This window comes from Sinohyriopsis cumingii, chromosome 5 (genome assembly GCF_028554795.1).
Source record: "Sinohyriopsis cumingii isolate HCF-2022 chromosome 5, ASM2855479v2, whole genome shotgun sequence".
Taxonomy (NCBI): Eukaryota; Metazoa; Mollusca; class Bivalvia; order Unionida; family Unionidae; genus Sinohyriopsis; species Sinohyriopsis cumingii.
In genome coordinates, this window is record NC_142965.1 from 110958115 (window position 1) to 111096505 (window position 138391).

General features: G+C 38.1%; 2 protein-coding genes across 3 annotated transcripts; one reads left to right on the forward strand and one right to left on the reverse strand.

Moving 5' to 3' along the window:
- The first annotated feature begins 17542 nt into the window (after positions 1 to 17542).
- LOC149799991 (uncharacterized) lies at positions 17543 to 103710 on the forward strand. Of its 2 annotated transcripts, none has more exons than XR_016421301.1 (2): positions 17543 to 17799; positions 19526 to 20142. XR_016421301.1 is itself a non-coding variant. In XM_089959524.1 (2 exons), exon 2 carries the CDS (start codon positions 93015 to 93017, stop codon positions 96471 to 96473), a length of 3459 nt encoding a protein of 1152 aa, XP_089815650.1. In that variant the 5' UTR covers positions 17548 to 17799; positions 92332 to 93014; the 3' UTR covers positions 96474 to 103710. The 2 variants fall into 2 exon arrangements, 1 of the variants encoding a protein (XP_089815650.1); XM_089959524.1 differs by lacking the exon at positions 19526 to 20142 and adding an exon at positions 92332 to 103710 and having other exon boundaries at positions 17548 to 17799.
- Positions 99988 to 109654, reverse strand: LOC149799992 (uncharacterized). The gene is made up of 3 exons (XM_089958325.1): positions 109027 to 109654; positions 102510 to 102570; positions 99988 to 100090 (listed from the first exon to the last, which is right to left on the reverse strand). Exons 1-3 carry the CDS (start codon positions 109652 to 109654, stop codon positions 99988 to 99990), a joined length of 792 nt encoding a protein of 263 aa, XP_089814451.1.
- Positions 109655 to 138391: the final 28737 nt, after the last annotated feature.

The window sequence follows — 138391 nt, forward strand, 5'->3', positions numbered from 1 at the left end:
CGTGGAAATATTGGTACTGCGTTAGTCCACGCGTGTGCGTTATGATCAATAATTTTAATCGAAGCTCCTTTTGATTTATATTCTGATTCATATAATATTTCTCCAGTTATCGTCGCCACGGTTAATGGGAATTTTATTTTTTTTCCTAACTCAGCGACATCTTTGATAGACGCTCCGGTATCTTTAACCATTTCTCCCCAATCGTTTATTATTTTACGTCTTTTATCTGTTGAACCGTTTCCAAGAGTCGAAACGGTAAAATGTTCTGTTACTCGTTCAGCTACACAGTTTATTTTTGAAAATTTCATCGGTTTCAGATTATCAATGCTGGGTTTTTCATTTATCGGATAGATTCCATAAATAACTGCTGTTACAGGGTATGATCGTTCATAATACGGTTTGCCAATACCGGTCAATAGACCTGGTTTGGAATCTTTACTTAGTACGACAGTTTTTTATTAGCATGAACAGGATCATATTTGTCACGGATAATCCAATCATCTGTTTCTGTTAGCACGACAAATTTTATTCTGAAAAGATATTTTCGATTATCAAGATAGTTAATGATAGTTACCGCTTGTTTGTCGTTTATCGTAGCGTCGATGATATCTTTGTTACGTATAATCTTGAACGTTGACCAGACATGAGATGCGCCATCTGCGTGAAATTCTTTCTTGGAGTCGTAAATTTTATTAATCAAACTTTTATTTTTCGGATCAACGAGATCTCGCATCGGTAGGTCAGGAGATATTCTGTCGAGATTAAATTTATCTGCTTTCCAAGGCTTAATTCTGGATAATCTATCGAATTCATTCATATTATATTTCAAACAAGTATTTAAATTAAAATATTATATATACAATGTCTCGATGCAAATGGTTGATGATCGGTTCATTGACTCCCTGTAATAAATCCTGTAAAAAGGAATTCCGCGGACAACATTTGCAGAGCGTTCGTAGAGGTTGTTTAGGACCAATACCGAGCCTGCGATGTGGTGTTGGAATACGAGGAAAACACAGTTGTGTGCAAAATGTGTGTAAAAAATATCGCGAACTAAAAAGATACAATGATAAAATAAACAACAGTAACAACGCTCTAAAATCCGTGGAGGATTATCTAAGTAAGTTTTCAGACAGATTATGATTTAATCAAATAATATTATTATAATGAACGGAGAATTTGTGAAGCATCCTATAATAACGAACTACGAATCAAATCGTGATGGTATGATTAGAAACTGCAGGTTGAAAAAACCAGTTGGTTTTGTTATTAATACTGGTTATCTAATGTTTGGTGTTGGGAAGATAAAGTATTTCTGTCACTGATTCACATACGAGTGTTTCTTCGGGGTGATCAAAGATGGTATTTTTATCGATCACATCAACAGATGGTCTTTTTTTCGATCACATCAACAGTGTAAAAACCGATAATAATTTATCCAATCTTCAGGTTATTACACAAAGTGAAAATTCTACACGAGGAAGGACGGGTAAGTACATAAAGATTCCTAGAGCGATTAAATACTTCAATACATAGATTAGTCAAGAGAGAGTTTTTCAATCAAGCAATTCAGCTGAGAAATACTTTGATATTCATCCATATTCAGTATAAAAAGTCGCGGAAAATATATACAAATCCGCTTTCTCTAAAAATATAAGCAAAAAATTCTTTTCTATTATTGTTGATGAGATAAACTATCATCTTCAGCAAGTAATTACCTCGAATTATATTTATTAACAATTTATTTCATTTTGGGTCCGCATTTTACCCATATACTACTGATTTTTTCGACTTCAGCGAAGGGAGATAATTCTGTAAACATATAATTCTCCGTAGATTGTGATTTTTATGGTCGTAATTAGTTAATTAACCACCTACTTCGTAATTAACATCAATAATATGACAAGTAGAAGGATATTTATGGTGTCTAACTTACAAAATATAAAAATAACTGTGGTTACATCGTACAATATAGCAAGTTATTTTTAAATCTGTTCAGAACACGCTGTTTTAGTGCAGATATTTTACAATCTATTCATAAACCGCTGTTTTAGTGCAGATATTTTACACTCTATTCAGAAACCGCTGTTTTAATGCAGAAATATTTTACATCCTATTCGGAACCCGTTGTTTTAGTGCAGATGTTTTACGATCTATTCATAAACCGCTGTTTTAGTGCAGATATTTTACAATCTATTCAGAAACCACTGTTTTAATGCAGAAATATTTTACAATCTATTCAGAAACCGATGTTTCAATGAAGAAATATATATAACTTACAATCTATTCAGAAACCGTAACTATATAATAATTTCTGAAACGTATGTATATCAGATGCTTCCGTAGCTCATTGCGAACGCGTCCGACTATGAAAATCGAGGTCTGGCGATCGAGTCCCATGACTGACAACTGTCGGTGGTTACGCTTATTTGCGATTTTATAATTAATTGGGGGTTACGCTTAAAAGCCTCGACAGAAAAAATCACCCTTCCACCACGTCACCAGTGGTGGATACATGTTTTGTATCACCCATGGGCTGATTATTGGGGGGTGTCAAATCTGTTGAGTGTTGAGAAGGTCCCCGTATATTGTGTGCTGTCCTTACTGTAAATACTTGTAAATATGTAAATACAATGCTGTAAATATGCTTCTATATGCACTGTGCCGTCCTTACTGTAAATATGTAAATATTATAAATACTACGTGTTGTGCCGTCCATAATTAAAATTTACATGTTGTATTGTCCTCTAAGCTTGCTAGAATGCGGTGGCAATCTAGAAGTTTATGGAGATTATATTTTTGCTGTCCTTATGTGTGTTCTCTAAACTTGCTAGAACAATAAAAAAGTTTTTTCTGATAAAATAAATTATTTCTGATAAAATAAAATAATTCTGATGAAATAAAAAATATTTCAAAATAATTGATTTGTATAATTTTGAGCAGCAACCACCCCATCAGAATTACAAAATTGATTGATTTTGTTAATTTTGACTACCTAACTACATACCGGAAATAACAATCTGATCGATTTACATGATTTTCAGTATCAACCACCCCGTCAATTTCAGAATAAATAAAATATTTCTGAATAAATAAAATATTTCAGAATAATAATAAGATATTTTTTGTAGCATTTTTTGCAAAACTGATCGATTTACATGATTTTGACTACCTAGGTACATATCAGAATTAACAAACTGATCGATTTACATGATTCTAAGTATCAACCACTCCATCAATTTCAGAATAAAATAAAATATTTCAGAATAAATAAATATTTCAGAATAATAATAAGATATTTCTGATAAAATAATATATTTCTGATAAAATAAAATATTTCTGATATAATAAAAATATTTCCGATAAAATGAAATATTTCTGATAAAATAAAATATTTCTGATTAAGGATCATTACGATAAAGGTCTTACGACTTTACATACAGATTCACAATTAATTCCTCTCCCCGTAGGTCAATTAAGCGTCCGAGTTAGTCAGTGAACTTAAAATTTATTCGTGTTAACATATTAGTATGACACCGCAGATAAACAGGATTACTTGGTTCTCGCACGATTAAACTTCCAGGGGGGAAGTTGTGGTGTGAACGTGTATAAGATATATCCTTGTTTAGCCTGATTTGATTTTCCAAGGTCTATTTGATAGCTGCCATCGATCATATCACAAACTAGATTATCCGCGATTGTCGATGTTATATTAACGATTCCGGGGAATACATGTCTACCGCCTCCGTATGGATCATTATTGTATCTAAGAATAGTTGCTGGTGGTACTGTTTTTCTCCACGCAGCTAGTATTTCAGTAAAGTTTTCACTGATGATTTTGGTGGTAGCTTTTTTTAGTTCGTCTGCGTTACACCCGGCAAATTTAAAATTTACCCGTGTAGCTTCTATCAACGAATATGCGTTTAAAAACTGTTGTTTAGACCTAAATTGATCGTCATCAATATGATTAATTATTGCCCGAATTAATCGCTGGTTAATATATTCCATGTCGGACGCGAGCTGATTTAATATTTCAATATTTTTGATGATTTCGCTGCGTGAACTTGCTATATAAAAAATATGTTCTTGGAAACTTTGCCGTAGAAGCTATAGATGTATTTTATGTTCTTTATTGATTTCTTTAAAGTATTCAATAATTTGACTTCAGCAAACATCCATTTTTCTTTTTCCTCCTTCTTCTTTTCCTCTTCCAGGAACTAATTCAATAGCAAAATTCCACTGAATAATATTCTTGATTAAAAAATAAAAATTCGATATCCACCGTTGCATTTTTTATATCAAGTAAATGTTGTTTGTATCATGGGGTAATTTCGTGGTATGATTGTTTGTCCGTGACACAATCATACTTTTTTGGTTCTGGTAACGGTGATGGTATCGGTGGTGAGATGTCAGGCCATCCCAACAACGTTCTGATCGAACTCTGATAAATATCAACGATGTAGTCAGGAGCGTTTATTTCGATTGCAGGAGACAGTTTGGTTCATGGACTGTTATTGATATTTTTGACTCGTTTCCGGTTATTGATTTTATTCTGTGCTGAAATTCATCGTTGATTTGTTCAATCTGATAACTACCAGTTGGTATTCCAACAACCTGTTAATCGGGAGTTTCATCGGGTTTGTTTTTATTAGCAAATACAAGTGAATTATTTGCTGGTGTACCACCAAATGATTTCGATCTGATATTTGGCCAACTGTGATATACTCGTAATTGCGCTAGTGCAATTTCTTTTACTGGAATTGCAGTTGGAAAATTAATACTAAATTCAGGATTAGTCGAACTTACTGAGATCATCGTGGTCTTGTGCGAGGTTGTGTTTGTCACGATCTGCTGGAGTAGCTCTACTGATGTCATTATTAACATTCGTACCTTTAATACCAGCGCAGTTGTATATTTTAATCATCTCTGAAAACTCGAAATCAGATATAATTCCATCACTGAGACTTGCTGATAACAACGAAGATAATTTGGAGTATGCGACCGTCGCTGTGTGTAATTTGATCATGTAATCGGATAATTTTTCATTCGTGCAAGTACATAATTTTTGCGATAATATTAACAACACCTGCAATCATTGTTGTAGCAGAATTCCAGATTGTCACGGCTACTGGTGCCATCATTGTCATTGTTGATAATAACACACCGGTTCCAGCAACAACAGCGGATACTGAATATACAATCACGTCGACAATAACTAGTCGTCGTCGATATTTTTATTTTTACTGTATATTGTTCGACGATATCTTTCAACGCTGCTTGCCATTCACGCGCTCGATTATATCTAAAATTTTGAACGTCGATTGGGGTACTCATTATTATTTTATGCAGTAAATAATTGAGGTGTTTCAGCTACAAATTCCAAACACCACCAGTAAGATGCTGCGTTTAATGCTTTTTCAGCTGCTTCCAGCATACATTCTTCTTCGGTTCCTTTATTTAATACAACAGACACAAACCCGGAAAACCTATCAGTTGAATGTCGCCATAGATACTTTGTAAATATCTCAAATTTTGCAGCGCAGAACACAGGCAGCCTGTACACACCAGTGACTGTTGAGGTATATTTGATAGTTTTATTCTGCACTGACCATGTTGCGAATCCCGATGATACTATGTACACGATGTTGGTAATATGCCCGGGAGTAACTCCGGGTGGAATTTTAATCAAACTGGTTTTATTAACGATCACCGGAATCCCCGTTACGATGTCTTCTTGTGTTTTTTTTTAATCGTATCTAACGGTTTTTTTATATCAGATAGTTTTGCGTCAACGGTCAACGGATTACCAAAAAACTCATCTGCGGTTTCGTTAAGTTTTCTAAAATTTCTACGGAGATTTGTAAAAGCCTTTCCGTGAACATCATACTCGGCCCGCGACGTGGATAATTTACCATCTACGGTGTTGTAGTTGGTGTCAACATATTTTTTCGTTGCTGCATCTTCGTCGGATGTTGGATCCCTCAAAACTGCTATCTTATTCCCGTTCATGCTGAGTTCTCCCGTCATTTTGTCACCGGTATTTTTCACGCGATTAGCAACGCTTCTTGTAATTTCATCTCTGATAGTTGTAAACGATAGACTTGAATCCCTGATTTTTCCGCTGTCAGTAAACACAGGCATATTATCCGTGACCGCACCGAGTACTCGTCGAACTATATATATCATTCCATTTGATATTGCTGGTCTTTAGTTTACCATATCGATCCTGAAAAATAACAACCTCATCTGGGTCAACTTCAGCAAGATTCATAATATCAGCGATTTCATCTTTAGTCGCGTACTTCGACAGATCAATGTCATCTTTCTTTTTTTTAACGCCGGTAGAAGAAGATGTTCTTCCGTAAATATCAACCATTATATAAAATCTAAGATCTGTTTAAAACGAATCGGTTGCTTGTATAATCATGCACGACTTTATGTGGCGGTTTGGATGATTTTGATATAGCATCGAGTACATTAATTACTTCACGGCCACATTTTGGTGGATCTGTCATTGATTGTGTGTGTAGCGTTGAATACGAAACTTGCGCCTGAAGTGGCGCGACATACTTGATAAACTCACGTGGTCGACATAACCTGTATGAATAAAAAAAATCGATTCCACGTGGATCAACAGCGTATGATACCCAATGAGTACCGGGTCCTGAATTCGAGTCGAGATTAATAATGCCTGTTTCGAGTTCATTCGGTTGTTTCGGTAATTATCTCGCATAAAAACACCTCTGAAGTTTTTTATTTTTAGTTGTTTAGCAGCATCAAGTAAATCAAAATTTGACATCGGTGTGAAGTTTAGGTTCCTGGAATCCTCAGACCTTTCCCTAGATAGGTTCCTGGTAATCTTAGGCCTCTCCCCAGTTAAGTTCCTGGTAATCTTAGACCCCTTCCCTTTTTTATATCCTTTTCCTGTCGCTTTCTTTAGAGCCATTCCAGCAGCTGTTCCAACAGCACCTAACGCAGCTGCTTTTGCTACGGCTGGAGCGTCAGCAGCTATTAACGCTGGTATTGCTGCAAGAAGTGGAAAAATACCACCTGTTTTAACCATGTCCTTGATGGCACTCGGAGAAAGAACAAGTTGAACTCCAATTTTTTATTTCATTGCTTTATTGAAGTGTTTAATTTGATTTTTGGTTAACGATAGTTTATTTGGACCACCACTAGAAATCTGATCTTGTTTTAACGTTATTTTTGTTCCGCAGTTTTTTGTTGAATTTTATTGAAATTTCTTGATCTGACCGTGAGTCAGAGTTACGTTACCATGATTGGATGACATTTTATGATAAATACTTGCCACGCTCCAAATAATGATTATTGATTTTCCACTGGTGCATCAACAATTTTCATTCGACCACTACCACCTTCAAGTAACATCACTTTGTCGCTGAGTATAACCGCGATTGCTCTGTAAGGACCATAAACAACTGGTGGACCTCGAGTTCTGGCGGGGTATTATCATGAGCTCGGAAGTGTATATCAACGACAGATTGTTTGGATAAATCAAGATGCTCCAGCGAAAAGTAATAAATCGGATACAGTTTTGTAAAATCTAACTGTGGTATTTGCAGCCCTGTGTCTATGTTTAGATCACGTCCCACAAATGTCATGAAACGATGATATGCGCGTGCCACATGATTTATGGTATAATTTAATGATATATCTTCAGATGGTTCTTGTTGTCCGTTTATCCTCAACGAAACCTCGCTAACACCGAAATTGTCAAATATCATATGTGAACGTTCCTGACTATTCAACCGATTATTATTTTGCAGCGCAATAAAAATATGTCGTGGCGCAGAAACACCTTGATGTGATGCTATATGTCATGTAAATATACCCCTAACGGTACTTTGAACAGCATCTGTGGTTACTGTTAACCATGATAGCAATGATTTACCGCCTTGATCCATAAAAGACAATAATTTTTGTTCTTCTATGACCGATGGAGTTAATACCGGAGTTTCGTTATATTTACTCTACCATTATCAGCAACACCATCCCCTTGCCAGATCGCACCATTATTATCACCTTTTCTTACGAGTACAACTGTGTTTCGAACTCCAAAGATGACTTTTCTAACATCTCTGCAAAATCCGAAGATATGCGACAGCGGAATCGCACACGAAAAATTTCTATTATTTCCTAACAACATTGCTCGGCGTGTTGCAAATCCTAAGTTGTAATTTCCATTAATACCTTTTATAATATCAAAAGCAGCACCTGGTCTATCTTCGTATCCAGGTTCAGCTGGTTGTGGATCAGATGCAGTATTTCGTGGTGTTTGTACCTTAATACACTGAATATGATCAGCGTGGTTGGTAATATCTTTAGCAAACATCATTGATGGACCAGCTGATCTTGTATAATCATCAGAATATCTCCCTAGACCAAATATTGTTGTAGCAACATCGACATCCTTCTGAATCGATTCGATATTTCTTTCATCAATCATGTATATGGCGCTATCAAATAATGCCGTGATCCCGTTGTTGACAAAACCAACTCGTGCATTGGCATCGTATGCAGTACCATCCGCCTTTACAAGTTTACCTTCTACTTCATTAAATGTCTCAGCGGGTAAGAAATATCTACTTGTATCCTGAACTTGAAGTTCGATACGCCCTTGTTGATTTGGTTGTTTTGCTTCATAGGAATAAAATTGATAATCACGTACCGATTCATCTTTGAGGACCGGTTCATCCATCTTAAATGCTGAGTCGGGTATACGTTTAAACATTTTATTATATATCTTCGATTTAAATCAATTATCGACGAACACGAAGTCCACTTCCTGCTATCACATTTGCAGTAATATTTCTTTGTACTTCATCAGATTCTTGATCCATCAGGGCTGCTATTTTTTTTATTTGCGGCTTGATTTATTATCTTTCTGACATCTGCAGGCATATCTGTAGTGCTTGGTAATATTACTGGTTGTGATTTTCGTCTTATTAATCGTGCTATTCTATCTTTGATCACCGAAAACGCCTTACCAGCAACATTGACAATTGCACCAGGAGCTTTTTCACGATAGACATCAATAGCTTTCATAGATAATTGTTTTGCAACAGGTGCGACTTTTGGAGCTAATCTTCTAAATAACCCTTGAACAACATCACCAAGTCCATCTCCGTAAGTTGCTCTGTAGATTGGTAATCGTGAGTTTACCACTCTGACCTGTACGGGTCTATAATGTCTATTGTATATGATCATTTTTATTTTATTTACCATTTATCTAATCATGGTGACTAGAGTCATTGTAATCATCAACAAGTTCATCGATAAGTTCTCGGTAAACACCAATATCCATGGTACCACCTTGAAATAATCGCCGACAAATATCAGCTGCTTCATTAATTATTTCTGGTGAATTATTTCCGGCACGTTTTCCTCCGATAAGAATTTCTAACCGTGACACATCATTGAGGATATTATCAGGACAGGTACTAAAACCATTTTCCAAACCACTACCAGTAGCACCAGGTGTATCATCATCATCCTTTCCTGCTAACGTCTGTTCCCTTTCTCTTTTAAACCCCTCAGTTTCTTTCTTCATTTTAGTACGTTGTCGGGCGTATAATCGCTGCAGGGGTGAAGGTTTTTGTTGCGGTGAAGAAGATTGTTGTTGTTCTATCTGTTGCAGAGGTGGAGGAAGTTGATATGAAGGTTCCGGCTGCTCTATTTGTTCCAGTCTCTCTCTCTATCAAGTCTTTTTATTTCTTTAACAAGTGCATCCTATCTATGATCATTATTTTTTACTTGTTTTATGTTGTAATATATACGATATACCCATTTAATAAAATTTTCATTGTTTGTTTTTTCATAACTGAGTTTTAAAATATCAGATTTATTAGATATACCAAATAATATTTTTTCGGGTAAATCAGCTTCTTTAGTATTTCTAATATCTTCGATAAACCCTTCGTTAAATTTTGCAATCAATGTAACATTTATCTTCCTGTTTTAGGTTTAGGTGCAAGTTCTTTTTTCACGTCCGCGACTTCAGTATGACGTTTTCCAATACATTCAGGTATTTCTTCATCGACAGGTGGAGACTGAGCTGCAGCTATATCAGTTGGAAGATCTTTTAAAATCTTTTTTGTTTGTTTGGTTCTTCTTGCTATTTTTCAGTTTGTTCTGCGGTTTTGTTTTAATACTGGAAAAATACCCTTTTTCCTCTTCTCGTCCTCCTCCTTAATATCTCCCTGTATAGTTTTACCAGCAGCCGCTGCAACTTTTTCAGTAGCTGTAGTGACGGGTTTAAATAGTTTTTTAGTGTCTTCTTCGTACTCAACTTGTGCTTCCTGCTGCGCTCGTAAGTTTTCTCTAAATGAATCTCTAACAGGAAGAAATTTTTTGATTGCTTCTAATCGTTTTCGTGCTATTCTTGCAGTATAAGATTCCGGATGTACCATTTTATTATAACAATAGTTGTTTTTAATTAATAGCAGCAGGGAGGGCGCGACCTCATATATATGTAAACAAAGTACATACGAAAGCCATGACCTTATTATTATTTTTTCGTATGATGTTTTGTTTTAAGCAAATTATATTTCAACCAAGTGGTCTGTTCGCCCTCCCTGCTGCTTTTGAACATTGTGAGAAATGAAAAATTTTATGTTTGCTCTCATGAACTCACTATCTAGAACTTGTTTTAGAATTTTCCTCATTCTTTCTTTGCTCGTCTGACCACCGATTCTCTAACTGTAGCCAGTGGTTTGGTAGTTTTGCGTTAATTCTGTACCCTCACTGCTCTATGAAAAACAATTAAATGAGATAATGTAGTAACAACTAAACCAACAAAAGTAGCAGCATGATCAACAAGTCTTCTATCCATGTGAATTTGTTTGCTTCGCTGTTTAAAAAATAAATGTTTCTTCTTTATTATTTTTCATTCTTTCGAAAGTTGTCAAAGTTGTCTTCCATGTGTAAACATACATTATTTTGTTGTCTTTTGTGATGTTACAGTGCTTTCTCTTTCCCTAGAATTTCACGTTTCACGTTATTTATGATTACTTTCTGGATTTTTCTCGCATAGGTCCCCAACATTCTTTCTCAGGCAAACTGTTTGGTCGCTCACCTGGTTCATCTCACTTTTAAAATGTAATGTTCAAATGCAGATGGACGAAATCCTAGGATCTGGTTCATCTCACACTTTTAAAACGTAATGTTAAAATGCAGATGGACGAAATCCTAGGACCTACTGTAAAAACCTCAATACAAGATCTTATTGCATTTGATAGTCTGTAAGGTCATTTCAATTCCTATCAAACAGTTGTAATTACCAGTTATTATTTAAATATATCACACCAAGTATAATTATAGACGACAATACCTGTGATGGTTATTTATCAATGCTTTGATATATGTTCATCAAAGGTCACTTTTGATATGCGCACTGCTGACCACTTTCATACTATGTTTCAGGTGTTGTCATCCTATACATATTTTCACGTGTTTTCATCTCTTCTGTTTTTTATCCTTATTCACCCGACATAGTCCTGAGTCTAAAGTTTCTTTGCTTTCCCTGGCTACATTTACAATATTTTAAGGGGATGAAATTGTAAGTAGTAACTTAATGCTAGGATTCACCTTCTAGTAGCACATGTTTTTAATACAATGCCCATGTTAGATAGCAATCTTTAGTAGGTGAGTGGATGGATGCATATTACAAATAGCCGTGAATGGGTGCCTGGTTGTCAATGCAGCAAACTATTGTGTACTTCAGTTTACTTCATGCCAAATATTGTGATGTGATGTGATGTGATTTTGACTTTTAACGTAGCTTTAACAATTTTTCAGTCATATCGCTACGATGTCTGCAATGTGGCAGTTTATAGTGATGTCTAGCACTCAGTCACATTATCCTGACACCGGGCCGACCAGTCCTAACACTAACCTCTTAATGCTGAGCGCCAAGCGAGGCAGCTGTTAGTACCATTTTTGTAAGTCTTTGGTATGACTCGGCCGGGGATCGAACCCACGACCTCCCGCATCCGAGGCGGACGCTCTAACCACTCGGCCACCGGAGCGGTACATGCCAAATTTTATATGTAAAACGTGGCATAAGCGTTAAATGACATTATCCATAGCGTCTGTGTTCTTTGTTCTAATAGGTCTGGTTCCTTGCTAAAAATGTATGCACTCAACTCTGTCCATGGGGGATCGTGTGATATGTCTGGTCGTTTCTTTTATAACGATTTACTCTTTAAATTTAACTCAGTGTCATCAAAACATTGTTAAAAGTGTTAATTATTTCTGTCTGAAAATGTTCACTTATGAAACACATATTTTAAAAAGAATCTGTAAGTCTGTTCGTTAGGATTCTGTTTAAATTCGGCCTTTTCACACGTCTTAATTCGTTTTTAATTTGAAATCGTATTAACGGGGTTTATTTTCTTTTATTTGCTTCTTTTTATATCACATATATTTGTATTATATATTTTACAATTTTGAAATTGTATAAGCTTTCAGTGTTCTTTATCATCATTTACTGGGTACAAGTTTTAATTGTACCTGACCATTCAATTGTATACGTGTTCAGTGCTCTGTGTCATCATTTACTGGGTACAAGTTTTAACGGTACCTGACCATTGGATTGTATACGCTTTCAGTGCTCTGTGTCATCATTTACTGGGTACAAGTTTAATGGTACCTGACCATTCAATTGTATACGCTTTCAGTGATCTATGTCATCATTTACTGGGTACAAATTGTAATGGTACCTGAACATTCAATTTATTTGACACAAATATCAAATCTACATTTCCTCATTTATCTGATATCAGACTCTTGTGACATATTTTATTACTCAAACTTTGTGATGTATTTTATCCTTTTTTTTTACAAATGATTTCATGCACAATTTAGTAACATATTTCTGGATTTGTCTGACAAACTCTATTCACTTCTGCTGAGTTTGGAACCATCTGTCTGGTTCCTATAACTTATATCTACATCACGCTGGCCTTGCCTGCTAGCATATGTTTGCTGAGAGCAGGGTACACTTAACGAGATTGTAAATGGAACTTTTCTACGTATTCATTAACTTTTTTTTTTTTTATGAAATGTGCATTTGTATAAAGTTATTACGGCCAAGAAGTGTTGAATGTGTAATACTTAGCAACGACTGAGTGAAAAATAGTAGTTAAATTTATCTGATTTAACTGTTTGTTTGTTTTGTTTTGTTTTTAAAAAATCATCAGGCTGAAGTAAGGGAGAGAAATCTGTTATTACTGCTAAGATGTCTCACGTATTTAATATTGTCATCCTCGTCACTTTTCTAGCAGTGTGCGTCGAGCCACATCCGCCCTCATTAATATGGAATTAAGCACGGCGGCGACACGTGAATATGCAAAATCAGTTTTGTTTAAAATAATTTCATCCACCCATAATGTGACCTAATCATATTCATGTACATTTAGAATATATTACAAGCTACTTCTTTAAATATTTTTTAAAAATGTTTTATCAAGGTCTTGCGTGCTGGTTTAAGACTTCACGTTCAATTTAAACATGCAGCATTCATAAGACAACCGGGAATGGCGCTTGTACTTTTTACCTTTGTGAAACGTCACACGCAGTGATGTCAGTTTCTAAAAATAGCCTTTCGGACAGGGCGAACCGGTGTAATGGCATTCAGTGTTCTTTTCCGTGATATTCTTCGTATTATTGTTCTTACTGAAAAAAATGTACCAGACGTTAAATTTGCACATCTGAATACAGATGTACATTCCAATATTTTGTTACAGTGGTGCTTAAGCCTGCAGACTGTATAAATCAAATAATCAAATTTGATGAATCTTTCTAGAACACTATAATACACAAATTGCTTGCATTTCATCACCGATAGATACACCCTGAATATGTTGAGATGAAAATTCCAAGGGAACTGCCACCCCCATCCCCACCCCATTAAATAAAGCCGATGAAGTATTCTTATATTTGATTCATGTTCTAACATACGCACAGAGAGGGATGTATGTAGGAAAGTGACGATTTCTTATATTTTGTTTAGCGCATAAAATTACACTCTGCTTAGTTGATGTGATATTATACATGTAGAATCTAGAAATGTTTAATATGTATTCCATAAGTTTAAAAGCAATGTATCGATTTTTTTTTGGGGGGGGGTGGGGGTGTTGTATTATGCATTAGTGATTTTATTAACCTTTTCTGATTCCTATTGTGTTAATCGGTAACAAAGCTAAGACAAGAAGAGAGAAAATTTATATGTTTACTTCAATGTCCGTTTTACAAACAAATCCTAATTTTGAATGATAGTTTAGAACATATAAGAATGGATTATGTTCATTAGAGTTATGTTGTTGAAGGGAACAGTACTGGTTGATTATATTTATTCTATGTGAATAATACATTTCCTTAATTAAAGGATATATACAATTACATTTCCCATGAGAACTGCCAGCTTCCCCCCCCCCCCATTTAAATAATGTCAGTGAAGTATTCTTATATGTGATTCATGTTTTAAATAGAGAGGGGTGTACATAGTAAGTGACAATTTCTTACATTTTATTTAGCGCATAAAATTACACTCTGCTTATTTGATGTGATATGCTTGTATACTCTAGAAATGTTGCATAGATATTCCATATATTTAAAAACAATGCATCAATGTGTGTTTTGGGGTATTATTTGTTTCTTTGTTTGTTTTGTTGGTATTATACGTTAGTGATTTTATTGACCTTTTCTGATTCTGATGTGTTAATCTGTAACAAAGTTAAGAAAAGAAGAGAGTAAATTTATTTTAACTGTTTTACAAACAAATCGTAATTTTGAATGACAGTTTAGAACAAATAAGAATGCATTATGTTCGTCAGAGTTATGGTGTAGAAAAGAGCAGGACTGGTTTATTATATTTTACTACGTGGGTAATACATTTCCTTAATTTAAAGATATATACAATTAAATTTTGTCGGGAGGTATAATTTTCTGCATGTATTCATGGAAACAACAACACAAAAACTGATGTCCTTAATGAGAACAACCAACCTTAAAATAATACATATTTTACACACAAACACTAACTGAAAAGAAAACAAAGTAGATATAAATAAATATTATTGGTTTCAACACATTCATTTGGGAACGTACATACATACATACATACATACAGGGGCCCCGAGTGGCCGAGTGGTCTAAAGCGCTCTCCGTTACGGATCACTGCCATCTCACATCTGTCTGCGTGGGTTCGAATCTTGGATTCGGCTAATGTAGGTATATGAGAAAGCTTGCCAGTAGCTTCTCATGGGTCGATGGTTCGTTCCGGGGTTTTCCCAGGTTCTTCCTCCACCATTAATACTGGCCGCCATGTATAGCCTATCTTGTGCTGAAAAATGGCGTTAAACCCCACAACAACAACAGCAACAACATCATACATACATATCGCTCAGGTGGCCTAGTGGTTAGAGCATCCGTCTCGGATGCGGTAGGTCGTGGGTTTGATCATACAAAAGACTTATAAAAATGGTACTAACAGGCGCTCAGCATTAAGAGGTTAGTGTTAGGACTGGTCGGCCCCAGTGTCAGCATGATGTGGGACATCATGCTACATGTCTGCGGCACGATGCCCCAGTGCTAGGCACCACTATAAACTGCCACACTGCAGACATCGTAGCGATATGACTGATTTTTTTAAAGCTACGTTAAAAAATCTAAGTCACACACACACACACACACACACATACACACACACAAATACATATATAATATGCACATAGGAGAGTTTTACTAAACGAAGATTGGAAAACAATATAAACGGATGACAAAGAAATGAAATGTACAAAATTATTACTGTACACGCTCACATATTATAGTTTAATATATGAAAACATTACATAGTGAGGGAAGTCAATTTTTTATATAAAAAATTGCATATATGTCGCGATTTACTACGTGTTACTAAGCGTCTCTCGGTGCTTTGTCCGAAAACAGTATGGCGGCAGCCGGGCACAATGATGTTATGGTCTATTTTTAGTACAAGGTAGAATTAAGTACAAGCATATGCATACGATGCATTCAGCAAAGGTTGGTAAGCCAACACCATTTGCGTTTTTTGAGGGAACCAATGCCAGCGAATGAAGTGTTATATTTATTCTTTTCACTGGCATACAAGTCGTTTGATTCAGGATTTTTAAAATTTCGGGGTTTTGTAAACATTGTCGATCACAGGAAAATCGTAATACAATACACTATGCATTCTTGATTTGTCATATGGACATACCCTCTTTTACACAAGGAGCTAATAAGGTAATACCGGACAAGTCGACGCTAAGCTAGCTATAGTTTGATAATGGGAGCTGATGGTGGTATTCGTAGATGAATTCATACAAAGTTTGACATAGTCTTACCTTAGAAAATAATCGGGTAGTAGTGGACAGGGTTATGCTAATATTTGATCTGGGTTCACTACAGAAGCTAATGTGGAGATAATGGATGTAAGCATACTACGCTTGCCATAGTTCTACCCAGGAAGCTGATGGGGCCATATCGGATGCATTCATGCTAAACTTGCCATGGTTTTAAACTAGAAGCTACAGTAGTCATAGTTAACGTATGAACGCTACGCTTGCTAGGGTTTCATCCTAGAGTCTAATATGGCCACGCTGTTACTCTAGGAGCTAATGTGGTTTAAAGGATGGAGTTATACCATGGCTCTGCCCAGGAAACTAATATTGTAATAGTGCTTGCCATATGTGGTGTAACTTCAACATTTTCCCCCTCCCCCGTAAAAAGTCCTCAATACTTCGCTCCTCCCAGTGTAACAAAACTTGGAATTCCTAAACTTCATTGAAAGCATCTCCCCGCATTGCAAGGTGCAGTAGGGGTGGGGGTGCTTTAACACTGCTTGCTGTGGTTACATTCCCTGGAAGTGTATCATGCTAAACATACGATAGGCATTATCCTGGGAGTTTTTAACAGCGGGGTGCTGTTTTGCCATAATTATTGGTACTCAGCCTGGAATACTTCACAGGGATTTGCTTTGGGTGTATCCAACATAATATTGTTAATTAAATATAATTCCTCTACCAAAAGTTGGCCATATGTGCCATGTCAAATAATTCAATGCTGCGGGCTTATAATCTAAAACAGGTAGTTTCTAAAACGGGCAGTTATTGGGGATATCAATATAGGTATTGTTAATATTAATAGCCAATATGATCATCACTACAACTACCACTATCACCACTACGACCACCACCTTCATCGTCAGATTGACATCTTGTTATATGACGGAATCAGCAGTGGTACGAGTGTGGGTGAAGAAGAAAGTTTGCTAAATTAATTTAAAGACTATATATAAAATTATTAGAAGAAGAAATAAGCTAAATAAGGAAAATAAGACAAAGGTTTTCAACCACATAATAAGTGCAGTTCAACAGCCGAATGCCACATGCCCAAGATCCGAAAATTTGTCTTTAACGTACCTTTGTCGAGTTATCAATTTACTCGAAGACTTAGTGAAAGACGAGCTTAATATTAATTGGCAAACCTTATAAAATACCAATTTAAAACAAAATAAATAATATAAATAAATTCCTTTTTAGATATATTGAGAAAAGCGATGACATGTTTAATTCGTTTATAGCAAACAGTCTGGGGACCTTGAGGGTTACACAAGAAGCAAATTTCGTCACGCGTGAAAACAACCACACATTAACCTGAAGCAGTGTTTTCTTGTTATTCTTTCTCTAAGCAGTGCAGTATAGGATACGCTGGATGAAGAAATCTTGTGAGAAGAAAAGTTAAACTCAACATTTTACAGTAAGTAGATTTGTATACGTTATTGATATATACAATTTATATATTATTTAAAAATATTTATGTGAAATCTTAATATTTGCAATATATTTCTTAAAAGGACGAATGATTTTCGAATGAGATGACTCAATGCCTAGAGGGAGACAGTACGTGCAGTGTGTATGGTCTACAAAGCGGGTTTCAGTTAATAATAAGCGTCAAAGTTAACTAATTTGAATCTATTTCTGTTGTTTTGTACCGGCAGTTTGTGTTGTTTTTATTCAGTTTACTTCGAGCATACATGTTGAACAACGATTTTAAAACGTGTTCAGTCATGTTGATGTCATCAATGAAAACTAATTTTCAGCGCAGAAAGAGAACTACTACTACTACTAATAATAATAATAATGATAATAACAATAATAATGTGACAAATAATTTCATCTAATTAGGATTCCTTAATTGTCATAAATTTACATGTCGCCCATAGGTTGCCCTACTTCAGATTCCTGATTACTTATTCCTTAAAATTCTATGAGCCATGGTTGCTCATTAGTTTGGGTCTTAGCTTGCCGGCCTAGCTACCAGAAAGATACGGGCTTGACTCGTATGTAAACCATGCTTGGTCGACCTATGTAGTATTCCTGGTCAGGGTTCTTTATTGTAGCTGCCTCGGTACAATGCAGTCCCTCATGTACATATGTACCGCTAACACTAAAACACAGCCTACATCAGATATTATCTTAACGTGTAATGACTTGTTCTTACAAAATTTTTGTTCAATGAAGGCACTTGTTTTTAAATGTGACCGCAAGTTATGGGGAAAATATATTATTCCTTAAAGCGATGTTCATACCTGTGATTCTGCCTTTCATTCTTCGGTTTTATTAGACTTGGTGCACAGGAATGCAAATAGGTTATATAGTGCCGAGAAATTTGGAGTTGACTAGCATATGACCCTCTGCATAACTGACAAGCCATGCTCTCTGTCTGTCTGTGGTTTGTGTCTGTGTTCGCTTGGAGAAGGTCCGACAACAGTCTCCACTTCGATTAATAGTCACAGCTTTAGCTAAACATACATGTCATATTACTTAGATATATCACTGAATGGAATATATAAAAAGTAACAATAATATATATTATATAGGTCCTGGCGATTTTATTATATAGTATTTTTTATAGAGTATGTTCGAGTCCGTAACTCAGATTTTTATGTCTATGGAACACGCATACAATAATAATGACAAGTAGAGCGACAGACATGAACAAATGGAGATATAAAAAATCCACAAAACAAAAGACTGAAAAATGACATATTTATAGGAGGAAGACACAGTTGGCGGGAACACAAACGTTATACAACCCATTTTATTTAATGCGTGTTATTAAGTGTAAGAGACAGGAAAGTTAACTTTAAGCTCATTAGTATACACAAAGGCGCTATATCATTGCTGCTTGTTATTTTCAACCAAAAAACGAATGTCACAAATATGTGATACATGTAGACACCACACAGTTGTTTGTCATACATACCTTTTTGTACGAGGTTAGAAAGGGCATCTCTTCTCTGTTACATTCTATCTATCTATCTATCTATCTATCTATCTATCTATATATCTATCTATCACGCTCCTTTTCTTTCTTCCTGTCTTTCTTTCTTTCTCTCAGGAGTGAGTGAGTGATTAATGAAACAAATGAAACACTATCCTGGAACCCTTCCATGTGTCATGTCGTGCCCGTTTTCTTACAGTGAGGAAGAAAACATGCCTTTATGTACTTAAAGTGACATGATATAGAACAACAAACTGATCAGAAATATTTTGGATGAATTTGGAAATGACGACGACGACGACGACGACGAAGATAATGATAATGATGATGATGTAAAGTAGGAGGATGAGGATGACCACTGTGTGTGTGTGCATGCACAGCAAGAGATTTGTTGAAAGCTCGTGGGACTTGGTGCAGAACAAGATTCAATGCTCCAGGGACGATGAAATCATCTTTTATCACAATCTTGATATATAATCATCGTGAAATAAGTTTTCCTTTATCCCGTGGCTGTCCGTCCTCGAATGCAAAGTCACGTACACAATAGGGGAGGTTTTAATAATCCACTTGCTGTAGGGTAAAGCTCTGAGACAGCTATTTTTATGTAGTTAACTTTCTATGCTGATCATTTGTTTGTTGTCGCCTCCAGGTGAAATACAAATACATTGTGTATACATGTTTATTGCTCAACTTTAATTTAGAACAAAAAGCTTGATAAAAATTAATAAAAACTTATACTATATAATCATGCACAGTTCACTTTACTTCGAAATACAAATTATCATAGATTAGGTTACTTACTAAAGAGTAGCTAGTAGTAAATGGGGGCACCCTAGCGTCAAGGGGAATTAGCATTACAAGACCCCTTGGGCAACTCTAGCGTCAAGGGAAAATTAACATGGAGAAAAATCGTGGGTCAGATTAGCGTCAAGGGAAATTAACATGGAGAAAAATCGGGGGTCACTCTAGCGACAAGGGGAATTTAACATGGAACTATAGTGTGGGTCTGTCTAGCGACAAGGGGAAATTAACATGGGAATAGAGTTTGGGTTTGTCTAGGGACAAGGGGAATTGAATATGGGATTTTTTTTTTAAATTTAAATTTAAATTTAAATTTAAAAAAAGGGGTAGGCAATGGAAAGGCTATCTCTTTTCGAGAAATATGGCTGGCCCTGAAAAGGGCCTTTGGGTTTATGTTAATATTAATATTAACATAGATGGCATCTGTCACATCTTCTTCTTCTTCTTAAACTCCTTCTAACTGCCGGTCCATACACAAGTACCCTCTTGAGACATCCTTGTCTTTCTATGTAAACTCTCCTCATCCATTGACTAGTATCTGTCCTATCAACAACAGTCCACTTGGACCTGACATACATGAGCATGTCCGTCCTAAACATCATGGAAGACACAAGGGTGGATGACTCAACTGTGGTCCACATCTTGAAGCGACGAGAATAGGTGAATCAATGCAGTGAACTGCGCTTATTCATAGGTACAGGAAGGATTGAAACGGATTGAATTCATTCACCAATCCGAACACGCGTTACAAAATTCAGTCAGCTCGCATCCAATCCGAAGAGAGCAGTCTGTGACGTCACGTGGTCTATATAGATTCGTTAGCGCTTGTGTGCAGTCAATCTATGCGACAGTGATTCAACATGACGGAAACTCAGAAAACGATCCATTGGGGTGCACCAGCAGGGGAGACTGCCCAAGGGAACCCGGACTTACTTTCAGAAGAGGTACATTGGGATTTTGTGGATTTTCTTACCTCGCAAGAATTTGTTCCTGAACCTTCGTTACCTTCTTCATTACCGCAAGTGGAGAATTTTAGACAGAGACAGAAAGAAGAATTGGAGAAATTTATGCAACGACAAAAGGAAGCGGAACAAGCTTTTCTCCTACAGCAACAGCAACAGCAACAAGAAGAGGTAAGAATAAAACAACAGCAACAACAGCAAGAAGAAGTAGCAGCAAAGAAACAAGAGGGTGAAAATCAAACGGCTACGGTACTGTTGGACATTTTAGCGGAGATAAGAAGTCTGAAACAAATGTATCAGACTTCTTTATCACAACCGAAGAGAATACGACCTTCCCGAGCTAAACACGCCAACCCTGTGACTAAGCCTATCGTACCACCCTTAGTGATTTCAACCCAATCATCAGAAGTAGGCCTTGGCCGTGGCAAAGGCTTAAGGCAGTTAAAGTTGATTGGTTAAACTCACCCCTACACCAAAATAAAAAGGCCCTTTTCAGGGCCACCCACATTTCTCGAAAAGAAATACAATTTCAATTTGCCAATAACTCAAAAATAAACCCCACCCATTTTACCCTTATAGTACGTGTCTGTGTATGAGTGCGTGAGTGTAGCTTCTTATTTTAAAATCAAAACTCAAAGACACTTACCTTATATCATTCATGTATTCTTTTATCCATTTTTTACAATCCAATTCACAGCACAACACTTTAATTAAAAGTTCATTGACTTCTTCTTTCTCCTTGTTTAGTCTCTCTGTTTTTTGAATTTCTTCACCGTTTTTTCCTCATTTTCTTCCCTTCTTCTTTTCTTCTCCTGTTTCTTTGCTTCTTTTAAATAGAATTGTCTTCTTTCTTCCTCTGAAGAATCCCTCTCTTCTTTCGAAGAATCAATCTCTTCTTCTGAAGAATCCTTCTTTTCTTCTGACTCCTCTTGTTTCTTTTTTGGGCAATCTGGAGACCAATGTCCTTTTTCTTTACAATAATAACAGGTATCTTGACTTTTGTCTTTTTTAGCCCCTGCTTTTTTTTCTTTTTTGACGGTCTGGACACTCTGAAGACCAATGCCCTTTCTTCTGACAGATATAGCAAGTATCCTGACTCTTATCTCGAAAGGAAGGAGAGTAGTCTGTCGGCTGGTCTGAAGAGAATTTTCTAATGACTCCTCGCAAAGCTCTGACGAAACGTTCGATTTGGCTAGTCTCTTCCATTGTTCTCCTCGGTTTGAGAGTGAAATGAATAGTGAAAGGACAAGACACACCCGTTTTATATACGCTGGTTTGCCATGACTATAAATTAGTCTATGGTGTTTGAACTTGAGTCATTTGACGTTTTGCACTCAAGATGAAACGATCCTATTCATTTGAGAAGAAAGAAGAAGAAGAAAGTAAGAGGCAGAAACGTGATCTATCGCCTCGTACCAGGGCTGAAATCTTGGCACAAATTCATGCCAGTGATTTTGAAGAGGACATGAGTGAACCAGAATCAGAACCCTCTAAACCAAGTTCACCACCCTTAGTCAACCCTGAAAAGTACTATTCCATTCGAGAGACGGAAAAGCGCTCCTCTAGAAAAGTTAGAACCACGGCTTACACCTACACGGTGAAGTTTAAAGATTTCAAGGCCGACGTACCCTTGGAGAAAGCAGAAGGGTTTATCACCGAGATGTGGGATTCTTTGCTCACCGCACTCAAGCGACAATGTCAACCCAAAGAAGACGATCGCTTGACACTATCCATAGATCACGACGGTTTGAAATCCCCTGTTTGGATCGAGTTTAGCAGACCCGCAGAACTAACCCCTTCCAAAATCATGGACAAGATTCAACACGTACAAAAATCTAATGACCAGTTTGACATCACCGATGGTAAAGCCACACTGAAAATGGCCCACGTCTCTCCTCCTCAAGGGACAGGACGCAAAAAGATGTTATTGGTGGACAACCTTCGCAACACGAAAACAAGTCTCGTCCGAATTCACAACCCTCAAGACCAGATGTGTTTAGCCCGTGCCATCGTGGTGGGACGAACCTATGCCAACAAGAACGACACGGTAGAATGGAAAAGAACCTGGAAAACTATTCAACAATCCGATCGAGCCAAACAACGAAATGAAGCAGAACTCCTGTTACAACAAGCCGGACTGTCCAAAGACACACCCTGTGGCATTCCTGAGATGCAAAAATTGCAAGATGCCCTAGCTCCACGCTACACCTTGAAAGTGCACCCTCAAGAAATGCGTGGAACTCTGTTGTTTCGAGGCCAAGATTTTAAGGACGGAAAATACATTCATGTCTATTATCACGATGAACATTTCGATACCATTACCAGTATCACTGGATTCCTGGGATACAGTTATTATTGTGAGAAATGTGATTATGGTTATAACAATCGAGAGCAACACAAGTCTTGTGGATGGAAATGCCCAGGATGTTTGGCCCCTCCACCCTGTCTGAGCGAAGAACCAGTGCCTTGTTCAACTTGTCTGCGCACGTTTGTCAGCCCTACCTGTTACCAGCAACATTTGAAAACACAAGGTTCACAGAAGAAATGTGCTTGTCAGCTCCTGAGATTGTGCCCTACGTGTGGACAAGGCATACGTACCAATAGTACCAAGGCACACGTATGTCGAGGAAAGAAAAAATGTCACATTTGTCACCACATCGTGGACTTGGAACACGAATGTTACGTGCAAAAATACCAACCCCCACCAGAGGAAGAGGACGGTCACAAGAAGAAAGGCAATTTCATCTTTTTCGATTTCGAATGCATGCAAGAGACCTGCATTCACATTCCTAATTTCTGCGTGGCTCATCGAGCGTGCGAGAAGTGCATTCAAGAACCAATCTTCAGTCATTGCCCTCACTGCAGCAAGATTCCTGGCGGACGTGAAAAAATCTTTCGAGGACCAAACACGTTAGCCGATTTTGCCCAATGGGTCTTAGACCCCATCGACAAGACATGGAGCAAAGAGGACATCGAACGTTACGGAGATTGTCATCGTCATGCCACGGTGATGGCTCACAATTTCTCCGGATACGATGGACAGTTTCTTCTCAGATACTATACGGAACAAGGCACCGAACGTCCTAAAGTCACTTTGAACGGAGCCAAAATCATTTTCATGCAAGTGGGACAAGTACAGTTTAGAGATTCGATGAGTTACTTGGCCATGCCTTTGAGTCGAATGCCTAAAACATTTGGAATGACAGAAATGGCTAAAGGGTACTTTCCACAATTTTTCAATACGGAAGCCAATCAACATGCCGTTCTACCCCATTTACCTGAGGTTCACTATTACGACCCCGACAACATGCGTACCGAACAACGAGAAGCTTTCTACGCTTGGTACCAGGCTCATGCCTCTGACCCCTTCCACTTTCAGGAAGAAATGTTAAAGTATTGTCGTTCCGACGTGGACATTTTACGACGTTGCTGTGGAAAATTTCGAGAACTATTCATGGAACACGGAGGGGTCGATCCTTTGAAAGAAGCTTGCACCATTGCCAAAGCGTGTTCCTTAGTGTACCGCCAACGATTCATGCCTGAAAACACCGTGGCTGTCATCAGTCCTTAAACGACCAACTATGTCAAGCGTCAATACTCGGTCAAAGCCCTACGTTGGTTACATTACTTGTGCGACAAGGAAGACAAATGGATTCAGCATGCCCGCAACGGAGGAGGCGAAAAGACCATCGGAACATATTCGGTAGATGGCTGGGACTTAGAAAACCCCAAGATCGTGTACGAGTTTAACGGTTGCTTATTTCACGGATGTCCCATCTGTTACCCTGACCGTGGCACTAAAATCAGTTTTTGCAACGAACCATGGAAGACTTGTACCAGGACACTTGTCAGCGACGCCTAAAGTTAGAACAGCAAGGATACCAAGTGGTGGAAATGTGGGAACACGAGTACGATCACCGTTTGAAAACCGATCCCGAGTTTAAACGCCTCGTGGAAAGTTACCAGTTCATGGACCCGCTGAACCCGAGGGATAGTTTGTACGGAGGAAGGACCAATGCCACCTGTTTGCTGTACCAAGCCGACGAAGAGAAAGGAGAAGAAATCAAATACTTGGACGTGTGTTCGCTGTATCCCTACGTGTGCAAATATTGTCGCTTTCCTGTAGGGCACCCGCAATTGTTCACGGAACACATTGACCTGAAAAACATTCGACAATACGAAGGCTTGATCAAGTGTAAAGTTTTGCCTCCCACGAACCTATACCATCCCGTCTTACCTCACCATTGTCAAGGCAAACTGATGTTTCCCTTGTGCCGTACTTGTGCCGAAACGTGCAACCAGGACCAACCTTGCCATCACAGCCAGGAAGAACGTGCCTTGACGGGAACCTGGGTCAGCGTGGAATTGTTCAAAGCTCTGGACATGGGATACCAACTGTTAGAAGTGTACGAAATTTGCCACTTTCCCAGGACACAACAGTACCACAAGGGTGACCCTACTCAGAAAGGCATTTTCGTCGACTACGTGGATGCCTTTTTGAAACTGAAACAAGAAGCCAGCGGCTATCCTTCCTGGTGTCACACTTCCGAAGACCAAATACAATTCAAAGAGAAATACTACGCACAAGAAGGCATCTCTTTAGACCACATCGAAAAAAACGAAGGCAGGCGATCGTTTGCCAAAGTGATGTGAAATTGCTTGTGGGGTAAAATGGCACAACGACCGTGTTTACCCAAGACGGAATATTTGACAGAACCTTCCCGCTACTTCCAGATGATTCACGACAAAACCAAATACATGAAACACGTGGACGTCGTTCGAGAGGATTTGATCTTGGTCAATTACGAAGAAGATCTGGACTTTGTACAAGACGACCCTTTTGGAAATGTCATCATTGCGGCTTACGTGACAGCTCATGCTCGCTTAAAATTGTACGAAGCTTTAGAACTGTTAGAAGAACGCGTCCTGTACTTTGACACGGACAGTTGCATTTACATCCATCACCCGATTCAACAGCACCCTGACATCGAAGGAGACCGTTTAGGAGCCTGGACAGACGAGCATCCCGACGACAAGATTCTAAGTTTCGTCAGTGGTGGTCCCAAAAATTACGGCTACGAATACCGGGACAAACAACGAGAAGTGCACACGACGTGCAAAGTGAAAGGACTGACTCTGAATCATCGTACCAGTCGAGTGGTCAACTTTGGGGTATTGAAAGAAGCTTTGCAATCGGGAGAGGATGGAAACTTTAAAGTGACCACTTATCAACCGAACAAGATTGTACGTTTACCCACTCACCACATCGTCAGTCGGCCCCTGGAAAAAATCTATCAAATCGTGTACCAGAAGCGAGTGAGACTTCCCAATCACTTTACGTTGCCGTACGGTCACATCGATATTGGTCAGCATATAAAAAGGGACAACGTCCAAGACCAATAGTTCATTGTTCATTGAAGTAACTTACCATGTCGTTGACGAAGAAGAAACCAGATTGGTTAGGAGTCAAATGTTGGACATCACCGAGACCAGGGTTTTGAGGCTTGGACACAAGAGGTGGCCCAGTATGCACGAGAGTTATTCAAGGAAAAAAGTTACTTTTCAACCTGTGTTAGTGACGGTGCCAGAAGAACCCGTCACCCAGGACAGGACTGTCGTGGACAGGCCTGAAAGACCCTTTCGGGAGGACACTTGTGTGACCTTACCCCCTACTATAGAACTGGTTAGAACTTTACCCAAAACATGTGGTTGTTGTACAGACACTTGTTTTTTATTCCACGTTCATGTGCCTTTTATTCTTGTACTTAAGCCTTTGGCTTTTATGTATTTTTGTCTTTCGTATTCATGTTTGAAAAAAACATTCAATAAACGTGTTCTGAAAAAGTATATAAACTCTTGTCTTGTTTGTTTTTTCGTGTCACAAGTGACATTCCTCACACCATGGCTACCTCTACTGTCTCTGCTCCCTCTTCCTCTACTGTCAAAGTCATCGACGAACACTTAGATCGTGCCAGTTGGGAGGCTTTGTATCTTCGCCATCCCTTTGACATGCTCATTGCTGGACCTAGCGGTTCTGGCAAAACTGAATTCGTCAAACGTTTGATCGAACATAAACATCATTTGATCGATCGGCCCCCTCAACGGATCGTGTGGTGTTACAAAGAGTGGCAATCGGCGTACAGCCTCTTGCGAGAAAGTCAAGGCGATTCCATCGTGTTTGTGGAAGGCATTCCTAAAGAAGACGACGGCATCGTCTCTGACTCCCGTCAAACCCATTTGGTCATTTTCGACGACATGTTAGGAGAAGACGAAGAAGAAATTAAACTGTGGTTCACGCGCAAAGGGCATCACCGTAATGCCAGTGTCGTTTACATCACCCAAAATTTGTTTCAACAAAGTAAAGCCCATCGCACCATCAGTCTCAATGCGCATTACGTGGTCTTGTTTAAAAGCCCTCGAGATAAATCGCAAGTGCAAGTCTTAGCGAAACAGTTAGGAACGCCTTGGCTGACTCAGGCGTACAAGGCCACTCAAATGCCACACGCCTATTTACTCGTCGATTTGAAACCTACGAACCCCGAGGATTAGCGATTTCGTACCCACTTGTTTCACCACTGGTGCCAAGACGGAGGGCCTGTCCTGTACACGTCTCCGTCCTCGACTTCATTTCACTCCCCATAAAAAAATCTATAAAAACCTCAGACCCTTTTTCGTCTGTCTCACACAGTGCGAACATGACGTCCCTTCAGTCGCATCTTCCCGTCAAATTGATTCGTGCCTTGTATGGCATCAGTCTAGAAAAAAATCCACAAACACGAGCTCGTGTCTTAGAAGCTAGTCTCAAAGAAGTCTTACGATGGTTCACGGTGACGGCACGTCAATTACTCCAAGGAATCATTCAGATTCCTCATCAAACCAAACGCTTTTTTGATCGAAACAAAGTCGCTTTGGTCCAACTGGCCGATCCCCGCATCGACACTCAAACCAAAAAACAAATCATTTTGAAACCTGGAGGGAGCGGTACTCTTGGAGGGGTCATCATTCGCTCACTCTTAAGATGGGATCCTAATGCCCCCAAAGTTATACCCAAGACAAAAGTCAAACGAAGCCCCAAGAAGAAAAAGACCAGGTCCCCAAGGAGAACTTCTCCAGTGGCAGGACCCTCCTCTGACCAGACACCACCACCACCCCCGAAAAAGAAAAGAAGCCCCCAGAAAAAGAAAAGTCCACAGAAAACTAGTCGCAAGAGAGGCACTTCGGCCAGGACGCAACCTTACACTCGCAAACCACGACCTGCCACGGAGGTGACTGCGTCTCCGGCAGCTTCACGTTTGTCCACTTCTCCGTTAATGACACCCAGAAATGAAGAGTACTTGGAGACGTTGATCACACCAAGAACTTCTCCGTTGATGACCCCCAAAAGAACTTCCCCAGTGGCAGGACCTTCCAATTTAGTGGCAGTGGCTGCTGCTCACAAAGTACCTTCTCCCAAAATCAAAGTTCAAGAAAGATCGGGCATGTTACAAAGTTTACTGGATTTGTCCAAGCAAGAACTGGCTCGATTTAGTCCGTTACGTACCCCTGCACGACGTGTCATGCCTGTCCTGAAACTAATACGACGTAACGACAATCAGTGGCGACGCGTTCCAGTATAAAAAAGGCCTGTGACCAAGTCGGGGTATCAGTGTTTTTTGGTGCTCCTGAAGACTCAAAGATGTCACCCTCCAGAAAACCCCAAGGAAAGAAAAGGAAAGGACTGCCACCACGTTTAGCCAAACATGGGGACATGTTATCTGTCCTGTCCAAAGCTTCTCCACCCCTACGAAAAAAACTCATTCAAACAGCCTCCAAAGAGGTCATCGATACCGTGTGCGAATGTTGTTTGAACGTTTTGAAAGGCACGATCCCTTTGTCCAAACACCAGAAACAATGCTTAAGCAAGCATCGTCACGTTCTTCGCCAAATGGTTCGAAAGAAAATTCCCATTCGTCAAAAAAGGAAGATGTTAGTGCAACGTGGAGGTATTTTACCTCTCTTGTTAGGCCCCATACTGAAAGGAGTCTTGGGAACCATGTTGGGAGGACTGGTGGGAGCAAGATAAAAAGGCCTCGGAAGTTCCAAGATCTCAGAATCGACCCCTGACAACCCCATGGAAGGACGAAAACTAGCTTTAGTACCTTACAAACGATGGATGGAATACCATCGGTGGCAAGAACAACACACCCCGCATTTACCTCCCAATCCCCATTTGAGCGAGATGTCCCAGTTACAACACGAATTGCAGTCCTTGATGGATCGCCAAGATTTGTCCGAAACAGAAAAATCGCAAAAGTACGGTCAACTCTTGCAAGGACTGCAACTCTTTCACCAGAAAGCTTTAGACGAAACAGCTCTACCCACTCTGAAAGATTTTAAGACCTTGATGAAAAGTCCAGCACCATCACCAGTACCAGTACCAGTACCAGTACCACCAGTACCCGTGACCAAGACAGAAAAAGGAGAAGAAGAGGAAGGGTTTCAAACTCCACCAGAAAAAGTACGCAAGTTAACAACACCACCTACCTCCAGAATTGGATGGATTAAAAAGATGATGGCCACCCCTTCTTCCTCACAAGAGAAAAAGAAAGTGAAGACAGAAGTGAAGACAGAAGTGAAACAAGAACCGATATCCCCCGCTCAGACATCCTTCTCCTCTTCGACACCTATTGCTAGCCGCACACGCAAAGCATTGCAATCCAAGAAAATACCCCAAGAGAAAAAGAGTAGCATCCTCCAAGAGTGGGTGTCTTATTAACACACCAACCAACACAAAAAAATGGAAAAAGTCTTAGCCAGCATTTACTACGATCCCTCCCATCCTGCAGGTTACGCAGGAGTTCAAAAATTGTATCGTGCTGCCAAAACGCGACTGAAAAGTCTCCGTTTACCTCAAGTGCAACGATGGTTACAAGAACAAGCTACCTACACTTTACACAAACCCATTCGACGCAAGTTTGCCAGAAGTCGCACCCGAGTGGAAGGCATCGATCATCAATGGCATGCCGATTTAGCCGATGTCTCTCATTTGGCCAGCTACAATCGTGGCTACAAATATTTGTTTTGTGTCATCGACGTCTTTTCCAAATTTGCCTGGGTCGTGCCCTTGACTTCCAAATCGAGCAGCGAGTTAGTGCGAGCCCTGCAACGGGTGTTGAAACAAAGCGGTCGTCACCCTCTTCGATGGCAAACGGACAAAGGCACCGAATTTCTGAACCAAGCTTTCCAAAAAGAATTAAAGAAACGTGACATTCATTTTTTTACCACCGAGAATCCCGAAACTAAAGCCAGCATCGTGGAACGTTTTCAACGCACTTTGAAAGAACGCATGTGGAAATATTTTACGCATCACCACACTCTGAAGTACATCGACATCTTACCGCACCTGGTGCAAGCGTACAACCATTCTTACCATCGAAGCATCGGACGTGCCCCGCAAGACGTGACTCCCGACAACGAAGTGTTGGTGTTTGAGCGCCTGTTTGGTACGTCCCCGACGAGGGCTGTCCCCAAGAAAAGTGGAGAGTTGGCCGTAGGAGATTGGGTGCGCATTGGCAAAACCAAACGCACTTTCGACAAAGGTTACTTACCTAACTGGACGACCGAATTGTTTCGCGTCACTGGACGAGTGCATGGCCGTCATCCTGCCGTCTATAAATTGGAAGACATGAACGGAGAAGTGCTCAAAGGAACGTTTTATTTGCCCGAGTTACAACGTGTCACCAAAAAAGAAGACGACGTGTACGACATCGAAAGCATTCTCGAACGCAGAACCCGTAAAGTGGGCAAACGACGTGTCAAAGAAGTCAAAGTACGTTGGAAAGGATATCCACCCAGTTTTGATTCTTGGATCGACGCTTCGCAAGTCATCGACTATAAAAAGAAGAAGTGACCATCATGCCCTTTCACACAGCAGACGCAGCTACGTCGACCACTCCTCCTTCACCTAGTTCTTCTGTGCAAGATTTACAAAAACAACCCTTGTGGGTGTGGTGTGGAGAACGTGTGCCTAAAACGCAAATCGTCTTTTTCTGCCAAATCTTCGTGGTATATTGTGTCATCGGGGCAGCCATCGCCAATTTGAGTTTGCAACAAGCAGACAAACAATTGTGGACCATTTTATTGAGCAGTTGCATCGGTTACCTGCTTCCTAATCCCTCCCTGAAATTCACCTCGAACGGGAACCCCGGGAACCTTGTGTCCAGTGCCAGTGCCAGTCACCACTTCAATCACAACCAGAACCCCATTTTAGACGGAGACACGCCTCTGACGTCCAGTAACCCCTCGGACAGCCACAGAACTCTGGAATTATGAGTCACCAAAACCAATTTTACTTAACTTTACCCAGTGACAGTTCCATGGAGGTGTTTCCCAATAACACGTTGTGCTGTTACACGGCCAAATTACCTCAGGCCATCCAGTTAGATCACGAAGCCCATTGGGAAGTGGCTTTAGTAGAAATGATTCACCCGACCCAAGTCCTCAATGTCCTTCCCAATCAAAATTTTTTTGATGTCGAAGTTCATGACGAGCAAATGCAACAGTGGATGGATAGCAATGTCAAATATGACAAGAAAACCCGTACACAAAAGTACACCACCTATCACTTGTTCATTCCCCCAGGCTATTATTTTAGTGGTCAACATTTGGTCAGCACCATAACCTCCAGGTTAAATGTCGTGTTTCTGAAAGCTTTGGAGCATGTCAACAAAAATGTCACCATGGAGTACCACAAAGCAGCTCGTCGCTTCTTGATGAAATTTGAACGGAGTAAAATCCTGTCCATTTTATTTTGTCCTGAATTGTATGACATGTTGGGCGGAGACATGGACATGAGAAAGACCATGATCAAGAAAAACGAATTACCCATCGTTTACGACAACGAGTCTTTTAGCAAGTTATTTCGTGCCCCGGTAGAACTGAACAAAGGACTGAATTTGATGTTCGTGTATTCCGATGTGGTGGAGTACAACGTGGTGGGACACACCTCCGTACCGTTACTGCGTGTCATTCCTTTCAAAGTGGATTCTGCCACGAACACTGACGAGGAAGGTGGAAACACTTACCACGTCCACCGCGAATTTGTCCATCCTCACTATTTGCCTGTCAGTAAGTCGTATTTGGACACGGTCAACATTGCTATAAAAGGAGATCTGGGACAAAATATTCCATTCACCAAAGGAAAGGTCACGGTGAAACTCCATTTTCGAAAACGGTTCTCTCACGACTCTTAAGTCATGTATCCAGTGTACCGAGGGGTTGCTCAACAGCGAGGACACGGCTTAGGAGATATGTTAAAATCGGCCTTTCGTTCGGTGGCCCCGGTGTTGAAACCGATGGTGACACGCGGATTGCACGCCTTGAAAGATGCGGCACTGACTCAAGGCAAAGAATTTCTCCAAAATGTCATCATCGACAAACAAAACCCTGAAGAAGCCTTCATGAGGGCAGGCAAAAATGTCTTGCTGCAAACGGGCAGAGACATTTTAGGCCAACGAGAGACACCTATAAATGCCCTGCACGCTACCGAGTCAGGCATTCAGCAAGGACAAGGCAGAAAGAGACGACGCAGAAAACACCCTTTCACCAGACTTCAAGCTAGAAAGGCCAAGAAAAGAAGAACCGTTCGAGACTTAGACGTTTTCGATTATTGAGAAAAGAGACCAAAAAAAATGATGCACCGAGAATCTTGCGCTTGTTCCAAGACGGAACTGGATCTGTTTGCCATGCCCCCCACGATGATGACGATGCAAGAATCCCAGTGGGTGGAATTTCACCCCGTCTCCTCACTGACCGATTCCGCTCCCATCGAGTTTGAAATCAAAGGACAGCCCGAAGATTACGTCGATCTGAATAGCAGTTACTTGTACCTGAAAGTCAAAATTCTAGATAAGACTGGAGGTGCTATAGACGATGAAGCAGTAGCTCCCGTCAACAATTTCATGCATTCCTTGTTCAGTGGAGTGGACTTGTATTTGAATAACAAACTGGTCAGTAGCAGCATGGATACTTACCCTTATCGTGCCTACCTGGAAAATCTCTTGACGTACGGAATAGATGCCAAGAACACTCATCTCAATGCCTGTGTGGTATGGGAAGCTGACGAACCTACCAAGTTTGAAATATTGGAAACTGATGAAAAGGAAGACAACAATGATGGACTTGTAGAACGAAGAAAGAGAATCACGGGAGCCGACACAAGTTTAGAACTGATGGATCGTTTGCATTTGGACATGTTGTTGCAAGAAAAGTATTTGCTGAACGGGGTGGATGTCCGCCTGAGACTGAATCGTAGGAGTGCCGCTTTCCATTTGATGGCTGATAGTGACGGTTACAAAACCAAAATCCTAGAAGCCAGACTCTACGTACGCCGTGTGGAAGTGTTACCTAAAGTGGGAAACGACATCAGTCAGACGTTGAGCAGAACGACCGCCAAGTATCCCATACGACGCGTGGAAGTGAAAACCTTCACCATTCCCAAGGGACAGCGATCCATGATCGAAGATCATCTGTTCCAAGGACAGTTACCCAAACGTTTGATCGTTGGTATCGTCGAGAATACAGCCTTCAACGGAGCTGCCGAAAAAAATCCTTTCTACTTTCAACACTTTGGCGTGTCCAAAATCGAAGTCAGTCGCGATGGCAAGACCTTGTGTACCCGACCTTTCGAACCTGACTTTACCAAGAAGAATTACTTGAGATCGTACTTGTCCCTGTACGAAGCCACCGGACAGTTAGGAACCAATACCAGTCACGGTATTACGTACGAGGATTATGCAGGAGGCTACGCTTTGTGGGCTTTCGATTTCACTCCAGACCAAGGCAGCGACGAGGGACATTTCCACCCTATAAAATCCGGCCAGATTCGTGTGGAAATTCAGTTTAAAGACCGAGACCCTGATGAAACGGTGAACGTCATCCTGTATGCAGAATTCGATAATACCATAGAAATCAACAGTTTGAGAGAAGTCATCCTAGATTACTAGAAACCATGGAAGACTGTTATCCCTCTTTACCTAGTGGATAAACTTTTAGTGTTGCATTGTTGTTAAAAAATGTTAGAGTTGTTGTTTAGTGTTAAGTGATTTTTGAATAAAAAATGTTGTGTTTTGAAAAAATTGTTTGATGTTATATTGTTGGATTATTGTTAAAAATGTTAGAGTTGTTGTTTAGTGTTAAGTGATTTTTGAATAAAAAATGTTGTGTTTTGAAAAAAATGCCTTTGTCTTTTGTTTAGCTATAAGAATGTTGGATTGATGCTCTTTCATTTCTTACTATCCCTCTCATGACACTCACTAAACGTTGCGACTCAAAAACCGTGTGGGGGATGTTTTCCTTCACGTCCGCGCTTTGACTTTAAGAACCGGGTTGTTTCCAGTCTAACCATCCATTGTCGACTCATCCTCCTAAGAAGATGTGCTCCAAACTAGCTAAACTCAACGAAGCCTACGTGAATTTGCATAGGGTCAGACACAGTCTGATACCGAAGCCAGAAGAAATAGAGAATGTGAGAATGTTAAAAATCACTGAAGACCTGATAGAAGAGCTCTTCAGAGAAGAAATGAACAGGGAAAAAGAAGAATGGACAGAGAAGTACAGACTTCAGAGACAGCAGCAACAACAACAACAAGAGCAGCACCAGCAGCCTGAAGCTGACAGAGGCTTTGTCGATTGTCGTATCGACACCAAAGAGTTCTTCTTCTCTTTCCGAAGAAGCAGACCTATCGCCAGAAAGTCTATCCTCAGAGGACATCGCATTCTTAGAAACTAAAAAAGAATGCCATAGCAAACCAAAAAAAACCCAGCCCTTTTCAGGGCTACCCAATACTCTAGAAAAGAAATAACAATCGATTTGCCAATGTGCATAGGTAGAGTAGTGTGAAAATAAACACTAACTCTTTTTTAAAAAAAATGTGAGGGTGTGTGTTTGTGTTTGTAAGTGGTTAAGTAAGTTGGTATGGATAGTAGATTAAAATGATGTCTTTTTTTTTTTTTGGTGTTTGAGGTGTAAATTTGGGGTTAGATTGGATTGCTTTGCGTATGTGGATAGTCTATTGAAGTGATTTATAAAAAAATTTAAAATAGTGATGGGTAGCATAAAAAAGTGAGTGAGTGTTTCTTTTAGGTCGGCGCGTTGTTTTATGGTCATGATCTAGGTAAGATCAATTTTATGTTTTTAGGGGATGTTTTCGTTCACGTCCGCGCTTTCACTATAAATTGAAACTCGTTCGGCAGTCCAGCTACCCTTGTTGATTGATCAACACCAAAAATGAACACGAGACTGGAGAAACTGTTGGAACTTCATGTGCATCTGGAATATGCCAGGCGCATATTAAATGAACTGGCCGCGGAAGCCATTGTGGAGGAGGGAAGGATAAGAGAGGAGGAGGAAAGAAGAAACAAAGAAGAGGAGGAGAGAAGATATAAAGAAGAAGAGGAAAGAAGATACAAAGAGGAGGAGAGAAGATACAAAGAAGAGGAGGAGGAGGAAAAGGAGAGAAGAAGAAGAAATTTCAGAATCCCAGAGAGCGAAAATTGGGATTCTGAAGCGACATATCCTGCCTCTGCTCTCTCCCCCAAAAAGGTAAAAAGTAACTGGGGGACAAGATGTGTATGTGGCGCTAGGCCTGGAAGGTGCCACCATTAACCAGGTGTCCATGAAGTTCCAAAAAAAAAAACAAAAAAAAAACAGCCCTTTTCAGGGCTACCCAATACTCTAGAAACGAAATAACGATCGATTTGCCAATGTGCGTAGGTAGAGTAGTGTGATTATAAACACTAACTCTTTTTTAAGATAGTGTGAGGGTATGTGTTTGTGTGTTGGTGCTTGTAAGAGCTCAGGTATGTTTGTGGGAATAGTAGATTATGGGTTTCTTTATTGTTTCTTAGCGTAGGTGAAGAGTATAGTTAGGGTTCTGTAAGCGCTCACGTACGATTGTGTGGATAGTAGATTATGGATTAGTTTATTGTTCTTAGCGTATGTGTTTGTGTGTTTGTGTTTGTGTGTTTGTGTTTGTGTTTGTACCCGCTCACGTACGATTGTGTGAATAGTAGATTATGGATTTGTTTATTGTTCTTAGCGTATGTGAAGAGTATAGTTTGGGTTTTGTAAGCGCTCACGTAAGATTGTGTGGATAGTAGATTATGGATTTTGTTTATTGTTTCTTAGCGTATGTGGAGAGTATAGTTTGGGTTTTTATTATATGAAATGAGAAAGTATAGTTTGGGTTTTATTATATGAAATGAAAAAGTAGGGGGATGTTTTCCTTCACGTTCGCGCGTTGTTTGGTCATGATCTAGGTAAGATCAATTTTACGTTTTAGGGGGATGTTTTCCTTCACGTACGCGCTTTAAGTATAAGAACCCATATTATTCGTCGTTCAAACCATTCTGCAAAGAATAAAAAAAGAAGATGGCTTCTAACCAAATGGACAAAATACAAACATTACAAGACGTTTTAGACAACTTAGGAATGATGGAGCAGATTAATAAGACTGGTTGAAGACCATTATTCCTATAGTCCCCATCGTGTAAAGATGGAAATTAATAACTTAAAAAAGGTAAAGGACAAGATTAGTGGTGTCATGAAAGAGATAAAGGAGGAGAAGGAGGATGAAGAGGAAAGTATAAGAATAAGCAAATGGAACGAAAAGATTGAAAAAGAAGAAGAAAATGAGAAGAGGAAGAAAGAAGAGGAGGAAGAGAAGAAGAAAGAAGAGCAGGAGAAAAAGAAAGAGAAGAAGAGAAAGAGTGTTGGAGATAAAATAAGAACTTGGTGGAGAAAAAGAAGAAATTAGAAGCAGAAGAAGAAGAAAACCCAAAGGCCCTTTTCAGGGCCAGCCATATTTCTCGAAAAGAGATAGCCTTTCCATTGCCTACCCCTTTTTAAATTTAAATTTAAATTTAAATTTTAAAAAAAAATCCCATATTCAATTCCCCTTGTCCCTAGACAAACCCAAACTCTATTCCCATGTTAATTTCCCCTTGTCGCTAGACAGACCCACACTATAGTTCCATGTTAAATTCCCCTTGTCGCTAGAGTGACCCCCGATTTTTCTCCATGTTAATTTCCCTTGACGCTAATCTGACCCACGATTTTTCTCCATGTTAATTTTCCCTTGACGCTAGAGTTGCCCAAGGGGTCTTGTAATGCTAATTCCCCTTGACGCTAGGGTGCCCCCATTTACTACTGTAGCTTATAGAAAAAATGTACACGTCACATCAGGCACATAAAAAATAAATGAAACTGTAAATGGTCGTAAATCGTCTATGTGTATTACTTGTTATTATCTTGTAACCGATACAGGTGTTTTGTCCTTCGGCCAAACATTATTATTCCATTACCAGGCAAAGCCTCCATACAAAAAATCACACACACACACACACACACACACACACACACTGCAATACAACTTTATTAGAGTTTAGTGATGAACTCTTTTATTACGGGGATACGGTGTTGGGAAGATATTTTTCAACACGAAAAATTAGCCAAGTTCTAAAAGCAAACATCATAATATAAAATATTCGCGAGCCTTTATGACATCATGAATTAGTTTCGTGAAAAATGCCTTCCCTAATTTCGTCACAAAGGAATACTCAGTTTATTTTTAGGTATAGGTGTTCAGTAATTTGTGATATAAATATTGCTTTGTAGTATGTGTTTCAACTGTGATTTGCAATGCATGGCATGAAGTATTAATATTCGGCAGAGGATGCTTTTTGGTATATATATATATATATATATATATATATATATATATATATATATATATATATATATATATATATATATATATATACCTGACTGTAGTATTTGCGTGTTTAAGAACCTTTCTGTTTGTAACAACTGTTGTGTTGAAGTACTCGGATATGGGGGAAATGTAAACAATCAAAATTGGTCTGAACCTGGCAAAAACACGTTACTTCAGTTTCGTCAGAACGATATCGAGTAAATATTTTATATGTTGATGCGTCATTTGGAACCAAACTAAACCAAGCTCCACCAGAGCCTTGAAATTCTCCAAGCTATTGCGTCAAAGCTCTGCTCATCGCACGATGAATACAGTCAGTGTATTCGTTATGCGTGTACACTTTCGTCACTAGTGACATTCTGAGAGTCAAGGCTAGTTCAACTGTCGCCGAATGAATAGACTGATTCGACTGTTTTGTTTGTGGTTGTGGGTGGGGTGGGGGTAACATAAGGTCAAAAATTATTTTCAATCAGACTCGACGCCCTATCAAAGATATTTTGTTGCCCAAATGCCATATTATTTAGCCAAAATACATACTATTTGTTTGTAACCAAAAATCACCTTACGTTAGCCACAACATTCTAAGAAGCCATTTAAGTGATCATTATTCTTGTGCACACTATTCCAGTCTGCGCCATTTTGCGCTGCCCAATCTGTCGGTATCACTCTTGTGCAATTTATCTATATTGAACTACGGCGTTGAGTGCTATTTAAGGCTATTATCACCGTCTGATTAAATGGTGCTCTGCACGATGATATCATTTTACTCATGTTGGAATGCAACATCTTTGAAATTATCTTTGTAAATAAATATGAATATATATACTAATAATGTATTTTCTCATTCAAAAATAATTGGGACTATCGACTTCTTACTTGGAACAATAATTTATGCAAGACTTTACATGGTGATTTAAATCACTCATGTTTAGAATTGATAGTATCCTGCTGATAGAAAGGGTCAGAGGCAACAATTTACTAAGGTAGAAGATACGTTGCTTGATTTTGCGCGATCTTCAATCTGATTAAAATCACATCTCCACCGTTATACATGAACATCTGACCGTGACTCCTTATGGGTCATGTTCTGGTAACCTATATTATTACCATGATCACTAATTGTATCTGCCAGTCAGATAAAGTCTTATATATTCGCGTTTGGAGAATGAGCAGTGTGGATGAAGAGCTTCAATGTGCACCGAACGATATGATTCACATTCAGATTTTTGAAAGCTGCATTTCCATTGGTTAGTTCAAAGGTCACCAGAACATGACCCCTAAACGGCCGTCGTCATTGGAGATCTGATTTTGATCAGACTGTGCGATCTTCGACATTTTGCATTATCGTATTAAAAGGTTAAAATAAAGGTAGAATACGTATCATTAAAGAGAAAATACAAAATTATTAAAAATATCTTTTTAATTAAAGATACTTAAATATTACATTAAATTATATTATTTTTGCTTCTTGTTATTGGAATAAGAATCTGCTTCTTTTTAAAATCGCTCTGCGCAATTTTCGATTGTCTAATATTTGTATGTACAAGTTGAATTGGAAGCCATGCTTGTTTCATAAAACTGATTTATACTTTAAAGGGTAGTAACTGTTAGGATATTGCCTTGTATTTTTCAATCCTTTGTCTTAGTCTGAAATACATCCAATTCTTATGTTTCTAAGCAAGGTCGTTGGCCGTCCTAGCTCCGCTTCATAATGCAGTTGGAATATTTAAATTAAAGAAATAAAATGTAAAATATCGTGATTTAGTCGATGTATTGAAAAAATAAGTGACAATTCCATAATTGATGTCAGATTTCAAAAACTGACCTGGCGTGCTTCTTAATCGTGCCATATTAGTTGTTTGAACACCCCCGATATCAGAGATATTCCACAAATGATTAAAGAAATCCTAATCTAATACAACCAAACTATAGCTTGCACATAAAACCATTAAACTTTTTGTTACTACCGTTTAGTATCTCGAAATGATGACCCAGTGATACTGACCACATTGTGACATGCAATTCTGACAAATCAGTTTAATTCTTAATTGGGTGGTATTACTAGCAACCGATGTGAAATACCTTTGCGATGATGTGCATAACAACGTGTACTAGGGTTAGCAAAATTAGCATTCAGGGTTCATGTCTTTGTTCAATTACAAAACCAGTCAGCTGAATGTGCAATACCACTACAACCAAGGCCATCACAGATCTGTCAAACTGTAACAACCTTAAAATCCAAGATTAAAAGGCACGTTAGGGTTTTTGGAGAGTCTACACAGCTGGTGTGTTACAACTATCATTACAGCTACGAAGCAGTGGTAGGACGTGTTGACAAAATGATGGATGTATTTCTTTATGCACAATAACACAGATCTGGCAGATGAAAGCTTTTCAACGTTAAATGAAAGCGTCATGTCTTATATGATACGTATGTATTTCAGTACTTTACTCAATTTCAAAACAGCATATCCACTACATCCATTTCAACTGTTCAAGATATTTCAAGAGCGTTATTAAATGATAAGTTTAGGATAACAAGTTTATGTTCCATATAAAACCATTGCTGGATACAAAACAGTTTTGTAGTTTCAAAAAAATGATTCACCACTGCTGTAACACAACCTTTGAAAAATAATGATTGTTGCAGCTGATAAAATGGTCTTTAACAATTTGTCAGACGATATACAAATAAATTAAAACATTATGTGAGTAAAAACTATATAGTCAAGAAGGATAACCAGGTGTAATCAGCCATTACAGATCTCACTTTTACTTTCACTTGTCTCAGATAGCCATTATATACACTATCATGCAGAAAGTAAATTAAAATTGAAGTCATCTTGACACCTCTTCCATTTAAATATCTATTGGCAATCTTTTAGCTGTATTTGTGAACATCTAATATATTTAATATTTAAATTAGCAACTTTTAATTGACACATTTGATTAGTATTGTGATGGCATATTGTGAAAACACCTACCTACATACACATCCACCTACCAACGCACCGTGCTTACTATCGCCTTACCTACGCACCTACTGTAATAGGGCTTAATCTACATTAAAGGATACAAGCGAACATTCCCAACAACATTTTGCAGTATATGAAAATAACTTAAGAATATAACTTGACTTCCAGATGCTGACAGGTCTTTGTCTATTGAAAAGATTTTATTATTCGTCTGGATTTGATGCTTGTCATTATATCATCAACGTTCCAGAAGTTACAGAAGGCGGTAACAATCATTACAACTTGGAAACTACCTGTCTCCCGTACGACACAATTACTTCACATCTAACGTCTCAATAAGAAACTTATAAATACAGTATGATATTTTCAATCCTTTACGATAACATCACTAAAGTGGAAAAAAATGACGTAGCTTCTAATGCAGCTTATTAAATGTAATAATTGTTACACCAGAAATTCACAATAGTTTTGATATTCTGCAAAACGATAGAGAAACTGATTCATAAATGCTACTCAGTCCATCGTTAGAAGCAAGTATGCCTACAGTTCAAAGACTACACAATGTGTTTCTTTTCCCTAAAGACTGCAAATTAAGGTAAACATTTAATGAACAACATAATATGTCCCCGAAAACGTAAAAAGCCCCGCACAAAAATCAGTAATGCGAGTTTTCGCAGCTTTAATACAGACTACCGTTCTATATTCCTGACTCGTGAAGCATTCATGGTAGTATTTTGAATGGTAGCGTTCGTGAATCAACAAACATTCAAAAGGCATACATTTGCAGTTAAATAGAAAAGCAAACACACAAGCACATAAAATGTGAGTTTCCTTTGGTTGGGATGCACATGCAAGTCATCAAAAACAACTAAATTCAGGCTAAATTGTTTTATTTTAGCAGAACTACTTAATGATAATTTAAATTCTGACATGTGAATAATGTCTTCACAAAGAATGTCATATCCTCGTTGTCCATATTGTTGGAAATTGTCGATAAACATCCTAAGATTAAAGAGCAACCGGATATCCGTCTTTGAATGGTCATTTATAGACGACAAAGTAATTTTAATATATCCTGGCAATAAATTAGACAAATGCTTCGAGTTCCTTTTCGACATTTTCATGGTACTAATAATATATTTCCAAAAGGTAATTGTTCACCTGAATGAAGTAAAAAAAAAAAAGGAAAACAAATTACTCATTACGTGTAGACGTTATGAAATAATAGTTTGGGTAATTTTGTTCAAAGACAAAGCAATCATTCGTTACTTCCTTGAGACTATTAGATTACTATCTTGTTCTATTAAAAAGGCACCTTCGTTAATTTGGAGAGAATAGCATAATGCTATATGAAATGTAAAGAGAAATTGTGGCCAAAAGTAAAGCAAAGTAAACGTATATATGTATTTATTCATCTTGAGAACATTGATTAAAGAACTGAACAATGACCTTGATAGCTACGATGCTGAAGTTCGTTAAGCTATCGACAAAACTCGTATGTCATGCACAGACAAATCATTCTTATTTGCACTAATATTATTAATATAGTAGAACAATTTGAAAACATAACCTTCCTTGAAATTTATACTTTGATTACACAACCAATTTGTTGTATACAGTTGAAATGTTAGTTAGTTTTTTCCTTAACGACAATTTTCGTAATAGATTTAAATACATATTATAATCTTTGTTAGCTCTAAAGGCAAAGTGCTAGCATCTGCAACCATATACCTTTCTTAAAGATGTGCCATTAATTTCGCCTTTGAATAATCCAACAACGTTGATGTTTAGTAGTCACTTTTATCACAAACCTAAGTGTCTTCGTAAATGTTTCCCTTTTAACACGATTACGTAAGAATTTTCTGCATTTGTCACAATTGTTACTGAGTTAGTTGTAGTAACATGCAGACATCCGCCATGTTGGTATACATAGCACTGAAATCCTCCATGAGTAGGCTTCGTTAATTTGGCTTTAGTATTACAAAGGCAAACAAGCGAATGCCTACTAACATCAAATACTGATCCATTGCTAATCTCAAACCAAAGACTTATAAAAGACCGCTCCACTGGCCTAAGTGGTTAGTGCGCCCTTTTCGGATGCGGGAGGTCGCCGGTTCGAATACCTGTCGAGTCATTCCAGAGGCTTATAAAAATGGTACTAACAGCTGCCTCGCTTGGTGCTCAGCATGAAGAGTTAGTGTTATGGCTGGCCAGCCTGGTGTCAGGATAATGTGACTGGGTGGGACATCATGATACATGTCTTCGGCACCATAACCAGTGCTAGTCATCACTATAAACTGCCACACAGCAGAAATTGTAGCGATATGAATCACGTTGTTAGACCTACGTTGAAAACTCTCTCTCTCTCTCTCACACACACATACACACATACACAAAAACACACACACCATTTCTATTCTCTTTTCAACTGACAAGTCTTTCTGACTTTTAGACAAACATTTTTTCTGAGCATCTGTTCTTTTACAGTTGTCCTTTTTGGAAGGTTTTCGTAGTTGTCTTTCATAGTAATGTCTAAATATGGATGCAAAATCGTGATAGAATTTGTTCCACTATTTTTATTGCCAGAAATAACGATTCCCTTCTTTGCAACTTGTAAATGGCTCATAATTCTTCTAACTTTCTTCTAAATTACAAAATTATAACAATAGTTTCTAAATTTTACAACAGGACCATTCCCAGTCAGTACACCAATTCAATAATTTACATAATTGCTTATCTAGAACCTCGTATACATTTAAAGATATATCAAATTATTTTTCAAATTTACAAACTTTTTTATCTTTAATTGAACATCTGTAAGCCAAGGTGCATACTTACCAAGTGTATATTTACATGGTCCGTATGTGCGATCTGCAGGATTAAGTATAACTGATTGAATGGCTCAAGACAGCTATTGTCGTCATTATAATAATATGCTAGTACGTGTGTTTACATGTACACGAGATTTATTTAATACATTAGTATTTATTTACGTGTAATGTTGGGCATTCTGTTCTATATAATACCGAATTTGTATGTACACTTATTTCCTGACTAATATTGTACGTATTACGTTGTACCCTCATACAGTTTTAAGTGATTTTTTTTGCTCGTGTTTATGAGGACAATAATTGCTTTATTTTTTAAAAACAAATCTAATGATTTTTTATGATCCATCGTCTGTCCAATTTATACTCTTGTCTTTAAGTCTGGATCTATTCTACTAGATAATCATTCATATACAGCTTGGATGTTGAGGTTGTTGTTGTTGTTGTGGACTTCACGCCTTTTTTAGCACCCTATGTATGGCGCCCAGTATATATGATGGAGGAAGAACACGGAAGATTCCCGGGAAGAACTACAGACCCACGGGGACATACTGGCAAGTTTTCGCATACACTACACGTTTTGTTTATAGTTTAGCTCCGTACGCTCTATACATTTAATATTCCACTAAAAATCTTGAAGTTTGTTTTATAATTATTTATTCTTATTTGGTTTATAATAATTTTAAGACTTCTTTTAAAGTTAGAAGTCACAGTAATGGTCAGACTAATTATCTTCTCTCACTTTTCATTTTTTTTTTTAGGGGGGGGGGTGAGGAGGTGGATATAATTTTACATCAGTGAATTTTTCTGCTACTATACAGTAAACTATTAGTTAAAGCCTTTTCACTATCACGTTGAATGGTGCATTTATTGTCTCCTCTTTAATACTTATCTCTACCATAATACGACTCTCTCTCTCTCTCTCCCTCTCTCTCTCTGTTGCACTAACCGTCTATATCAGCTAAAAATGGGTACATCAATAGAGACACACACATACAGGCTCTCTCTTTCTCTCTCTCTCTCGCTCTCTCTACGTGTGTGGGTGTGGGTGTTGAATAGCCTATGATCGTCTGCATAACTGACAAGCCATGACCTTGACCTTTCTCTCTCATAAATCATCTCTGCCTGCTACAAAGTGGTTAGTCATATCAAGGATCAACGTTTCTCGCTCTCACTTTAACAAACTACTCTACTAAACGGACTAAGTGAGTAGTAAGTACTGTGATATATTTAAGACACAGCCAAATACGAAACAATAAATTGTCAAATTGTGATAGACATGAAGACAGGACACGTAAATAAACCATTAACCAATCATCTATTCAATTTGATTCAGGAAGCCCACTATCGAACACATTTGTCATACTTGATTCCGGAATTGCTTAAACAGCAACCGTCTCACGGACATCAGTTAGGTAAATGCCAGAGTATTCCACTAATGGTTCATAACAGTACTTGAAACATAATTAGAAAAGGAATATATAATGGAAATTTTTATTGGTACCACACCATTTTGTTCTGAACCCAAAGGAAGCATACTTAGCTTGGCACGTGTCCTAACTTCATCTACGTTTACTACCGTGCATACTTCCGTTGAGATTCAGGCTGCACGCGGACGTATACATACGTTTTACTACAGCGGACCCCTGGTTAATTCTTCTCACACTGTTGACAACAATATATTCTTATGCGGTACCATGCAAGTATGAACTTGTTTATATCTCCTTGTGTTTGCTCTTAATTCATTACAATGACGTCAAACGAGTGTGTTAGCGGTGATTTATTGTTCACTCAGCCGACTACACGCTTCACCTGACTTGCATGTCGTTGGTTCCCTGCTATTCCATTAGTTCATGTACGCGGTCAGGCTGCCAACAGCCAAAAATATAAAAAAAATAAGGGAACGTTAGCAAAGAAAGTTCTGAGCCATTTTTTATCAGTATTGTTCAAGAGCCAGCTTAAAGTCAAAGAAATCTGTAAATAAATTAATTCTTCGCCAAACCTGTGAAACGCTAGAATTGCGATTTTTATTTGAGGAAATATGTCGTAAAAGCAATAAAATGGTATCAAGAGCAGTGGCGTATTTATTATTGTGTGTGTGTGTGTGTTGTGTGTGTGTGTGTGTTTCCGATTTTTGTCGTAGTTTTAGCATTTTTTCAGTCATATCGCTACGATGTCTGCAATGTGGCAGTTCATAGTGATGTCTAGCACTGGGGCATCATGCCGCAAACATGTAGCATGATGTCCCACCCATTCACATTATCCTGAAACCAGGGCGACCAGTCATAACACTAACCTCTTAATGCTGAGCGCCACGCGAGGCAGCTGTTAGTACCTTTTGTAAGTCTTTGGTATGACTCGGCCGGGGATCGAACCCAAGACCTCCCGCATCTGAGGCGGACGCTCTAACCACTAGGCCACATAAGTGGTTTATTATTTTGTCGCTTCTAGGCACCGTTGGATGTGGTTCCCCACAAAGCCCCATAATCAGAGCCTTGAATTACTGAGGAATTCCCACCCTGGCTCGTTTTTGTAGGAAGTGAAATTAGTGATAGAGAGAGGTAAAGCTCCGAGCCCCCAGTCAGCAATACCGACAATTAAATTATTAAGAACACAAGGGTGAAATCCAAAAGAATAACAATTTAATACATAATACAAATTAAACGATATTAAGTTCTCAACCAATCTACTTCCTCTCGACCATGTGACAACCTATTTCATCACGTGATTTTAGTGTGAGATGGCTTTCCGCTGTACTTGATTTCTACTCATCTGAGGTTACTACGCCAACTGCTTTCCTCCTTCCGGCGTTCCCGATTCTTCCTGTCCTCCTCCCCTTTTGTCTTCCTTTCTCCTCCTCCTTTTCTTTCTCTCTTTCCTTCAACGAGGCTTGTTCCCCGCCTAATTCTATTCTCTATTTCTCCTTCCGGCGTTCTCCGCCTATTTATATCCTGTCTCTCTGAGACTCGGGACTTCACTACTCTGTCCCCAAAAGCTTCCTACGAAAAACACAAGGACGTTAGTATTTGTGTTAGCCATCTCGCTCACACTAAATCAACAATCAATTAATCATCAGATCAAGGTTATCTACATCTTTGGTCACGCATTCACATCAATATATATATATATATATATATATATATATATATATATATATATATATATATATATATATATATATATATATATATATATATATATATATATATATATATATTCTTAATCTCATTATTCTCAACAATATCACAATAATCCGACTCATTTCTGTACTTTACACTCCCACAAGTGTACACAAATATTCAAATATCCATATTATTTAAATCTACACACTGCAGCCATTTTACAAGCTAACATTTAATTCACAATGGCAAAATCTAGAATATCACATGAATAAATATACTAGTTTACTATGAAGTAACTAAATAGCGAAATACAATATTAATTCTGCCGAGCGAGCAATCTACATAATCATAGCTCATTTCTCAAGTACGCATGTAAATTAAACAATACAAGGGTAATTCTACGTGCTAACGATTCTAGTAAGTAAATATACATACTGCACTTAATTACAATTACAATGCCGTAACATTCTGCAACAATCGAGCAAATAACTCACTGACCTTTACGAAGCTTTCTGTCCTCGGAGTGAGTATATTCTGCTTTACCAGTACGACGGCTTACAAATCACTAATTCGTTATCAGTTCAAGTGACTGTTAAGTTCTGGTTCGAATTGATAACATATATACACATTTGCAAACAGTGATTTTGCATGTTTATACCCTTAATTATAGTTTATACAGGTTAGTCCTATAAAACTTATAAACATTTAGAGGGTATTGTCCAGCTCTATAACCTTAAAAATAGTTAGAAAGTAAGGTATTATAGAGACAGTAGTGTGAGACCCAATTTCGGCTGATTTCATCCAAAACAACTCAAAATGAATCAGGAAGAAGGAAACACCGCCCCAATAAGATCTAAAATAAAGCAGTATTTCCATACCGTCATAGAGGAAAACAGGCTAATTGTTAACCACCCGGCTGGGTGCCAGACAGTCGACTTTGAGGGGGCAACAAACACACCCAGACAGAACGAGGTGTTGATGGCCCTCCATACCATGGGGATAGACATTGGGAAAGTAGAAGCTCTACAAAATGGAGGACTTAACAAATATGTCCTATACCCTAAAGGAGGCGAAGCCTTACTGGAAGAGGGAGAAATTGAAGCAAAGGGAGTGGTCGCCAAAATATACAAAACTGCGCCCTTCATTAGGACAATGGAGCCTAGATTAACGGAAATACATGTAATGGGCCTGCCATTAGAAGTCAACACCCAAGAGCTAGTAGAGAAACTAAAGAAGAAAATGGGAGTGACAACAGTCACACACAAGATGGCCACTGTATGGGGTTTTGCGCCTATAAAATCCGGGAATAGGCTGATCTACGTGAGTAGAGAAGACGCAAAGAAAGTTCCCATATTCTTTTATGTCCTTGGATTCAGGCTCAAAACGTGGTACAGGGGAAGTGAGCAAGACAGAGTTTGCCCCATGTGCCACCAGACAGGTCATGGACCCAGAGATTGTCAAGGGAGAAACGATCACCAAAAACAACAAGGGCCAACTTATTGCAAGCATGACAGCGGGCCAAGGACAAGGACAACAACAACAACAACAACAACAACAACAAAAACAACTACAACAAACAGAAGAAATTCTGAAATTAATAAGGAGTGTCAGGGAGGCAAGGGAAGAAGAAATAAGAGAACTCCCGGAGTTAGACATAACAAAAATAGAGGGGCACAAGACCCTTGAATGGGAGGGTTACCTGAGCCCAAAAAAAAAACGACAAGAGCGGAAGTAGAGAGAGATGATGCCGTACTTACAAGAAACCGGTACGAGATCCTGGAGATAGAACAACGCAACAGGAAGATAATCCCCAGTCTGCAACCCTTTTAACATCAACCCCAATGCCTAGGAGGAGGAGGAGGTCAAAACGGAAAACAGATGCTATATCGCCACAAGAAAGGTCAATATCAAGGATAAAATTAAACGAACAAGAAAAGAAGAATAAAGGAGTAGAAGCCAGGGAGGAAGAAAAAGACCGGGAACGCCATAGCGAAGAAGGGAAAGATTTGATGGAATCGGACACGGAAACAGAAAACGAGACAGAAATGGAGGAGGACACAGGAACCAAAGAGGCAACCGAATCAACACAAACAAATAACACCGAAACAGAAAGCACAATACAAACTACAATCACCAGTGCAGCCGAAAGTGAAAGCACTACAGAACTTAGTCAATACAACTATACTCAGAAATAAAAAGGATATTTGGAATTTAGGGAGAAGGAAATTAGAAGAATTTTGTAAGTTCATTAAAAACAGTTTTTGGAGAGATGTAATTTTGGCAGTATCTAAATGGAAAGAAGAACCGCAAAATCCTAACGAGTATCTATCCATGAGTATTTTAAATTTTGTCCCCCCTAAAATGATCTATCAATACAAATCCTGGACAGAAGCTGGTTTTGAAATTCTGAACGATCTAGTAGATGTTCACGGTAATTTAATACCTTTTGAGATAATAAAACAAAAAACTGGAAGCGATGATTTCTTGAAATACTTCTCCTTAATATCCAGAATTCCTAAAGCATGGAAAGATGCCATAAAAAACCACCTAGTACATAATAATTTTGATAAGCAGGAGGATAAAATAACGAACTTGCGAAAACAAGATTCACTCAAGTTTATTTACAAAGATCTTTTACAGGAAGCTAAAAGGCAACACACTGCGAGGCAAGAAACTTGGATGCAAGTATTAAATAAAAATATAAGTAGTGAGGAGTGGTCTGATATATATAGCCGGGCAAAATGCTGTACCAAGGATACCAAGTTGATCTCTTTTAACTTTAAATTAATCCATAGAATAATCGCTACTAATGATTTTCTTAAAAGAATTAACATATTTGATGACAACAAATGTACTTTCTGTAAGAGTGAAACTGAAAGTATTGAGCATCTCTTTTATGACTGCAGTATTACTTCACAGTTTTGGTACCGTTTTATTGAAGTTTTTGCACCTTTTTGCCCAAATATTGTACATCTGTCCAAAAAAGAAACATTTTTAGGAAGTGAACAACTGGACAGTTTGGGTAATTTTCTGCTTATTTTGGCAAAATATTATATTTATACTTGCAGATTCAATATGAAAAATCCTTCTATTTTTGCTTTTAAGCAAATAGTTGCAATGCATAAGAACATTGAAAATTACACTGCCAAGGTAAATAAAAAAGAGGACCAATTTCTTCAAAAATGGACCTCAACAATGAACATTTAACTTGTCTCTGACTTGAGGGTAAACAGGAACAAAATACTGTAATATCACAAAAGCCATGTCACCTAGATTTTGTGCCATATGCATGTGTATATGCGTGTGTGTGTGTTTCTTTTTTACTTTCTCTGTAGATTATATTTATTATCCCTAGATTATCTGATAACCAGAAATGTTTGATTGTAAGGTGATCCTGGGATGGTCCTCCGACCCAGTGGTCAACCTATTACGGGGTTAATAAAAAAAAAAAAAAAAAAAAAAAAGAAAGCACTATAAATACATCAGAGTGGGGTAGGGAAACCAGTGCCCCCACTCCCGAAATTTCACAACTAAGTATATAACCTAAACACTAATAACAATCTGTAAAATTAATAGAATCAAAAAGCAACACCCTGGTAAGAGGCAGGAATGGAAGGAAAAAACTTACAGCTCCTGTCTATCAATGTAAATGGTAAAAATAAGGAAAAAGTGTTTAAATTTCCGAAAGACTTAAATTATGACATATTGTGTATACAAGAAACACACAATGGTTTTAAAGATAACATAAAAGTAGCATTTGAAAGTCACCTGGACGGAATTTTACTAACTAGTGATTATGAAAATACAGATATTAAAGGGGGGTGTGTGGCAATTTTTTATTAAAAATAAAAAGGGATTATCATGGGATAGAATAGAAGTAGAAGGGTTTTTTAAAGGTAGAATGATGCATATTATAATTGAAGAAATAAACATAATTAATATATATATGCCAGCTAACAGGGAACAGAAGAAAGAATTTTTAGAACATTTAAATAAATATATAGAGAAATATGCTACAGGAAATCTTATCATGGGGGTGATTTTAATTGGGTGGGAGACAATATAGATAGGGAGGGAAACCTGGCACCGAATGACATTAGGATTAAACCAGAAATGGAATATTTTATAAAAAAAAAGTACAAATTGATAGATGTCTATAGAATACAAAATTTATTAAGGAAACAGTTTACTTACGAATATAAAATTAATAAAGGAAGTCGCTTAGATACATTTTACTGCAATAATTATGATAAAAATGTACACAAAGAAACTAATATTACTGATTTTAAAATATCTGATCACAAACTTGTAAATATGACTGTAACAATTAAAACTAGAATAAAATGGGGGAAAGGAAGATGGATGCTAAATAACTCGATTCTAAAAGATACAGATTTTATACAAAGTATCAAAAAAGAGACAGATAAACTTAAAAGTAGGGAAAATGTAGATATAATATTAGAATGGGAAAAATTAAAAGTCAAATTTAAAAAATTAGCGATAGAACACTGTAACTTAAAAAGTAAGAAACTAAAAATGGAAAGGGAAGCGATTAGATACCAACTGCAAAAATTAAACACTAATGATAAAGACACCAATTTAAAAAACAGATTGGAAGAAATAAATAAAATAGAAAGCAGGGGTAGAGAAATCAGGGCAGGGAAATATACGGGGATATACAAAAAAGCAGAGGGGTTGTATAAAAGGGAGGAGAAAAGATTGGGGGGAGATAAAACTATGGATAAAATTAAAATCAACACAACAACAACAACAACAACAATAACAGAAAAAGAGGAAATTATGAAACATATTAAAAACTATTATGCCACACTTTATGAATCACAAAATACAACAGGAAATGAAATTGATAATTATTTAGAAAAAATACCCTGTGAAAAAATTAACCATGATTTTAAACAACTCTGTGATGATTTTATCTCACAAGAGGAAATTTTAGAAAGCATAAAATTAATGAATAGGGGAAAATCGCCAGGAGGAGATGGACTCTATGCAGAATTCTATATGACATTTTGCGGAGAGTTGTTGCCCATTCTCGAATGGTTATATAATAATATATTTTGAAAAAATAAGGAAATGTCAGAAACAATGAAAGAAGGGATCATTATTTTAATATATAAAGGGAAAGGGAACAGGGAAGAGCTGAAAAACTGGAGGCCCATCTCCCTCCTCAACACAGACTATAAGATATTAAGTAGGATTTTAAGTAATAGGCTAAAAAAGGGGATAGGGGACATAATTAATATAAATCAAACTTGTGGGCCCAAAAATAGGGATATACAAAGCAATATTTTAAATATAACTACAATAATAGACTATTTACAAAGTAAGGGACAAAAAGCTGCTATGGTACTTTTTGATCAGGAAAAAGCCTTTGATAGAATTGAGCATAACTATATACAGAAAGTCTTAGAAAAACTTGGCTTCGGAGAATCTTTCCGAAAATGGACTAAAATACTATATAATAATATAAAATCTAGAGTACAAAATAACGGAGCAATGACAGAGCAATTTGACATAAAAAGATCAGTGCGGCAAGGGTGCCCACTATCAATGCTATTATATGTAATAGCAATCGAAATGCTAAGTATTAGCATAAAACTAAGCAAAGAGATTAAAGGTATAAAAGTTCCAAACATTACAGATGAAGTGAAAATGCTACAACATGCAGATGATTGCACCAACTTTTTAGATGATCCGAAATCCTTTGAGCACCTAATAAAGGAATACGACAAATTTGGACAAGCATCGGGATCTAAAATCAATCAGGACAAAACGGAAATATTAGAGATAGGTAACTGGCGTGGTAGGCACTCAACCATACCAGCCCATGTATTTAAAGATACCGTTAAAGCACTTGGGGTTTGCTTTGGGAAAAATGAAGAGGTGGATAACTGTAAAAAAAATGGAAAGCGAGATAAAACGGAATGTGGATATCTGGGCACTCACGCCGCTATGTCTAATGGAACGGGCCCAAGTGGCCAAAACGTACATGTACGTATATCTTAATATCTTAATTATATAATAAAGTCAACCAATATAAATAATATAATGCTTAATAACATAGATAAAATTATAATTAACTACATTTGGGATTTTAAACTACATTATGTAATAAAAGAAACTCTGTACAAAGCAAAATAATTGGGGGGGGGGGGATAGGGATACCAAGTCCAATAATTTTAAAAGTTACAAATATTTTAAATAGATTTAAACGACTGAATGACGACCCGAAATTACCTTGGGAAGGGATTTACATATATTGGTTTGGATTCGTTTTACGGAACAGGGAGGGTATATATAAAAACAATAAAGTCATGAAACTATTAGAAACCCCTAGGAAATTTAAAAGAATTATTAATGAAATATAGGGATAAAAAAGAATTTTGGGACATGGACGAAAAACTCTCGTATAAATGGATTCGGAATGACATTACCAAAAACATACAATGTAAAGTGGAAAAAGAAAACTTATATGTTAACTGGAAAAGGGCATGGGGGCATTGGTCGCAATTAGGTTCTTTGAAAATACAAAGCCTCGCCTTCAAATACATGCATGATGCGTGGTTGACAGGAGAGGCTGCAGCGAGACGGCATATGGTCAGAGTACCGCCAAAATGTCCGCTGTACAAAATAGGTATTTTTAATAAAAAACATGTTATTTTAAATTGTAGGGAAACACAAAATGCTAGGAAAATTATAATAGATGAAATTAACAAAAATAGTAATTATAAGCCACAATGCATTTTATACCTTGATGGTGATTTTAATAAACATACTTTATATAAAATTTCCAGCTTTATAGTTAATACTATTAAAATTTGTGGCCCAGTTAAGTTTTAGCCTAGAATAGATTTCAAGAGGGAAAGTACGGATAAGGATGACATGGGGCTATGTCACATGGAGCTACTCGAAGTGAACAGGCCCATGTAAGAGTCTGGAAAAAGAACCCTCTTGAGATAATATAAATTAGATTTAAAATGAATATATATACTTTCATCCTTCTATACTAACAAAAAAAAATTTATTTTTCAAAAAATTTTTTAAAAATTTAAGCAATCGGAACTTTGGATTACAAACTTATTACAAATTTAAATTTAAAAAAAATTTTTTTTTCTCTATCAGTATCAACCACCACTATTGAGACGAACTTTTGGAACAATTATAATTAAAAGATAGACCTGCTCCATGGGGGAGAAACATAAAAATTAAAGAAAATGCGAACCCCTCCTGGAGCTCGGTCTCATCTCATAAAGAAAGGTGAATTAAATGCATTCATAAGAATCAATAAGATTCCAAATATTAAGGGGAAATCACCGATCTTCCAAATTCAAAATTAAACAATCTTCCTATGTATTGTAAACACGGAATATGTTAGGAAAACTGAAACACTACAAGAATTTGACGTAAAAGCTATCCCAACAATAACACAATATAGCATACATAACCTATAGCACAAACATATAACAAACACGGGATGTAGGAGACCCTAGCAAGGTCACAGAAAAAGCAAATTAGGGGAAGTAACCCGAGAGGATAATTGAAATCACTCTCGGAGATACACCCCTATAGATACACTAGGGACGGAAAATACCCGAAATCCTAATTCACGTTACAAAAACGATGAAATAACACAATACAACAAATCTAGGGGAACACAAAAACACATAAAATAATTTATTAAATTAGGATGGGGGGGATCTGTCTGGTGCCCCCCCCCCCAAAAAAAAGAATTGATGGCCCCACCCTTCCTCAGTTATGATTGGATATCAATTCTAGCCCCAGTCTGTTTAGCTTAACAGACGAGCCTCAGGCCACCTGTCAAGCGGATGAGATTTACAATAGCATCCAGGGTCCTTTGTTCTTAGAACAAAGCTTTTAACATCCATATGCTAGTGTTAACACCTAACAAAGGGTTATTGTACAAACAAAATCGCTGTAACAGTGCAGGGTCGAAAGACTCATTGCGCTAACCCATTCCTTTGTTCCTGACTTACGTAATCGCGGGCTTGCAACCGTGACAGGCCTTTACTCCTTAAATAATGGCAAACTGTAACGAGAGCTTTTAGTTGACTGGTTTTGGGTGGGTAATTTTTTTTTTCTTTTTCTTTAAAGTAATTTTGTTTAAGCAAAGTCAGATTTTCATATTTTAAAACCTGTCGTCTCCTGAATTATGTTGCCTGCCTGATGTGCAATCCGTCACTGATATATATATATATATATATAATTATTTTTATTATGCTATCACACTTTCCATATTGAATGTTCAGCAGTGGTCGGTACTGCTCATAAGGAAGATAATTCCGAAACATTCATGAAATGTAAACTAAAAATAACTTATTTGCTCCTTTACATTTTACTTTTTTCTCTCTTCTTTTACAAAATATAGTTCTCTCAATATTAATCCACTAAAGCTTATACCATCGGGTCTCTTCAAAGCTTACTACCCGTCGAAAGATAACGAAAATTACTTGCCATTGGCTGCTTATCCTAAATAGATCTTATATGTATGCATTAATGGGAAACATAATGAACTTTTTTGTTAAGTACAAGAACTATTGAACATGTGGTATGTGTTTGCGCTAGTATGTGAAAAGGCACTTCCTGCAAACAAGAGTGTAACTCAAATCAAGAAAAAGACAAATGTATAGCAAATTATATGAACAGTGCATACATCATATATTACTTCATTGCAACTCGAAATTATGTTTTAACGTGTCAAACAACATCATAAAAGTATAAGAGGTTGTTTTATGCAAGACATGGTATTTATGTCCTATAACTGTAATTAACACCGATAGTTCATCAACAGATATGATTTTGTGCAAGTCAACACAAACTCGAAGTTTCCCTTGCATAATGAATAGTAATATACATTTCCATGAGTGTACCAGCAATGTCCAGACGGTATCTGGTTAGGCCAAACTTGACCAAAGACTGTTTGATATACCCTCGAGTTTAGTCCATGTATACACGAATCCATGTTTGAATTACCGTTCCATCGCCTATTATTTTTCATAGTGTATATATCTCGCTTAACCAGTGTTAAACATTGCATACACGTTTGTCATAGCTGGCATATTCGTATGGTAGTTCTTTGTCTCAGATAATTAAACACTTTCATCGTCAATAACTTGAGTCGTTTTCACATCGAATGTAGTCAATATGAGTAGTTAATGGGGATCTTATAGGGTCTATGGGATTTATCATTACAGACCCCCTTGGGAACATATAGGGTCTATGTAAATTTAACATGGAGAAAAATCGTGGGAACATATAGGGTCTATGGGAATTAACATGGCCAAAAACCCTGGGACAATATAGGGTCTATGTAAATTTAACATGGAGAAAAATCGTGGGAACATATAGGGTCTATGGGAATTAACATGACCAAAAACCCTGGGACAATATAGGGTCTATGTAAATTTAACATGGACATAAACCCTTGGGACTGTATAGGGTCTATGTAAAATTGAAACAGGGAGGGTCTCTATTTTTTTTTTAAAAAAATAAAATAAAAAAAGGGGTAGGCAATTCAAAGACTATCTCTTTTCGAGAAATATGGCTGGCCCTGAAAAGGGCCTTTGGGTTTTCTTCTTCTTCTTCTTCTTCTTCTAATTTCTTCTTTTCCTCCACCAAGTTCTTATTTTATCTCCTACACTCTTCTTCTCTTTCTTTTTTTTCTTCTCCTCCTCTTCTTTCTTCTTCTCTTCCTCCTCTTCTTTCTTCCTCTTTTCATTTTCTTCTTCTTTTTCAATCTTTTCGTTCCATTTGCGTATTCTTATTCTTTCCTCTTCATCCTCCTTCTCCTCCTTGATCTCTTTCATGACACCACTAATCTTGTCCTTTGCTTTCCTTAAGTTATTAATTTCCATCTTCACACGATGGGGACTATAGGAATAATGGTCTTCAACCAGTCTTAATAGCATCTGTTCCATTATTCCTAAGTTGTCTAAAACGTCTTGCAAGGTTTGAATTTTGTCGATTTGGTTTGACGCCATCTTCTTTTTATTCTTTGCAGAATGGTTTGAACAACGAACACTGTGGGTTATTATAGTGAAAGCGCGGACGTGATGGAAAACATCCCCCTAAAAAACATAAAATGGATCTTACCTAGATCATGACCCAACAACGCGCCTACGTGAAGGAAAACATCTCCACTTTTCTCATTTCATATAACATAACCCAAACTATACTCTCCACATACGCTAAGAAACAATAAAGAAACCCATAATCTACTATTCACACAAACTTACTTTATTAGTTACTAACACTAACACACAATCACATACACTTCCACTATTAATAAAGAGTTAGTGTTTATTTTCACACTACTCTACCTACACATTGGCAAATCGATCGTTATTTCTTTTCTAGAGTATTGGGTAGCCCTGAAAAGGGCTGTTTTGTTTGGAACTTCATGGACACCTGGTTAATGGTGGCACCTTCCAGGCCTGGCGCCACATACACATCTTATCCCCCAGTTACTTTTTACCTTTTGGGGGCAGAGAGCAGAGGCAGGATATGTCGCTTCAGAATCCCAATTTTCGCTCTCTGGGATTTTGAAATTTTTTCTTCTCTCCTTTTCCTCCTCTTCTTCTTTGTTTCTTCTTTCCTCTTTATATCTTCTTTCTTCTTCTTCTTCTTTATATCTTCTCTCCTCCTCTTCTTTGTTTCTTCTTTCCTCCTCTCTTATCCTTCCCTCCTCGACAATGGCTTCCGCAGCCAGTTCATTTAATATGCGCCTGGCATATTCCAGATGCACATGAAGCTCCAACAGTTTCTCAAGTCTCGTGTTCATTCTTCTGGCTGTGTTGATCAATCAACAAGGGTAACTGGACTGCCGAACGAGTTTCAATTTATACTGAAAGCGCGGACGTGAAGGAAAACATCCCCCTAATAACATAAAATTCATCTTACCTAGATCATGACCAAAAAAAAAACAACAACGCGCGGACCTAAAAGAAACACTCACTCACTTTTTATGCTACCCATCACTATTTTAAAATTTTTTTATAAATCACTTCAGTAGACTATCCACATACGCAAAGCAATTCAATCTAACTCCAAATATACACCTCAAACACTAAGAAAAGATATCATTTTAATCTACTATCCACACCAACTTACTTTAGCTCTTACAAACACAAACACACCAACACATACACTTTCACTATCAATAAAGAGTTAGTGTTTATTTTTACACTACTCTACCTACTCACACACTGGCAAATCGATCGTTACTTCTTTTCTAGAGTATTGGGGTAGCCCTGAAAAGGGCTGTTTTTTTGTTTTGCTATGGCATTCTTTTTTAGTTTCTAAGAATGCGATGTCCTCTGAGGATAGACTTTCTGGCGATAGGTCTGCTTCTTCGGAAAGAGAAGAAGAACTCTTTGGTGTCGATACGGCAATCGACAAAGCCTCTGTCAGGTTCAGGTTGCTGCTGCTGTTGTTGCTGTTGTTGCTGCTGTTGTTGCTGTTTTTGAAGTCTGTACTTCTCTGTCCATTCTTCTTTCTCCCTGTTCACTTCTTCTCTGAAGAGCTCTTCTATCAGGTCTTCAGTGATTTTTAACATTCTCACATTCTCTATTTCTTCTGGCTTCGGTATCAGACTGTGTCTGACCCTATGCAAATTCACGTAGGCTTCGTTGAGCTTAGCTAGTTTGGAGCACATCTTCTTAGGAGGATGAGTCGACAATGGATGGCTAGACTGGCAACAACCCGGTTCTTAAAGTGAAAGCGCGGACGTGAAGGAAAACATCCGCCACACGGTTTTCGAGCCGCAACGTTCATGAGAGGGATAGTAAGAAATGAAAGAGCATCAATCCAACATTCTTATAGCTAAACAAACCACAAAGGCATTTTTTCAAAACACAACATTTTTATTCAAAAATCACTTAACACTAAACAACAACTCTAACATTTTTAACAATAATCCAACACTATAACATCAAACATTTTTTTTTCAAATGCCAAACATTTTTTTCAATTCACACTCTACTTTAAACAGGGCTGACAACGTTGTGAATGAAATTGTGATTTCCACTGTTGGAAATCATTAGGCCATTGATGGACACTACGTTTCCTAGCTTGAGATAAAAGATACGCATAATGGTCACAAAACCATCGATCTACTTTCACATCGTTTCTAGCAGAAGAACGAGGATCGAAATGAGTCACTAAATGTTCTAAGGAATAGCCCAGGCTGCGATGATGCAGAAAATACACACAGTACTGTCCACACACCAAGGAATCTGTGCCTTGTAATTTCACGTTATTGAATCGGGTGGTTTGAGCATTTCTTCTCATAAAGTCGATGATATCGTCTTCCAAAGGGGGCAATCCGTACGAATCGAAATATTCCACACATCCTTCTTGAGGAAAGTAGACGGCTACCCAGTGGGTTCCTGGGAGATGACTGTCGTCCGTGTTGATCACGTAAGCTTGATGGTCTTTAGGTTTGCGATGAGGGAGTTCATCTTTAGCACAGACGACAGGATTCCAAGAAGCCGTATACGAACTATGGTTCAAAAGGTAATAAAGTTCCCAGGTATCCATTGATTTGTGTGTGTTTTTTTCTTCTTCACAGGTAATAATAAGTCGTCAATTCGATCCTGACTTTTTGCTTGAAAATGTCTGACGAATAAACGGTGATTCGTTCTGTTTCCTCACTCTGATTCAGGAGAGCTTCGATACGATGGATCTCTTGAGTGGTTAATGGTGGACAAGAATGTTCACGCAAGTCTTTATACCACTGGTGCAACACGTCTTTGTTCGAGATGAGACTCCAAGCTTCGTCCAGATACTCGTCCAATTTTTCTTCTTGACTTAACATTAGGCATTTATCGTGTTGAATTTGACTAGGATGATCGTTTTGACAACCATAACAATTTTTCTTGATCAATTCCGTCATTTTGTTGACCAAGTGTTTGGCAAAACAGGAGACTAAATGTGCTTCTTGTTCTGGCCATCTTGACTTCATCATGATCACTTCTTCTTCCACAGTCTCCTTACATTTCATGTCCAAAGTTTCTCCACTAGGTAAAGAGGGAGAACAGTCTTCCATGGCTTCTAATAATCTAGAATGACTTCTCTCAAACTGTTGATTTCTATGGTATTATCGAATTCTGCATACAGGATGACGTTCACTGTCTCGTCCAGTGACTTTGCAAACTGAAGTTCCACACGAATCTGGCCAGATTTTATAGGGTGGAAATGTCCCTCGTCGCTGCCTTGGTCTGGAGTGAAATCGAAAGCCCACAAAGCGTAGCCTCCTGCATAATCGTCGTACGTAATGCCGTGACTGGTGTTGGTTCCTAACTGTCCAGTGGCTTCGTACAGGGACAAGTACGATCTCAAGTAATTCTTCTCGGGGTCAAATTTAGGCTCGAAAGGTCGGGTACACAAGGTCTTGCCATCGCGACTGACTTCGATCTTGGACACGCCAAAGTGTTGAAAGTTGAAAGGATTTTCGTGGTAGGCTCCGTTGAAGGCTGAATTCGAGACCATACCAAGGATCAAACGTTTGGGCAACTGTCCTTGGAACAGATGATCTTCGATTATGGATTGATTGTTACGGGGAATGGTGAACGTTTTCACTTCCACGCGTCGTATGGGATACTTGGCGGTCGTTCTGCTCAACGTTTGACTGATGTCGTTACCTACTTTGGGTAGCACTTCTACGCGTCGTACGTAGAGTTTGGCTTCTAGGATTTTGCTTTTAGGAATGCCACCAGTAGTAGCATCATTATCAGCCAACAAATGGAAAGCGGTACTGCTGCGATTCAGTCTCAAGCGGACATTGACCCCGTTCAGCAAATATTTCTCTTGCAACCACATGTCCAAATGCAAACGATCCATCAGTTCTAAACTCTTTCCACCTAGGATTTTCTTTCGTCTTTCCTCAAAACCGTCATTGTCTTTTTTAAATGTGTTAAACTCCTTCGCTTCGTCAGGTTCCCACAGCACACAAGCATTGAGATGCGTATCCTTGGCATCTATTCCGTACGTCAAGAGATTTTCCAGGTAGGCACGGTAAGGGTAAGTATCCATGCTGCTGCTGACCAGTTTGTTGTTCAAGTACAAGTCCACTGAGCTGAACAAGGAATGCATGAAATTGTTGACGGGAGCTATATTCTCAGTGTCTTCTACTGCACCATTATCCTTATCTAGAACTTGGACTTTCAAGTACAAGTAACTGCTATTCAGATCGATGTAATCTTCGGGCTGTCCTTTGATTTCAAACTCGATGGGAGCAGAATCGGTCAGCGAGGAGACGGGGTGAAATTCCACCCATTGGGATTCTTGCATGGTCATCATGGTGGGGGGCATGGCAAACAGATCCAGTTCCGTCTTGGAACAAGCGCAAGACTCTCGGTGCATCATTTTTTTCTGTGTTTCAATAATCGAAAACGTCTAAGTCTCGAACGGTTCTTCTTTTCTTGGCCTTTCTCGCTTGAAGTCTGGTGAAAGGGTGTTTTCTTCTTTGTCGTCTCTTTCTGCCTTGTCCTTGTTGAATGGCTGATTCGGTAGCGTGCAGGGCATTTATAGGTGTGTCTCGTCGGCCCAAAATGTCTTTACCCGTTTGCAGCAAGACATTTTTGCCTGCCCTCATGAAGGCTTCTTTAGGGTTTTGTTTGTCGATGATGACATTTTGGAGAAATTCTTTGCCTTGTGTCAGTGCCGCATCTTTCAAGGCGTGCAATCCGCGTGTCACCATCGGTTTCAACACTGGGGCCACCGAACGAAAGGCCGATTTTAACATATCTCCTAAACCGTGTCCTCGCTGTCGAGCCACCCCTCGGTACACTGGATACATGACTTACTTACGAGTCGTGAGAGAACCGTTTTCGAAAATGGAGTTTCACCGTGACTTTTCCTTTGGTGAATGGAATATTTTGTCCCAAATCTCCTTTTATAGCAATGTTGACCGTGTCCAAATACGACTTGCTGACAGGCAAATAGTGAGGATGGACAAATTCCCGGTGGACGTGGTAAGTGTTTCCACCTTCCTGGTCATTGATCGTGGTACTATCCACTTTGAAAGGAATGACACGCAGTAATGGCACGGAGGTGTGTCCCACCACGTTATACTCCACCACATCGGAGTACACGAACATCAAATTCAGTCCTTGGTTCAGTTCTACAGGGAATCGAAAGAACTTGTAAAATTCCGTATTGCTGTTGATCTTCGGTTTAAAATTTGGAGCCATGTTTGTGTCTCCACCTAAAATATCAAACAAGTCACGATTAAAACTGATGGACAACGTTTGGGTGTCCTGAAATTTCATCAGTAAGCGACGAGCCACTTTATGGTACTCCAGGGTGACACTTTTTTTGATTCTGTTCAGGGCTTTGCCAAAGACTAACTCGAACCTCTCCGCAATGGTGTCCACCAAATGTTGGCCACTAAAATAAAACCCTGCCGGAAATTTCAAGGTGTAGATTTTGAAGTTTGAATTGATGGTGGATGTTGTTGTGATCCCTGAAAACCCGCTGATTTCATTCATGGTGTCTTGTAATTGTTGGTTTAGGATTTCGACCTCAAAAGTGTTTTGCGTTTCAGTGATGTTTTTGATTTGTGTAGGGTGAATCATTTCCACTAAAGCCACTTCCCAATGGGCTTCGTGATCTAAGGGGATGGCTTGAGGTAATTTGGCCGTGTAACAGCACAACGTGTTGTTGGGAAACACCTCCATGGAACTGTCACTGGGTAAGGTTAAGTAAAATTGGTTTTCGTGACTCATAATTCCAGAGTTCTGTGGCTGTCCGAGGGGATATTACTGGATGTCAGAGGCGTGTCTCCGCCCAAAATGGGGTTCTGGTTGTGGTTGTTGGAGTGGTGACTGACACTGGCACTGGACACAACGTTTCCGTTCGAGGAGAATTTCAGGGAGGGATTGGGAAGCAGGTAACCGATGCAACTGCTCAATAAAATGGTCCACAATTGTTTGTCTCCTTGTTGCAAACTCAAATTGGCAATGGCTGCCCCGATGACACAATACACCACGAAGATTTGGCAGAAAAAGACGATTTGCGTTTTAGGCACACGTTCTCCACACCACACCCACAAGGGTTGTTTTTGTAAATCTTGCACAGAAGAACTAGGGGAAGGAGGAGTGGTCGACGTAGCTGCGTCTGATGTGTGAAAGGGCATGATGGTCACTTCTTTTTATAGTCGATGACTTGCGAAGCGTCGATCCAAGAATCGAAACTGGGTGGATATCCTTTCCAACGTACTTTGACTTCTTTGACACGTCGTTTGCCCACTTTACGGGTTCTGCGTTCGAGAATGCTTTCGATGTCGTACACGTCGTCTTCTTTTTTGGTGACACGTTGTAACTCGGGCAAATAAAACGTTCCTTTGAGTACTTCTCCGTTCATGTCTTCCAATTTATAGACGGCAGGATGACGGCCATGTACTCGTCCAGTGACGCGAAACAATTCGGTTGTCCAGTTAGGTAAGTAACCTTTGTCGAAAGTGCGTTTGGTTTTGCCAATGCGCACCCAATCTCCTACGGTCAACTCTCCACTTTTCTTGGGGACAGCCCTCGTCGGGGACGTACCGAACAGACGCTCAAACACCAACACTTCATTGTCGGGAGTCACGTCTTGCGGGGCACGTCCGATGCTTCGATGGTAAGATTGGTTGTACGCTTGCACCAGGTGCGGTAAGATGTCGATGTACTTCAGAGTGTGGTGATGCGTAAAATATTTCCACATGCGTTCTTTCAAAGTGCGTTGAAAACGCTCCACGATGCTGGCTTTGGTTTCGGGATTCTCGGTGGTAAAAAAATGAATGTCACGTTTCTTTAATTCTTTTTGGAAAGCTTGGTTCAGAAATTCGGTGCCTTTGTCCGTTTGCCATCGAAGAGGGTGACGGCCACTTTGTTTCAACACTCGTTGCAGGGCTTGCACTAACTCGCTGCTGGATTTGGAAGTCAAGGGCACGACCCAGGCAAATTTGGAAAAGACGTCGATGACACAAAACAGATATTTGTAGCCACGATTGTAGCTGGCCAAATGAGAGACATCGGCTAAATCGGCTTGCCATTGATGATCGATGCCTTCCACTTGGGTGCGACTTCTGGCAAACTTGCGTCGAATGGGTTTGTGTAAAGTGTAGGTAGCTTGTTCTTGTAACCATCGTTGCACTTGAGGTAAACGGAGACTTTTCAGTCGAGTTTTGGCAGCACGATACAATTTTTGAACTCCTGCGTAACCTGCAGGATGCGAGGGATCGTAGTAAATGCTAGCTAAGACTTTTTCCATTTTTTTGTGTTGATTGGTGTGTTAATAAGGCACCCACTCTTGGAAGAGGCTACTCTTTTTCTCTTGGGGTATTTTCTTGGATTGCAAGGCTTTGCGTGTGCGACCGGCAATAGGTGTCGAAGAGGAGGATGTCTGAGCAGGGGATATCGGTTCTTGTTTCACTTCTGTCTTCACTTTCTTTTTCTCTTGTGATGAAGAAGGGGTGGCCATCATCTTTTTAATCCATCCAATTCTGGAGGTAGGTGGTGTTGTTAACTTGCGTACTTTTTCTGGTGGAGTTTGAAACCCTTCTTCTTCTTCTTCTTTTCCTTTTTCTGTCTTGGTCACGGGTAGTGGTGGAACTGGTACTGGTACTGGTGATGGTGCTGGACTTTTCATCAAGGTCTTAAAATCTTTCAAAGTGGGTAAAGCTGTTTCGTCTAAAGCTTTCTGGTGAAAGAGTTGCAGTCGTTGCAAGAGTTGACCGTACTTTTGCGATTTTTCTGTTTCGGACAAATCTTGGCGATCCATCAAGGATTGCAATTCGTGTTGTAACTGGGACATCTCGCTCAAATTGGGATTGGGAGGTAAATGCGGGGTGCGTTGTTCTTGCCACCGATGGTATTCCATCCATCGTTTGTAAGGCACTAAAGCTAGTTTTCGTCCTTCCATGGGGTTGTCAGGGGTCGATTCTGAGATCTTGGAACTTCCGAGGCCTTTTTATCTTGCTCCCACCAGTCCTCCCAACATGGTTCCCAAGACTCCTTTCAGTATGGGGCCTAACAAGAGAGGTAAAATGCCTCCACGTTGGACCAACATCTTCTTTTTTTGACGAATGGGAATTTTCTTTTGAACCATTTGGCGAAGAACGTGACGATGTTTGCCTAAGCATTGTTTCTGGTGTTTGGACAAAGGGATCGTGCCTTTCAAAACGTTCAAACAACATTCGCACACGGTATCGATGACCTCTTTGGAGGCCGTTTGAATGAGTTTTTTTCGTAGGGGTGAAGAAGCTTTGGACAGGACAGATAACAGGTCCCCATGTTTAGCTAAACGTGGTGGCAGTCCTTTCCTTTTCTTTCCTTGGGGTTTTCTGGAGGGTGACATTTTTTACTTGTGGGTTCCGGGACATTCACCGAACAGACACTAACGTCGATGACTTAACGCACGCCCTTTTATCTTTTTTTTGGGGCTATCGCTTTGTCATAAAGGTGACAATGTTTTTCCCAAAATCACCAAGGAATCCTCCCCTTTGTTGACGCCTCTTTTTCTTGGAACGACTGTGTCTTTTCTTAGGGTAATGTCGATGCTTGGCTAAGCGCTTTGTCGGATGACGCGTCTGCCTTTGTCTCTTTCTTTTGTGGCTTCTTGGAGGTGACATCTTTTTTACAAGTTCACTGATACCCCGACTTGGTCACAGGCTCTTTTTATACTGGAACGCGTCGCCACTGATTGTCTTTACGTTTTATCAGTTTGAGGACAGGCATGACACGTCGTGCAGGGGTACGCAACGGACTAAATCGAGCCAGTTCTTGCTTGGACAAATCCAGTAAACTTTGTAACATGCCCGATCTTTCTTGGACTTTGATTTTGGGAGAAGGTACTTTGTGAGCAGCAGCCACTGCCACTAAATTGGAGGGTCCTGCCACTGGGGAAGTTCTTTTGGGGGTCATCAACGGAGATGTTCTTGGTGTGATCAACGTCTCCAAGTACTCTTCAGTTCTGGGTGTCATCAACGGAGAAGTGGATGAACGTGAGGATGCCGGAGACGCAGTCACTGCCGTGGCAGGTCGTGGTTTGCGAGTGTAAGGTTGCGTCCTGGCCGAAGTGCCTCTCTTGCGACTAGTTTTCTTCTGTGGACTTTTCTTTTTCTGGGGACTTTTTCTCTGTTTCTTTTTCTGGGGGCTTCTTTTCTTTTTCCGGGGTGGTGGTGTCTGGTAAGAGGAGGGTCCTGCCACTGGAGAAGTTATTCTTCTTGGGGACCTGGTCTTTTTCTTTTTCTTCTTGGGGCTTCGTTGGACTTTTGTCTTGGGGATAACTTTGGGGGCATTAGGATCCCATCTTAAGAGTGAGCGAATGATGACCCCTCCTAGAGTACCGCTCCCTCCAGGTTTCAAAATGATTTGTTTTTTGGTTTGAGTGTCGATGCGGGGATCGGCCAGTTGGACCAAAGCGACTTTGTTTCGATCGAAAAAGCGTTGGGTTTGATGAGGAATCTGAATGATTCCTTGGAGTAATTGACGTGCCGTCACCGTGAACCATCGTAAGACTTCTTTGAGACTAGCTTCTAAGACACGGGCTCGTGTTTGTGGATTTTTTTCTCGACTGATGCCATACAAGGCACGAATCAATTTGACGGGAAGATGCGACTGAAGGGACGTCATGTTCACACTGTGTGAGACAGACGAAAAAGGGTCTGAGGTTTTTATAGATTTTTTGATGGGGAGTGAAATGAAGTCGAGGACGGAGACGTGTACAGGACAGGCCCTCCGTCTTGGCACCAGTGGTGAAACAAGTGGGTACGAAATCGCAAATCCTCGGGGGTCGTAGGTTTCAAATCGACGAGTAAATAGGCGTGTGGCGTTTGAGTGGCATCGTCGTACGCCTGAGTCAGCCAATGCGTTCCTAACTGTTTGGCTAAGACTTGCACTTGCGATTTATCTCGAGGGCTTTTAAACAAGACCACGTAATGCGCATTGAGACTGATGGTGCGATGGGCTTTACTTTGTTGAAACAAATTTTGGGTGATGTAAATGACACTGGCATTACGGTGATGCCCTTTGCGCGTGAACCACAATTTAATTTCTTCTTCGTCTTCTCCTAACATGTCGTCGAAAATGACCAAATGGGTTTGACGGGAGTCAGAGACGATGCCGTCGTCTTCTTTAGGAATGCCTTCCACAAACACGATGGAATCGCCTTGACTTTCTCGCAAGAGGCTGTACGCCGATTGCCACTCTTTGTAACACCACACGATCCGTTGAGGTGGCCGATCGATCAAATGATGTTTATGTTCGATCAAACGTTTGACGAATTCGGTTTTGCCTGAACCGCTAGGTCCAGCAATGAGCATGTTAAAGGGATGGCGAAGATACAAAGCCTCCCAACTGGCACGATCTAAGTGTTCGTCGATGACTTTGACAGTAGAGGAAGAGGGAGCAGAGACAGCAGAGGTAGCCATGGTGTGAGAAATGTCACTTGTGACACGAAAACGAACAAGACAAGAGTTTATATACTTTTTCAGAACACGTTTATTGAATGTTTTTTTATCAAACATGAATACGAAAGACAAAAATACATAAAAGCCAAAGGCTTAAGTACAAGGATAAAAGGCACATGATAACGATGAACGTGGAATAAACACAAGTGTCTGTACAACAATCACATCTTTTGGGTAATGTTCTAACCAGTTCAACAGAGGGTAAGGTCACACAAGTGTCCTCCCGAAAGGGTCTTTCAGGTCTGTCCACGACAGTCCTGTCCTGGGTGACGGGTTCTTCTGGCACCGTCACTAACACGGGTTGAAAAGTAACTTTTTTCCTTGAACAACTCTCGTGCATACTGGGCCACTTCTTGGGTCCAAGCCTCAAAATCCCATTCTTTCCAGGCACGGACATCTGTCCAATGGGGATGTAAGTCACAAGCTACACACACATCGTCATACACGTCTTGGGTAGCTAAAAGTTGACGAATCTTTTTTTCCCGTAGAGGTCGAGAAGTATCCAGATGAAACCGCAAGGCTTTGAGCAAAAGGAGTTTTTCGTGACCATTTAAGGCCATGGAGGTGGTAAGTACTGATCGTAAAGAGTCCACAAAGAATCGGCTGGTAAACGAAATCCCAGAAAACAAGTCACTAAGACACACACCACTTGTCGTCCCAAATTGAATGGATACAGTTCTTGTAATAATCGATGGTAATGATCCACGGTTTGAATATGGTCATTGAGTTCCTTCCACGGAATCTGTTGGATGACATGTGACATAAGTCGTGGCATGGCAGCCTGTTTTTATAGTCTCTTTGTTTCGGAAACAATACACGTACTTTCTAGCCAGAGATCTTCGTTCTCCAGTAGGGAATCTAAATCTTGCATACTGTAACCGAAACTTCAGAGTTCGTTTAGAAGTTTCCTCTTCCTCTAAGTAGATTCCACGTAAAATATGTTGATAATCCTTTAACTTGTCTTCCTCAATGTATTGCTGTAGGTGAATCTCGAAGTAACCAAAATAATGAACATTTCGATCATTCACTAACTCAAAGTGTTGAACAAGGTCTGACCACTGAAACAATTTCTGACGAATCAGTTCTCTTATACCATTCAGGTACCAGTGGTTAAAGATCTGGTGACGTAACGGATGCAATTGTTCTTTACGTTTGACTTGTATTTTCACCAGCTCTCGGTAAATGCGTTCTCTCAACTCCACAGGCAAAGCACGAATGTTCTCTAGCAAAGTATCCATGAATAGGTCATACTAAATCCTCTTTGGTCTGACACAAGAAATGTACTCTTTGCACAAACATGGTTTCACTTCAGTGTCAAATTTAAATCGTTGAGTCACTAATCTACACATGACAATTCGTTCAGAAGTTTCCTCTTTCACTAAGTTGACATTGTGTTCAAGATGTTGGTAATTCGTTAACTCTTCCTCTGGAATTCGATGCAGTACGTTTACAATGATGTAGGTAGAATCGTCCATACCAAACCAATCCTTTTTAAAACTAGAGGATCGTTGATCAATGTCTGTCCGATGGAACACTTTCAATTGAATCAATCCTTGTATAGCCTTCAGGTACCAGTGGTTCAAACACCGGTGACGTAACGGATGCAATTGTTCTTTACGTTTCACTTGTATTTTGACCAGCTCTCGGTAAATGCGTTCTCTCAACTCCACAGGCAAAGCACGAATGTTCTCTTGTAAAGTATCCATGAACAGATTATTATGGTAAGAAGTTACTTCAATGTCTCGGTCCCACTAAGGGTAAGTAATGACAATTCGGTGACCATCGAGCATGTTCTACGTAGGCCGAATCTTGCGGTTCCCAGTGGTGAAGTGTCACATCGCAACTGAAGCACCTGACTTTATCTCCTTCGCCCAAGTAGAAAAATCCGGCTCTGGCTAATTCTTCGGGGGTCGGTCCTCCCAGATACTTTGGCCATTTTCCTTTGAACGATTGAAGACGATTTTCAAAGTCGCAGTATTCCGACAAACGCACAGGAAACGAATATTCGTTTTTCACAGGTTCGTTTCGATGAGGGTTGAGTGACATGGGTAGGAGTTTGCTCAAGGCTGGATGACATCCGTAGGGGGGTAGACGTGAAGGTGAACATTCCCCTTTAAAACGAAACCCAGTAAAATGTCCAAGAGGACGAGCGGCATCACTTTCGCATCCGACAGGTTTGACACGCACAGCATCACTTTCCATGATAGGGGTAGGGGTACTAAAGTTCCCATGATGCTTTACGGCATCGCTCAGGTCACAACGTACAGCATCGTATCCATCGCAAGGCTCACAATCGCACTCGTCTGCAAACTCCGTGACGCAATTACAATGGTAACCACATGGACAATCGCAGTTTCCTTCCGGACATTTTCCGTCGCAATGCATGGGTCTTATCCATCCAATATTAGTCACACTAGAGGAAGATACAACTTTTTTACAATCCCCAAACTGGAACGATGTCTCTTTCAAAGTATTCATCTTGTTTGCTCGGTCTTGGTAGTCCCAATGAACTATCGATCTTGCCTAGGGTTCCTTTTTATATACAGACCAATACCGACGTGACCGTACGGTAAGGTGAAATGATTGGGAAGTCGAACTCGCTTCTGGTACACGATTTGATAAACTTTTTCCAAAGGTCGACTGACGATGTGGTGAGTGGGTAAACGTACAATCTTGTTCGGTTGGTAAGTGGTCACTTTAAAGTTTCCATCCTCTTCCGATTGCAAGGCTTCTTTCAATACCCCAAAGTTGACCACACGACTGGTACGATGATTCAGAGTCAGTCCTTTCACTTTGCACGTCGTGTGCACTTCTCCTTGTTTGTCCCGATATTCGTAGCCGTAATTTTTGGGACCGCCACTGACGAAACTTAGAATCTTGTCGTCGGGATGCTCGTCTGTCCAGGCTCCTAAACGGTCTCCTTCGATGTCAGGGTGATGTTGAATCGGGTGATGGATGTAAATGCAACTGTCCGTGTCAAAGTACAGGACGCGTTCTTCTAACAGTTCTAAAGCTTCGTACAATTTTAAGCGAGCATGGGCTGTCACGTAAGCCGCAATGATGACATTTCCAAAAGGGTCGTCTTGTACAAAGTCCAGATCTTCTTCGTAATTGACCAAGATCAAATCCTCTCGAACGACGTCCACGTGTTTCATGTATTTGGTTTTGTCGTGAATCATCTGGAAGTAGCGGGAAGGTTCTGTCAAATATTCCGTCTTGGGTAAACACGGGCGTTGTGCCATTTTACCCCACAAGCAATTTAACATCACTTTGGCAAAAGATCGCCTACCTTCGTTTTTCTCGATGTGGTCTAAAGTGATGCCTTCTTGTTCGTAGTATTTCTCTTTGAATTGTATTTGGTCTTCGGGAGTGTGACACCAGGAAGGATAGCCGCTGGCTTCTTGCTTCAGTTTCAAAAAGGCATCCACGTAGTCTGCGAAAATGCTTTTCTGAGTAGGGTCACCCTTGTGGTATTGTTGTGTCTTGGGAAAGTGGCAAATTTCGTACACTTCTAACAGTTGGTATCCCATGTCCATAGCTTTGAACAATTCTACGCTGACCCAGGTTCCCGTCAAGGCCCGTTCTTCCTGGCTGTGATGACAAGGCTGGTCTTGGTTGCACGTTTCGGCACAAGTACGGCACAAAGGAAACATCAGTTTGCCTTGACAATGGTGAGGTAAGACGGGATGGTATAGGTTCGTGGGAGGCAAAACTTTACACTTGATCAAGCCTTCGTATTGTCGAATGTTGACCAGGTCGATGTGTTCCGTGAACAATTGCGGGTGCCCTACAGGAAAGCGACAATATTTGCACACGTAGGGATACAGCGAACACACGTCCAAGTATTTGATTTCTTCTCCGTTCTCTTCGTCGGCTTGGTACAGCAAACAGGTGGCATTGGTCCTTCCTCCGTACAAACTATCCCTCGGGTTCAGCGGGTCCATGAACTGGTAACTTTCCACGAGGCGTTTAAACTCGGGATCGGTTTTCATACGGTGATCGTACTCGTGTTCCCACATTTCCACCACTTGGTATCCTTGCTGTTCTAACTTTAGGCGCCGCTGACAAGTGTCTTGGTACAAGTCTTCCATGGTTCGTTGCAAAAACTGATTTTTAGTGCCACGGTCAGGATAACAAATGGGACATCCGTGAAATAAGCAACCGTTAAACTCGTACACGATCTTGGGGTTTTCTAAGTCCCAGCCATCGACCGAATACGTTCCGATGGTCTTTTCGCCCCCTCCGTTGCGGGCATGCTGAATCCACTTGTCTTCCTTGTCGCACAAGTAATGTAACCAGCGTAGGGCTTTGACCGAGTATTGACGCTTGACATAGTGGGTCGTTTGAGGACTGATGACAGCCACAGTGTTTTCAGGCATGAATCGTTGTCGATACACTAAGGAACACGCTTTGGCAATGGTGCAAGCTTCTTTCAAAGGATCGACCCCTCCGTGTTCCATGAACAGTTCTCGAAATTTTCCACAGCAACGCCGTAAAATGTCCACGTCGGAACGACAATACTTTAGCATTTCTTCCTGAAAGTCGAAGGGGTCAGAGGCATGAGCCTGGTACCAAGCGTAGAAAGCTTCTCGTTGTTCGGTACGCATGTTGTCGGGGTCGTAATAGTGAGCCTCAGGTAAATGGGGTAGAACGGCGTGTTGATTGGCTTCCGTATTGAAAAAGTGCGGAAAGTACCCTTTAGCCATTTCTGTCATTCCAAACGTTTTAGGCATTCGACTCAAAGGCATGGCCAAATAGCTCATCGAATCTTTAAACTGTACTTGTCCCACTTGCATGAAAATGATTTTGGCTCCGTTCAAAGTCACTTTAGGACGTTCGGTGCCATGTTCCGTATAGTATCTGAGAAGAAACTGTCCATCGTATCCGGAGAAATTGTGAGCCATCACCGTGGCATGACGATGACAATCTCCGTAAAGTCCGATGTCCTCTTGGCTCCACGTCTTGTCGATGGGGTCTAAGACCCATTGGGCAAAATCGGCTAACGTGTTTGGCCCCCGAAAGATTTTTTCACGCCCTCCAGGAATCTTGCTGAAGTGAGGGCAATGACTGAAGATAGGTTCTTGAATGCACTTCTCGCACGCTCGATGAGCCACGCAGAAATTAGGAATGTGAATGCCAGTCTCTTGCATGCATTCGAAATCGAAAAAGATGAAATTGCCTTTCTTCTTGTGACCGTCCTCTTTCTCTGGTAGGGGTTGGTATTTTTGCACGTAACATTGGTGTTCCAAGTCCACGATGTGGTGACAAATGTGACATTTCTTTTTTCCTGAACATACGTGTGCCTTGGTACTATTGGTACGTATGCCTTGTCCACACGTAGGGCACAATCTCAGGAGTTGACAAGCACATTTCTGCTGTGAACCTTGCGTTTTCAGATGTTGTTGGTAACAGGTAGGGCTGACAAACGTGCGCAGACAAGTGGAACAAGGCACTGGTTCTTCGCTCAGACAGGGTGAAGAGGCCAAACATCCTGAGCATTTCGATCCACAATGCTTGTGTTGCTCTCGATTATTATAACCATGGTCACATTTCTCACAGTAATAACCGTATCCCAGGAATCCGGTGATACTGGTAATGGTATCGAAATGGTCATCGTGATGATAAACATGAATGTATTTTCCGTCCTTAAAATCTTGCCCTCGAAACAACAGAGACCCGCGCACTTCTTGAGGGTGCACTTTCAAAGTGTATCGTGGAGCTAGGGCATCTTGCAATTTTTGCATCTCAGGAACGCCACAGGGTGTGTCTTTGGACATGCCAGCTTTTCGTAACAGGAGTTCTGCTTCACTTCGTTGTTTGGCTCGGTCCGATTGTCGAATGTTCTCCCAGTCTCTTTTCCATTCTACCGTGTCGTTCTTGTTGGCATAGGTTCGTCCCACCACGATGGCACGGGCTAAACACATCTGGTCATGAGGATTGTGAATTTGGACAAGGCTACGCTTAATGCTGCGAAGGTCGTTCACCAATAACATCTTTTTGCGTCCGGTCCCTTGAGGAGGAGAGACGTGGGTCATGTCCAATGTGGCTTTTCCATCGGTGATGTCAAACTGGTCATTAGATTGTTGCACGTGTTGAATCTTGTCCATGACTTTGGAAGCGGTCAATTCTGCAGGGGTGCTAAACTCGATCCAAACAGGGGATTTCAAACCGTCGTGTTGTATGGAAAGTCTCAAGCGATCGTCTTCTTTGGGTTGACATTGTCGCTTGAGTGCAGTGAGCAGAGAATCCCACACTCCGGTGATGAACCCTTCTGCTTTCTCTAACGGTACTTCGGACTTGAAATCTTTAAACTTCACCGTGTATTTGTAAGCCGTGGTTCTAAATTTTCTAGAGGAGCGCTTTTCCGTCTCTCGAATGGAATAGTACTTTTCAGGGTTGACAAAGGGTGGTGGACTTGGTTTAGAGGGTTCGGATTCTGGTTCACTCATGTCCTCTTCAAAATCACTGACATGAATTTGTGTCAATATTTCAGCCCTGGTACGAGGCGATAGATCACGTTTCTGCCTCTTACTTTCTTCTTCTTTCTTCTCGAATGAATGGGATCGTTTCATCTTGAAAGCAAAAAGTCAAATGACTCAAGTTCAAACACCATGAACTACTTTATAGTCATAGCAGACCAGCGTATATAAAAGGGTGTGTGTCTTGTCCTTTCACTATTCATTTCACTCTCAAGCCGAGCACAACGATGGAAGAGACTAACCAGATGGAACGTTTCGTCAGAGCTTTGCGAGGGGTCATTAGAAAATTCTCTTCAGACCATCCTACGGACTACTCTCCTTCCTTTCGAGATAAAAGTCAAGATACTTGCTATATCTGTCAGAAGAAAGGGCATTGGTCTTCAGAGTGTCCAGACCGTCAAAAAACAGGAGCTAAAAAAGACAAAAGTAAAGATACCTGTTATTATTGTAAAGAAAAAGGACATTGGTCTCCAGATTGCCCAAAAAAGAAACAAGAGGAGTCAGAAGAAAAGAAGGATTCTTCAGAAGAAGAGAGGGATTCTTCAGAGGAAGAAAGCAGACAGGTGAAGAAAAAGAAACAGGAGACGAAAAAAGAAGGGAAGAAAGCGAGGAGGAAGAAGAGGAAAAGAGTGTGACGGTGAAGAAATTCAAAAAACAGAGAGACTAAACAAGGAGAAAAGAAGAAATCAATGAACTTTTTATTAAAGTGTTGTGTTGTGAATTGTGAATTGAATTGTAAAAAATGGAGAAAAGAATAAATGAATGATATAAGGTAAGAGTCTTTGAGTTTTGATTTTAAAATAAGAAGCTACACTCACGCACTCATACACAGGCACGTACTATAAGGGTAAAAATGGGTGGGGTTTATTTTTTGTTTTGAGTTATTGGCAAATTGAAATTGTATTTCTTTTCGAGATATGTGGGTGGCCCTGAAAAGGGCCTTTTTTCTTTACGATGTAGGGGTGAGTTTAAGCAATCAACTTTAACTGCCTTATGCCTTTGCCACGGCCAAGGCCTACTTCTGGACTGCGTAATGTTGATGATGATGATAATGATTGGGTTGAAATCACTAAGGGTGGTACGGTAGGCTTAGTCACAGGGTTAACGTGTTTAGCTCGGGAAGGTCGTATTCTCTTCGGTCGTGATAAAGAAGTCTGATACATTTGTTTCAGACTTCTTAACTCCGCTAAAATGTCCAACAGTACCGTGGCCGTTTCATTTTCACCCTCTTGTTTCTTTGCTGCTACTTCTTCTTGTTGTTGCTGCTGTTGTTTTTTTCTTACCTCTTCTTCTTGTTGCTGTTGCTGTAGGAGAAAAGCTTGTTCCGCTTCCTTTTGTCGTTGCATAAATTTCTCCAATTCTTCTTTCTGTCTCTGTCTAAAATTCTCCACTTGCGGTAATGAAGAAGGTAACGAAGGTTCCGGAACAAATTCTTGCGAGGAGAGAAAATCCACAAAATCCCAATTCACTTCTTCTGAAAGTAAGTCCGAGTTCCCTTGGGCAGTCTCCCCTGCTGGTGCAGCCCAATGGATCGTTTTCTGAGTTTCCGTCATGTTGAATCACTGTCGCATAGATTGACTGCACACAAGCGTTAGCGAATCTATATTGACTACGTGACGTCACAGACTGCTCTCTTCGGATTGGATGCGGGCTGACTGAATTCTGTAACGCGTGTTCGGATTGGTGAATGAACTCAATCCGTTTCAATCCCTCCTGTCCCTATAAATAAGCGCCGTTCACTGCATTGATTCACCTATTCTCGTCGCTTCAAGATGTGGACTACAGTTGAGTCATCCACCCTTGTGTCTTCCATGATGTTTCGGACAGACTTGCTTATGTATGTCCGATCGAAGTGGACCGTTGTCCACAGGACAAACACCAGCCTGTGGATACGTAGGATCTACGTGGAAAGACAAGGATGCCTGAAAAGAGTGCTGATGTACGGACCAACAGTAAGACGCAGCCTAAGGAGAAGAAGAAGACCAATGCGGTGCCATTTATGTTTATGAATACATTAACATAAACCCAAAGGCCCTTTTCAGGGCCAGCCATATTTCTCGAAAAGAGATAGTCTTTGAATTGCCTACCCCTTTTTTTATTTTATTTTTTTAAAAAAAAAATAGAGACCCTCCCTGTTTCAATTTTACATAGACCCTATACAGTCCCAAGGGTTTATGTCCATGTTAAATTTACATAGACCCTATATTGTCCCAGGGTTTTTGGTCATGTTAATTCCCATAGACCCTATATGTTCCCACGATTTTTCTCCATGTTAAATTTACATAGACCCTATATTGTCCCAGGGTTTTTGGCCATGTTAATTCCCATAGACCCTATATGTTCCCACGATTTTTCTCCATGTTAAATTTACATAGACCCTATATGTTCCCAAGGGGGTCTGTAATGATAAATCCCATAGACCCTATAAGATCCCCATTAACTACTAATATGACCGTCTCTTGTATAAGTCAAGAAATGTTGGACTTCTCTTTAAGAGGTATAGACGCGCAGAATAGTCCATCTTCTGACTTTCACGAGGGACAGCACACTGCAGACTCTCTGCAGGATATCGAATATAACAGTTATCTCAGGTAAGATAAAGTGGAAACCTTGCTTTGGGCCCATTCTGGTTACAATCGCTGACGCATACTTGTGTAATATTATGTAAATAATTTCTCAGTGGAGTGTGTCTGTGATTAGGATTTTTAATGTAGCTTTAACAATGTTTCAGTCATATCGCTACGATGTCTGCAGTGTGTCAGTTTATAGTGATGTCTAGCACTGGGGCATCATGCCACAGACATGTAGCATATATACCCAGTCACATTATCCTGACACCAGGCCGACCAATCGTAACGCTAAACTCTTAATGCTGCGCGTCAAGCAAGGTAGCTGTTAGTACCATGTTTTAAAGTCTTTGGTATGACTCGACCGGGGTTCGAACCCACGACCTCCCGCTTCCGACGGACGCTCTAACCACTAGGCCACCGGAGCGGTCAATTCCTCAGTGGAAGAAAGTTTCGAAACATCCCTTAGGGGCTTTTGGAAATGTGAATTGAAACTGGTCACTGGGTCTCCAAGCTCCATTATGATAATGCTGCATCTTACAAGCAATCTTGATTGGTCTGTTTTGTTATAAAAAATATATTATATAATGTCTTTGCCATATACTTTTCAGTGTGTTTCATATTTATATATCTACGTTTCTGTCTGTTTGTCTGTCTGTCTCTCTTTTCCTCTGTACCTCTCCATATATATGTATATAATGTCTAGGTGGTTATATCTCAATTTACCTATCTGCCTGTCCATTGCTTTACTTATGGATCTCAAATATGTAATCATTATCTATATCTTTACCTGTCTGACTACGCTTGCCGTTTACCCCGTGGCAGTAGGCGTATTGAGCCCGATAAGTTTGCAACTATCAATTAAGACCACGCCGTCACTTTGTATTCAGTAAATGACGTCAGGTTTGCAGCAAGATGTTGGAAAGATTGTTTTGATCGAAGTGGAATACATTTGATATGCAAATACATTAGGGAGTACGTCAGGCTGGAATTCTGGTATCTTGACTTGTTTCGGGTGCATGTTTATGTTTTAAAGTCAAGGAACGCGATAGCTCAGTCCATGATGCGTTTGACCCACTAGTTCGAATCTAAGCACTGACATTCTGTTTCGAGTATCTTTCATTATGATAATTCGTATCAGCTCGACGTGATGAATGTGTTGTTTGTTGGAATAAAAACCTGCTGATAACTAATTGTATCTGCTGAATTTGAAACTTCATTTTTAATTAGTATAATTATTATTATTATCATTATTGTCTTACAAAACGGTAAAATTGTTTTTGAATATATATATATATATATATATATATATATATATATATATATATATATATATATATATATATATATATATATATATATATATATATATATATATATATATATATATATTGCCACTCACAGAAGCTGAGCTACAGCGCCTGATGGACCGCTTTGCTAAAGCATGCATTGAGTTTGGGCTGACCATCAGCCTAAAGAAAACAAGGTTGATGGCCCAGGACGCGGACCCGCAAGCATCATCAACAACTACGAACTTGAGGGGGCCCCGAGTGGCTGAGTGGTCTAATGCGCTATCCGTTACGGATCACTGCCATCTAACCTCTGTCTGCGTGGGTTCGAGTCTCGGATTAGGCTAATGTGGGTATGTGAGAAAACTTGCCAGTAGCTTCTCGTGGGTCGGTGGTTCTTTCCGGGTTTTTTCCGCGTTCTTCTTCCACCATTAATACTGGCCGCCATGTATAGCCTATCGTGTGCTGAAAAATGGCGTTAAACCCTACAACAACAACAACAACGAAGTTGTGGTAGTCAGTCAATTCACGTACGTCGGTTCTACCATCACCAACAACCTCTCGCTCGATGCGGAGCTCAACAAGCGGATTAGAAGTGCATCAATAACTCTCTCCAGGTTGTCGCAAAGAGCGTGGAACAACAGCATGCTGACCTTGAACACTAAGATGTCCGTGTAGCGTGCCTGCGTGCTAAGCACTCACCTTTACGCCAGTGAAACCTGTAATCTGTACTCCTCACAAGAGAAAAGACTAAGAGCTTTTCACATGTGATGCCTCTCACGCACACTCGGGATCACCTGGAGCGATCGAGTAACAAACAACGATGTGCTTAATCGTGCCAGGTGCCAGGTTCCCAGCATGGTCACACTCCTCCGCAACGTCGCATTAGATTGATGGGCTATGTACGTCGGATGGATGACGGACGGATCCCCATATATATTCATTATTCGAAACTTGCCTCGGCAAAAGCTCGATTAGACGGCCATATTTCAGCTTCAAGGATGTCTACAAGCGCGACATGAAAGCCCTTGACATCGATGTCAACACCTGGGAAGAGCTTGCTCTAGACAGGTTCAGCTGGCGACATGCTCTGATCACTGGTCTGAAAGCCGGCGAGGACAAGCTATGCTTGCTAGCTGATGAAAAGCGATCGCAGAGGAAGAAGAAGCAGCTCCAACCCACACCAGACTCAACCTTCAAGTGCAGCAAATGCAGCAAGGACTGCCACTCTTGTGTTGGGCTACATAGTCACAGCTGACACACAGCAAAAGCATATACAGAGACAGACAGACAGACAGACAGACACAGAGAGACAGACAGACAGACAGAGACAGACGGAGAGACAAAGAGAGAGAGACCTGATATATATACAAATGAACAAAATAAACAATCTGAAATCGATATATATATATATATATATATATATATATATATATATATATATATATATATATATATATATATATATATATATATATATATATATTGTTCGTTTTCATTTGCATGGACCACTGTATGCATTGTGTTAATATTTTGATGAACTTTCATGATTATAGGGCTTACATTGAAGACATTTATGTTTAATTATATTTCTAGTCTCTTTTTTTAAAAACTGAAGATGTTTACATCCCGCTGCATAAACAATGACGTTATTGACTTATAGATTATGTCAAATTGTATATTTACAAAATTATGTTGAAAGTATAATGAATGAACCCGATAACCATCCATGTCATTGATGATGATGATAATGATGATGATGATGATGATGATGATGTGAAAGTGCTTAATGTGTCTATAGGCTGTCATTTCATTAATTAGTATAATTTGGATCATGATAATTGCTAAATGTACTTGTCTGCTTTTATGTGTATGTACCGTTTGACGTCAGACGTTTCTTTCCTTACAATGTTAGTCATTTATGATAATGTAGATGTATCAGTCATATCTTAATGACTGTTTCATTTCGCTGGGCAATATAAAATATTTCATCTTCTGTTTCTCCCTTCTTTAGTCTTGATTATATTGGGGACCGCGTCCCATTTTGCAAGAACTTTCAAGAAAGAATGACCAAAATATGACATCACATGGCTTTAACATCTGTACTGTGAAGGGGCAATACTAAAATGCAAATATTCTATTTCGCAGACCCTAGCTAAAGTTCGAAACCTTAATTATTTCCTAATAGTTGGAAATTGAGTGAGGGAAATATGAGCCATGCCTTTTATTTGCAGCAGTAAACATTATTAGGGTCAAAACGCAAGATTTATTACTGAAATTTATTACATTTACAGAACACAATAACCTATTTTGTTTTATAAACACATATCGATATTTTAATGTGTGTCTGTCTGTGTAGGAGTTTGTGTGTTATTTGGATTTTCAAAGTAGCTATAACAATTTTTCAGTCATAGCTCTTCAATGTCGGCAGTGGGTGAGTTTATAGTGATGTCTAGCACTGAGGCATCACGCCACAGCATGTATCATCATGTCCCACTCAGTCACATTACCCTGACACCATATCGACCAGTCTTAATACTAATCTCTTAATGCTGAGCGCATAGCTAGGCAACTGTTAATATCATTTTTAAAAATCATTGTATGATTCGGCCTGGGTTCAAACCCAAACCCTCCTGCATTCAAGGTGGACGCTCTAACGACGTAGGCCACTGGATATGTCTTATTTGTATTTGTTGCCAAGTCCAAACACAGTTTGATTTGCGTTTTGTGTTTCGGGATCATAGAACATGCCATTTATAATAATTTCGTTTATTTTTTCAATTATATGCTTATTTGTAGTTGAATAAAGGATATTTGTGTTTTTTTAACAAATTCTTCACGCTAATGAGGTCGGTATCCTTTCCGAAATTTATGTCGTTCCCCTAAATATGTGTACAGGATCGCCTATTTTATATTTAATCTTTAATTTACACCAAATCAGAGTTATTGTCGTGTTGATTTATATAAGTGATTTATTTGTCTTCTCTTCGTATCAAACGGGGATATTCTTTCGCTATTATGGTTTATGAAATTATCTTTATACATCATCTTTTGATAAAATATTAAACTAATTATCTGATTTGTCTTCCGTTAGGCATATTCATGTTAGATATTTGAGTATTTTATTGAAATTTTCAAACGATCACAACTTTGTTGTTTCTTTTGTATTGTTATGCAGTCTGATATTCTTTTATCCAGCTATTTTTAATAACTGTTTTAAAAACTAATTCACTACCTATGTTGACACAAACATTGTCTGGTTAAAAACCCTATATGTTTGGGTTGTTTTAAATTCACTAGTTTTATCAGTTGTTGTTAGGTTATGGATTGGTATAGTATATATTTTGGATTGGTATAGTATTTATTTTGGATTGGTATATTATATATTTTGGATTGGTATAGTATTTATTTTGGATTGGTATAGTATATACTTTGGATTGGTATAGTATATACTTTGGATTGGTATAGTATATATTTTGGATTGGTATAGTATATACTTTGGATTGGTATAGTATATATTTTGGATTGGTATAGTATATATTTTGGATTGGTATAGTATTTATTTTGGATTGGTATAGTATATATTTTGGATTGGTATAGTATATATTTTGGATTGGTTTAGTATATATTTTGGATTGGTTTAGTATATATTTTGGATTGTTATGCTATATATGATGGATTGGTATAGTATATATTTTGGATTGGTATAGTATTTATTTTGGATTGGTATATTATATATTTTGGATTGGTATAGTATATACTTTGGATTGTTATAGTATATACTTTGGATTGGTATAGTATATACTTTGGATTGGTATAGTATATATTTTGGATTGGTATAGTATATACTTTGGATTGGTATAGTATATATTTTGGATTGGTATAGTATTTATTTTGGATTGGTATATTATATATTTTGGATTGGTATAGTATATAGTTTGGATTGGTATAGTATATACTTTGGATTGGTATAGTATATATTTTGGATTGGTATAGTATATATTTTGGATTGGTATAGTATATACTTTGGATTGGTATAGTATATATTTTGGATTGGTATAGTATTTATTTTGGATTGGTATATTATATATTTTGGATTGTTATAGTATATACTTTGGATTGGTATAGTATATACTTTGGATTGGTATAGTATATATTTTGGATTGATATAGTATATAGTTTGGATTGGTATAGTATATACTTTGGATTGGTATAGTATATACTTTGGATTGGTATAGTATATACTTTGGATTGGTATAGTATATATTTTGGATTGGTATAGTATATATTTTGGATTGGTATGCTATATATGATGGATTGATATAGTATATATTTTGGATTGGTATAGTATATAGTTTGGATTGTTATAGTATATACTTTGGATTGGTATAGTATATATTTTGGATTGGTATAGTATATATTTTGGATTGGTATAGTATATACTTTGGATTGGTATAGTATATACTTTGGATTGGTATAGTATATACTTTGGATTGGTATACTATATATTTTGGATTGGTATAGTATATATTTTGGATTGGTATGCTATATATGATGGATTGATATAGTATATATTTTGGATTGGTATAGTATATAGTTTGGATTGTTATAGTATATACTTTGGATTGGTATAGTATATATTTTGGATTGGTATAGTATATATTTTGGATTGGTATAGTAGGCCTATATATTTTGGATTGGTATGCTATATATGATGGATTGGTATAGTATATAATAATAACAACAATAATAATAATAATAATAATAATAATGAGGACTTTGTATAGTGCCTAATCTTTAGAAACTCTAAGAGCTTTACAACATTAGACAACACCTATAAAATAAAAAACATATATAATGATATGATTACAAACACAAACACCAAGAAATAAGAAAAAATAAAAATAAATTTTAAAAAAAGCATTATTAGGTCTTTAAGTTTGTTCTTGCATTCGACATAAGTGAGTTTTGAGAGCACTCTTGAATGTGATCACTGTGTCTTTTATTCTAAGTTCAGTGGGCAGTTCATGCCCTGGTATGCAAAAGAACGCTGTCCATATGACTTTGTTTTCGTAGTGGGAATAATGAGTATACGATTGTCAGAAGATGAGCGTAAGTATCTTGCTGGTGTGTACACATGGGTGAGGTCGGATAGGTATGTTGGACTAGAGTCAGTCAGTGAAACGTAACACAGAGAACAAATTTTGTGTTTCATTCTGGATCGAATGGATAGCCAGTGTGGGGTACAGAGCAGCGGGGAGGTGTGCTCTGATCGTGGTACTCTAAGTATGATCCGAGCAGCTGTGGTTTGAACTTTTTGAAGTTTTTGGAGTAGATATTGAGATGAACCAGACATAATTGAGTTACAATAGTCCAGTTTTGAAATTACTCACAAACACACAAGTGTTTTTGTGTCATCAACAGAAAGGTTTTTGCGAATTGAGCTGATGCGTCTCAGCTCAAGATATGCAGCCTTGCATATGTTCATGACATGTTAGTATTGTGAGAGTACTGTCCAGAATACCACTTAGGTTTCGTACTGATTGTGTGAATTTAATGTTGGTGTTGCTGATATTTATTGTGTGAGGTAAAGGATGCAAATGAGAAAGTCTTTATGTTGTAATCGTAATGGCCTCAGTTTTATTATCATTCATCTACAGCTTGTTACATGTCATCCATAATTTCACATCAGAAATGCACCTCTCAACACCTTCAATGGTAGCATCAACTTCAGTTGGTTGGCTAGTTTTGTATATTTGGGTGTCATCAGCGTACACTTGGTGAGACACTGGATGATGATCTATGACACTTGAGAGCGACTGAGTGTATATAATGAAGAATACAGGTCCAAGAACAGACCCCTGTGCAACACCACAACATAGATCATCTGGGCTGGAATCTATTCCATTTGCAGACACAATTTGTGTCGTGTTGACCAAGTAGGACTTGAACCACAGTAAGGATGTATCATGAATTCTAAATACATGCTGGAGACGGTGAAGTAATATATCATGGTATATTGCGTCAAATGCTGCAGACAAATCAAAGAGGGTGAGGACTGTAACCTTTCCGCTGTTCAAGGCAGAGAGAATGTCATTAACTACTTTTAGAAGAGTAGTTTCAGCACCGTGAAAAGGAGATATGCAGATTGTACATTGCTAAGAAGACTGTTTGAATTCAGATGAGATACAAGCTGGGATAGAACAACCTTTTCTAAGATTTTTGATATGTATGGGAGATTAGAAACTGGGCGGTAGTTCTTTAAATCGTTATGATCTAGTGTTGGTTTCTTCAGCAGAGGCTTTACAATGGCAGTTTTGAAAATGAATGGCAATTCCCTGGATGAGAGAGATGTATTTATAACATCAGATAGTGAAGGCAATACTGGATCTAAGCATTCAAGCAGAATTGATGTTGGAATTGGATCAAGTTCACATGACTTTGATGCACTCTTCATCAGAATTGTGCGTACGAAATCCATAGAGACAGGTTCAAATGCTGTTTATGGTTGTCGCTCAAATTATGTATCCCAACTGTATGGTGACGAGGAGTCAATTGAAATTGTGTTGTCAAGCTTATCTCTAATGGTTTGTACTTTGTCACGGAAGCAATTTGCAAACATACATGTCCGGAAGATCGACTGGAGAGAAGGTAGTTGGAAGTGGTGTAGATTTGTTCCTTGACATTAACTTGTTAGTAATCTATCTCGAAGAGCTCTTTGTAGCTGGAACTTTCCATGATCTTAGTAGTTTAGTGGACTGATTCCGCTGCATGGACTATATTTGTGACATTCTTCTTAGCGGCTTCATAGATTTGCTTATGAATAGTGAGTCTGGTGGATAGCCAAAGCCTTTCAGCTTTACGGCGGTCTCTTATAGCAGTGCGAAGCTGGTTACTAACACTGCTATACCATGGAGAACACTTTGAATTGATACTCTGCACTTGGTAGCTGGGGCATGTTTGTCCAGCAATGAACGCAGGCAGTTATCGAGTTGTTCTGCTATATATTCGTATACTATGTGTTATGGATTCGTACGTTAGATATTATGTATTGGTATACTATATATAATGGATTGGTATACTATATGTCCTTGATTAGTGTACTTTATAATATGGGTAATATATATCATAATTGGATATGTTTCAATCATAACCGTAATTGTGATCGCGTTCATATACCATTCGGTTGATTAATTAGTTCATTATTAGGTATTGCGTTCCCAGGATTACATCAATTAAATATTTTTCTATCCCTGCCGTAAATATTAATCCTTTCTTTGACAAACCATTTAACAGTTTTAAACGACTAGCTTTCTTGCCAATAGATTTTGATGGAGTGAGGTTTGCTTTTTCTGCCAATCATATCGTACAATTAATGTCCTAATATTCTTCCCAGGTTTTATGTGTGTGATAAGTTCATTATTTGTATATGGTATCACGGTACCAATTGTTTTTCCATATACCTCAATGCTAATGTTTTGTGAAATAAATATACTTTCTGTCCTACTTGGGCATGCATGTCACACACTGTCATATAGAACAATGCTAGATTGTCAATTTGACAATGACATAACCAGGTACTCCATTGCATTTAAAAGAGATAACTCTACTGGAACTAGACAGGGGTAAGAGTTATCTAGTCACAACAAGCACATTTTCAGCCATGTGTACCATATATTAAAAAAATCATAAAAAATACAAAATATGATCTAGATAGAAATTAAAACAAACTCACATGTTGCCAAGAGGCTCAATATTTTTTTAAGCCAAACAGAAAGTACAACTCTTACATAATGCACCAATCACAGCTAGTGTTGTTCTTTAATTCTGAATACAATGTTCCATACACCTTAAATTCCGCCCACCTGGACTTGCGCAATTAGTACCGTTATACCATATGTTTGTGTTTTGAACTTTAAACAATATAATTTGACTGTATATAAAGATATCACTTCACTGTCTTAGATTTTCAGTGAAAAATCTTGCTTGTAATTTAAAATTTAAAAACAATAATTAATTGGGGCTTTCTCCATTAATTGGTGAATTATGTAATGATGATATTAGTAGTCACGCATGACACTATTAATGTCCTTAATTTGATATCAATTACCAATAATCATTATCTACTTTGCTTTGTTTTATTTTGTTTCGTTTCAGTTTGTTGCTTAATTGATTTGTAATATCGTCTTGTCCATATACATTCATTTATTCGTTGTATAGCTCATTTAGTTATCCGGATTCTAATTTGCTTTCAAGATCAGATAAAACCGATAACTATGGTTAAGTTAATATGGCTTTTGAAACGCACTATCATAGGCCGCAAAAGCCCCTCTTGACATATTGCTCTGGTTTAGAAAGAATCCGGGTTCTTTTGTAAATAAGCAGAGAATATTTGACGAAACGTCTGTGCGGCAGCAAATACATATTACGGTCCATCGTCTCGATGATGTGCTTACCACCTTGATTCATATTACTATCATGTGTTAGTTACCCCACGTGTTCATATTTTTCGTGACCGTCATCCTCTGGAATATCTTCAGCTACATTTAAGGCATTGTAAATAATTCTACTCATGCTTAATGTATTATTCTTATATTAAATTATATGTTTATGTTTAAATCATCCATCTGTCATCATATTTGATAACGCTTGTAATGAAAATGATCTAATAAATTTTTGACGTTGTTTCTAAAACATCTTTAAATGTGACTATTTATGTTTGCTAATTGTTTGACCGTTTGCTTTATCTCAAGTGATATATTGCAGGTTTATTTACTATTTGATTTCTTTTTTCAACTGCTCTAGAATCAATCTAGCTGTTTTGTTGTCTGTTCCAAGTGTAGTTGAGCGATTTCTAAGAATTCTGTACCTAATTACTTGGCTAATGGTTTCAAATCATCTACTTTATTGCTTGTGATATGTTTGCTAAACTGTTGACGAAGAAACAAATAAGCTTGAATATAGCAATCACATTTCTATAAATATTTCCTCCTACTATTTTCTTTTTAACTTTCCATATACATCATTCTTTCTCTTTCAGTGACAAACAAATTTTGCACGTTTATTCTTCAAATCGATTGTGTTTTTGGAACGTGTTGCTATTATTTATTCCTGCAAAATGTATTAGATGCCTCTTATTTATCGGAAAATAAGTGATTTCATTGGATCGAACCTCCAAGAGACTCTGAGTGAGCATTTAGTTTAGAGCTAAATGTAACGTCGCTCCTTTGATATAACAACCAGCCACAGAAGAAAAAGCGAATTAGATATGGATTTATATCGTTCATATTCTTTGTTTTATCATGTATGTTCTTGGCCTGCTGAACCAGTATTTTAATATCAAACTGCAGTTTGTGACCTGTTCTTGACCTTCTCAAACAGTGTTTTAATATCAAACTACAGTATATTTCTGATTGCATTTATGCCTGTTGAATAAACTACAACTATATTACATTAGCATATTTGAATGCATTGCTTGGTAATCAGGCTATATTGCGATGTTATATATCTGCCAGCAAATATAGTATGACTCGATGTCAACTATTTATATGTAAATGGGCCCCAGAGAAATACTAATAATAAATGTTAACCCGTTATATGCCATTCTAATAATGGAAATTACTCGTTAAATTCGCGATATTAAACGTTAAATTCCAAATGTACTAATGAAGCCACGTTTTTGTATTGTTTGTTCACATCAAGAATGGTTAGTTTTGAAAATTCCATTTTAAAAATTTCTGGTTTGCCATAAGTTTCATTTTGACTGTTGAAGAACAGTAAAGTGGCGAATAAAATTTATACGCTATATTTACGTGTATTTTTAACAAAAAACTTTATATCTTATTTTATCAATAAGGCCATCTTTGTAAAGTTTGTTTGAAACTCATATGACCTCAGTGTTCATGGCATTACATTGATTTACTGTTTGTATAATCAGTATGCGTAATCGTTTGACTTGATCTCTGGGAAATTTGTAATATTATTTATTGTTACATTGTTTGTTTTATTATTGTTTCGTTTCTGTTGTACTTTGCTCTTGGGATAGTCCTGAATCCCATGTAAAGCTTTAGATGCTTGCAGCGATTTGATGACATATTTCCTCAAGTCATTAAATCGTCGTGTTTTCAAGTATATGATTCCACAATGATTTCTCTTGTTCATGTGGAGTTTTCAGTTATCATTATATACTCCTAGATACAATTCAACTAGCTGATTTGGGTCAATATGCACCATGTCTAAATATGGCTAACTACCTAATTTGTATAACTGTATCGTTAATTTAATTTCATGTCAATATTTGAGCTGTTCTCTTGGTTAGATTTAGTTTTCATCATTCTGTTCTTGTGTTGACGATGGAAACCACATGATTTGTGATCGTGGTAATGTTTGAAGTAGTATTTAAGGTGAATGCACATGATAATCATTGTACCATATACATTTAATGTAGCCTATATTTCATCTATGTTTTACAATTTGCCAATTTTTTCATTCATTTTTTCTAAGGTTCCTCTAATAGCGAGGCAATTTTTGCTGAAGTTTTTGTTTGCCTAATGTCTCAGCTAATAATTACTTTCTGAGAATATCTCTATTTTCAAGTCATTTGTCAATTGCTTTCGTTTCTGTATTAACCTAACATTCTGAAAAGACACCAGTATATTAGCAAGTTGTGAAAAATGCATGTTAGTGAAAAATAAGTATAAAATAATTAATTTATTGCATTATGAAAATACTTTCATCAAATTATACGTTTTGTAAACACGGGGTGTATTTATATTGTTTGCTCAACGATGAAACCAAGGCAAATGCACACAGTTTAATGGTACTATATGCTTACAATTATCTGAGTTGTTTATCATGCAAAATATTTGATGTTACATAACAAAGCGTTAATTATTTTCAATGTTTCCACTGTAAATACTATTGTCTCCAGTTTAATACAAGCTTTCATGGACTCCAAGAAAACGCATACCATACCATTATTTCTAATATTATACACACAATTACACACACTTGTACTCAACATACATATATCTGGTAATAATATCTTAAAATCATAATGCAGCAACCGGATAGAATATTTCCCATTCAACCATACGATTTTAATCAGGCTAATATATGAACATTTATTATTATTATTATTAGTAGTAGTAGTAGTAGTGGTAGTACACACTCAAACTCATCCACAATCCCGCCAACACACCCATATATGTTTGCATATCTTGCAATAATGACGTTAACCATTATACAATATCTGAATATCATCACCAGGCTATCTTCTATTTTTTCTTCTTGGTTGTTCTTGTTCTTTTTTTGTTCATCTTCTTCTCTTTATTATTATTATTATTATTATTATTATTATTATTATTATTTATTATTATTATTATTATTATTATTATTATTATTATTATTATTATTATTATTATTATTATTTGTAGTAGTAGTAGTACTAGTATGTACAGACTCCACACCCACACCACACCATAATGGGCTATCTGGATGCAGTATTTCACACGCATTCATAAAGCATACTCATAAATAACTCAAATTTTAACAACTTCAGATCAGTATTACCCTTTTTCAATTGTATAACGACTCCCATTATGTTATTCGTTATCAACATTATCAGCATAAATATCACCATCACAAAGTGAATGCAACCATAACATGGCCATTTGCACGAATTTCTCTAAAAATTCCTTATATCAGCTACATCATGTGTCTCAATATTTTCAGTCGCGCTTAACCATTGTTGTACAGATAGATGGCACTGAGTATTGTTGTACAGATAGATGGCAATGAGTATTGTTGTACAGACAGACGGCACTGAGCATTGTTGTACAGACAGATGGCACTGAGCATTGTTGTACAGATAGATGGCACTGAGCATTGTTGTACAAATAGATGGCACTGGGCATTGTTGTACAGACAGATAGCACTAAGCAGTTGTTGTATAGACATATGACACTGAGCATTGTTGTACAGACATATGGCACTGAGCATTGTTGTTGACAGATGGCACTGATCACATCATAATGTCATTGAATCACCAATGATACATGAACCAAAACGACCAAGTTAGAATAACTTTATAACGAAATTCAAAATCGCCTATGCAATAGCCAAATTTAAATAGCCTATGCATATTTCCTATGTAATAGCCAAATTTAAATAGCCTATGCATATTTCCTCTGTAATAGCCAAATTTAAATAGCCTATGCACATTTCCTATGCAATAGCCAAATTTAAATAGCCTATGCATATTTCCTATGTAATAGCCAAATTTAGATAGAATATGCCAATTGCCCATGTTATAGTCAAATGCAAGTACTCCATCATAATTTGTATGAATGTTAATATCACCAGGCATATATATCAACTTTGCAGATTCGAATGCTTAGATAAACGCCTGTATCTAAATGCTGTATCATTTGAAATATGGGTCAACACATCCATGTTAATATATCCATTTTGCAATTTACATTTAACCAGCTTAGGAGAAAACCCGAAAAATAAAAGCATTGAGCCTGTTGCTGCATAATGCCAGCATCAGGTCATAAATATTTATTATGTGAATAAATGAGGTAAAGAAGATAATAAATTTATATATTTACATTTTTAAACCGCGTACAAAGTGTTTTAGCCAATGCATTCAATGAACCAAACAGAAAGACGTGTAAGACAGAATATATGTTTTCCTAAAAATGTTAATACCAGGTCAAAGTATTTGTCACGTATGTTATTGCAAAAGACAAATTTAATGAGCTTCAAAATTAAATAATTAATCGCTTGAATGCATATTTGTTTGGACTCACACGAAATATTCAATAAGCTCCATGAATCAGAACAAGACTCCTCATGAAAAAACTAGTTAGGTTACGACATTATTATTATTACAAAAAACAAGATTATGCATGATTATTTTTAAGACAAAATCAAACAACATTATTGAAAATCCTTCTGTTGTAAGGGAGTACTATATCAAGAAATTAGCCTTTAATTACAAGCCAAATATAATTACTTTATTGATTACGAAATTAAAATTGAAAAAGTTAAATATATATTATGAGCCATCATGTATTATGATAAAATATTAATTATCCAATCGTAAGAAAAGGCTAAAAAGTAATCATGTTTTTATTATAGTATTCTTTATCCTCATTAAGGCAAAGTCAACAAATTCAAAGAAAATCTAAAACAGGAATTGTCAATTACATTTTATAAGATGAATTATTCATGTTTAAATGCCTCCATAAAGCTGCAAATATTATCCTTATTTAAATGTTCATTAATATATTCAGTATTTATTATTATGCTTTGGTTTAAAATCTTGACGTTCCTTGCTTACCAGCAAAACTATTAACAATTCATCATTATGAAGGTAGAAGGCGTGTATGTTATTATATAACTCACACTGTGACATTAAGGAGAGATAAAGAGAGTGGCGAGTGACGTCAGTTCGTTTCTATTTTATTGTTTATTATTACTAATTATGTTTGAAATAGATAAGAAATATAATGTGAAAATAAGTGAATAGTTTATGCGTACACACAAACACGTGTGGCGAAGAAATTAATTGACGGCCCTACTACATGTGAAGCGAAAAATGCCAGAATAATCATGCACAATGACTTGCGTTTAACGGAACCTCTTCGTTATTAACGAAGATCTGTCCGACCATGAACAAACATCCAATTACTTGTCCCTCATTTTGCAAATTCTTTGTTGTCAATGTCTCTCAGAATTAAATTACTTATGTATTCTTTGAAGTAAGCCATTATGTTTCCCTGAGTTCCACAGCTTTCTAATATCAGCCACCAACATCTATGCCAATATTTACGAACACCTCAAGCCGTGGAGCAAAATAATGTGGTACAAAATTAATCAAGGTCCAATCAAGAGGGTTACATAATTTAGAAATATCACAGACAGAGATGCAAATGGGTTAATTGTTTGCCTGTTGCATTACATACCATATGATCAGCATAAAGCTCTAATATGTGGTTGTGAGATATGTGTACAACATATTTTTACTCTGGTAATGGAACTAATTAAGTAATTACACACGTTCTACGTTAATGTGGAGTGGCATCGATCTATAATTTCGAGGAATCGATTTGTCCAACGTTTTGAAAAGGGCACGATTCCATTGTTTAAGAGAACAAAAGATCCAATTTAGCAAATGTCGCTGTATCAACGCAGTTTGAATTGTGAAAACACATTATGTTTCCTTGCATGATCAAAGGATTTGTAGCTAAATAGACCGTTCGATACTCGATAATTATGTGTGTCAAAAAAACGATGGATGTTTACAAATAATGCATCGAGCCATGAACAACATTGCGTACGCAATGTGCTGGCAATAAGTCGAACTTTTTTACTCGTCCTTCTGTGCCTCAAATATAATTGAGCTGTTCACGGACGCGACTCACTTATTCTACATTGCCGTAGGCAGCCTAGGTCTTAATGCGGAATAAATTATTATAATTGAATTGAATATGATCCTTCATTGTGTAGAACTGCACATAAAAGAATGTGCCGAGATAGAAACAGAAAGAAAAGACATAGCATGTAACCAAATTTATAGGAAGAACAGAGCAAGTTATTTTCAAACTCAACATATTATATCTTTAACAATGCTGGTATATGGTTCCTTGAAGCTTACATTTTGCATGATATATATATATATATGTGTGTGTGTGATAGAGGCAAATGTACACATAATGTTTCCTTCTCTTTTTTTCAGATATAAGAAGACATTATTCAGATGACCTGTAAAATATGACCTTTTTATTACGGATAATGTTTATTTAGACCTTACTTTTTATGCCACTTGGTCGACAGCAAGTCTCGTAATTGAAATGTAGTTACTAGTAAAGGAAGGAAAGCCGAAAGGTCACCCTCAATACAAATTAAGAGGTGACATGTTCATTGGATGCTGTTCAAAGGTTGATTGTGTTATGTGGTGGATTACACGTGTTCAGACAAAGACGTCAGTATTTGAGTCAAGAACATCGACTTCCTTGTATTTTAAAAAGCACTGTTTGGCGGCGCAATTGATGCCTGGAAAATAACGTGCTACTTTTCAAAACACTCGAACCAGATATAAGCAAGGTGACAGCATAAAGTGAGAAATAGAACGAACTAAGTATCCATAATGATTCATATTCAAGCTTACAGTTTGGACATGAAGTCTTAGGATATCAACAATCTCATATTGTATCCTCTTTTATCAATGTCCTATACATTTGCATGGTATTTCAACAAAGTGATCAAACGATAAAAAGCATCCTGCTGCAGACACGTGACTGCAAGGTCTTAAACCAACGACATATCAAGCAACGAAGCTGACGCATTTGTTTAAGCGTCTGATGCATCTGGTTCTACCGAAATAAAAGTAAGATTTGTTACTCTTCGTTCAGCAGCGTCATGGAGGCAATTTTGATGTTCGCTATTTTTGTTATCGCGAACATCAGACCAACGCCAGCATCATTTTTACCATCACAGAAATGTGAGTATGAAATTAAAGCCCTAGGTCAGTACAGCCAATTCGATATGCTTGAACAGCCATTAGAAACCTTTGCAAGAGTCACAACAATTGAAACGAGTAACAGCACTGAATGCTACATTAACACAACTGAGGTTGCAGATAGCTTCAACTTTACCGAGGATCCAGTAATAGCTATTTTTGCAATGTCATGTAGGCACACAACTCTGGTGTATTTTACACCATTTAGTAAAGCACAACACGCTAATGCAATAGGTTATCTACAAATCGAAAAATGCAACTTAAGTTATGACAGTATAGATCAAATTTCTAGATCGATGGATATGCGTGTCATAAGCATCATTAATACTCAGATCTCAGAACCCTCTAATGATACATCACCAGACTGTCTGGGGCTACATGGAATAGCTGCGTACGTGTTCCATAATTCGCAATATCCTCCTCCAAACTTTACGGAAATAATTCCTTGCAATGAGGTGTTTTCTGAACTGGCAGAAGTATCTTTCGGGAATATGTCATGGAGTGAACTACCTAGCTTCTTACAGGAGCGATTAACAAATTTGCAGGCTCTAGAAGTCCCATATAGCAACTTCACCCTTCCTCCTTACTTTCCATGGACAAATGAGGAGCACAATCTTCCAAGGAATCTCTCTCGAACCAGATATTTCCAGAACCATTACAGCGAGGCATTTGGTCTTGATATTCCAGCAAACATATTCAGACGGTATTTCAATCTCGACTATAACCAAATATCAGATCTGAGAAACTTTTCCTTTCATGGATATTTACACATGCTAACAATCAAAAGCAACCATTTGGCTCATGTCGGAGTAGAAACATTTCGAAATATAAGTGGACTGCAGCATTTAGACCTTTCACAAAATGAGCTGGAGAAAATCCCAATTGGCATATTTGATGGTCTTGTTACGCTTAGGTATCTTAAACTACAAGAAAATAGAATACAAAAATTGGAAACTGGAGTTTTTGACTCTTTGCGTTCGCTTACATATCTCAATATTGCTAACAATTCGATCTCAATGCTTCAAAAAGGTTTGTTTACCAGGCTTTGGAACTTGAAGGTATTATACCTGGCATTCAACAATATTTCAGTTATTGAAACAGAGACTTTCCCAGTTGATTCAATTGCTCTGAAATATATTTACCTAAACAATAACCCTTTAGTGTCCATGCCAGAGTTTATTTTTTGGATTCGAAGCCTGTCTCTCGTTGACCTTCAGGCAACCTTGATATCATTTAGAAACTTTGGTGACTTTATAGACGGTATAGAATATAATAGACTCGCCGAGACGGTCGTTGAGTCATCGAGTAGCTCGGATATAAATATTGATAAAAAAGGGGACCAAATCAGACTTATAGATCTGAGTAACGCTAGGGTAGAAGATTTGTGCTTACAGAATATGACTTTAAAAAGACAAAAGAAACTTATCCTCATGATACAAAACTATATATTCAAACTCGACGGGAATCCATTATTTTGCAGTTGCAAGATCATTTCATTCCAACGATTCATTTATGACCTTCTGAAAAATAAAACTATAAAAGGAAATGAATACTATTTCACAGAATGGAAATGTCAATCTCCAGTAGAGCTGAGAGGACATAGAATGCTGGATGTGAAGCCGGAAGAAACCTACTGTCCGATAAATGTGTCCGGATGTCCAGAAGACTGTTCTTGTTACCAACGTTCTGTCAATGTAAACATAATAGTGGATTGTCGACGTCACAATTTGTCCGATCTGCATCATGTGATGCCTCAGGGAGATCTAGAACTCTGGTACAGCGGCAATGAGATCAAGAGCTTAAACGACAGGGGCTATTTGGAATTTGTTAAAGTGCTAGATTTAAGCGAAAACAGCATTAGCAAATTAGATTCCTCGGCCATTCAACACCTTCATAACGTACAAAAACTGTATCTTCATTCAAATTTGTTGGCATATTTGCCACAAGATATTGCCAACATAAAATTTGAAATATTGACACTAAAGCACAATCCTTTCAAATGTGATTGCCGCACTCTTTGGATGAAAGATTTAATGATAAAACGAATGGACGACATTGTCGATTGGAGTGATGCAAAGTGTAACGATAAAAAAGAGGAAGGAAGACAATTTTTATCAGTTCCGAATGATGAATTTGTCTGCGAAGAGGACTTTGATTCTCTTCGTTTAGTTATCGTCCCAACCGTCACTAGCACTTGCTTTCTTATCTCAGTTATCCTGGTGCTTGTAATTGTCTATGCATATCGATTGGAATGTAAGGTTCTAATATACATCTACTTCGGTTTACATCCCTTCGATAAAGACACGGCAAATAAGGATGAAGAGGTTGATGCTGTCATAGTTCATTCCGGAAAACTGACAGACTGGGTCATGAATCATATTGTGGACATCCTTGAAGGAGGGAATTATAATTTTCGAGTATGCGACATGGCTCGTGATTTTGTTATAGGCTTCACGTTTCAAGAAAATTTGAATCAGGTCGCTCGACACAGTAAACGGATGATACTACTTGTTTCTGAAGATTGGAAAACCGATGATGAAACATTCAAAGTTGCATGGAACATCGCCCAAGAAAAGATTAAAGAATCCAAATCTAATTTCGGCATTATCATCATCCACGGTGTGACAACAAAACAAATAAAAGACAAAGCACTTTTGAGATTCATAAAAAGAGGAAGGTGTATTGAATCCAGGCATAGATTGTTCGTGGAGAAAATCCTGTATTCCATGCCCATAACGGATACTTATAGGCAAAAGAGAAAACCGAATACCAAGAGTTTAATACAAAGGGAATTCTCCATAAACGAGGGACAGGTAGATGACAAAAGGATCCACGCCTATGTTTCATATTCAGATCAAGATCTAGAATTCGTTACAAGAGAACTGGCCCCGGAGCTAGAAAGGAGGGGTTATAGGCTGTGTCTCCCCGACCGGGACTTCATACCCGGTGCATCAAAGGAGGAGAATATTCTGAAAGCGATAGATGTTTCGCTTAGAACGGTGTTCGTGCTATCCGGATCACATATTAAAGATGAGTGGTCCCTCTTCACCTTTATAACTGCTTGTGAGAAGTCTCTCAGAGAGAAGACCAACTACCTGATCGTTATCGTGCGTGAAAACGTTGACTTCGCCACTATGGATGAAGAGGTCAAACATTATCTCAGGACATACATCAGTCTTCACGTCAAAGACAGATGGTTCTGGCCCAAACTTTTCAACGGGCTGCCACCTACAGACCGGAAACATGCTAATGGGCATACCTCGCCACTTTTCATGTCCAAGTGCATTGCTCGTGATGATGTTGCGATGGAGATGAAAAAAGTACTCGATCGTCATGAGCATTGTCAAACGAGATTCTAGGGTAATTCTGGGTTCTCCCGATCATCTTTTCACAATACTAGCTTCAGCTAATCGCCACGGTTGGCGTTAAATTTATGCTATGTCAAAATCCGCTTTGTCCACACTTGGGTGATGTTACAGTGATAGCGTTGATTCATTTGAGATTAGTCTTCCATATAATATATATTCATTGATTGCTAACGTATTCGGCTGTGACAGGTGTATGTTATTTCCTTTAATAGACAAGTACGGATGAGAAGAAACTTATTCTCATTTTTCACTGTCAGTGAAAACGTTTTAGTATCGCACGGAATAATTGTTATTCTACTCCATCACCTATTTCTTCGCACATCATTACGTATTATATTGACGTATGTAAGATTAGAAATTACCGTTGCACTTAGAAATCAATATATCCTATAAAGTTCATTGATTGTGTTCCTGAATGATTATATGCGATGAGTCACAGTGTTTCAGTTGATCGGACATCTGAGTCCTAACCAAAGGCTTATGGGTCTGATACATTCCAGGCCGGACCTGGTCAGCTTCTTCGAAGCATCTACGAAAGGGCATTTAGCAGAAATGTCCTCAAAACGATTTAGTCACTAATGTGTTTATAGTGCTGTCATATTTGCAGAATTGTAGTTGGTAGAAACTGACTGAAATTTGTTGGAACACTTCTTAAAGAAATAACCACATCGATACAGAGATTCAACATAGAATGATGTCCTTGTATTGAATGTAAGTTTGTCAGTCTTACTCATTAACCAATTGAGCTTAAACTGAAGGTCTTCATGTTCCTTGTACATACTAGTATCCTTCAGTGTGTGGCTTTTGTTAAATATTTACACAACGAGATCAAGAAGTATAAGACTATTTCGACAATGTTGGTATAAATTATTTTTTTACTATTTGATAGCTCAAGAAAAGAACAAATTTACAGTTGTGTACTGTATTTATCATACGTAGGATACGTTGGTTATATTTTGTCTAAGAAATATCTTTGTTTGTTCTCCTCTATGAATATTACACTTTATATTATGCTGTAATATATATATATATATATATATATATATATATATATATATATATATATATATATATATATATATATATATATATATATATATATATATATATATATACCTATAACAACTCTTTATTATGTTCCAGCATATTCTGATGATCAAATGTGCTATGTATTTTTGGGGCTCATTTGCATTTAATTTTGAGCAGTTAAAATCATCTTGTACAGATCCTCATCTTCAGATAGGTCTAGTTCGTTTTCCGACACATTTTGTATAGCATAACTAGATTCTCAAGCAACCTTTAGTTTCCTTATTATGCATGTCACATTTTGTACATGCATATCACATTCTGTACATGCACGTCACATTTGTAAATACATGTCACATTTTGTACATGCATGTCACATTTTGTACATGCATATCACGTTCTGTACATGCACGTCACATTTGTAAATGCATGTCACATTTTGTACATGCATGTCACATTTTCTACATGCATATCACGTTCTGTACATGCATGTCAGATTTTGTAGATGAATGTCTCATTCTAAACATGCGTTATATTCTGTACATGCTTGTCAGATTTTGTACATACAAACCAATTGTAAAATCTAGCTTTCCATAATTCCTAGCGTCAAATACAACTGCGCTGTACGATGCATAAATTTAAATTTGGCACAGAGTGGACTATTGCTGCCTTTTATTTCAATATCAAGAAAAGAAACAACACATTTTCTAGAAATAAAGTTACATTGATACAAATAGTATGTACAATACCTGACCCATTCCCGTTCCTAATGTTCGAAGTAGAATACAAAGATTTTATTCGAGTATAATTTACATAAGAACACAAATTGATTTTGTTTGGTTTTATTTATTATATTTACAAACAAAGACACCCCCCCCCCCGCATTTGCATAAAAAGTAAATAGCTAAGTGAAAGGGGTCTATTCCTTGATTTGGAAAGTGAAAACTGCACATTAAAAGACAATAAAGTCAGTGAGGGGTAATGTTGTTGCCTAGATCCAAACAATCGTCACATGAACTTGAAAAAAAGATAACCGAATTTACCGCATGACTACTCTCCTATTAGGTCGCTATGCCCATATTATATTTCTTCTAGATGCGTCACTGTTAATGTCACCTCATCACATTACTATCACAATTTAAGGTCAGGGCCAAAAGACCGAATTATCTGTGTATTTATATGTCATTAATATACAGTATTATGAGGTATCGTCCAATCTAATGACTACGAGTGTTCAAAGGAAAAATACAATTTTTTTTTGGTCTCATTCTAAATTTGAATTCGAATAAATTCGTCAAATAATTTTCACACTTTTCTAAACAAAAAGTATTAGACTGTGTTTTATTTATTTGTATCAAACTTAATCTTACTATAAGGTCCCGAAAAGCAAATCTGGATATTTCCCTTGTGTCCCATATATATTTTGGTTATGTCCCTGATAATCATGGTTGACGATATCCCCGTGTTCACAACGTAGACAGATCATCAGTCTATTTATAGGCATGCATGCATTAATCATGCCTCTCTCATTACTGTAAAGAATGCATCTTTGCATGCATATCAGTACTGTAAATGTCAACATTATGCGGATAGTACAGCCATTAACTGAAGAAGTCTTAGGGCTAGGTCTGTGAGGTTAAAATATATTATGATCATAGTTGTACTACAATGTAACTAAAATAGTGTGTAGCCATAGCATTACTAGAAACTGTGATTTGTGATCCATATTTAACTTTATTAAACGATTTTTCTGTTTATATTTTTCTCCTTCAAATACATTCACTGATCAAATTAACGTTAGAATATAAGCTTACAGCCTTTTAAATCACGCCCTCCTAAAGACGAAATTCGTCTTCTGTCTATACTATATGAACAAAGGACAAAGACTCTTGCTCATCACCTTCCTATACCGCCTACAGGTGGCGTCAATTGAATCCTTGCGTGCAAACTTACATTCATTGTCTATTTCGCCTCCCGAAACCAGGTGGACATTGATGCTATTTGCATCCCTTACATTGAGTGTTACGGGATATTCTACAAGTGTTATACATTATTGTCTAATTTTGACCAAACTTATGTGAATTTGTTTCACCTATGCGGACTTAGTTCTCTGACCGAATGGCCCAATAAGGCTACATTGTATTAGAACATGTTGAAGTTCCTGTTCGGGTACACTATATATTTATTTATAACCCCTGGTATAACGGTTGTCTTTAACGTCTTGACGCGGTTGACTAGAAGATAAGATTTATGATTTATAACACGGTTGAGCATAGGCTCTAAAGAGCGTTTACCGACGTATTCGAATGAGAAATAAAAACAAACTTAAACTGATTTTGGAATTATAGTTCTGAAAGCATTTATGACTTGGAATGTACGCATTTGATTTTCTTTCTTACTTTGTTGTTTCAGAATCAACCATAATACTAAGTATTCTAAATGCAAGAATGCAAGTCAGCGAGTAATCTCATGACTTATGTCAAGCATTTACAACATGTACATCTTTGGCCACCAGCAGCATCTCAACCAGTTGATCAGAGAACACATGGTCGATCATTGTAAGGAAAACTGTAAACAAAAACCTGAAAGACCACATAAATCAAAGAACTGAGAGTACTGTTGCTTGGAACATACGAAAGCAGAGAACCGAAAGTATTGTTGTTTCAGCAAGACATGTCGGTACGCTGGCACAGCTAGATAATTTCGATACTCTGGGGACATTTACACCTAATTCTAGCTATCCCAGGTGGCGTAAGTTCCCATACATTAATGAGCATGGCCTTCGGACCTGTATCTCAGGATTTATATTGTCTCGATTGCCGAGCACAGTGTGCATTCATTCGAAATCTCCATCCATTCCGTCTAGCCGTACGTTCAGATTTGATGCCATATTGTCTACCGTCGGTATCTATCCAGCCATGTGGTCTTTAATCCATGCCATTCATTCAAAGTATGGTTTAAATTACATATCGTCTAAATCCTCGATTATTTGTGCCATATAACGTTAATTTCCGGGGATCAGATTCATAGAGCATTCTGTCTGCGTAATAGTACCACATATCAGGCAGTATAGCCGTGTGTACTACCATCCATGCACCCGAAACTCGTGTAGGATCTTTTGATTTCGATAAGCTCTCCGTATCGATTCGACGACTATATCATGCGGATACTACTAGCCATGTGCTCACGTCTTACCGTTTATGCCGTCGGGAATATGCTATCCGGATATCGATCATAATCCAGCTCAGGATGGTCCGCACACTGTATGTGGTGATAAACCTGATAATAGTTCGTACTTCGATCAAACGATAGAGCAAACAGAGTATAACCTGAAGGCGTCAGTAGCAGAATTTAGGGGTCGATTCCGAAATCAGAATGTCCATCAGCACAATACCTTCTTTTACAAAGTGGTACAGGGCATGACCTCAGTTGGCAATGACGACAGGGAAGTCAGCCCTTTCATCCGGATTCCCGGCAGTGGGATATATAACTGCCGAGTCTTTCTGCCAAGATTAGTGACCTAGGAAATTCCAAATGCTGTTGTTGTTTGTCAACATCTAGTTTTCTTTAAAGTCTCTCTGTTCTAAGACTCAATTTGATGTCTTCTTCGCGGTTCTCCGGAGGATAGACAAGAACAATGCTTCAGTCAATTTGACATCGACTGGTTACACGGTGGATAGGGACCGTCTGCGAATCAATCTGAATCTCGCTGTTTGACGTGCATTCAAGGCAGTTAATCTAAACACCGCGTTGACCCTACGAACCTCTATTTTGGGTCGCCTATGCTGTTCAGTGGCAAGAGAGAGGATATGTGGAAGTAGACCTCCATTTCTATTGTTTATACATGATCTCTGATTTACCTCAATGATATGATGACTGGAGACATCGATATACGGGATCGTTTTCTGCTCAACCCAAAAAGCAAACTGCAATCCCAATCCGTATGCATGAAGACGATCTACTAGACAGCCTTACCAAGGGGATATGAAGTAAAGTTTATTTACGCCCACGTCTGTACTCCATTGCCGCTGACTCGAGTTGCCGACATCATTGGATCGGTCTCTTACCCCCAAGCGAGTAGGCTATAAAATTGTTTCAGTGAACTACATGCCGTTCGGCTTACCCAGCCTACCATCGATTTAGATCAGATGGCTTTTGTGGTACCTATGACAAGGCCCTGTTCCGTCGCCAGGAATAATTGCTGCCAGCTAGTATTAAAAAATCGTCGTAAGACCTGTCTCCTAAACAGACTCAAGCCAAAGAGCTTTCAAACAAGACCTGGTACGTTTGAACATATTTTGTCTGAAGCTGTTTGAGCCAGTTTCTGGAGGTCAAAGACGACTCTTTCTCCCAGTTAAACCCTGGAAAGAAGACATAATCCTTCAAGATGGCTGTTGACGTGGTTAATATGAATGGCATACTACGGGCAAATCACTATGACAGAATCGCCTCATGATAATCTCTGCTCTTAAGATAAGAGTAATCGTTCAGAGCCTTGCCTTGACTCTCATACCTCTACCAAATAAATCGCCGAGGCCATCAGTAGGCATACACATCAAGCTTCTAGAGCTTTATCTAAGATAATTGGCTCCACAGCGAGAACTCTGGTTTTTGGCAGACTCGGTACAGTAAGCGACTAACATACCCGATTGACACCAACACAACGTCCCGAAGAGCACCACGCAGCCTTTTCTGGATTCACGCGGAAGTTTTATGTGGCAAGATTATGTCCTCTTTCCCGAAGAATGCGCCATCGTCTCCGGTTGTGCTGCACGCAATTAGAATAGGTTAACCTTCATATGGGGAAGCCAGTATTCTTCCCTCAGAGGTTACCTGGGAAATAGTTTGGTTGCTCAACCTTCACTCCGCCTATTACCTATTCTATTAACGTAAATGTATTCGGGAACATATTCGAATGAGAAAGAATGTTTTGTTTAGTAAATTATGTTTATATTATAATAATTACCCTTTCACATTAATATAATACCCTTCCATCCTCACCACAATGCAAACATCCTGTTACGAGATATTTCGCTCAGCTTAAACGGGTGCCACCTGTAGGCTGCAATATAAAGTAATTAACAAGAGTTATTGCTCTATGTCTACATACTATATAAAGAAAGACCAATTTCGTGTTTTGGAGGGCTGGACTTGGGAGGTAGTAGGGCTTATATTTCTTTTTACGTGATAAAATAAGCATTTTAGGAGAAACATTTTACTTAAATAATTGATTTTCTTATGTTCTCTATATTGTAGCCTAATTATAATTAGTACGCAAAGGTAATCGCATATTTTGCTAGATTATTTTGCCTCAAAGGCGTGCATGCAGTCAACAACGAACGAAAGGCAAATAAATTTGAACAAGACGTATAGGACACCACATTGGGTTGATATTTTTCATTCGAAACAAATGTACGTTTTTCGACGCCAAGTTTAAATGTTGAAATAATTAAATTTAAAAGTCTTCAATACATTTATTTTCAATTTTTGCACGTAATCTTAAGGTTGGTTTCTTTGAAGAAACATTTTATTTTAGACAGAGTAAAAACTATTGAATATATTGCACAAATATAGTAAAGAGATGCTTTGAATGAAAATAATATACATGTGTGCACTAAGCATTTATTTGGCTTAAGATTCTCAATAATTCAAAAAATAATTTATAACTTCTTTAAAGTACTGTCTTTAAAAGAAAATTACAGGTGAGTTAACATTTGTATAGATTACGTTTTAGAGTTTCATCGTTGAGTTTGCACTTTTTCTATGCTACTGCCCGCCATTCTTAGCTTGGCACATTTAGTGTTCCTTAAGGTATTGTACTCTTAAGTATTAAGATGAGAAAATATTTTAGACATACCAAAATATGCATTTGTGCACATTATTTTGCATGCGTGACAAATACACAAAGCTAATAATACAATGATGATATTCGGTGAAGCTGGTTGCATGACAACAGAGTTTCACCTAAATACAGCCTTTTTGGTTTTCATACATATTTACTTTGTTATTGTTTATAATGTTTTTAAATGTTTTATTAGGTTGATTAAGATATGGATATCAATTTATTGTTGAATTATTATATTTCAAAATGAATAGTTACATATTTTTATTTTGCTAAAATATACCTAGCAAAATAGAGCAATTTGTTGGGGTATCATGTTTAATAGATGTTCTTCTTGGTAATAAATATTTTTTTACCATTGTTTTGTTTATTTACGTTATGGGGCGACATAGTTATCTGATAAGATGTTCTTTCTTTTGAAGATACCTTCCATCCTAGTTTAATGAAATTGTATAATTATAGTATCGAACATTAATACATTATGTTTCAACAATACGATACAGGGTCTCTCTGTCTGTCTGTCTGTCTCTCTCTCTCATTTTCCTCTCTTTCTCTGTCTATATATATATATATATATATATATATATATATATATATATATATATATATATATATATATATATATATATGTATTTATATATATGTATGTGTGTGTATGTGTGTCTTTGCGTATGTTTTGTTTGGATGTTTTATTGACATACATACATACATACATACATACATACATACATACAAGCCGATTAAAGGTATTTCCACAAGCAAATAAACTCTAGATATTCTTTAATCAGATGGATATGCAAGAAAACGAGTAAATTTAAAGATAACGTTCGCTATCAGGTCCTCCAGTTTCTTCCAACATTTATTAAATCTTTCACAATATACTTAAGTATCGGTTATAATAAGATCACTTTGGCATAGATTGGAACGACACCGTTTACACTATTTTCACATGTAAGTCATTTATCACGAAGATACACATTAATTTTCCTATTCTTGAGGCATTTGTTAATATATCGCCTTTTATATACATGGATTTATTTCCATAAGGTGACAATACAACAAGACTCATTCCTAATGTTCCTTCTAGGTGTAAAGCTGGCGGAGGCATCATTATCACATAGTAATAGTTATTACTTAGATCTAGGTAAACATTTTTCAAAGTTTTTAGTAGGTTTTGAGACAAAAAAAAGCACCCGAAATATGTAATTTCAGTTCAACCTTCTTGTTTATGTGCTTAAAGTATATTATATTTAATTGGCTAGTTTGAAAGAGGTACTCTCTAGATACAATACTTAGACTCGTGAATGAGGTGCACTTGCTCGCTGCAGATATATTACATCTGAAATGCGTCAAATGTATAAAACAATAATCTTAAAGGACAAAACCTACCATTGTTCCTTTAGCTAAATAATTCAACAAGGGAACGTATGTTGTCTATCCTGATCACATAGTGGTTGTTTAATAAGTATGCTTTTACGTTAACTTAGTTAAACAATTCACCAAGGCACAGTATGTTTATTTCTCCAAAAACGCAACCCTGCTTCCATTTATGCATTTCAAGCACCAAAATCTGACAAAAAGAAACGTAAGATAAGACTTTTTCATCGCTTGTTCGAAAACAGTGTTTCATTTTCTTCCTCCTTGTACTCGATTTGAAAAAGAAATATTCTTTATTTGTTTACAGTACACATATGTCATAAGCACAGCAACTTCGACAAAATCGACATCGCAGTGTGTTTATTGCATATTTCCTACATCCAAGACACTCAGCTAGACCCATCCTCATACAACGATTTATAGATCGCAGCCAACAACTCCATCTTGTACGTAATGCTCGGGTTATGACTTGGTTGTGTAAATGAGGTCAAACACTAGTCAGCTACACACATGCTCATACAACGATTTATAGGGCACAACCAACAACTCCATCTTATAAGTAATGCTCTGGTTATGACTTTGTTGTCTAAATGAAGTCAAACAATAGTCGAGCATGTTATTAATTGTAACATGCATTACCAGGAACCCATTGTGAGGGTTGACTATTATTTCAGACTGCTTGACACCTTGATACGATGTTGTTTGTACCCTGTTTAACGTTTGCAAATTTTAATTAGTTTAACATATCTGCAAACATATCTCGCTTTGTTTTTGGTTGAACATAAAAATTGTCGGCTACATAATTCACCCCTTTATAGATTGCAACTATTAGGGCCATATAACTCAACTGTTTTCTCAAATTAACATTTAGAAGGAAAATAAAACAGAGACGGTGGTGCCTAGAAGGACTCTATCACAAAAATTGATTTGGGAGCTTTGCCCTCAAAGTGGACATGATACCCCCAGAGGGGGCATGCGTATCCTCAAGGTCGACGTGTGTGCCCTCGAGGTCTACATGCGTGCCCTCAGAGTGGACATATTAATTTACCTCATTTGCCTCAGCGTAGACATGGTGAATGTAATGTTATTTGTTATTGAAGAATAACTGCAGAAGGCGTTCTATAGTATTTATTATATACAATACATCAGTACAGCTTGGAAGGGGAGTAAAGTCTGCCCTGAGTGTCTATTTCCCATGGAACTTAAACCCTAGTGAATGTATAACATAAACCAGCTGTTGGCGTGTATCAGTTCTAGTCCAGTGTGGAATGTCTGATTACTTTTACTGTCAAGTGATATTTCAAAGCTAATTAGATTAAGGCTTACACTACATCTCCCTTCCTGAGAAGTTTACATTAAAACGAAACGTGATCTGATGACCGCATTTCTAAACAAGCTACATCAGCTTAATTTATTTTACAAGTTCAGTCTCTCAGGTGGTTTCGACAATCTTCCCGAACGTGTGAAATATCCGTTTTGACTGGCTGGCACTGCTTTGCTTTCATCTGAGTCAGTCAAAGTATCAGGGTCTGAAGCAGTCACTTTTAGAGGCTCCAATAATGTGGTAAGGCATGGGAACTAAATTTCTCCTATTACGCCGTATCTCTCCCTCGTCAGTTACTACCATGTATGAACGAGGTGTATATGCCCCAGATTTAATTATCCCTGAAGAAAAATGACCTTTAATCCATACCTTATTCCCTACCTGAAATTTTTTCATATTTCGGGCGCGATGTCGACGATCATAATTTCTCTTTTGAGTTTGCTTTTGATAGTTTTCCGATTTCTTCAGTTTCATTAAATCTGGCCATTTCGGCTCTAAGTTGTTTGATGCCATTGGCAAAGTAGTTTGTAATTTTCTTCCCATCAGTAATTCAGCAGGGCTGTATCCATTTGGTAATGGTGTTGCGCGATATGTCAAAAGAGCTATGTAAGGATCGTTTGCTTTTTTAAGCATTCTTTTAATTGTCTGAACAGCCCTTTCGGCGAGTCCATTGCTCTGTGGATATTTTGGACTACTTGTAATATGCCTGAATCCATAACTTTTCACAAAATCTTTGAGTATTGCGGATGTGTATTGCGGACCATTATCTGAAACTAAAACGTCTGGTATACCGTGTCGCGCAAAGATTGATTTGAGATGATTGACAATTGCTTTCGAACCTGTGCCTTGCAATTTTGCTATTTCGATGTATCGTGAGAAATAATCAATCACCAAGAGATATGTTTGACCATTCAGTTCAAACAAGTCTGAAGCGACTCTTTGCCAAGGTCGACTTGGAAATTCGTTTGGTATCATTGGTTCAGCTTGATCTCGTGAGTTTTCGATGCAATTTTGGCAAGACTTTACCAAGTGCTCTAGCTGAGTACTTAGTCCTTTCCACCAAACTGACGTTTTGGCGCGTTCTCGGCATTTAACTATGCCTTGGTGACCATCGTGAATTCTCTCTAGGATTTCTCTTTGAAGTGATTCTGGTACGACAAGGCGTGTACCTTTCATTAAAAGACCATTTTGAATTGTAAATTCACCTCTATCTGTCCAGTACGATTGAAGTTTTCCGTCAAAAGCGGATTTCTCTGGCCACCCCGTTTCACAGAATTGTACAAGTTGTTTGCAAATCGAATCATTTCGATATTCAGACTTTATTTGTTCAAGTCGAGTATTTGATGCAGGCAAATTGCTAACTACGAAATCAACGTAGGCGTTAGTTTCAGCCTGAAATTCTCTGTCACTCTCAGAGTGATAACTTAAAGGTGCTCTGGATAGAGCATCAGCAGTTAATAGATTTTTGCCAGCAACATGAACTATACAAAAGTTGAATCTCATCAAACGCATTCTAAAGCGTTGAATTCTAGGGGGTAAATCTCCCAAGATTTTTGTGCTCATTAGTGGTACTAATGGCTTATGGTCAGTTTCAAGTTTGAATTGTGACCCAATTAAATAGCTACTGAATGGTTCACAAGCCCAAGTGATTGCAAGGTCCTCTTTTTCTATTTGAGCATAGCGTTGCTCAGTTTCTGACATACCTCGCGATGCGAACGCCACCGGTCTCAGAGTGCTACCGTGCTTCTGCCGTAGCACAGCACCTAGTCCAAATGAAGATGCATCTGCAGATACAACTATTTCTCTATTGGATTATAATGTGCTAAAGTTGGTGAAGACATCATTGCTTGCTTGATATCTCTAAAAGCGTGTTCTTGATCTGGACCCCAAGTCCACGAGTTTTTACCTTTCAAAAGCTCACGTAATGGTTTTGATTTTTCTGCCAAATTTGGACTAAATTTGCCAAGCTGATTTGCCATACCGAGAAATCGTCGTATATCTGTTACGCATTTCGGTATTTCCATTTCCGTTATAGTTTTGACTTTTTCTGGATCAGGTCGGCAACCATTTTCGTCAACAACATGCCCAAGAAACCTTATTGATGGTCTCGAAAATTCACACTTTTCAGCGTTCAAAGTGACGCCGGCCTTTTGAATTGATTTCATTACCATTTCTAGTCTTTCGTCATGCTGTTTCTGCGTTTCCCCAAAGATAAGAACATCGTCCATGTGACAGAGTGTTCCGTCAAGTCGCTCCAGCGTTTCTGACATCCTTTTCTGAAAAAATTCAGGCGCAGAACTGATTCCGAATGGAAGGCGATTAAAATAAAACCTACCAAAAGGAGTAATGAAAGTTGTAAGGCGGCGTGAATCTTCTGACAGGTTTATCTGCCAAAAGCATGAGTTTGCATCAAGTTTGGTGAAAAACTTTGCACCTGCTAGTTTTGCAAGGGATTCTTCAACTGATGGTAGTGGGTGGTTTTCTCTTTTAACCGATTCATTCAGTTTTGTTAGATCAACGCAAATTCGTACCGTACCGTTTGGTTTCGGAACAACAACCATTGCCGCGCACCACTCAGTGGGCTCATCTACTTTTGAAATAACACCTATTTTTTTCCATTCTATCCAACTCCTCTTGAACTTTATTCAGTAAAGGGATAGGAACCTTTCTTGGGGTAGATAAGGCATAAGGTTTGGCATTTTTGTCCAGAGTTATGTTATAGAACCATTTTGTTTTCCCTAGACCTTTAAACAAATTTGGAAATTTCTCGCGATAATCCCTATCTAAATGTATGGATTTATCGTGAATTTTGCTTGCATTTTGTGAGTTTTTATCTGAGGCATTTACTGAGGATATATTTACCTGTTCAATTATCTTGAGAGCCTGAATCGCGGGCCTGCCCAAGAGTGCCTGATTCAGTCCCTTTACAACAAATATGTCTTTTACACTGAATGCATCGTTTGATTCAAGTCCACATGTGAATTTTCCCAGCACTTTAAGTTCAAAGTTTCCAGGTCCATACAGTTTTCGATCAGACTTTGATAGTTTTTGGTCTCCGATTTTTCTTAAATCCCTCTCAGGAATTACAGTCACATCACCTCCAGTATCAATCTTGAATACAAGTGAAGTGTTGTTTAATCTCACACGCGTTATCCACGGCTGACCCTTCTTCGTGCTAATAGTCCCTAGAAATCCAGATTCCTCTCTAGATTCTATTGTGCGAACTGTTGACTTTGACAGACAGCATTTTGTATAGTGTCCTCTTTTCTTACACTTGCAGCATTCTGCTTCTTTTGCTGGACATTGGTCTCGATAATGATTAATTTTCTTTCCACATCTCATGCATCCTTTTCTGCTGACATTATTTTGTTGAACATTTGGGATTTTATGCTTCTGTTTCCCATATTTCAGTGAAGACGATTTTACTGCATCCATTTCAGACATTCGTTCTCCACTTGCTCGTATCGTTGTTTGTTGCTTTTTCACAGCTTCATTTTGTCGAGCTTGACTAACGGCTGACTCTAGAGTTAGATTTGCATCTAACTGCAATTTTTCTGACAGCTTTGAATCTCGCAGTCCAACTACAAGTCGATCTCTGATCATTTCATCATGTAGTGGCCCGAAATTACAATTATCCGCTAAAACGTAGATAGCTGTAACAAAACTGTCCACTGTTTCTCCCTCTTCCTGTTTTCTCTGATTAAATTTTGCCCTTTCAAAAATTACATTCCTCTTTGGAATGAAATATCGCATGAATCTATCTGTCACGGGCTTCCACTTCTTTTGATCTTCCTCTGTCAGGTTGAACGAAGACAAAATGTCATCAGCCTCACTTCCCATGGAATAAATCAAGATATTCACTTGAATTTCTTCCTCTTTTTCACTAAGTCCAGACGCTTGACGAAAGCGTTCAAAGCGCTGAAACCACTTTTCCCAAGTTTCAGGTCTCGAAGAGTCAAATTTGTCCTGATTTGTAAACTGAAATGAAGCCATTTTCAACTCTGATATTTTCAATCCTGTGTTTTTACCGCTGCCACCATGTAATGTTATTTGTTATTGAAGAATAACTCTAGAAGGCGTTCTATAGTATTTATTAATTACAAGACATCAATACAGCTTGGAAGGGGAGTAAAGTCTGCCCTGAGTGTCTATTTCCTATGGAACTTAAACCCTTGTGAATGTATAACATAAACCAACTGTTGGTGTGTATCAGTTCTAGTCCAGTGTGGAATGTCTGATTACTTTTACTGTCAAGTGATATTTCAAAGCTAATAAGATTAAGGCTTACACTACAGTGAATATAAGACGATTGTCACGATATTGAATAGCATATCAGAACATTGTTTGTCAGTTGAAGCGCTGGCTTGAATGTTGTTGAATGCAGTTGCCGGGAAACAAAGAAGACGGCATTAGTCAAAGTGTACGTAGTTTCTTACGAGTTTGTTATTGTGACAGTCTTCTCAGGCAAACAACATACTGCCATCTTTTAAAAGAAAAAAAAACATTTTAATTGCACGAACAGCAAACTAAAACTAAAACTCTTCAAGTCCATGTCGATCTCTATATGTATCATGTTTTGCTGTTTACCATTTTGTGATGGGGTGGGGGGGGGGGGGAGGAAGCAAGCGAAGATAGATGTGTCGCAGTGTCTGTGATTAATTACCGGGAAATATGATCTTCTGAACAAAATTATATATGGCAGAACATTGCCAGAATTAAAAAGTTTAAAATATGGAAGACAAAATAAGAATAAAGCTCTTCAAGCAAACGTGACTTAAAATACCGGAAAGGATGTTATGATAAAAAAAGAGGATTTTGGAGTCATGATGACATTGTCTTCAATCAAAACAATTAAAACCAAAAAATAATAGGTGTAGTTGAGATAAAATGTCCATTTGTTTCAGCAGGAAACGAACCATTATATGTAGATGAACTTAATGAAATAAAAGAAATAATCTTTGTTATAATGTTATAAATGGTAGGGTAGGCCATTTGTAAACGAAACCACATCAGTATTACTACCAGGTACAGATTCAGATTGCATTTTGTTACGTAGACTTTCATGACTTTGTCATTTGGTCCTCAAAGGGAATGATTGTGGAAAGAACATTGCCCGATGAGTTTTGGAAGGATTTATCTTCAAAACTGATAAATTTTCATCATAATACCCTGATTGTAGAATATATTGAGATGAGAATCCCCAGGCGATTTATGTCAGCTGATATTCAGATTTAGGATTCGAAACATTATCTATATTTATATTGATGCTACGCATTTTAAATTTAATTTGCATTTAGGGAGAAAGTGGGACAACAAAATGATAATTATACAAATACTTAATGAACAATTTTACAATGACTTCTTTTATTTATAGTGGGTTCATGTATTATAATGACTTGTTTTATTTATTGTGGGTCCATGTATTATAATGACTTGTTTTATTTATAGTGGGTTCATGTATTATAATGACCTGTTTTGTTTATTGTGGATCCTTGCATTATAGTTTGCTGTCAGTTTTTCATCTTTATGAACATTCACAAGAAAATAAGGTTCTTCATAATTAGCATGTGTAAGGAAACAAAGAAAAAACAATGGTATGGAAATGCTTTTGTATTGTTGCTTTTATCTTACAGCCTTCAACAATGGAACATTTATATCCATAGTGTACAAAACCTTCAAGCCAATAATGAAGTATTTGACACGATTGTCTGTTTTTATTTAGTATATATTGATGAAGAGATTACGAGATTATTATTAAATCCATCAAGTTCGTCTGCTGATGGAGCTTCATCAATATCAGTGATAAAATCAATAATATCATCACCATCTTCGTTTAACAATTTTGGATTTACATTAAAGTCTTTTAAGTACATCATCACACATCTGGTCGTCAACTGACGGAACTACCAAATACAACTTATCCCACTTTAACCATCTCATTATCAAATTAAGTAACAATTGCGTTTTACCAGACCCAGAAGGGCCAATTATTATCATTCTGATAGAATTTGGTAGCGATGGATAATGCTTGACTTGCTCTTGTTTTCGTGTCGCTGAGAAATCAATGACATCCATGTTGTACAAATATAATAAATAATATGAATCTATATTGTGTTCATCCACCCCACGCGTAAATAAACAACAATAATAACAAAAAATAAAAATCGTAAAATGTGGTACACATTATTTTTATCTCCCTGACCCAATCAGGACACAAAGTGTCTGGTGGTGATATTGCTGCTTTATTAGGAAAGTTACCAGGAACTCCACTGGCTAAGTATCCAGGCAAAAAACACCTTCCACGATATAATTATTGCGGTCCTGGAACCCGACTTGATATTCGACTTGATGATCAAGATCAACCAAAAACCGGGCGAATATCCAATTAAACGCGATTGATAAAGCATGTCACGTTCATGATGTAGCTTATGAAAGTAAAGATTTAGAACAACGACATATTGCAAACGTAAAATTAATTCATGCATTAAATTCTTTAAAAATAAATCCTTCCGAGAATCATTAGCTAATTAGCTGGTAAGATCCGCGATGAAATGAAATTATTATTCGCAGCCAGTAATTAATCATTAGATTATAAAAATAATGGAATCGATTTAATGTAGCCCAAGGGGATATTGGAAGGGTAGACCAGTTGTTAGTACACTTGCTGATGCAACAACTGTTACACGTTATGTTGCTGCAAATTGGTTAGTACGACGGGCAATATGGAAAATTACCACCTAAACAAATTCAGCATGCGCATTTTGATGTCAGCTCTCCTAATGAAGTTTATCAAGCAGATATTTTATTTTACCACATGATACTATTAAAATTGGAAGACGTCAATCACATACAAACAAATACGCTTTAACTATCGTTGATGCTGCAAGTAGATATAAGGAAGCAGAACCGATATCAGCTAACACAGCAACTGGTGTTTCATCTGCGCTTGAAGGCATTTATCAACGAGGACCATTGCGATGGCCACAACTATTACCGGATGATCTTGGCAAGGAATTTCTTGGTCAGTATCGTCTTTAATGAAAGCAACATAACTTGAAAATCAGAAGAGGACATACCGCAATTCATCGTGATTAGGCAATTGTTGAACGATTTAATCGTACACTTGATTTGAGGTTATTTGGATATCAATATACGAAGGAAATAATGCGTTAAATAATGAAATTACTCGAACAACTGCCATGAAACCCGTTAATGCGATTACAAAAAATACATACCAATACAACGACGTGACTTTTCAAAACAACCAGTATTATGTAATGTTGCTGTCATGTATTTATATGAACCTGGTGAACATGAAGGTGGTAAAAAAAGAGCGACTGGTCCTATTTGGAGTATTACAACACAAAACATATCCAGCCTGGTAAGACCTACGGGTAGACCTGTAATCTACAACGTGGCTTTGTACGCGAACAATTACAAGTAATTCATGAAGACACAATTACCACCACATTCGCTCTAGCACATCGACGTCGATTACATTCAAGACAGGTTAGCATTACATTTTCGCGTGTATGACCAAATTACTATTAATTCTGTTTATGGTAAATTGTCTTGGATTATTATTTTAATACTGCCACAACATTACTGTGTTACAGCTTACAGATCGATTATTCTGTCGTTGTTTAAATGTCATGATAAATTCAGCATCGAGATCAAAGTCTTGTTTATTTCATGGTTCCCACGCTTTTCTAAATATAAATTTCCAGGACTTTTCCAGGTTTTCTTCCTTGATGAAATTAATTTTTTCAAGGTTAACATATGACCATTACAGAATGGAATTTAAGAACATTTTGGATTATAAAACATGCATTTTCCAAATCCGAAGATGCTTCTCTTTCAAGACATTCCAAAACATATATGTAAGAAACGATCATCATGTATGCCAGTAAAATCTAAAGCAAGGTTTTACAACCATACCAAACTTCGTGAGACGATTTAGTTAAAAATTCCATCATTTAAGGACATTTACAAAAGGGTTGATTTAAATTTTGACAAAAGATCTTCAAAATTATATATTGTTGTATAAAAAGGACTAAATTTTCTGTAAAATCAACTTGTCTTCTTGTAGTTAAATAATCCAGTCCCCAAACCTGTATTGACACATGGGCTATTATCATTTCTTAATAGGGACGACAATTTCCTATTTTTCCTGCGTTCCATTTAAGATCTGAAACCAATGCTTCAAGCTACAGGTCACTGTGTAATAGTTTCGCACCAAAGTTCAGCTCAGAGATTCGAAACTTTTCCAATCCGGGTTTCCGCCGAATATTCCAACCCATTTTTCACTTTAGACATTTTGGATGGAGTGTGGGTTCAGAGCAATTACATATCAAATTTGGAATATGCCGCCACCGTAAGATAGCTTACCAGCGGGTCTAGCAAATTTAAACTAAGTTATATCGACTTATACCTGCTTGAAATCGATAGGACAATTATTAATTTTCTCAAAAATGGCAAGTATTGAAATCGTTATGTCTTAAATCCGCTGACAGACTAGACGAAACTCGGCATAGATGAAACCTGACCCGGTGCTCGCCATTTGCGTTAATGGTCACAATACTTCACAAATCACAAACAACGACATCAGAAGTTCAATAGGCATGTGATATCAACAACAAACTCCTTTTCAATGTTGTTGTATAAAAGTTCAATTATATTAAACGAAAGTCTGATACCTTTTGTAAAAACCAGAAAGAACATATAATTCTCAACAGATTTATTTCCAGAACAACTACAAGAAACTGGGCCAGTTTGATTCGTCAAGCAGAGTAGTCTGGTTACCAACTTCGTATGCTTCCGACGTGAGAGAGCACATGTCAACGTGGTACTCACGTGATACAACAAACTCCAAAGTTGGTCTCGGAATAAATATAGAGAACTTTGTGCTCTTTCGTTTTTCTATTTTTATTACAACCAGTATACGGTTTTCATTTAATATTTTTTCTAAAATATTTCAAAATGACAGTTGTAAGATTCTATGTTATCGTGCGACATGCTATCGAAATCACTAGTACCAGCTCAAATTTCATCAACGCATTAGCTTCATCGTCTCTCAGCAGATTGAATACATACCAATGTTAATACTCTCGCAATTTCTGAGAAAATAAATAATTATCATATCGATTTCTTGCAGGTGTAACTTGATTTGACAACGTTTAATTTTGCTAGCCCGTCCGCTAAGGGGACATGCTTTAACGCCACCATGTTGTCCGCTTGTGATGCTAGACTGGTTTTCATGCCTTCCATAAAAGTGAAAAAATACGGATATCGAGCTATCTGTGAAGCAAAAGGTCTACTAGATGGATCTAATCACTGAGCATTTGATTGTCTCATAAAATATATTTATGGCAAGCACCCAAATGATCCATACTATAACCTCCTAATATTATGGTTAGAACTCGATAAATTTAACTCACGATCAGTTCAGTTACGACTCAATTACGTAATTGTTTCGTGCGTCACGTTGTGGATGAAAATTCCCGGTTTGTTTTTCCCTACTTTCGTCAATATTTACAAAATTCAAGGACTTCTCACGGTCGGGAAAAAAATAATTTCTTTCGACTTTTTCCCGATAGCGTGGGAACCCTGTTATATTTTTGGTCGCATTGTTTATAACTAATTAATATGTTTCTTACAGTATCATTGTCAATATCATCGCTATTACCAGCAGTTTCTGTAAAGTCTATGACAATTCTCCACAGCTGAGATATTCTTATATATTTTTCTTTCGCCTGTGCAAGAACATTTTCTATATGTTTCAAAATGTTATCGTTCCAAACTGCTTTGGAGGAAGGTGGCCTATAAATGAAACCAACTAGGAATGATTTTGCATTATTTAGAGAAATTTCCACCCAGATACTCTCAATTTCATGTGACTCCAAGTCAGGTCCCCTTTCTGCACTTACATCTTCTCTAATGTATACAACAAGACCTCACCATGCTGTCTCTCTGTCCCTTTGTAATGGTTTATTGTAGCCCTGACAGAGAAATAGATCATCATTGTGGTTAGCATTTAATTTGGTTTCAATGAGTCATAAAACATGCATATTATTTTCCTTGGAAGACAACATTATCTTAATCTGTTTTATGTTTCCACTATACCTTGTACATATCAGTGACCCATGTTAAAACTTTTGTATTTCGTCTCATAACAATTATATGTATGTCATCATGCAATGGGTTACTCTATGTGATTGTCTCCGCACTACTTTTATCATTTTGGTATTATATAAGGTGGCCATATAAATGAGGTGGCTTCTGGATTTTCTATGGTATCTGTGCATGGTCTTCCTTTGTCAAATTATATTGGGGTGGGGTAGTGAGTAGCAACAAAACTTAGAGCAGTTTAATCATACATTGTTCGGTAAAATAAATAATCCTATAATACAAGTATGCATTTTCTAAATTGTGCAAAAACACTACTGACTTAGATATTAGAGTCTTTGCCAAGTTACTTAGTACCAAACATTTTTCAGTGTGTATCAATACTTTTTTGCAAGATATAAATAAACAATTGCCCTCATTCTTGTCTGCCTTGTTTGAACTATGTGTAGAGCTTGATCAGCTCTGTTTTCAGGCAGCACATCATGTCTTCCTCCTCTTCCCCCTCTGATTCTTGATCCATGCCTCATCCTTCCTCTCCCTCTTCCTCTTAAAGGTCGCTCTGGAACTGAGCTAGAAAGTGTGCTGATTTAAGTCTCTCCAATGAATTTTACTATGTAAAGGTATTTCATAATTAGACAACTAAAATATTCATGATTACTTATCAAACTTATAGGAATATAGTGCTAACTGAGTATCAGAAATTAATACACAAGAAGTTGTGACTTGATGGATGTTTTATGGGCTGGATCAGGTCAAGTTTTGGGTGGGTGGGGTTGAAATTTTTTAAAAGGAACCCTATTTTCGTCGTATGGGCACGAAAGCAAAGTCTAAGTGTCTATTTATTCAGTATGCATAATACCCAATAAACATGCGCAATAATAAAAAAGTGGTCCGGCTTCAAGTGACTGTGTGTGTGTGTGTGTGTGTGTGTGCTTTTTTATGATCTGGCCCTATGATTTGGACCTGGATTACAAATTCCAGTCGCAGATTTATAAAAAAAAAACTTATTAAAACATTGTGTATGTAAAGTATTAAATCTGAGAAGAACACGAATTATTTTCCTCTTTGTTTCAAACGCCAGAAAGATGGGTGTTAGGGGTCCACTGGTTACGCTCTGTTTATAATTTATAAATTGATTAATGAAATTACACAGTTTTAAGAATTTTGAAATATCCTTGATGCTTTTCGTTTATAAAATTGAGTGGTGGGGACGTGAGTGAGTACGAACTCTACTAGGAAAGAAATAGAGTACCTGTGGGTTTTTTCCTTACTGTACAAAGCACGTCGATTTAAATCATCCTTGTACCACAAAAACTTTCAAATATAACTATCGAAGTAGTTCTGCATACATTTCAATGTTTCCTCTCAAAATTAAAATTAGAAAGGAAAAGGATAATAAGAAAATAACGAGATCAGAATAAATTCGCACTCACCGTTGTTGAGATTTTGCTCGGTTTCGTATCGGTCTCGTATCGTGGTTGTGTTTTACGTCATCATCTCCTGTGTTTACAATATGGCATATCATTTATGCAAATTTAGGTCACCGAAATTTTGTGTGCTATTCGTTCGGGATCTGCCAATCACAGCCGAGCGGTAACATACGAGAAAGGTCAATTCTTATTTAACGTTTTCGGGAACAGTCAAGAAAACATATTGCTAATATCACAAACTGTATTTAATCCAGAATAAGCAGAGATTCTCTAATGCTTGATACTTGAATTAGACGAGGTCTTGATAATTAGAAGAAGGATATTCTTACGGCACGTGTTAAGGCTCGAATAAACAGTAACATAAGAAAGAGTGAAAACAACAAGCTTTTAAAATGTAATAATTTATTTCCCTGGAAAAATTCTGTAAAAATGAAAAAAAAAATATGACTTACGGTTTTCTAGAATCAAATCCAAAAATGATCCAAAAATAATCCGAGAATACAATTTTAGTAGTCATAATAACAACATGTTCTACTGATTTCACGTTTGAATGCCGAGAGAAGAATCCAAGAAAGAAGACGATGACGTATGCTACAGCCTGTAGTGTTGAAGTCTACAGTTCCTTGTAGAAATAAGAATTATCACTCCGGTTTCTGATAGCTGAATAAAGTTTTTTTTTTCTATAAAAACTGTCCATGTTCCACAGTATTACATAAGCACACGTATTTTCCAGAAATATAACAGAATTAATCCTTTTGAATCCAAGTAATTTGAAATAACTCCAAACCAAGTAATTTGAAATAACTCCAAACAGCACAACATAAAAACTAACAGTTTAACAGCCCAACTTCTACTGAGATTGATTCTCCAAAACATGGGTTACATGGGCTCTTTAAAACGCAACCAAGGGTCACATGATCATCTTCTGGAAGTTTGGAGAAGCAAACTTGTTACAGATTACGTTTAACCAGTGTGACCCTGACGGAAACCAATCATGTTTACTCTATAAAAAAGATTTAAAAAATTGTTTATATCTTAAAGACAATGTCGCATCATAACCTTGGAAAAAATCAATCAATTTAAAATAAAATAGAACTTGTTTACGAAGGTTGCTACAAATTCTGAAACAAGGTCAGGATTTAGATCAACACCTGGTTTTTACAATCTAACAGTCAAGGTCAAACTGTTTTCTAACCAAAAGTATCATCTAGTGAATCAATTTACATTACAATGTCATGTAATGAAAAATAAAAAATGTAAAACTGACAAAAACAACAAAATTGAAATAAATATATATTAAATCAGATATAATTAAATCAAATATACATAACAAAGTCAATACTGCTTTTCCCTACTAAAAGATAATGCGCGAAAAATAATGAACTTAAAATGGTAGAAAAAAAATTAAAAAGTGTTTATTACAATTTATTACAAAGATAAGCACCTTTACAAGCAATACTCAGCAAATCTGCTTGACATTGGTTTATCGGTTCTGGTCAAATAAAAATATATGTCTATAGGCACATAATAATCTGAATAAATTATGTTGTTTCCAAAATACATTGATATCCACACAGAGAAAACTTTATAGTGATTATATTTAGAAATATACCAATATAACCTATATAGAAGCATATGCTATTCTTGGGTACAGCTATGTCAGCAAGCAATATTCTTTTCTGAATCTCTTTCTTTATTTATCCCTCTCAAAGTGGATATTTGTTTATGTTTGTGCATACAGAATGTACAAGTCTGTATACATAACATTTACACGTGTAATATAAAGTGTACAAAATGTTTAATATCGGGAATAAATACATGGACGAAAATCTAAATTTAATATAAAATGTGCTCAATTAATATTCATATATTTGTCATTTTAAACTAGGGAAATAATCATGAGAAGAATGTGATGCTTGACTAATGAGATCCACATGCTCAAAAGCACGTACATGTGTATGTTAGTTTCATTTATATTATGACTATGTTTGTGAACAAATTTGCAATTTTAGATTCAAGAAGATGTTACCAATTTGCGTTGATAATAGCACATAACCTGATATTATATAAAGAAAAGAAGGGGTTGTTGTTATGATACTATCGGTCAAGAATACGTACGTTACAAAATAACAAAGAAGAAATGAACTCGAGTGACCAAATGGAAAGGCAAATCAAAATGCCCCAGATAATTCAGACCGACACAATATATATATATATATATATATATATATATATATATATATATATATATATATATATGAGATCAACATCGCCTATGAACATGTGTGATTGTGTGCGTATGCGTATGCATGTGTGTGTGTATGAGAGAGAGAGGGAGAGAGAGAGAGAGAAAGAGAGGGGGGTGAGAAGGGGTGTATGGTCAAGCTAAAATGTTGATAAATAGCCATGGCTAGGCTTAATTTACGAAAAAAAACAATTGTATCCATTTATATTTTTGCTCCTCCAATTTAACGATGTTTATGGACTGTGGTTTTCGTCTTATAATTACTTCATTATGAATCACAAAAAGCTTGAGCTCAGCACGACAAATTGTCGGTTTACGTGTTTAAAGGTTACTAGAGGTATAATAATGTGGAATGACCTCTCTCTCTCTCTCTCTCATTATGTGCTAATTTGTATCTTTGATAAATCGAACGTGCACTTTACGTTTTCGAAAGTATTTTATCCTGAATTCAATATCACCATTGGCAGCATTCTTTTACTCTGTATTACGACTGATGTTTTCGATACACATAGAAGTAGCATGCAATTTATTGTACCCAAGATACCCTGCTTAAAGTAATAGCAGTAGAAGATGGGTCCAACATGGTCATTACCGACAAGATAATTGACATGTCCAGTTGTGACGCCTACTAGCCTAACATATTTCAGCCGTTAGGTGGCAGTCCGCTTACAAGCTTGGGCCAGAACCACCTTTCATTCACGTGAAGAACTATAATGTAGTTGGTCTCCTCTCTGAGACGTGTCACACGCCGCTATGAAGGTAAAGAGCGACCACTCGTCTTTGACGAGTGACCCGGATAGCACGGATACAGTCCTGAGCGAAGCACTTATCGTTTTCATAATATTCTACCAACTTTGTAACACCAGGAATGAAGTCCCGGTCAGGAAGGCACAGCCTATATCCCCTAATCTCGAGTTCTGGAGTTAATGCCCAAGTTATGAATTCTTGATCTTCATCCGAGTAGGAAATAAAGCTAGGATAAGCACCTTTAATGGGCATTGAGTACAGGATTTTCTGCACAGAAAGCTTGCGCTTGGAGTCAATATACCTTCCTCTTCGTATTAACATCAAGAGAGCTTTGTCTTTTATTTGTTCTGATATCACCCCGTGGCTAATAAGACTATGCAAAACAATTTGTTTCCTTGATAGCAAGTGTCATTTCCTATTGCTTATGCCTAAAAAGTATTTAAAAATTGTATATTATTCCCATCAAGATTTGATTTTGTTACCAGGACAGTGATACTTTGAAACGTACCTATTTCCAATGAGAAAACGGGCGAATTTGTGTCTTTATGTTCACAGAAAGTCAGACAAAACAACACATGAATCAAACTTAACATGTATTTATACTAAAGTAATATCAAAATGACGACAACAGACATAAAAATAAGTAGTTTTTCGAGATTTACGATTATACTGTAAATCACTTTCACGAATCAGCCCTCAAATGTAGTCTCCCATCACGTTCTCGGTATAATGCCCTTGGTAGATGCGTTCAAAGTCCAGTATATCCTGGTGGAAGCGCTCGCCTTAAGTCTCCGAGTACGCTCCCATGTTCTCTTTGAAAATATCCAAAATATCGACTTTGAAGGGCATCCTGCAACCCATTGTGCCGTAGGTCTTCACCAGAGTCTCAACCAGCACCACATAGTTCTAGGCTTGTGATTGCCCAGGCAGTCCCGAACCTATGCGGCAAAGTTGATCCAAGCCGCTTTCTCGTTACTAGTGAGCTTTTTGGGGAATTCAACGCACTTTAGGATCTTCTTTATCTGTGACCCGAAGAAGACACCGGCTTTGACCTTTGCCTCAGACAACTAAAGGAAGAAGTCATGAAGGTACTTGAAGGCTGCCGATTTTCTATCTTGAGCTCTGACAAATTGTTTCAAAAGGCTCAGTTTGATGCGCAGTAGTGGCATCAGCACCTTCCGGGGGTCCAACAGAGACTCCCACTTGACGTTGTTCCTCCCCACCTCGCTCCGCTGCACTCAGTCCCGCCTGTGGTAGTGCTCATTGGTGTCCCTGCTGTCTCAGGGACATTGCTGTCCCTGGTGTCCTTGTAGCAGGAAAACTTGGTAAATAGGAGTCCCATCAGGAATGCTAACATTTTGAAGTCCCCAATGACCTCTCAGAGTTACTCATCTTACTTCAGTGAGTGCAGCAAGGTCTTGATGCTGGTGTAATCTTCATTGAGGTGCAATGAGTGAACCAAGGGAAGAGAAGGGTACTTGTTCCCATTATGGAGATATATGGCTTCGAGGATACTGGATGAACTGTCAATCAAGGAGTGCCTTTCATTCTGGTTACATACGATTCATAATGCCTCGAAAAGACTGGCCTCATTGTAGCAGAAGCAGAACCCATCTTTACACGCGAAGAAGCTGGAAGAAGCTTGATGACGCTTCCTCTTATCTGTGACTTGTACACTTTCATCTAACAAGTTCCATTGCTTGAGCCTAGAGGTTTTTATGGTTAGGATACTGTGGGTTTCTCTCCGCAGCTCCATCTCTGAAACTGTCATCTGGATCTTCAATGTCTTCCTACCTCTCCGACTTGCTGCTCTTTTCTAAAGAAGGTTGCTTTCCAAGCATCAGTGGGTAGGTGGAGCTCAGGGCAGTGTGGCACCGGGGCAATGGAGGAAGGGAGGTCCCCATACGTGATAGCAGCTGCATTCTTGCCAGTCAGACGTTTGGAATGGTTCACCATGCAGAAGTAGCAGTTGCATTAGTGGTCAGTGGGTTCCCGCCAAATTCTTGGGATAGTGAATTTCATGACACTCTTTTTCCCTCTGTACCATCCTTCAAAAATATATTTATTTTAACCCATGACTAATGTGCAAGAAATTCTCGGAACATTTTTCATATATAATATATTCTTTCAATAACATTCCGAAATACGCCTTTTAAGCCTTACACATCATAGCAGATGCTTCTACGGAGTACCATTTCGCTCTTGTTTTGATAAATCAGCCGCAGACATAGCGAAATACGTCCGCCGGATGCTTGCATCCTCTTGATGCCATCTCAGAAAAATGCAGATATGTATCAACTTAGGCAGTTAGAACTAAACTGAGCTGATGGGCTTATGACCTCTGTATTTATACTATTATTTATATTACTGGAACGTCCTAGAAGTTACTCTAGCTTCAGCGTTTCTGAGTGTAACATGTTACTCAATACTTTGCACCGTTAATCGTTTATCGAAGAAAATGTATATTGCACATCAAAATACTACATGGATGTGGTCCTCTTCGTCATGATCTTCATCGTCATGATTTTTATCTTCTTCATCTTCTTCGTTCGTCTTCTTCTTCTTCTGGTGATTCATTTAGTCATCATCAAAAATGATTAAAGTGCCAGAACCCACAAAGATGTAGCGTTGTTATTTCTCCCGATTACCCGGTATACCTATTATAATGAACATAGAGCATAATGTGTAATATTAATTAAATATAAAATTATTTTTTCTATATTTTAGATTAAAAAAATAATGCTTTAAATCTGTCCGTGTCTTAAAATGATGGGACTAAAGGCAATACCTAATCTCCACACCTCTTCGATGGTTTGCTGACTCGGCTAGTCCTCCTGGGTGCTGGTGTAGGTGGTGACTGTGTATTAACCGACCAAAGGTTTCTAATTAACTCAGTTCTTGGGATCTGGGCTATAGTCAGACATGGGAAGAGAATAGGTATACATTTCTACTTTAGAAGATGGGTGTTCTGGACTGGAGTTGGGGTAGCTGAACAGGGATTGAGCATAGGGTCATCAGTGAATGGGACTGACTCTGGTTTGGTTTTTCGGGACGTTTTAGGACCAGGATAGCTAGGGGATAGTGGAAGAAAGTTAAAGAGGAGCAAGAGATTCCTGTGAACGGTTCTCCGGTGTCCTTTGGCATATTTTCGCACGCTGTGCCCTGTAGACTGGGATGTCATGGTTGGTGATCTCCTTGACTATACAAGGGTGGTGTTCCCAACGTTCAGTCAGTTTATGCTTTTCCTGGAATGCTACTTTCTTGATAAGTACACGATCGTTAACTTCTAGCTTGGAGGCTCAAACCTTTTGGTCTCATACATTATTGTTACGTGCAGCTTGCTTGTCGGCCACTTCAAAAGCACATACGTAATCGTTACTGCATGATTTCTGCACGCAGCAGGTTCGATATTTCGCAACATCATTTCCTTGACGAGTACCCAAATAAACGTCGACGGATAGTCTGGGGTGCCAAACAAACATTAAACAAATGAGTGGCATCGCATTGTTGACATTGTAGGCTAGGACGATTGGTCCAATGAACGCTTTCTAGTCAAATTTCTGCTCGGACTACAATGTACAAAACATTTTTAACAAGGTTTGGTTGAAACGCTCAGCTGAACCATTCCCCATGGACTTGTCATTCCCTTTAGCTTGCATAGTTCCCTAATCTCTGAAATCTAGAGTTTAAATTATATAGTATAAAAGCAGGATAGTTTTTGTTTATAATGATAGATATGCAATCTTCTGGTACATACGCAGGCTGCCAATTGAATTTTCTTTTGAATTTATATTCATGAGACTTCTGATCTTGTTTTGAGATGAAAAATAGATGTATTGAAATTTTACCGTGAAAAGCCTCTCATAATCTTTACTATCCTCACTCAGCAATATATATTTTCCTATGTCGTATAAAATTGAGAACTATATTGAAAGTAAACCGTGCTCCGCGAAAGCCTGAACTTTATGTTTTGAAAGATTTACCCCTGAAGTTCTGTGGCCGGATTGCAAAACCTATAAAACAATTTTACCATTTTGGAGTCTATGTAGCCGCAGACTCATACGTCTAGTTTATGTTGTCAGCCCGTGCACCCAACTTGAAGTCTTCTAGTAAAGAGAAAAAAATGAAGATTTTGAAATAAAATAATTCAGATGTCCAAATTCCAGCGTTCGTCTGTGGTAAGTTTCAGAGTGCAAATTGCACGCTGAAAGAAGATTTGTACATTGGGAAACACCACACCTGTTAGTCACATGTGAGTGGTGCTGGGTGCTTTGTTTAATACACAGTCTGGCAGGATATATCATAATTACAGGAGTTAGAAGAACAAGGTGTCCGTACTGTCAGTAAACACGAGGTATGCAAGGTTACAACGACATACCTACCAGCTTTCTGAGGCGAGCTACATTTAGGTATTCGTCTAGTGCAGTTGTTAGTTGATATGTCAACTGCAAGAGTGTCGTTAAAGGAAATTGGAGAAAACCTATTAGTAGTTGTGATTGGTGACGGTGAGGGTGGGGTGACCAGTGCGCATGTTGCAACGTGTTTGTATCAGAGTCTGCCATTCCGATTTACCATGAGCATGAGAGAATATCGTGTCACTTCATGAGTGCAGATAGCTGCGGATAGCTCTTGTAACGATGGTCATCGGTTGCGAAAATGTATTTGACGAAATGCTGTTCTACTGTTTTCCTGACCATTTATGTGTTTTTCGGGACATATTTGACACCCTGTGATCTAAACTTAGTCCTTAAATACGAATTGCTCCCGAAGCCTAAGATATACAATTTTGGTAGTGCTTCCTCAAACGATTTGAACCAAAGTGGACCACAGATTTGTCTTTTTGTCAGTTCCGAAAATTGAAGGAAGTGGGCATACATGGCCAAGACAGGCGTAACTCCTTGTACAAAGTTTCTTAACCGGAATGAAAGTGAAGAAAACCCTTACTAAGCTGGCAATTTCTGACCTAGTTAGAGTCTGTATGATTAATGTACTTGCAGAGCAGATGAAGAAACTTTGCAATACATTTTGGGAGTAATTTAGAAGGTAATTTCCAATTAAATTTTATGTTATGTCAAAAAAAAAATAATTCCCAAATGTTGAGGCAAACGTGGATTGAGAGAAATGCAAAAGTGATAATTGCATTGAAATAAAAAATGTTTTTACGATTACGAAAGGCACATGTTGAGTATCAATTGATGATGACAACGATAAAGAACTCACAAGTGAATGTATAACTCAAATTAAATCTTCTATTTCAGTCTGATTTAGAATCCCTGACGTTTCGCACTGTATGTGCTTATAAGATAGATAGACAGAATGATGCATAGTCATATGACAATTAAGAAGTTAATTCGGCTGTTAAATCACCTAATACAACCAATATGTAAATAAACGTAATAAACATTGTCCATCCAGCTATCGACCTATTACACTTTTGAGTCGCTTTAGAAAATTGTTTAGTTTTATTTTTTTGCAAGATGTCTAGATAGGTCCGGTATTTTCAAGAAAAATCAGGTACAATGTCGATAACTACATTCGACTCTAGATAAGTTTTATCTACACGAACTTGTAGAAAGTTTAAAAGTATAGATAAATTATTTTGTGTATCGATCGATTTCCAAAGGGCGTTAGACACTGTAGGGTGTGCATAACTTTGGAAACAAAGCCGCTTGTAAATAACGTTAATTGTAACTTTCTGAAACTAATTAGTCGTAGGTATGATAAAGTTAGGCACATATGAGTGAATGAAACATTTTCGATGTATTATCTTACCAATGCTACTTTCATAATTTGGAAACAATATTGCTTCAAAATGCTTGTATATATGTGTGAATTTTAAATATCAGGAAACATAACTTATATTGTACCTAACAGTAATTGTTATCCTTTATGTTAACGATGCCGTTGTTCTTGCAGAAAACAAAAAGGCTCTCCAGCGCAGATAATTGAAAATATCTCCAGAAAACATGAAATCAATTGAAATTCATTGATAACACTGCTTTGTCGATATCGGTATATGGATGCGAAATCTTGGGTTCTAGTGATAGTACCATTTAGTAACATGTACATATTGACTTCATAAGAGAATGTTTAATTTTAGTAGAAACATCTGCGTTTTTTTATCAGATTAGAACTGATTTAGTTTGGTGTGCACTTGATTCTGGAAAATTAGTAAACGGTCAACATTAAGAACCAGGATTATGCTATATGGTACTGCTGTTAAATGGACTTCCTTAATCGAACAAATTTTGGTGATTGAGGTTTGAATATTGGATGGTTATCCCAATCATACCCATGCTGATTTGCTAAAGAAAATAGTCGCAATGGGATTTAATGACCAGTATATGCAAACATGGCAAGCTGGTTTTCCCGATTTCAGTACAACTTATCAGATCTTAACATTACTTGGCATGCCTTTAAACTCTGGGAGTCATCTCTTTGCAGATTGTATGTATATTGTGGGTGTGCGCGTATTTGAGAGTGAAAGAGAATTATGTTTATGATATTTTGTTTTCCATTTGTATAAATGGTCTCAGGTCAAATAAGTCATGGGGTTTGATTTAAATAGTTTAAGGACGTTAATGATATCAGTAATTAGACCTCTCGTTAAGAGTTAAGTATCCACTCATAAGTAGCATGAAATGGATAATTTGACTGGTCGAGAAATCAATCTCACCTTCTATAGTATATTCTATGCCACTGCATTTATATACCGTATGGGAAGGAATTACCTGTGAAGAATCCCTACAATTTCCTATGAGTTATAATTAATATTGTGTCCATCCCGCTCAAATGATTGCTCGAATGAAAATACATTGCACGATGTTCAAGCTAAAATGACAATTAGGATGATTACTTCATCTTTAGAAGACATAAGAAAGCATGACCCTGTATCTGTCTGGTTATTTCATGGAGATGATTCTATAGATGAATCAACATTTCATCTGTTTATGTTATCATCTGGAGTTATTTACTGGAATGAATCGCTCCAACAAAGCATGAAAAATACTTTGGTAAACTATAACATAGACAATGATGAATTACTTAAAAATTATTCTACGGTGTCGTGTTTTGTTATGTATATAACCCATCAAAAGCAATTCATGGCGACCAACTCCAAAAGAATTTCTCGAGGATGTATCACAATCTTGTATCTAATTTGGTCTTTGGAACACAAAATTTAACACATTAAACATGATTTACATCGACAATGTCGCTGCTTATCTGGTGGCTTTTCTCGGACTGGGCGAGTGTCATCGTTATTTCGAGCGATTCGGTCACCCAACAAATTAAATGACACGAGGTGCAATAAGCGGACCACTACCAAATATCGATCTTACTGGATATTCGGAGATTGAACCATTCGAGTTTGTATCGAGTATTCATCTGGTTATACCTATTTGGTTTGGTGGACACTTTAATAAACCAGATAAAAATGTCAATCTCAACGACTGCTGCTTAACAAATCAGTGTGGTTTGGCTCCAATAGTGTTATTGTGATATGTATTAAACAGCAATATTTTAATGTCGTTCACGGCAACCTCTACGATAATTTCGCACAAAGAACAGAAACAAGTTAGGTTGCCACTAGACAACAACGATATTTGCTGACAATGTATTGGTAAATTTACTCAGTGTTCATTACGTCTTTGTTCAAGATTAATCATGGATCCAGCATAATTAGATTTTGTCATCAAGTTCACAGCGGGAAATGCAGTCATGCAAAATGGAAAAGACCTAGATGCAGTAATAATCTATTGTGAAGGTAATTCTTATCTGTTTACTCATCTGAGATCATCAACGCTCCCCTACTCATATATAAACCTTTTATTGACGATTAACAGATTTTGAATTGGTTGTTAGAGTTGCCACAGATTCCTTTTATGTTAGTCGTTGTAAAATGGATCTTTGGAAACCAGCTATCGATAATGCTAGCAATGTAGGTTGGGGTTCGCGGAGAATAAAACACGAACAAATATGTAAGTATTCATAGGCGACTGATGTTAAAACACATAATGTTTATTACTTTCATGTAAATTTATCAGAACCATCATCATCATCTTCAGTAAACGAGAGAATTAGCACGGTCTATCTGAATGGTCCAGGTATCTCTAGTAAATCAACACGCGCGATAGAATTATTTAAAACTCAGATATGATTGTGTTTCTGCCAAATCACCGGCTTGCCGGAGAGATGAGACAACGTGATGTCAGAGCATGCACATATCATAGTTTCTTTAGATGGCCGGGTGATGCATAGACCCCAGAACAAATGGATGAGAAATATATCCCGAGAAATTAATTATCTGGGATGAGATTTTTACAGTATCCAAGCAAATTTTACAGAGATTTCTTCATTGGTTATCAACATAATCTGTTGCATTTATTATGAGTGGCGATAATGGACAGCCCTAATGTCCATGATCAGGTGAATAACAACATGAATAATTAATCAACTTATGTCGTCCTAATGATCTAATAGTTGTATCCAGGAAAAACGTCCGTAATTTACTTCACGTAAACTGTTTGAGCTTTACAAGGAAACATTTGCTGATTAGCTAGTTCCATTATTTTATCGACCAACAGATACACGCTGACGAAATATACTCGTTGATATCACGGCAGTAAAAGGCGGAGGTGTCCGCCGAAAACAAAAACTCGTTCTTACTGACATCGTCGAGGTTTCAGTAGATGCTGTACATCAGGCGGTGTCAGCGTACGAGACGGAAACGTCAGTTGCTCCACGACAGCAGCCAAACCCATCGTGTTGGACTCTGGGATATGCAATAACAATTAATTCGTCTCAGGGATTAACATTATTAGATAATAATGCCTAGATAGTACATGATCGCATAGAATGGTCTAATTTAGCTTATCTGGCTGTGTTTAGAGTAACAAACATACATCCATTACATAAGGTTGTCATCATGCTAGAGCTGCCAACAGCATCACAAACAACAACACCGTCACCAGGAACGATCAACGCCGTGAAGAACAAATTGACAAATTATGCGCGAGATGACCCAACAAAATCACACAGCTTGATCCGGATGTATAATTTGTTATGACGCTGAAACAACACCAAAAATTCACTTCACCTGCTATAACAAAATAATATCGTGGAAACATTTTCTGAATGATGCACGATCATTTACCATATACATAATTGACAGTAGAATCGACCACACACACGAAAATGTCTCTCTGACATGTCTTGAATGTAACAGACGCGTTGGGGGAGTCTCCCGTAAGCGTCAGAGACGCCCTATCCAATCTGGTAGTAACTGGGTGTTTTCAGGAATTACCTGTAATTGTTCACGGACAATTCCAAGTTGAGGAGTTGTTGAATCTAGTCTAGAGATTGGTGGCTGCGTAGTAGATCTGACAACCCTGGAACTTGTATGTGTTGTTACACTCCACAAGGGATCGGTTACTCTGGCTACACCACCCTCAATTTCACCAGGTTCATATAAATACCTTGCTGATACTCCACTGCCCAACACTGGTTATTGTAAATAATCTGGTGGTTTTTGTCGTGACATATGTGTTTCGCCATTGCATAGGCAAGTTTCATGTTAATTCCAATCGTGACCTCGTTGTTTAACTCGGCCGCCATGCGAGATAGCCTCGCAACCCATTCACGAGATCCGTTCTGAACATGAAGAAATTTTTTGGGCATATTGATGTCCAATGAGTCGCTGTGCAAGTGTTTCGACATAAAATATTCAATGACTGGTTCATCGTGATGTGTCCACTTCTGATTTTAACTTTATGTTGTTCAACCAGTTTCGTTACTGCACCGAGAACTTATTTGCCAGGAACAGTCTCTATCAAATGTGGCCAATGCAGAAGTCCACGTTGATAAATTGATTCAAACTATGCTGCAACTTTAGTTGTCGTTTTAGACGATAACCGCACAGCCTTTTTGTATCTACTTGCATCATCTTCGACAGTCTTCGCGTATTTGCATGTGCGCCTGTTATGTACGTCATGTGATAAATACAGGATATCTACCTGATGAACTTCGTTTTACGTGCAGACATCACACCGTTATAAGACTTGGAAGATAAATCTTCAATATGGACTGTCGTGACAACCCATCTGCGTCTACAGCTCGTGTGAGACCTGCTGAATCGGCAAGTTTTTCAATTGCTGTTGTACCTTTCCTGTATCCGATTGGACTAGAACAAATTGAATCCATTATGTAATTAATGGTGTTAAATTATCAGCTACCAACACTATTTTATCCTTTCATTGCCTATCTTATCAGCCAATTCGCGAGTGACTCTCGTATATTTGCATTCTTTATAGAATTCAGAATGTGACTTAACTTGATATCCGCGATATGTAAGGGTTCTAGATCTGGATTTATATACGCCACATCATAAACATGGCACACGTGATCAATGGCATTTACTGGAAATTCACCTGGTTTTGGTTGATTTTGGTCCAGTCTAATATCACTGCGAGTTCCAGGACCACAATAATTATATCCTGGAAAATGTTTTTCCCCAAGATGCTTAACCGTATGCGTACCATGTATTTTCCTGAGTGCCGTAGCGATATCGCAAACGTTTTTGCAACAGTACTAGCAAACTTATATTTTTGTGTGCCTCATTCTAGAAATTTACCTGTAAGTGCCCGTATGTTATTTTTAAACGTGGTTGCTCTCAGAAATTTTGTACCAGCGACTGTCTAGCATCTAACACAATATAAACTCATGATTATAAATAATATATATTTACAATATGAACGTGATTGACTTTTCAGAAACACGTGAGCAAGCACCGGTCAAGCAACATCCAGTGTTACCAAATTAATTTTTGGAGCTATTATAGTTAGTCCATCTGAGTCTCGTAAAATCCGATTGTTGCTCAACCTGATAATGATGTGGCTCAAATGGGACAACCTTTATTTAGTAGCGTCATCTGTTGATGACCAACACAATTCTACTATATTTTGAAGGAATTTAATAAATCTGCAGCAGCCGAGGAGGATGTTATTGAATTTGTCACGGATATAGATGAAGCGCCGTTCTTTGAGAATCTTAACGAGGATATCATATCAAATATCAATCTGTTTCCGAAGATATCATGAGTGACAAACAAGCAAATCCAGCCAGAATTTTTTCAAGGAGCAGACATAAAAACAAACATGTTCATTAGTTCACTCAGCAATATTCTCAGATTCCCAAGTTGGTCGGAGATAACTGTAATGTTTTGGTTATTTTTAAAGGTGATGATAAACATACACTGGGAAATATTCATTAGACATGGTGTCCGGATGACATGGACGTGGGTAAGTTTAAAGATTTCTTCGCACATACTCATAAAACCCCGCATGGGTACATCAAGTTAAGTTTACACAATCCAGCAACACGTTATTATATTGGTCTTGATAAAATCTTTAATTAAAGAAAATATATTTGTTGTATAACGAACCCGGAAAACATTAGCGATATTTTATCTACGATCGAACAATTGCATCATGATTGTATCGCGTTCAACTTGATCTTGAAGAAATCAGCGATTATTTTGAGATACAGCAGTGACGTGAAGAGGGCAGAGTACAGATTTTCTAAATTACTCCAACGCGAAATGGAATTGTCATTGGCTGATTTACACGAACAATATGATATAGCTAAATTTGATCCATTGGTAAGCGACATTTATAAAATATGAAACATGAGCGGCTGTGAGACAGCGAAAAGAACTTGTGGAATCTATTCAGATTCACGTAGATTCCGCCAAGGAGGAAGAACTCAAACGACAAAAAAATTAATTAACGAGAGAAAAAAATCAACGACAAAAAATGTGGGGTTTTTTTTTGTTGTTTGTTTTATGCCATTGGCAGTGAGAGGCTGCTTGGTAGGGGCTGTTTCACGGCCTGTCACGCACATACAAACTAACAGTTAATTCTTCAGTAAGTGTGTCCAATACATTTCCATCTTGGTCGATTAGACGTAAACGTATTCGTAACCGCGATGGATTATGACAACGACCCAATCAAATGACCCGACGAGACATCCGAAGAAAAGCTGTAGAGAACATATCACTGCTAGGCTTGCCCATGTAATGCTTGCCCAGACGAGGTATGGTTACCGTCGACTGCGTCACACACGAGATTTACAGAAATCGTCGACGTGATATTGACAATACCCGGCAGTACAGGACAACCACCACCTGTTGGATCGTTGTCATGTCGAAGAATATCTGGATGGGCATTTATTTTCTCCCACACTGCAACAACTTTAGGAAGATATTCGCCAGCTTTATTATTGATAATCTGAATCAATCCCAGGTAGTTTAAATGTATCAACTGTATAAACGTAAAGCATCGCGACCCAGACCTCTTAGATGACTCCTTTTGATATCGATACTTGATCTAATAAATTCGTTGGGATATTCAAGAATATACTTCTGAAACCTCTCTGTTAGTTCTCGCTTTTCTTTTTCGTACAACCTCTTGATCTCGCTGGCTTTTCTTTCTCCTTGAAGAAGTGTATTAACCAGACGTTTGAAATTATTGAGTAGATCATTATACTCTGTAACTAACAAGATATAAGGACGGTCGTATGTTGAATAAAATTCAGATTGCACTGGACGTGGTGGTTTAACAACAGTTGGTGCTTCCAGCGGTCACCCCATCACTGTTCTGATTGACGACTTGTACATGTTAACGGCTTAATTTTGGCGTTGATATTTCTTCGGCGGCGCTCAACTTTGGCTTTTTTGCCTTGAAAGTTGATAGCGATCTTTCATTCCTTTCCTATTATTGATTTAATTCTGCGCTGAGTTCATCATTGATTTGATTTATTTGATATGATCCTGTTGGGATGGCAACGACCTCCCAGATTGAGGTTTGACGACCAACTGCATCCAAGACGGTTTTATGAGAGAATATCAGCGAATTATCAATGTCCTTACTACCAAATGATTTTTATCTGATATTTGGCTACCTATTATAAAGTTGTTATTGTGCCAGTGCTATCTCAAGTAACCGACCATGCGGCGCTTTTATCGTAGTTGCAAAACAAATATCGAATTCTGGCAGTGTTGACGTCGCTGACAAAATCGTGGTCATCGACGGAGTTGTGTTAGCGATGAGCTGGTCCAGTCGTGTGGTTATTTATGTGTTCATTTTTATCTATACGGCGGATTCTAAATGTAATGTTGGCATGTTTACGTTCTTGTGATACCAATAATACATATCACTAAATGCATCTAATTCCTTTTTTCCATGTTCCACCATCGTTTAACCCCGCTGACAGTATCGACAGTATCGATGATATATTTATTCACGCATATGTCGCACATATGTTATGCATGTGCACTCGTGCAATTTCGTTACTGGTACATGTATATATTTTTTCGCGATTATATTTACTAGCTACACCGACAATAACAGAAAGACCTATTCCAACCATGTGCGGTATCACGTGCGTCGCTGATAATGTGCCGATTACCGTCGTTGCTCTAGCGACCAGCTTGGAAACAGCGTATACAACCTTGTCGATGTTTTATCATCGACGCCTTCCATTCACACGCTTGATTATACCGACAGGATTGTGTGGGATTCATTATGTGTTATACTAAGTTACCGACTGTGAGAATTCCAGACGCCACCAATTATTAGTTGAGCTTAGGTTTTCTTCTGGAATCAATATGAATGTTTTATGATATTTTCTCCTAACACAACTAAGGCGGTTCCGGAAACTTTATCGGTGAAAGGACCAACATATTATTCTACAAGTATCTCACGTTTGGCGAGGCCTAACACAGAAAGACTATACACCCCAGTACCCTCAGCGGTATATTTTAGTAAGTTGTCTTGTTTTGTCCATGTCGACGTTTCAAACGCTACTGTGTATACCATGTTGATGAGCGAAGTCATGTGAATTACACAATTAAGCCATTGGCAATCTTTTTCATTTTTCGATTTCAGTGTTTATCAATTTATATTTTAGTTGATGTTGGTGAGCTCATTGTTAATAATTTTGATTGTTGTTTTAATGCTGACCAGATCAACAAGTTGTGTATTAATTTCAGAGAGGTTGGTGCTGATAGCCGTTGGATTTCCAAATAAATTATTTATGGTCCTATTTATGTTTCTACTAAAGATTTTAGACTTGGTTACATGATTAGTATATTCGTATCTGAACGTGGTAATTCCATTATTTATCATTAACGAGATCATCATCGGTTGTTGTTTTTTTTTTCCAACATATTTCTTTGTTGCCGCGTCATCGTTTGATTCTGGTTCTCTCAAAATGGCAACGCAATTTCTCGTTCTGATCGTGGAGTTGTTGTTGTGAACTATTTTTTTTGCCACGTCATCGTCTGATTTTGGTTCTCTCACACTGATAATTATTCTTCTGCTCATGTTGAGATCGTCACACATTATATCTCCAATTCTTCTAATACATCCAGCAATATTTACCATGATTGTTAGAAATGAATCCCTCGATTCTTTAATTTTAACGGCTTTAGTAAACACAACTAACTTATTTTCAGTCGCGTACGGAACTCGTAGAATAATGTCTGTCGCCGGGATATTGCTCGTCGTTAACCATCCTTGCTGATCCTGAAAAACAACAACTTCATTTGTGTCAACATCAGCGAGAAGCAAAAAATCAGTAAGTTCATCTTGTGTTGCATATTTGGGTAAATAGATGTCAACCTGAGTCTACCATTTAGCAGTTCTTACGTAAGTATATACCATTATTAACCATTAACCTGTTTAAAACGACGGTAGGTATACTCATGCACGACTTTATGAGGCGGCGCTGATGACCTTAACACTGCGTTAAATACAGCAAATACGTCTGGACCACTATTGGTGGGTTAATTATTGTCTGTGTTGGTAATGTTGAATACCAAATTGGTATGTCAATGGCTAAACCACTATACCGTAAAAATTCATTTGGGGGCGCCAATCCATCGAAAATAAACAACAACACGTGGCTAAATTAACGATACTGGTTTCAACATGGTTTGGTTTTTCCGGTAATTGATCACGCTTGAATACATCTGTGAATTTATTTATCTTAAATCGCCGAGCAGCATCAGCTAAATCAAAATTTGACATGTGGACTTTTAGCAAAACGTCCCCAGCAGCCTTTGACCTTTACAATACTGCGTTCCCGGTAATCATAGACCGCTTCCCTTTTCTTGAGGATGTTTATGCCGTATCCAATTGCTTTCTTCAGTGCCATACCGGCAACTGTTCCACCATCACTATGTGCAGCTGCATATGCTACAGCTGGAGACGCTGATGAATTAGCTCGGCTAACGCCGCTGAAAACGGAAATATACTGCCGGTTTGTTTTGTGTCGCTGGTCGCATTCGCAGAAAGATCAAGTCGAACGTCAGTTCTTGATTTCTTGGTGTCATTGTAGTGTTTGAGTTGACTTTCAGTCAACGATAACTTATTTGGACCCTGAAGAGGTATTTTCCCCAGAATTACCCTCCTATGCGGATTGAAGCTTTATAATCTGACAAGGCGTCAGAGTAACATTGACGTGATAATATGATATTAAAGCATCATGAATGACCTAAGTACATGTTTTCTATCTACGGGCGTATCAGTGACTCATTCGTCCAACAACACCTTCAAGCAACATTGTTTTGTCGGATAATTTATTAGAGATTGCTCTGGAGCACGACCAACGGTAGCTCGCACGTATAAGTCAAAGACTAACTGTCTGAATAAATCCAGATGTTCCAACAAGAAATAATAAATCGGATAGAACGTCGAGAAATCTCACTGAGATATCTGCAGACCGAAGTCAACACTATCATTGCGCCCCAAAAATCTCATCAAACTATGATACGCCCGTGCAACGCTGTTTTGGTCAAAATTAAATATCATGTCCTTTCATGGTTCTTGATGTCCATTTGTCCTCAGCAAAGTCGTAGACACCGCTAATTTATAAAACACCATTGGGTTTTCTGTCTGATCGTTATAACTGGTGTCACGCTGAAATGCCACGAATATATGTCTTGGTGCTGAATTCCCTATTGTGATGCGATCTACCATTAAAATATTCCTGCTTCGCTTGGAGCTGCGTCTGTGGTCATTATCAGCCACGACAGTGTTAACACTTGCAGTATCGCAAAAGCAGCGGCTGGTTGGGGTATCATTCAAGCTGGTTGTAGATTAACGAATTTTAGGTAGTTAGTTGGTTAGTTTTGCCCGTCACCCCTGCCGGGGTATAGGCCGCCCACAAAAGATCGCCAGAGGCTTCTGTCCTGTGCCACCCCTTCAAGCTGGCTCCAGGTACGACCCATCTTAGTGTGTTTCTTGGTCGTCCCCTTCTACGCTTGCCTTGAGGGTTCCATTTCAATGCCTGTCTGGTAATGTTGGTTGACGGCTTACGTAGGGTGTGTCCTATCCAACCCCACCTTCTCTTCTTGGTCTCGTCCTTTACTGGCAGCTGGGAGGTTCTCTGCCACAGATTGGTGTTGCTGATGGTGTCTGGCCAGCAGATCTGAAGGTCTGAACTCTCTTTACGGTCGACTTGGTGGTTCTCCAGGTCTCTGCTCCATACAGTAGGACTGACTTCACATTGGAATTAAACAGCCTGATATTGATAGTTAAGGAAATTTCATTGGAGCTTCAGATGTTCTTGAGCTGTATGAAAGCTGCTCTCGCCTTGCCGATCCTTGCCTTGACATCTGCATCTGTGCCACCCTGCTGGTTGATAATGCTGCCCAGGTACGTGAAGGACTCCACCTCTTCCAGGGGACTTCCCTGCAGTGTGAATGGGTTGTTACTGACATAATTGATTTTGAGGATCTTGATCTTGTCTTTGTGGATGTTGAGGCCAATCTGTGCTAATGTGGCTGCCAGTATGTCGGTCTTGTCCTGCATTTGCTGCCGACTATGGGACAAGAGTGCTAGGTCATCGGCAAAATCCAGGTCCTCAAGTTGACTCCACAATGTCCACTGGATCCCATTTCTCCGCCCATTGGTGGACGTCTTCATAATCAAGTCGATGGCGAGAAGGAAGAGAAATGGCGACAGCAAACAGCCTTGCCTCACGCCAGTCTGCACTAGGATGCTGTCTGTGTGCTGTCCTGCATGAATGTCTCTGCAGGACATTCCGATGTAAGTGTTCTTGATCATGTTCACCAGCTTGGTTGGGATGCCATAGTGGCGAAGAAGTTTCCAGAGTGTCTCTCGGTCCACGCTGTCGAATGCCTTCTCATAATCGACAAAGTTGATGTAGAGTGAAGAATTCCACTCCAACGATTGCTCGACTATGATGCGAAGAGTAGCTATTTGGTCCGTACACGATCTGTTCTGCCGAAAGCCCGCCTGCTCATCTCGTAGCTGTGGGTCAACGTCCTCCTTCATCCTCTCCAAAAGGACCCAGTTGAAGGCTTTCCCTGGTACTGTTAAGAGTGTGATTCCTCTTTAGTTGGAGCAGTTGCTGAGGTCGCCTTTCTTTGGGATCTTGATGAGATGTCCTTCCTTCCAGTCAGTCGGTATTTCTTCTTCCTCCCAGATCTTCTCAAAGAGGTGGTATAGCATTTCCACTGAAGCATCTAAGTCTGCTCTGGGGGCTTATGCTGGGATGCCATCAGGTCCAGCTGCCTTGCCGTTATTCAGCTGGGTGATGGCTTTCCTGATCTCGTCTCTGGTGGGATTCTCACAGCTTATGAGGAGATCTGCATTGGCTGGGTGGATTTCTGAAGGATTTTAGTGGGGCTGGGCTGTTCAAAAGTTCTTCAAAATGTTCTGCCCACCTCTTAATTTGGTCTTCTGTACTTGCTATGGTCTTTCCCTGCTT

Excerpts from the sequence above, each read along its gene's own strand:
- LOC149799992 (XM_089958325.1), bottom strand. The coding sequence starts at position 109,654 with ATGATCAGAGATCGACTTGTAGTTGGACTGCGAGATTCAAAGCTGTCA. Across the intron at positions 102,571-109,026 it reads AGTGCTGGGAAAATTCACAT|CCTACAGGTGGCACCCGTTT; the intron begins GTGGACTTGAAT and ends TTTATATTGCAG. Across the intron at positions 100,091-102,509 it reads AACAGGATGTTTGCATTGTG|GTTTTTGTTTACAGTTTTCC; the intron begins GTGAGGATGGAA and ends GTGGTCTTTCAG.
- LOC149799991 (XM_089959524.1), top strand. The coding sequence starts at position 93,015 with ATGGAGGCAATTTTGATGTTCGCTATTTTTGTTATCGCGAACATCAGA.